This window comes from Bufo gargarizans, chromosome 1, assembly GCF_014858855.1.
Source record: "Bufo gargarizans isolate SCDJY-AF-19 chromosome 1, ASM1485885v1, whole genome shotgun sequence".
Taxonomy (NCBI): Eukaryota; Metazoa; Chordata; class Amphibia; order Anura; family Bufonidae; genus Bufo; species Bufo gargarizans.
In genome coordinates, this window is record NC_058080.1 from 548,911,076 (window position 1) to 549,044,197 (window position 133,122).

At 43.8% G+C, this 133,122-nt stretch overlaps 1 protein-coding gene across 2 annotated transcripts; it reads right to left on the reverse strand.

Annotated features, from left to right (window-relative positions):
* Positions 1-28,362: 28,362 nt before the first annotated feature.
* Positions 28,363-116,960, reverse strand: ANKLE2 (ankyrin repeat and LEM domain containing 2). 2 transcript variants are annotated; one of them, XM_044275592.1, is made up of 13 exons: positions 116,899-116,960; positions 99,483-99,920; positions 96,651-96,845; positions 94,108-94,301; positions 86,249-86,437; positions 86,033-86,155; positions 83,462-83,528; positions 69,447-69,619; positions 62,866-62,972; positions 62,540-62,730; positions 34,778-35,423; positions 31,655-31,786; positions 28,363-31,556 (listed from the first exon to the last, which is right to left on the reverse strand). In XM_044275592.1, exons 2-13 carry the CDS (start codon positions 99,907-99,909, stop codon positions 31,325-31,327), a joined length of 2,676 nt encoding a protein of 891 aa, XP_044131527.1. In that variant the 5' UTR covers positions 99,910-99,920; positions 116,899-116,960; the 3' UTR covers positions 28,363-31,324. The 2 variants fall into 2 exon arrangements, with proteins under 2 accessions (XP_044131527.1, XP_044131526.1); XM_044275591.1 differs by lacking the exon at positions 116,899-116,960 and adding an exon at positions 116,287-116,891.
* Positions 116,961-133,122: the final 16,162 nt, after the last annotated feature.

Genomic DNA, 133,122 nt, shown 5'->3' on the forward strand with positions numbered 1-133,122 from the left:
CTCGTTCCTTTATTTATTGGGAATGCAGTGGAGAGAAAGCCTGGGGTATGAATTCTGGCCGTGGGATTGGCATATAATGTTCGCAGGACGTTCCTGAATCTCCCCGTCAGCCCCACCCTATCTAAGACTCTGTCCATCCATTCCCAGCTCACGTTGTCGAACGCTTTCTCCGCATCTATTGCCAACAGGGCTGGGGATGTATGGAGATCCGGCCTCATCTTTACTTCATCTAAAACAGATAGAACTTTCCGGATATTCGTGACTGCTGAGCGTCCCTTAATAAAGCCCACCTGGGCATCCGAAATAATTTTAGCTAAAATATTCGCTAATCTATCTGCCAGAAGTTTGGCGAGTATTTTGATGTCTGTGTTTATTTAAATCGGACGATATGATGCGACTTGTAGTGGGTCCTTCCCTGGTTTTGGTATCAGTTTTATATGGGCTGTGTTGGCAACATTGGGTAATGGGGCACCTTCCGCATAAGAGTTGAAGACCTTTGTCAGAAGTTCTGACATTCTACCTCCCAGGATTTTATAAAACTCCCCCGTATATCCATCTGGGCCTGGTGCCTTCCTTAACTTTAGCCCCGAAATAGTAGTCTGCACCTCCTGTACCGTTATGGGGGCATTAAGATCATTCAGATCCTCTGGGGATATATCTGGGAGGGGAATAGAATTTAGCCAGCTATCTCCTGCCTTCGCGTCTTCTTTGTCATAACTATACAACTTGCTGTAAAAATCCCTAATTATCCCGTTTATATCCTTGGGGTCATGCTTTAGTATCCCATTCTTATCCTTCAGAGCCATGATCGGGGATGACTGATGGAAGCCCTTTGCTAAATTCACCAGCATCCTCCCTGCTTTATTTCCGTACTTGTATAATTGTGCATCCGCTTTTGACCGGAATAAAAGCTCCCTCTTTTGTAGCCACAACTCATATTCCTGTTTCTCTGTTTTCCACGCTATTTCCAACTCCTTTGATGGAGTAGCCGTTAAAGCTCCATAGGCTCTCCTAAGTTTTAGGCTATGCGATTCAATTTCGGATGCTATCTTCTTTCTAAGGCCCGCTACATGGGAAATCAGCCTCCCCCTCAATACCGCTTTCCCTGCATACCAAGTTAACTGGGCGTTATCGGGTTGGTCATTAGTGCTAATATATTCATCCCACCATCCCTTCAGTAGATCGTGGAAATCTGCATTCTCGTATAAATCCGAAGGGAAGCGCCATATGTAATCCGTTCCTCTTGGGGCATGATCCCTCACTCCAAGAGTGATCGGGGAATGGTCTGAAATCAAAATATCCCCTATAGTGGGGTATTCACATATCCCAAATAGCGTTCTGGAGACCAATAAGTAGTCTATACGAGACCATGACTTGTGCACTAGAGAATAATGCGTAAATTCGCGTCCCTCCGGATTTAGTGTCCTCCAAACGTCTATCAAACCTAGGGCTGACATGAATTCTGGTAGCACGTCGCTCGGGTCTGCTAGCAGGTGCAACATTCCGGTCCGTTCTCCTGTCCTCTTCCCAATCCGCCACCACGTTTAAATCCCCTCCGACTATCTTGTCAGTTATCTGATCTCCCAACAACCTCTCTGAGACCGCCTTGTAAAATTTGTCACTATGGGCATTAGGGCCATAGATATTATAAATGCTCACGTTTTTCCCCATGGATTGGATGGAGAGCTGAATTAATCTACCTTCTTTATCGCAAGACTGTGAAGACACCTGCCAGCTCAGGTTTTTCCGTATCAGGATTAGAACCCCAGCTTTACGTTTACACGCACTAGAACCATAGACCTCCCCAACTCATAGTTTCCGCATCCTGTGAAAGTATTCCTCTCCTAAATGGGTTTCCTGTAATAGAGCTATATCAGCCCCTAGCCTATTTAGGTGTCTCAAGATCATTAGTCATTTTTGAGGGGATCTCAATCCCTTCACATTCCAGGAGACTACCTTAACCATTCCCTTGCAGTTCGGTGTCTATCTTGTCATATTTCATAGGGGAATATTCGAGCCTGGCACTCCATCGGGCCTTCAGAACACTGAGCTGTGGCAATAATAAAAACAACCCCCCCTCCCCCCTTTCCACCCTAAAACAATGCCCTTGCCCCTAAGGGGCACCTCTAGATACCCCACCTCGACTGACCCCTCAGTTTCACAGACTTCACTTCTTCCCGACCTAGTAGGGTAGCTTGTAACAAATTATAAATACATAACATATTGCATGTCTCCTTCTTGTGTCCCACGCTCCTATAGATCATTGACAGTCGTAGCAGAGTGAGCATCGATTATCACTGATAAATCGCATCACCAATAGTCTGACATAGGAAACTCTGATCTCATATGCGCATATTACTAGCAACAAGTAACAGATAACTAAGTAACCTAGTGCTGCAAATAGGTAAACTGAACATAACCCGCAGAACTAGGACATTTGAAGCAATAAAAGATACTAAGCTTCACATCAGGTCTCGCGTCCCGAATGCAGTCTCTGCCGTTGATCTTTTGGATGCGATGCGTTTTCTCCTTCTGCTGGGGGAGAGTGCCACGGTGATGGAAGCTTCCTGCACACTATGTTATCTCCCTGATTCTGCCTTCCACGGTGCAAAGTTCCGTCATGTAAGTCCTTGGCCTCTTCCGGACTGTTGTATACGTCCACCCGACCATCCTCACGAAAGACCTTTAGAATTGCCAGATACATCAACGCGAATTTCTTCTTTTGCTGGTATAGAGCCGAGCAAATTTCTGAGAAGGCTCTGCGACGCCTCGTGACCTCAGCCAAAAAATCTCCGAAGATCAGGATGCGATGGCCTCTGAGTTCCAAGTCTCTTGACCGACTCTTGTACAGGCACAAGATCTCCGCTTTTTCATAATAATCCAGGTATCTCACTATAACCTGTCTTGGTCTCTGGGATCTGTTGTCTTCTGACCTCCGATTTTCTATCTGGCCTCTCGCCGGACCCACTCTGTGTACTCTCTCAGCTTTACAGTTTATCTGGAGGCCTAACATTTCCAGCAGGTCTCGCTCGCAAATCTGGTGCAGCTCCTTCCCAGAAATAATTCAGGGAGACCTATTATTTGGAGGTTATTCCTCCTAGATCGGTTTTCTAGGTCATCAATTTTCTCCCATAGCTTCTTGTTGTCCCCGGTGGCCATTTGAAACTGTTGTTGGAGAGTTTGAACCTCCATCTGTAGTGACTGCACCTCATTTTCGACCGTATCCAGCCGTTCAGCATTTCGCGCCACTTCATTTTGTAGAGCCGCAAAGGATGCCGCCACCGTAGTGGACAGGGACTCCTGCAGATCAGGTAATATACGATTAGCGACCTCCACGGCCAGCCGTTTGTAATCTACCTGGGGTGTCTGGTCATCGTTACCCTCCGCACCAATGTCTTGGCTATCAGCAAGACGAGGGATCTCCTCATCATCAGGCAGGAATGCAGCCGGCTCCGCCATCTTGGGAGCATCGGCCTCTGGCTTGGCGCCTCTCGATTGCGATTTTCCTCTAGATTTGCTCCCCATTACTTTCAGGTAACGATCCATCCAAAGCCTCCACTACCGGAGTAGTTTCTGGCCGAACAGTCTCACAATAACTTGGGGATATGATAGGTTTTGAGCGCACGGGACCGGAGCAGCGTTCACTTGCCGCCTACCATGTCGGCGCCGGAACCGGAAGTCCCATAGGAGTTTGTGATGTGCGATCATGTGCCTTCGCAAAGCAGTTGTACCTAGGTGGGTGTTTGACTTCCCACGACTCAGTTTCTTTTGGCACAGGTTGCAAATGGCATCGGCAGAGGCAGACACACAAAAAAAATGCCACACTGCTGAGCTTTGCAATGATGGCATTCTGGTGGTGGCAACAGCATGCGTTGATTGGCGTGCTGTCTGGCTGACCCCGGGTGCCGATACATGCTGTCTGACTGTGCCACTAGCTCCTTGCGATGACCTCCCCCTGCTTCCAACTCGTCTCCACATCTGAACTTTCCCCCTGTTCTTCTCTTCCAGCCGGCACCCATGTGACATCCACGGACACATCGTCATCATCAACCGCTTTACTTGTATCTGACAACTCAGCAAAGGAAGCAGCAGCGAGTACAACATCATCATCGTCACGCCGTACGTCCATGTGTGTAATGCTGCCTGACTGAGACATATCCTGTTATCTACATCCTCTGGCAATAATAGTTGCGCATCACTAATTTCTTCCAACTGATGTGTAAATAACTCCTCTCGGACAGATCAAGTGAAAGAGCTATGGTGCTAGTGTTGGTGGTGGCGGCAGGCGGGCGAGTGGTAACTTGAGAGGTGCCCGAGGCTGAGCTGGAGGAGGATGGTGCGTCAAGGTTGCGAGCGGAAACTGTAGAAGATTGGGTGTCCTGTGTTAGCCAGTCAACTATGTCCTCAGATTTTTTCAAGTTCAGGGTACGTGGCCTCTGAACACTGGGCATTATTCTAGGGCCAAAGGGAATCACAGCACCACGACCACGACGGCCCCTGCGGGGTGGCCTGCCTCTGCCTGTCATTTTTTTTTTTATTAGTTTAGTTGTACTATGCGTGCAAGCTACTGTGACACCAGATATGGCACTGTGCACTGGCAGTAGTTGGCAGAGTAGATGCTGTAGGCCTGACACACACGCTTGCAGACAACTGCTATTATATTACAGTAAAAAAAAATAAAAAAAAAATTTATGCAAGCTACTGTGACACCAGTTATGAGTGGCACTGGCAGAAGTTGGCAGAGTAGACGCTGTAGGCCTAACACACACGCTTGCAGACAACAGCTATTATATTACAGTCAAAATTGTAGTTTCTTTTTTTTATGCAAGCTACTGTGACACCAGACATGAGTGGCACTGGTGGCACTGGCAGAAGTTGTTGGCAGAGTAGACGCTGTAGGCCTAACACACACGCTTGCAGACAACTAACTGCTATTATATTACAGTCAAAATAGTTGTTGTTTTTTTTATGCAAGCTACTGTGACACCAGTTATGAGTGGCACTGGCAGAAGTTGGCACAGTACACGCTGTAGGCCTGACACACACGCTTGCAGGCAACTAACTGCAATTATATTACAGTTCAAAAAGGTTTTTTTTTTTTATGAAAGCTACTGTTAAAGATGTGTGAATTTTATTCTATATTTTGTATATCTAGGACTGTAATGAGTTAACTTTTTCTACTTCCAAGTGCCCACCCACCCCCCTCTTTGTTTCAAGACTGGAGAGGAGAGAGGGGGGGGGGCAAAGAGCTGTGCTGTGGGAAGTCTCCGATTTCTCATCTTTCTACAGGTGTCCCATAGAGTGTGGTGGAATGCGTAAGCCAATCATATGGCTTGAGGATATGTATATATTATTCACTGCCTATAGAGAAGCACCTCTTTGCAGTGTCACATATGACGTAGGCAGTATTTCTTGTTAGAATAAACTCCATTCCAAAATGGCGATGGTAACCAGATGTTTACATTAGTTCACATTCCAAAGTAGGACCCAGTGCGCAGAAGCCAGGGTTCTATCTCCTCTCTCTCATCTCTTCTTCCTTTTTGACCAATGAAACAATGTTTTAGCCTCAGTGAGGACTGCCCTCTTCTGAAAATGTATATACGCTTACCCCATGTAATTAAAGTTAGAGATTGCCTTGACCAACTTCTGCGTCAGTGTCCAGTCTCTCAGCCACGCGTGGATATTAACCCCTGGGGGGGTACATTGATTTGGAACACCAGAGTGTATCTTAAATACCCTAATTTAGGGCGGTTTTAACACTACTGTGACACCAGATATGAGTGACACTGGTGGCACTGTGCACTGGCAGTAGTTGGCACAGTACACGCTGTAGGCCTGACACACGCTTGCAGGCAACTAACTGCAATTATATTACAGTCAAAAACATTTTTTTTTTAATGCAAGCTACTGTGACACCAGATATGAGTGGTGGCACTGGGCAAGTGGGCACAGTATACGCTGTGAACCTGACACACACACTGGCAGGCAACTGCCATTAGATTACAGAGGAAAAATAAAATAAAAGCAGACTGATGTACTAGCCCTAAAAAGGGCTTTTTGGGGTGCTGTCAGGACACTGTCCTTATAGCAGAGATCAGATGAGTCTTTCAGGACTGGAGTGGACACTGAATACACTGACCTAGCTATCGATTTCCCTATTCAATTATCAGCAGCTACACTGTCCCTTCTCTCACTAAGACTGCAGCTTCCGAATAAATCTAAAATGGATGCTGTCCAGGAGGTGGGAGGGTCTGGGAGGGAGGGTATGCTGCTGATTGGTTGGAATGTGTCTGCTGACTGAGGTACAGGGTTAAAGTTTGCTCAATGATGATGAATAGGGGTTGGACCGAACATCGCATATGTTCGCCCGCCGCGGCGAACGCGAAAAAGCAATGTTCGCTGGGAACTGTTCGCCGGCGAATAGTTCGGGACATCTCTACCTGTCAACATCAGAGTACAACTTTAAAGAATCCATAGTGGTTCTAAGTGGTTTGTTATTTGAGAAGAACCTTTCTTAGAGAACTTGGGCACAGTGGCATTCAGAAACTTAATGATGCTTAAGGAACTCTCATCCTTTTCTGAATACTGAGGATTTTTCTTCCTAGAGACCACTTCAGCATATGTTGGTCGCTTAGGACTCTGATCTTTCTTATGGGCAAACTCATGCCTGTGTAGTAGGGAATAAGACACACATTTTCCCGTATCACTGTCAGAATCACATGCACTTTGATCACTTCCATAAGACGCATATGGCGCAGGGGATTTAACCCTTACATCTCTCTCCTGGGGAATATGTGGAGAGACACTTCTAGGGGCTTCTGTGTTGCTGGCACCTAGTAAGGTGGTTACAGTTTGGAATGCCCGACTTAATTGGGTCAATGCCTCCTGTGTAATCATGCCATCACTTCTGGCAGACTAGATGGGCCAAATGGTTCTTATCTGCCGACACATTCCATGTTTCTTTGGGTGGCTTGTGGTCTGGGATGGAGTCTGCTTTAAGAGCACGTGATGACCGGTCTAGATGTTGGGGCGTAAGATTTGGGGGGTCTGGAAATCCCGCAGTATCAGACGGATCTTGATCAATATCAATTATAGTATGGCTTGATTTGCCTGTCTGCTGAATTTTGTGAATACCGGAGATGTAACGCCTCTAAGTCACTTTTTGCCCTTTGATATGCATCATGGCTGTGATCAAGGTTGTATTTTAAGTCTTTAATCTTGGCCTCTGTGACTCAGAGCTGCTTCTAGCTGGGCTATATAGATCTCCATTCCCTGCACAGACTCGCATCTCTTTTGTGAAAGAGTACTGACCGCCAATAATGCATACAAAACAGGTGGCAATGTGCATAAAAGGTGTTGGTCCTTTTTTTTTTTTTATTATCTTGTAACATATTAATATATGTCAGGTATCTTTCAACCATGCCACCTAACTGCCATATATCCCCACGTTCTTCCTTGGCTTTTTCCTGCAACTCATTATTCCATTCATTTATATCTTTATCAATTTTATTCCGTGAGTGTATATATTCAACAACATTATGGATCAGCTGCATCGGGCTAGGTGGATTACCTGCTGTAGCATAGCCACTACCCGGGTCACTGCCTGTAGCACTCATCTTTCTGATCAATAATCAATACACAGATGTAACACCACACTGGCTAGCCAAGAAGAAATGTGGAACCTTTCACTATTTGCACAATCAATTAAAGAATTACTCAATCTCGGTGGGACCTCCATTTATGTCATATCTTCTATATAACACGAATCTTCATATAAAAGAGAGAATAAAAAAAAATAAAAAAATGTATGTATCCCAAAAAAATGATATGATCCTTCGGGTGGACATAAACGCCTCTAAGTTCTTTTTATCGAGTATCCTAATTTGATTTGTGCAAGCAGTGAAACAAAGGGGCAATTGTATATGCAAAATATATATATCGTTTATTATAAAACAAAGAATATAAAATCAATACAATTGCAAAACAAATGATGAAGTTACAAAATAATACCAAAACACGCCACACGGTGGTGCTAACACACCCCTATCTCACCAGCACAGTATAACTTAGTGATTTATGACAACCAGTGTCATACCTTTAAAAAACAGACTCATATACCAAGAGAAACTTAGGATCTTCTGTTTATCAATCAGGCTATAGCAATAAAACACAGATTATACAGGAAAATAAATGTTATCCCTTGACTCTGTTTTCCTATGACCAATCAAAAACATATGATATTAATATAAAATATTCAGCTCGGCAATCAGAATAAGGAAAAATACCTTTCCAAGGGTTTAGTCCTCTTTTCAAATTGTGGCGAAACCAACCTTGCCACTGGGTTTTGGAGGGGCCTGGTTGCCAGCCTCTTGCCCCAGGATTATGGCCCATACTAACTTTGAAGGAGAAGACAGACCGGCCGCACAGCTTAAATCTGTGGAACTGTTTTGGACAGAAAAGCCATGAGTACAGCCAGGCCCAAGAGACTTTTACAACTAATTCGTGCTATGTAGGGATGTTAAATGTCTATGTGTATTGTAAAGGGTGGGACATTGTATACGTTGAGTCGTGAGGTCTGTTCCATTGTCTCTGTGTGTATTGGCGATTGCCCTCTGTCATGAGAGATAATTGAATTACAACTCGGTTGTCTCCAGGACAGAGGACATTGTGTATTCTCCTGCCTGTGATGATTATGTTAACCATGGTGTACCATGATTATATCACAGGCAGAGGGGAGGATTCTATGTGGGTTGTAACCTTTGTGTTATTGGTAATTGTATTTTGTTGATTGCGTCTCAGACAATGCCAGTGTGTTAGTTAATTGCGTCAAAGACAATGCTCATTGTATTTTGTTGATTGTGTAACAGACAGACGGAAGGGGGTTTTGTGTACAATTGCTGGGAAGGTTTCAATACTGTAAATGCATGTGATTGGCTAAAATATAAACTGTCACAGTCTTCTACAAGGGCCCAAGGGGGAGTGTCCCTTGCTAGGAGACCTGCATAAAAGGCTGAAAAATAGCCCATTAAAGAGTTCCTGTTATATAAGACCAAGCTATAGCTATACGCTGAAGATTTGCTATACTCCCCTGGCTATAACTACTAGCTCTTGTAAGAGCTGTTCCTGGCTCCTGTGGTGGTTTTGGTGTAGAGCGGAGTGCTTGGACGAGTCCTCGGGAAGCACTGGGAGCATTCATCAACGGAGGTACCCGGTCGGGGTGCTAGGAGATCCGTTACACAAATAATGTCAGATTTTCCATTAACAATATGCATCTTTGCTAAGAGAATAATCAGCATTATGGAGGCGCCTAACACTATATTCCCACAGTATGGGGACTCTTAGCTATATACCGAGAGAAATATCTTATTAATATCACGAGCAGTAAACACAAAATATATGTTACCGGGTCAAAGGTAGACAGAGTTCAGATGGGACCAGTTCTCAAGAAATTTCCTAGTAGTCCAAAAAATAATCCAAGTTTCTTCTGGTAAAGTTTTCTTTTTGAGTTTTTCTTTTGGTCTTGATTGAATGGATGGATCTCCCCTGATGTTCTGCACACGAGTAATTATTCCCCACCTTATCTAAGAATCATCCCCTTTAGATTAGCAATTTCCAATCAGGTAAGGTGGGTGTATTCGCATGCTAATAACACAATGATGTCATATTAACCCATGACATGGTATAAAACAAATGATAAAATAATATAATATTGTCCATCTGCCTCCAGATGGCACTGTGGTACTGCAGATGAATATTACAACCTTAAATATTAATTATAAATACCTAATAATACATTCACGTGACCTTCTTAACCTTTTTAATATACATCATTGAGGAAGGTCTTTTCCTGACACTTTTAATTGCCTATAACCTAGACTTGTTGGAGTCACTGTATTCTCCTATCTTTTTGAATATATGTTAACTTGATAACAATATATATAACAGCCTTGATACTCGGCATCGGAACTTGCATATTTTACTTATCTACATCAATGAATAACCATCGTCTGAAATAACATTCTTCTCAGAAATCCAGTTACCAGAAACTTACTTTAGTGTTTCTGTATCTTCTATAGGATACATTCTAAATTACACATACATGGGATAATATATAAAGTAAATAAATCGATACATTGTTACAATAGAGCTAAGAAATGGGGGTCATTCTAGATAAAAGTGGTACAATACCGACTATAAATGAGTATACATGAATAATGGAAGCTCTTAGCGCACATACGTGTTGGGCCCATCTACCAGGCGTCAAGGTGGCTTCTGCAGATGGGTCCCTATCACTAAAGAAACTGCCTCACTTAACTGCCTCACTTTGGACTTACTTAAGCCTACAATATTCAGGGCAGTGTAGGAACCAGCTACAAACATATTCTGCTCAAAAGTCCCAGGTAGATGGGCGTGTCCAGTCTAAAAGGGGTCCCACCCCCAATATATTGCAAGAAAATTTAGACTAAAACCTTCACAGGTGCATATCCATGAAGCAAACATAATTACAAAAAACAAAATGGCTGCACACCATTATATATACAAACAATAGAGCTAAGAAATGGGGGTCATTCTAGATAAAAAGTGGTATAATACCGACTATAAATGAGTATACATGAATAATGGAAGCTCTTAGCGCACATACGTGTCGGGCCCATCTACCAGGCGTCAAGGTGGCTTCTGCAGATGGGTCCCTATCACTAAAGAAACTGCCTCACTTAACTGCCTCACTTTGGACTTACTTAAGCCTACAATATTCAGGGCAGTGTAGGAACCAGCTACAAACATATTCTGCTCAGATGTCCCAGGTAGATGGGCGTGTTCAGTCTAAAAGGGGTGCCACCCCCAATATATTGCAAGAAAATTTAGACTAAAACCTTCAGAATCACAGGTGCATATCCATGAAGCAAACATAATTACAAAAAACAAAATGGCTGCACACCATTATATATACAAACAATAGAGCTAAGAAAGCTTGTTCCTGAAGGGAATCTGTTTTAACAGTCTTCCAGATGCAGAGCTGGGCACAATCTTCAAGAAATGTACTTGCTACTTTTTTAGAATATGAATAGCCACATAATCTACTGTTGTTCTATTTTCATTCAGCTGGAAACTTTATTCTCATACAATGCATCCAGTTAATGTGTACATTGCCTTTTTTTTTTTTTTTTTTTACCTAAAGTTATCATTTTCTGCATTTTCTTCCTTGGGGCCAACTGCCTAATTCAGTATGTGTTTTCAGCTGTTATTTTTGTCTAAATGGTCTATGAGATGCAGCTGACACATAGACTGTTGTTGGTTTGTGGAACGGGTGACATTGGTACACGGTTTAGTGGGATGTCACGATGTGCAACCAAGGTCTCTGATCGATACGGGTAACACTGTTTTGCTCAAGGTTTTCGGTAGGGTTATGCTGGGGACTGGGGAGGACTGTTGCACAACATTGGTGTAATGTTGTCCTATCAGGTAACACAGCTTTGTTTGGGATTGGACACAGAATGATTGGCAGCAGAGTTTGGCCTGTGTTTGTGTTGTGGAGTCCTGAAGAGTCAAGGCAAGACTTATGCCATGGAATCTGCTGGCCTCCACAAGACAGGATGACAGGGGGAAATCAGCCTGAGTACACATCAGTAAGACAAGGATACAGTGCCATCAATTACAAGGTGGTGCTTTGTCCATATCTCCCCTTGGATATCTTAACCTATTAGGGTGGCCAACTGAAAGGATTTGGACCTTTCTGGACCTCTACGACAACCTTGGTTTGAGACACTGACGTCAGGAGAGATGTTTCTCAGTTGGCAATAATAGACACACACATCACTGAGAAACACTCTAAATGTATTATGCTATAGCTTGGCCTTATATAGGCAGTAGAAAAGTTTGCATAACAACAGCGTTAAACCAATCATAATAGATAAACATTGGTGGTCACACAGATACTACTGGAACATCCTTTTATGGGTATGCAATACGTCACATATAAGAATGTACGCAGTTGTGCTGAATGACCCTGAGACAGATAAGGAAACCTAACTCACAGCGGGGCGGATGTGAAACAGTGCGTAGGTGAGATATTATAACAATTCTGTACATGTAAGAGAAGACAAGATGGAGTTACATCTCCCTTCGCCATCCTTATCTGTGGGTGCAGAGGGATGTGATTCAGAGGACACGCTCCTCTGAAGGTAGGGTTCTCAGACACCAGTGTTGGGATAACGAGGAGTTAAGAATGTCAGCCCAATAACTTTCTCTTCACTAGGGTCAAAGGTATTGGTGCTGGTATTTGGCAATTAATTGCACCGTGAGTAGAGAACTCCCCCAGGAGCGTATGGTATTTTCTTTCATCCTAGGTATGGATACAATGGAGCAGGAGAAAAGAGCCCCACTACGCGCAGCTAAGAAGGTGGATATCCAACAAGAGACATCTGAGAGAAGTGGGCAGAGAAGCCGAGTCTCCGGGATGGGAAAAGACTCTGCTGTGTCCTGACTGCGTTGGATATCATCTAAAAGGGACTTTGCTTTTCAACCTGCCCATCCACCCAGTGACCCGGGTGGTCCTACTTTGGACTGTCAATGAACTGACATTGACAACAGACAAAAGGACTGGCCAAGTACAACCTGGCCAGTCAAAGTCCTATACTGATGAAGTTAGGGGTTAAGAACTCGACTCTAATTTGGTCCTGTGACCCCAAATGTGTTACCTTTTGTTATTTGTTAATTGTGTACCCATGGACACTCTAGGTGAAAATATGAGACAGCCTATACTGAAATGTGCCCAAAGTTACAATATGGCTGCACACACACATTTGCATCCTATAGTCATTTCCCATTGGCACGTGGGTCTGTGATCTACCTGTGTCTTTGGAGGTGTAGATATATGCCTGGTTGCATGAGTCTCTATGTGTACACACACTAAATTTAATTTGGTGGTGTTGGGAGGGGGAGGAATGTGATCTGCTTTTGTGTGAATGGTAAAAAGAATAGATCCCCTAGGGACAGGCCCTCTTCTTTACCAAGTTCATTTGCCACTTTAACCCCAAGAATGGTGACGTTTGTAGGGGTTGGACTGAGTGTCAGCTAGAGCGGCGTTCTTTCTCGAAGTTAGAATTTAGGTACTATGACATCGCCTCTTACGCAGAAATTCAGACCTGCCTTGTAAAGACCTACGTATCTGATTCTTCAATCAAGATGAAAGAAGTGTCAGACGAAAGTCGTGCCTATGCTGAGAAGAGGCCATTCCCCGGTTGACCATATCCCAGAAAGGTGACAGTGAGGGTGAAGCCATCCCAGAGTCTGACCAATAAAAGATGACAGTGGAAGCAGCTGATACTTGAATGAAAGGAGAAGTGTCGGATGGAAGTCAATTCCACGGTTGACCGAACCCCAGAAAGGAGGAGGTGCTACGTGGAGAGAAGGTGAGGGTGAAGCCATCCCAGAGTCTGACCCATAAAAGACGACAATGTCGGCGGCTGAAACCTGAAGATCAACACTGACAGTTGGAAGAAAGTTCAAGATCCAAATAAGATGATGTATTATGTGGATGGAGACATATGGTTATGGTAAAGGGCAGGTCGGAGGTGTCGGTTGTGATGAGTGATGTCTAGGTACCTAAGGGCCAGTAAATGCTCTCATTTACACCTTGGGCAGGAATTCCTTTGTCTGTATAGATCCTGATCCTCAGGGGGCCAACTGGCAGTTATCTGTTACAGTCTCAGTGCTTCCATTCCGTCACACGCCCACGATGATGTCATATCCCTGCACCTCATGCACACGAATGTTTTTTGAGTTCAGTATACTGGCCGTTTTTTTTAGTTCAGTATGTGTTGCTTATACTGAACCATTCACTTCAATGGGTCAGCAAAAAAAACCTGAAGTGTCTCCGTGTGCATTCCTTTTTTGTACTGTTCAAAGATAGAACATGTCCTATTATTGCCCGTAAATCACGTTCCGTGGCTCCATTCAAGTCAATGGGTCCGCAAAAAAAAAAAACGGAACACATACAGAATGTACTCCGTATGTGTTCTGTATCTGTTCCATTTTTGCAGAACAATCTATTGGAAATTTTATGCCCAGCCCAATTTTTTCTATGAAATTACTGTATATACCATATGGAAAAACTGAACAGAAACACTACTGAAACAACAAACAGAAAAACGGCTCAGTTAAAAGCGGCCCGCAAAACACTGAAAAAGCCATACGGTTATGTGCATTAGCCCTTAGGTTGAGGACGGGGGAGGTGGGCTGCATTTGGGCTTATATTAGGCCAAGCCAGGACAAAGGGTGGCTCTTTTTCTTAGGACTGGACCACAAACAGACACACATGGGAGAGAAAGAGATGAACTGAGCAGCTCCATGAAGGAAGATGGACCAAACAGCACGTGCCCCTGGAGATGGCTCAGTAACTCTTTCAGGGGCGGACACAGACAGCAGAGGGACCCTGTGCTAGGAATGTACCTGCCCCCGCCCAAACCATACATACAAATAAAAACATCTTAATATGGGTCAATATGTTTACAGTATGTATACATATTTTTTCATACTAGGCCACACCTCTAACTCTGCCCAAAGCATAACTATACACAACCAGTCCCCTTAATGCCCCCACATAGTACTTATTCCCCCTTTGTACCTGCACATAGTAGTAATGCCCACACTGTGCCCCCTTCACAGTAGCTATGCCCAGAGATGCCCACTTCACAGCAGTTATGCCAAGATCTGTGCCCATTTCACAGTAGCTATGCCCAGAGATGCCCCCTTCACAGCACTTATGCTTAGATTTGTGCCCCCTTAACAGTAGCTATGACCAGATATGTGCCCCTTCACAGTAGTTAAGCCCAGATTTGTGCCCCCTTCACAGCACTTATGCCCAGATATGCACCCCTTCACAACAGTTATAACCAGATCTGTGCCCATTTCACAGTAGTTATGCCCAGATGCCCCCTTAACAGCAGTTATGCCCAGATATGTGCCCCTTCACAGTAGCTATGCCCAGATATGTGCCCCCTTCACAGTAGCTATGCCCAGATATGTGCATACTTCACAACAGTTATGTCTAAATATACCTCCTTCACAGTAATGTCCAGATATGTGCCCCCTTCACAGTAGTTGTCGATATGTGCCCCCTTTACAGTAGTTATGTCCAGATGTGCCCCTCACAGTAGTTATGTCCAGATATGTGCCCCCTTTACAGTAGCTATGCCCAGATATTGTCCCCCCTTCACAGTAGCAGTGTGATGTGTGACACTACCTCCTGCTGCTGCTGTGGAGCTAGGGCCATATTTAGTTTTTATACTGCCCTAGGCACTTTAGTGCCGGCTTCCTCCCCCAAATGAAGTCCATATTTTTTAGATAGCTGACAGTAAAGTGCCCCCTCTCCCATGGTACCCTTACACTGCCCTCAGTACTAATAAGGCACCCTAATAGAAATAAGGCCACTCTATAAGGCACTCCTATGGAGACCTCAGTAGTAATGCCCGCCACCAGTTGAAAAGACTTACTTCTCCTCCTGACTTCCTCCCGACCTGCCCAGCCTTTTGTGTCCGCACGTTGCCGTCCAAGTGCAGAACGGATCCTGCACACGGTCACCGTGAACACTGAGGCCAGGCCCCGGCCACCAATGCACTGATCCCTGAGCCTGCTGTCTTCAAAAACTGTAAGTACTTAAATTACAGTAATTCACAAAAAATCTATTACTTATTGTTCTATGGGGTAAGGGGGTTGGGACCCGTTGAGTGGTTAGAGGGGGGAGAAGGGGTGGTCAAATTTATATTAGGGGGGTGCCCGAGTTTAGTCTCTCTTAGGGCAGCACAAAACCAAGATATACCACTGTCTGTAGTGCCCCCATAAATTATAATACCTGTCCTCTCCCTACAGTCTTCTATAGAATCCCATGTAAATAACATCGCTCCTCTCCCACCAGTCTTTGATACAGTCCCAAGTAAATAACATCTCTTCCATAACAGAGTCCCATGTAAGTAACTTAAACCCCCTCCAACATATAGTTCCATGTAAGGAACATTACTCCTTACCCTCCAGTCCTCTATAATATCCTGTCCCATGTAAATAACACTAGTTATCTCCCTGCAATCTTCTATCTATAATATACAGTCCCATGTAAATAACACCCCTCCCCTCAGCCCCAGTTAAATAGGGGAGGAGGTGTAATAGGGGAGAACCACATCTCCTAGCATTTTTCTGGCACTCTCATTCATTCCATGGCATCACAGGTCTCCACTGCTGCGCATGCTCGCTGCATTTTTCTGCACTGGTCACATGATGGTGACCTCATCACCGGTCCTACCACCACTGTGTTGAAAGATCACATGACTATGATGTCATTGCAGGTCCTTCAACTATGGAGTATAGGCAGCAGATTCACGGGACTATATATATATTTGTGGTCATGGCTACGGCCAAGAGGTATCCGGAAAACCCTAGGGAGAAAACAACGGGAACAACCTAACCCAGCTAGGCGTGTCTTAGCTGACCTCACTAAATGGCTTGTTGTGTGCCCTAAGCCATGATCGTGGGTAGGCCTATAAGTGGGCAAAAACCAAGCCAAGTAGGGTAGAAGAGGAATTTGAATGGCATGTACAAACTAATCCCCAAGCCAACTGCAAGGCATCCGGGATCTAGAGCATAAATTTGGGGTATGTGAGGCAAGACCAGTAGGAAACCTACAACCCATCTTGTGGATGACAAGGCCAGAGACATGATGCTCAATATTGCGGATATTGCACAAAAGCGGAATGGAGGACCGAGAAAACGTTGTGAAATGGATCATAAAAACCAACTGAAACTTGTAAAGTTTGGTTCTAGTGTGAGTACTGGCAATGCCCTAGCGTCAGGAGATCATGGGACCAAAACCTAACTGCCTGCACTATGCAGGAATGAGGGCCAAAAAGAACCATGTAGATAGGAAGAGAATCCTTGAATAGTTACCCAGACAACAGGTATCCGCGCTTTGTTCTACTGTGCGCCCCTGAGAATTGTTTTTACGCTTGAGACGTGAAGACCGACCTACTATCTGAATCTTCTACCGTGAGAAAATGCTGGACCTTGTCCAAAATCCGATTCAGCGTGGTTGTAGGGAGTCTGAGGTTAGTGTGGCAAGAAGCTATGAAGCCATAATATACAAGATTCTGTCTATGCCCTCCCATTAGTGAGGGAATGCAATGCAATGAAGCTACTGGCGAAAAATGAATTCCTGGTCGTGGTAAAAAGGCAAAGACTTTGCGTGGGGACCTGGTTGACAAGATATGATCGACTACAATCAGAGACTGAAATGCTAGAGCGAATTGCCCTACTTGTTCTTCCTCTGGCACCTGAAAACACACACCTGTGAGTGAGGGTGTGGCTCGTATATGAAGAGCCTCCGCCCCTCCCACAAATGCAGGCTGACTAATCAGCCTTACCAACATATATATATATATATATAATAAAAAAAAAAAAATTACCTCAGCTGGCACCGGGAAGGGTCCCTCTGCAGCTCAACCAGCTACACAGGCGATATGTCCGCCACTGAACCTTTTCCCTCTTGCACTGCCACATACCCTGTGTCCTTTTCCTCTTCCATTGCAGTGTCTGCAATTAACCCTTTCCCTTCAGCATTGCAGTAACCCTTTTACTGCTGCCACCAATATTAACCCATGAGGTACCCCTAATACCCCTGTCCTGATTTACCCCTATTCACCCCTGGCCTGCATTGTGTTCCCTGTAGTATATCCCTGGCCTACATTGTGTATTAACCCTTGCAGTGCCACTATAATGTTTCCCCATAGGGACAGTATAGAGCCAGGAGGGTGGGCTGCTAAGTAACATGTGTGTAAGTGTATTTTTAGGTAGATTTGTGGGGTGGAATTGTGTATTGTATTGTGTAGTTAGGTTTGTATTGTTGTTGATATATTACTGTGTGCGACTATAAGTACCTACCTGGTCTACCTGGTTGGGCAGTAGACCTATGGGCACGTTTCGCTGCAGTGGCTGCATTGCGTGTAATGCCATTCAAACTGGAAGTATATTCACTAGTACGGTCACGCAAAAACAATACATGATCAGGTCATTTATCAATTGTAAAACCAAAGGCATTGTGTACTTGGCAACTTGCAAATGCGGGATGCAATATGTGGGAAAAACGATCCGAGAATTTCGGAGACGAAAAGGTGAGCACCTAAACAATATTCAAGTCTAAGTCAATTTCCTAGATTACAACGCAACTGCACACATTTGACCGATTTCAGGGCAGCCTCAGCAGATCTGTCATCACGGTTCAAGAATAGGGGTTACCCCAAGAAAATTGTATCCCGTGCCTACGAGGATGCCAAGAGCTCGGATCGAACTAAGCCGCTACCCCCAAGCCTAAAACAAGGGATGGTAAGATACATCTTATTACCCGTTATAACAATCAGTGGACAGCACTCTACAAGATCTTGGAGAATCATTGGTTTCTGCTCACGTCTGATCAAAGGCTGACGCCTTATGTAGATAACAAACCAAAAGATTATTTCACGCAAGGCACCTTCTCTTAAAGATCAACTCGTACGGAGTCACTTTCAGCACCCTACAAGGGGGCTAAATAGAGGTGTCATATTGAAGGGCACGGCCAATGCAAAGTTTGCCCGTTCATGTTGGACAAGGATAATTTTTCAAATGACAAACCGTGTATACGCCTCAAATCAGTATGTCAATTGCCACACCAGGAACATTGTATATGGAATCATTTGTCCATGCAAGAAAATATATGTGGGGCAAACTTCACAGGAATTGCGGAAGCGGATCCAGCAACATATGTCCAACATTGCTTTGGCTACCCGGGATAGGGTTGAAAAGGACGAACCTCTCACTTCTGTGGCTACACATTTCTTGGATCACCATGTTGGTAAGTATAATGGTTTGCAGGTGGTGGGCTTAGAAAAAGTTCATCACAATATTAGGGGCACACATATGGCACAATGCTTACTTAAAGCTGAATTGCGATGGATTTACAATTTGGACAGTTTGTCTCCGCAGGGTCTTAACGAGGAACTTTAATTCACAGGTTTTTATGCCAGATGTTTTATTTATACACAATTTTGTTTTCTATTTTTCTCTTTTAGATTTATACAATTGTTGGCTTGGTTGTTTTTTTCTGCACGTGATCATTTGGTCCATCACTTTGGGTGTTGTCAGAATATCCTTTCTCCTTTCTTCACCTGGAACAGCTCAGCACTGAGTACAAAGAATCTTCTGGACTGTCGTTTGGGATCCCTCTATCCGGACATACAGCGAAGGATACATCACGTTTGCTCCATATATTTCTTGGACTGTATTGACTCAATGCAATACTCATAATTCTTTTGCACAAAAAATAATATTTTTTTTATGTGCAGCATTTCCTTTTTTACTCCGGGCCATGGGCTGAGTACTTTGTGGGCGATGGGACAAACGTCCTTTTTTCTCTTTTCCTTCTTTTCTCCCCCCCCCCCCCCCCAACATATATACACTGCTCAAAAAAATAAAGGGAACACAAAAATAACACATGATCTGAATTAATTAAATAGTCTTCTTAAATACTTTGTTCTTTACATAGTTGAATGAGTTGATAACAAAATCACACAAAAATTAAAAAATGGAAATTAAATTTTTCAACCCATGGAGGTCTGGATTTGGAGTCACACTCAAAATTAAAGTGAAAAAACACACTACAGGCTGATCCAACTTTGATGTAATGTCCTTAAAACAAGTCAAAATGAGGCTCAGTAGTGTGTGTGGCCTCCACGTGCCTGTATGACCTCCCTACAACGCCTGTGCATGCTCCTGATGAGGTGGCGGACGGTCTCCTGAGAGATCTCCTCCCAGACCTGGACTAAAGCATCTGCCAACTCCTGGACAGTCTGTGGTGCAACGTGACGTTGGTGGATAGAGCGAGACATGATGTCCCAGATGTGCTCAATTGGATTCAGGTCTGGGGAACGGGCGGGCCAGTCCATAGCATCAATGCCTTCGTCTTGCAGGAACTGCTGACACACTCCAGCCACATGAGGTCTAGCATTGTCTTGCATTGGGAGGAACCCAGGGCCAACTGCACCAGCATATGGTCTCACAAGGGGTCTGAGGATCTCATCTCGGTACCTAATGGCAGTCAGGCTACCTCTGGCAAGCACATGGAGGGCTGTACGGCCCTCCAAAGAAATGCCACCTCACACCATTACTGACCCAATGCCAAACCAGTCAGGCTGGAGGATGTTGCAGGCAGCAGAACGTTCTCCATGGCGTCTCCAGACTCTGTCACGTCTGTCATGTGCTCAGTGTGAACCTGCTTTCATCTGTGAAGAGCACAGGGCGCCAGTGGCAAATTTGCCAATCTTGGTGTTCTCTGGCAAATGCCAAATGTCCTGCATGGTGTTGGGCTGTAAGCACAACCCCCACCTATGGACGTCAGGCCCTCATGGAGTCTGTTTCTGACAGTTTGAGCAGACACATACACATTTGTGGCCTACTGGAGGTCATTTTGCAGGGCTCTGGCAGTGCTCCTCCTGTTCCTCCTTTCACAAAGGCGGAGGTGGCGGAGGTAGCGGTCCTGATGCTGGGTTGTTGCCCTCCTACGGCCTCCTCCACCTCTCCTGATGTACTGGCCTGTCTCTTGGTAGCGCCTCCATGCTCTGGACACTACGCTGACAGACACAGCAAACCTTCTTGCCACAGCTCGCATTGATGTGCCATCCTGGATAAGCTGCACTACCTGAGCCACTTGTGTGGGTTCTAGACTCCATCTCATGCTACCACTAGAGTGAAAGCACCACCAGCATTCAAAAGTGACCAAAACATCAGCCAGGAAGCATAGGAACTGAGAAGTGGTCTGTGGTCACCACCTGCAGAACCACTCCTTTATTGGGGGTGTCTTGCTAATTGCCTATAATTTCCACCTGTTGTCTATCCCATTTGCACAACAGCATGTGGAATTGATTGTCACTCAGTGTTGCTTCCTAAGTGGACAGTTTGATTTCACAGAAATGTGATTGACTTGGAGTTACATTGTGTTGTTTGAGTGTTCCCTTTATTTTTTTGAGCAGAGTGTGTATATATATATACACACACACACATACACATACACACACAGGTCCTTCTAAAAAAAATTAGCATATTGTGATAAAGTTCATTATTTTCTGTAATGTACTGATAAACATTAGACTTTCATATATTTTAGATTCATTACACACAACTGAAGTAGTTCAAGCCTTTTATTGTTTTAATATTGATGATTTTGGCATACAGCTCATGAAAACCCAAAATTTCTATCTAAAAAAATTAGCATATCATGAAAAGGTTCTCTAAACGAGCTATTAACCTAATCATCTGAATCAACTAATTAACTCTAAACACCTGCAAAAGATTCCTGAGGCTTTTAAAAACTCCCAGCCTGGTTCATTACTCAAAACTGCAATCGTGGGTAAGACTGCCGACCTGACTGCTGTCCAGAAGGCCATCATTGACACCCTCAAGCAAGAGGGTAAGACGCAGAAAGACATTTCTGAACGAATAGGCTGTTCCCAGAGTGCTGTATCAAGGCACCTCAGTGGGAAGTCTGTGGGAAGGAAAAAGTGTGGCAGAAAACGCTGCATAACGAGAAGAGGTGACCGGACCCTGAGGAAGATTGTGGAGAAGGACCAATTCCAGACCTTGGGGGACCTGCGGAAGCAGTGAACTGAGTCTGGAGTAGAAACATCTAGAGCCACCATGTACAGGCGTGTGCAGGAAATGGGCTACAAGTGCCGCATTCCCCAGGTCAAGCCACTTTTGAACCAGAAACAGCGGCAGAAGCGCCTGATCTAGGCTACAGAGAAGCAGCACTGGACTGTTGCTCAGTGGTCCAAAGTACTTTTTTCGGATGAAAGCAAATTTTGCATGTCATTTGGAAATCAAGGTGCCAGAGTCTGGAGGAAGACTGGGGAGAGGGAAATGCCAAAATGCCTGAAGTCTAGTGTCAAGTACCCACAGTCAGTGATGGTCTGGGGTGCCATGTCAGCTGCTGGTGTTGGTCCACTGTGTTTTATCAAGGGCAGGGTCAATGCAGCTAGCTATCAGGAGATTTTGGAGCACTTCCTGCTTCCACCTGCTGAAAAGCTTTATGGAGATGAAGATTTCATTTTTCAGCACGACCTGGCACCTGCTCACAGTGCCAAAACCACCGGTAAATGGTTTACTGACCTGTGGGATATTGGGAAGAGAAAGTTGAGAGACGCAAGACCCAACACTCTGGATGAGCTTAAGGCCGCTATCGAAGCATCCTGGGCCTCCATAACACCTCAGCAGTGCCACAGGCTGATTGCCTCCATGCCACGCCGCATTGAAGCAGTCATTTCTGCAAAAGGATTCCCGACCAAGTATTGAGTGCATAACTGAACATAATTATTTGAAGGTTTACTTTTTTTGTATTAAAAACACTTTTCTTTTATTGGTCGGATGAAATATGCTAATTTTTTTAGATAGGAATTTGGGGTTTTCATGAGCTGTATGCCAAAATCATCAATATTAAAACAATAAAAGGCTTGAACTACTCCAGTTGTGTGTAATGAATCTAAAATATATGAAAGTTTAATGTTTATCAGTACATTACAGAAAAAAATGAACTTTATCACAATATGCTAATTTTTTTTCTGAAGGACCTGTATATATATATATATATATATATATATATATATATATATACACACATACATACACACATATACACACACACACACACACACACATACACACACACACACCTTTAAACCATCAATATATAATATAAATAAAACAAACATATATAATATAAATAAATAATAAAAAATATAAAAAATAATGTATAAAATAGAAAAAATAAATAAAAATTTATAAAAAAAATATATATAAAATAACATATATATATAAGAAATTTACACAAAAACACCAACATAAATAATAATTGAATAGCTCACATAATTAGGAACACTTATTAAACCACGTAGTAAGGAATATAAATCATATAGCTTCATAAATGTATATAAGTTAAGCAATTTGAGTAGCAATAAATTTTGCACAAATTTATAGTGGGACCAAAGTATAGGGTTAATTTAATATATTTGTGTTGTCTTTTTCATATTAGCTAATCATGGTCATTCACATTTCATAATTTATTATCTTATATTATTCAGTAGATGGAAATGGATTTCTATTAATTTTTCTTTATTCCTTATATACATCCTCTTTTCTGTGTTTTCTTGTGTTTTTTGTTCCACATGCTTTTGGTGCTTTCTTGAGCACATTCGATCATGCACTTATTTAGGGTTACGAGTCCTTATTGGATTTAAAGCATTGTTTATATATGTCAAAAATTTCTATTGGTTAGCTCACTCTCCCTCTCTTCTCCGCTTTGTCCCCTCCCCCACAAGGCTCTCTCATATGCACATATTGCGCTTCAATTTTGTCACATGATTTCCGGTGTGTGGCACGCAGTGCGTGCCTCCTGGGCCTCTGCGCTCTGCTGTTTCCACCGTTTGGAACGCAGGACGCGCCGGACGGCTGCGCGCATGGGCGGACGTCACTTCCGGTCGCCGTCTGCTTCGGCGTTTAATAGTTGGTATGTTGACCCTCCGTAGAAGGTACCAGACTTCTTCCCTTTCCCCTCCCTCCTCCCTTATGAGCGTGGGATTGCCGCCCTCATGCTTCACGTGAACATACATACATACACACTCTAGATCATGTGCCATTCAGGAACAGGCACCCCTGAGAAAGCCAGCAGAGCCTGGCGATACGCGTTGGGCTTTTTTCCTGACCACACCACACATACCCCTACTATGCTACTTTAAATGATAAGTATTACAACTTTCCAATTTTCTTGTTGATGAATTTCATGCATTTTAACCACCTCCCGTCTCGCTAACGCCGAAAGGCGCGATTGCTGCGGCGCTGCCAGGCCAACCAACGCCTGTGAACGCAGCCACCGCGTTCACAGGCCCGTTGAACCCTTTATCTCCCAGAGGTGCTGGCAAATCCTAGTAGGCGCTCCCCTGCTTCCGCCGCACCCGTATTTCCCCCTTTCACCGCCCAGTCTGGAGTTCGCGTGGAGACGGCTCATTGAGGATCGGCCCTTCAGTTTTTTGAGCTGTTCTTCACCGCGGATCTCTATGACCTAGTTGTGGCAGAAACCAACCGCTACGCCACACAGTTTATTACCGCCAATCCGGAAAGCTTCTAAGCCCAGCCTTTCCGGTGGAAACTAGTCACAGTTTCCTGGACTTATCCTCAGCATGGGTCTAACTAAAAAAAAATGTATTGCGGTCATATTGGTCTAAAGACCCAATACATTACATGCCCATGTTTTCTGCTGCAATGTCCAGGGCACGTTTTGAGGTAATCATGTGCTTTATGAATTTCGCTGACAATAACACCTGTCATCCAAGAGGCCACCCTGCTTATGACCGGCTCCACAAAATTCGGCCCCTCATAGACCATTTGTCATCCAGATTTGCAGATGCGTATACCCCTAATCAAAACATCTGCATAGACGAGTCCCTAGTACATTTTACCGGGCGCCTTGGCATAAAACAGTACATCCCCAGCAAGCGCGCCCGGTATGGGGTCAAACTGTATAAGCTCTGTGAAAGGGCCACAGGCTATACATATCATTTTAGGGTCTATGAGGGAAAAGACTCAAAACTGGAGCCAGTCGGATGTCCTGACTACCTGGGGAGCAGTGGCAAGATTGTCTGGGACTTGGTGTTACCCTTACTCCACAAGGGGTACCACTTATACGTGGACAATTTTTACTCAAGCGTGGCCCTCTTTCGGCACTTGCATCTAGTCGGAATTCAATGCTGTGACACCGCGCGACCTAGTCGCCGGGGCTTCCCCCAACGGCTCGTTAGTACCCGACTTACACAAGGCAGCCCTCTCCCCCAGTGCGACCAAGAACTGCTCGCGGTGAAGTGGAGGGACAAGAGGGACGTTTACCTTCTGTCCACCATTCACGCAGACACGACTGTCCAAATTGAAAGGGCAACTGGAGTCATTGTGAAACCCCTCTCTGTCCACGACAACCTTCACATGGGAGGGGTGGGCTTCAATGACCAGATGTTGGCTCCCTATTTAGTTTCCAGACGCACCAGATGCTGCTATAAAAAGGTGTCTGTATATTTGATTCAATTGGCTGTATATAATAGTTTTGTTCTCTACAGTAAGGCTGGGAGAACAGGATCCTTCCTAAAATTCCAGGAAGAGATCATTTCGGAAATCCTGTATCCAGGAGGGTCCGTGCCCCAAGTCCCTGATGTAGTGAGCCGGCTACATGGCAGACACTTCCCGTCTGTCTATCCTGGTACCCCAACTCAACGTTCCACAAGAAAAAGATGTCGTGTCTGTAGCAGGGGTGGAATAAGGCATGACACCACCTTCTTTTGTCCTGACCAGCCTGCCCTATGCATAGGGGAGTGTTTCCACAAGTTCCACACTCAGGTACACTATTAGCATAGGGATTGCGTGACACAGGACAGGCACACAGGGGTCTTAGGGCCCTTTCACACAGAGCTGCCACAAACCTCTCATTTCACCTGGGAGAAAATGCATAATGTACTTCGCCACATCTCTGGGCGATTTGCACATTGTCCCATGGGGAAGGAGAGGTTTGTCCTATAAAAAAAAGGTTAAAAATAAATAAATAAAAATCACCGGTAAGCAAAAAAGTTATTGTTCTGTTTCAAAAGTTTATCAAAGTTAATGTTCAGTTCAATCTAAAGTTAATGTTAATAAATTTATTGAATTGCGGACAGTTTTTTTTTTTTTTACCTTCTAGGTGGACCAAGCGATCAAGCAGCTGCAGCACTGATGTGCATTCTGACAGAAGCATTGCGCTGCTGTCAGATTACACAAAAGTCGGTGTATGCGGCGCTGCAAGACGAGATTTCTCCTCTGCAGTAAAAAAAGATATACGTTTGCCGAGGCTTAGGAGCTGAGGAGGCGGCGGTTCATATGCTTGGGCAAACATTTTTTATTAAAAATAAAATAAAAATCCAGGCAATGATTTATTCATCCACATCAATTGATGTGAATGGATAAATCGGGTTTGCCAGGGCATACAAGCTAAGTGGGTATGGCTGTGGGGCAGAGATTTTTTCAGCCACATTGATCGATGCGAATGAAGAAATCTGTGCCGTTCATTTTTTCTTTCAGTCCAGAGGCTTAACGAAAGAAAAAAAAAAACTCATTACCTGTATGCTCAATATAAGGAGAATAGCAGAAACTCCTAATGCTGGCCATACATGTAATGATTGTGGAGACCCTCAAATGCCAGGGCAGTACAAACACCCCACAAATGACCCCATTTTGGAAAGAAGACAGCCCAAGGTATTCGCTGAGGGGCATATTGAGTCCATGAAAGATTGGAATTTTTGTCCCAAGTTAGCGGAAAGGGAGACTTTGTGAGAAAAAAAATAATAAATAAATCCATCAATTTCCGCTAACTTGTGCCAAAAAATAAATAAAAATCTTCTATAAACTCGCCATGCCCCTCATTGAATACCTTGGGGTGTCTTCTTTCCAAAATGGGGTCACATGTGGGGTATTTATACTGCCCTGGCATTTTAGGGGCCCTAAAGCATGAGAAGAAGTCTGGGATCCAAATGTCTAAAAAATTTTACTCAAATCTTTAGACATGAGGGGCATGGCGAGTTCCTAGAATTTTTTGTCACCCGTTAGAGGAAAATGATATTTTTTTTTCTTACAAAGTCTCATATTCCACTAACTTGTGACAAAAAAATAAAAACTTCCATGAACTCACTATGCCCACCACGAAATACCTTGGGGTGTCTTCTTTCCAAAATGGGGTCAGTTGTGGGGTATTTATACTGCCCTGGCATTTTAGGGGCCCTAAATTGAAGAATGAGGTTGCTGTAAGATCCCAGCTAATGTCTGGCATGCAACAGGTTATCAAAAAAAAAATTCAAAAATGGTGCCAATCCTTTTTTTGGTTTTAAAGTCAGGGCCAGAATCTCTGAAAATGTTGCCCTGTGCAGGGCAAAAAGGGGGGAGATCTTTTGGCCGTTTCTCTGGATTGCATATTAATTGGACTTCCAGACCTGTTCCTGTACTTCCTAGCGGGTCAACTACGTTATCTAACCTCCTGGGTTTCCTCGCAGCCCCTCCCCAATGCAGAAATCTATTTGCAGGACTTCCTTCAGTTACATTCCTTATGGCTGGTACTGGAAGGTATTAGTCTGTTCCACGGTAGAGCCCTCTTACTACATAGACTGGCCGATCAGGTTTGGGAGGCAGCTAAATTGAAGGTGTACTCTGACCTGCCAGACGCAATACCCCTTTGGGGAAACCCTATGTTTCCGCATTTGAGTAGTCATGTAGGCGCTGCAATGTGGAAGGATCATGGGGTACTGACCCTGGGAGACCTATATGAGGGAGGATCCCCGAGATCCTTTTCTCAAATACAGGATAAATCTGGCATCCCGAGACACATGTTCTTTAGGCATCTACAGATTAGACATGCCCTCTCTGCGCAGTTTGGAAGAGGCTCTAGAAAGATCTCCAACTATCCGTAGATTGGAGTGCTGTCCACACAAGGTCCTAGAGGGCTCATATCGGCTATTTATACACACCTCATAACCACGAAGATGATCACGTCCCCTGATATATATAATCAAAGGACTACCGCCATTAACATGGAAGAACACATACAAACGGATAACAAAAACACATGACATGGACATACACGGGGAACAAACTGTGTAACAAATAGTACAGGGGTGTCAAATATTCCTTTCTAGCCTAGAATGGCCATTCTGACCCCTTGGCGCCTGGTGACGTGTATGCTGCATAGAGGTAACCCCTTGATGGTCAATCTGACTAGGCCCCACTGTGCAATTTGTTACTTGGCTATTATTACTATATATATATATATATATATATATATATATATATATATATATATATATATATATATATATATATATATATATATATATATACACACACACACAGAAGAAAATTACCAGCAGCACCACCAGGCCAAAAAACAAATATAGAGGGTGCACTGTCCGAGTATGGTAAATGGTGCTTACCCACTGATACGGAACAAAGAGATCGGACTGCACTCCAGTTGAATCTTCAATGAAAAAAGGTTTATTCACCCATAGGTGGCACAAGCGACGTTTCGGCTCACATATGAGCCTTTCTCAAGGAGAAAGGCTCATATGTGAGCCGAAACGTCGCTTGTGCCACCTATGGGTGAATAAACCTTTTTTCATTGAAGATTCAACTGGAGTGCAGTCCGATCTCTTTGTTATATATATATATATATATATATATATATATATATATCTCTATTTTAGTTATAGCAATAATTAGACTGTAGACGTGTAATTGTTTTAATAAATTCCTTTTATTATTCAAAGTGCAGCGAATAGTCATTTATTGTAGTAGTCGCCGCTGTAGTATATCGTAGTTGTAATTCGCACGTAGTTCAGGAAAAGTGTGTGCAACAAGGAGGTTAGTATTTGTATTTATAGTCTAAATAGGCAGAGTAATCAGACAACTCACGCCTATTTATGATTATTGATATTAATACAAAATATTAATTAATATTTCCTTTAACATATAGCATTCCTTTTCACTTCTATGGGACAGTTCTGTCCTATTCATTTGAACAGACTAGAGCTGTCCCATAGAAGTGAATAAGTAAGCCATAGTTGCAATTAGACTACTCGCCTCTGCAGTTGATGCAGCGAGCAGGTAAACAAAGAAGAGAAGGCAGCGCTTGTAGAAGCGATCCCTTCTCTTCAAACAGCTGATCTGTAGGAAGTTTAATTGATTTTAAAATCTATATTTTCTTAAAAGGCTGCCAAGGATACAATGCAGAAGAGAATACTATGATCAGCTATCAGTATAGACTTCTGGCATTTAAGAGTAAGATTTGAATTAACTATGATTTGTGAATCCTAGACTGTACTTAGCAATGCCATGGTGGAAAAAAATAAACTGAATATTTTGTAATTAATACTGGCCTAATCAGACCTTTGTATTTACAGCAAGTAACAAAATCAACAAGATGATATAAATAGTGCAAAAATCCTAGTTATTTTTCTGTCAGAAATGTAACTGCTTTTTAAACAACATATTATAGCAACATGGTGTCTGAGCTGCACGCAGTGTACTTTAGAGCAGGAGGAGCTGAGCAGATAAAAAAAAAAATAAAAAAATAAAATAAAAATATATATATATATATATATATATATATATATATATATATATATATATATATATAGATAGATATAGATATATGTGTTCGGTAGCAAAAGATTAAAGACTGCTTTACACTGCCTGATATTCTGGTAATCACTAACAAGCTCATTAGTGATAGTCTGCCTGTGTAAAACTGCCACCGGATTACCTGATTAACAACATAGAGTAATATTCATTGAGACACCAAATCTGTTGCTGACAGCAAATCGTCTAAATAGCGATTTGCTGTCAGCAAACAATTATTCTGTATGGGAATGAGTGATGGGATTGGCGATCGCTCCTCCCCATACTGTGGAGGAGATCACTGCATGTAATAGCAGCAGTCTCCTTCACCAATGAGCAGGTGCTTGCCGAGAAGTAACGCTTCCCTTGTCTGCTTAACTGAGCAGCGTAAAGGGGGCCTTATGCAATGAATCATTTCCTATAAAAAAAACTGGGGGACATTTACCAAAACTGATATGGCCAACTAAGCCAGCTTTCCTTTAATAGCAACCAATCAGATGCTATCATTGATTTTCCAAAGGAGCTCTGAAAAATGAAGTTGGAATCCGATTGGTTGTTATGGGCAGCTAAGCCAATTTTCCCTTAGACCAATTTTGATAAAGTCTCTTCCTATATACCAATCTGCAGCACTGCTCTGGCTTGATATCATGCTGCTGGCAGATTACACTGTATTTTCATGGTGACAGTTTCCCCTTAAAGAAAGGCTTTTAGTCCATATCTCAAGAAGGACATTGGACCCCTAATCAGCAGGATGTAAAATCAAAACCAAACTTCTGTCCTGGTGTATATTTGTGAACATAGAAGCAAAACACAAACAAAAACCTGTTACACACAGAAAGTGGTGAGATTATGATGTTATTTCTGTACCATGTTTCATTCTGGTGCTCTACATGTTAGGCCGTGTCAGGATGCTTTGTTCAGAGCATCCATCGCAGGTCTTGCATGGACTACAGTTCTGCAGTGCAGAACTATTCTGTGCAGTACGATACACAAACGAAAGCCTGACTGACCCCATTATTCTCAATGGGAGTTCATTCAATGCCATTCATATCAGTTATGTGCTGGGTCTGACAATTCAGGTATTTTTGGTGTTCTGCTCCTATAACGGAACAGAACAGATATTGATGTTACGGATATGAACGCTGCCTCCTCAGAAGACAACTAGTCATAAGGACTTACCAGCAGTACACTGGCACCATTTTCTCGTATATCCTACATGTAAATGGATAAGTCAACACTTGGTTAATTTGCCAAAAACACTCATTAGAAATAACACAGTTTGGAAAACACACTAAATAAACTTTCAGGATTAACCTAAAGATTACAAAACAAACCACTGAAGGTTCATTTGTGCGATGCAACATAGTAATATTTGTTGTAAATGATTGATAACATTTAGTGTGTTCAAACCGCAGGCAATCATTCTAGTTATTCCAAGTTTAATATTAAACCAATACTTTAAGGATAACGACCATGTTTTAGCCTGGAAAACCAATTTTTTAAATGACAAATATTCAATTACTTAAAAACAAAGCAAATAAAAAACATAGAAAGGCCATCAAAACCATAGGATTATGCATTACCTTCTGTCAAGAGCAGACTTTATAACTGTGGGGCTCAAACACTACAGTAGTGCAAGAATGTAAGGATAAAGACTCCAGTAGGGTTACTTTGAGAGAGCCCTACACATGTCAGACACTGCTAGTTATTGCCAAGTGCTAGTGACTAACTAGGAATCTAAAACCATATTGTTAGCTAAGAGACGTGCATGCCAATGAAGCCCACTGGCAAGTTTCCTGACTGTGACTATTACAGTTTGTTTGCTTTTTTTTTTTGTTAAAACATTGAAGAGTCACACAAAAAAAAGAAAAAAAAGGTTCCAACACCATGAATTGGGTCTTCCATCTTTTATCCCCAAAACCTTAAGCAAAGCGCTGACACAGAAGACTCTTCTACAGTGACACAATTTGCTGCATCAACCTTGTCATACTGCTATTAGCTCAGGTGCCGGTGCACAGCAGAAGGTGGTTTTATGTATTGAAACACTTTGTTTAGGTCACTTTTGCATTAAAATTCATCTTCAAAGGCCAGAATGGTCCGAGATATGACGCAACCGAAGAAGTTGTATGTGACTGGCGTATGCAGGACTATACCTCCCTGGACTGCAAAAATCAGCTGTGTTCGTGAATTTGCCTGGGCTACCCAGAATGGGGCTGCTTCTTCCAGGTGTAGAAAATCCATTACCACCAGGGGAGTTGCAACCAAAATTAAGAGAGCGGTTCCTTCCGGTCATAACTGCTGGGCTTGGCCAACTATAAAAACAGGGAAAGATAGTTCAAAGAGCTAAAGAAAAGTTAACACTTCATTTCATAAATCACAAAACCTTCTAGAGTAGACTGCAAGCAAATACCTCTGTCGTTCTGTACTGGGGTAATACAATACGGATTTCTTCCATTTGGAGATACTTGGATATTTCTGTGCATCAATCTCCACATTTTCTACCGCTGATAGCACATTATTGTCCAACTTGGTTGGCTCTTTCCTGAAAAAAACAACAACAACAACAACTTAGATTTGTAACCAATCAGACTTCACTAAGGCTGGGTTCACACAAATCCATATTCCCTAATTCACGGCAGGCTAACGTCCCACAGAGTTGAAAGGATCAGGGACATCCATGCGTGCCTGCCACTCCACTGAAACACTGAGCAAAACTCCCCATTCTTAGGCTTAGGTGTTCTCACTTCAGCAAGTGGCATTTATCATATAGAAAAAGTTAATACAAGGCACTTACTAATGTATTGTGATTGTCCATATTGCCTCCTTTGCCATTATACGCTTCTCGTTTCCATGGTTATGACCACCCTGCAATCCAGCAACGGTGGCTGTGCTTGCACGCTATAGGAAAAAGTCACCCGCGATGCTAGGGAGGCTCGTCCCCATCTGCCATTGGCTAACACCACCCAACCCCCTCTCCTGGGTGACACCGGAGGTTTTGGCCCAGGCATACGGAGGGAATTTTATACTCTCGGATAACCCCTTTAACCACTTCAGCCCCGCTAGCTGAAACCCCCTTCATGACCAGAGCACTTTTTACACTTCGGCACTACACTACTTTCACCGTTTATCGCTCGGTCATGCAACTTACCACCCAAATGAATTTTACCTCCTTTTCTTCTCACTAATAGAGCTTTCATTTGGTGGTATTTTATTGCTGCTGACATTTTTACTTTTTTTTGTTATTAATCGAAATGTAACGATTTTTTTGCAAAAAAATGACATTTTTCACTTTCAGCTGTAAAATTTTGCAAAAAAAACGACATCCATATATACATTTTTCGCTAAATTTATAGTTCTACATGTCTTTGATAAAAAAAAATGTTTGGGCAAAAAAAAAATGGTTTGGGTAAAAGTTATAGCGTTTACAAACTATGGTACAAAAATGTGAATTTCCGCTTTTTGAAGCAGCTCTGACTTTCTGAGCACCTGTCATGTTTCCTGAGGTTCTACAATGCCCAGACAGTAGAAGGGGGTGATCAATGACAGGGGGTGATCAGAGAGTGTATATGGGTGATCACCCGGCTGTCATTGATCACCCCCCTGTAAGGCTCCATTCAGACGTCCGCATGTGTTTTGCGGATCCGATCCATGTATCCATGGATCCGTAAAAATCATACGGACGTCTGAATGGAGCCTGACAGGGGGGTGATCAATGACAGGGGGTGATCAGGGAGTGTATATGGGTGATCACCCGCCTGTCATTGATCACCCCCCTGTAAGGCTCCATTCAGACGTCCGCATGTGTTTTGCGGATCCGATCCATGTATCCATGGATCCGTAAAAATCATACGGACGTCTGAACGGAGCCTTACAGGGGGGTGATCAATGACAGGGGGGTGATCAGGGAGTGTATATGGGTGATCACCCGCCTGTCATTGATCACCCCCCTGTAAGGCTCCATTCAGACGTCCGCATGTGTTTTGCGGATCCGATCCATGTATCCATGTATCATACGGACGTCTGAACGGAGCCTGACAGGGGGGGTGATCAATGACAGGGGGGTGATCAGGGAGTTTATATGGGGTGATCATGGGTGATCATGGGTGATCAGGGGTTTATAAGGGGTTAATAAGTGACGGGGGGAGGGGGGGGGTGTAGTGTAGTGTGGTGTTTGGTGCGACTGTACTGAGCTACCTGAGTCCTCTGGTGGTCGATCCTAACAAAAGGGACCACCAGAGGACCAGGTATATTAGACGCTGTTATCAAAACAGCGTCTAATATACCTGTTAGGGGTTAAAAAATTCGGATCTCCAGCCTGCTAGCGAGCGATCGCCGCTGGCAGGCTGGAGATCCACTCGCTTACCTTCCGTTCCTGTGAGCGCGCGCGTTCACAGGAAATCCCGGCCCTCGCGAGATGACGCGTATATGCGTCGTCGTGCGCAGGGCTGCCGCCTCCGGACCGCACATCTGCGTTAGGCGGTCCGGAGGCGGTTAATAACCCCTATACCTGACTATGGATCCGCTGAAGTTATGGGTGGCTTGGATCAGTGAAAAACTGAATACACTCAGATGCAAATTGTACACAATAAAATGGAAACAGATCAAAAACTGAAACAGAAATTATATCAGTGGTGTGCGAGCGGCATAAGTCCCATGTACCCCAAAATGGTACCAATAAAATTGTCTCCTGCAAAAAAATAAATAAACCACATGCGGCTCTGGCTCCTGAAATAAAGTAATGTTTTTGCATAAAGTGTGGTATTATTGTGAAGTAGCAGTAAGAAACAAATAAAACCACACATTTTGTATTGTGGATATGGTAATAACATAGAATAAAAGTAACATGAAAGTTATACTGCATGGTGAATGTTGTAAATTTAAAGCACTTTTTGCAGAAGTTAACTCTGCCCCAAAATGATGCAAAAAAATAAAAAAATCATACTTAAAATGAAGATACCTAGCCACACTTAACCTGACAACACAAAATAGAAAACCAATTTTAATAATCTTTTTGTATAAATTGGCATATTTAGAGAACAAAGAGCTATAGTTTTGAAGAAAGGACTTTTTTGCCGTTTCCACAACAAAAAATAAAAATAAGTTTGCCCTGAAACTTGTAGTCCAACAGCCCAGGAGAGGCATGACTGTTAGAGTGTAGTCAAACAAGTATAAAAAAAAAAAAAAAAAAAAAAAAAAAAAAAAGTTAGCTTCTATAACCACCGTGATCCCTACCAATCCAAAAAGCCCCAAACCCCCATCCAAATGGAGCAGCTGCCGCTTCATTCATTGATTCTCTATGGGACTGCCAGAGATCGCCGAGTGCAGGGTCTGGCAGCAGAGAATTCAAGGAGAACCATGGATGATTGACCTGCCACTGTACCCCTGTTTGGATTGGGAGGGATCCAATCGAACAATGTTAACTTCTAATATAACTGCGCAGCAACCTGACAAATGCCTGTGCAGACTGCAAATATATAGAACTGACCGCTTTATCCCATTCACACTGCTCATACACACAGTATAAGGTACATACCCAAGAAGGAACAGAAACCTATTACTTTGGTGTTTAGGTGGTGTTTTCATGACCAGTTGCATGTTTGGAGACCCTGAAAGAGAAATTGAGGAGGATGGCCCGTTGTTGGTCCCTGGGGATAAAGGCTGGTCCAACAGGATAGAACTGTGAAAAGGTTTATCAGTCTGCATTAACTCAGATGATTTTGTACTCATTGTAGGGCTGCTGGAGTCTAGATCATCATCATCATCAGAAACAGTCACCCTACTTAATCTTTGTGACATGCCACACTCCTCGTTTGGAGACTCGTTGTTGGCTTCTTTTAGATCTGCCAATGACAGTCTTTCAAACTCTGCCATGAGATTGGACACAGGAGATAGCAATGCCTCCTCTAAACAATGCTGACGTCTATGTTCTCCAGGAAGGATTACGTCATTATTTAATGGACTGCAGTAGCCCAGCTTGGACCCATCATTGCAACTACTGCTTTGCAGGGGTGTTGTATCCATGATGCACTCTGGCATTGTGATGGTCTCAGTAGAATTCAATGGCAGGCTATTTTTCAGGGCTGCATTCTGACGGTTTTTTATTTCTTCCAGACTCATATCGTCTTCATCATCTAAAAACGCTCCAACAGAAACAGAGTTGCAGTTTTTTTTGCCTTTTCCTGCAAAGAAAAAATAATTTTAAATATCCTGAAGTTAAAAATAACCAGATCATAATAGCCAAATGCATGTAAAACACACTTCTCCTCCTTCATATACACTGCTGCAAACATGCCCTTCTAAGGGGACATTTAAAAAAGGGTCTCCAAAAGAACTGAACTTACAACAAGAAAAAAAAATAAAAATAAAAAGGAGGGGGGGGGGGGGGGATATATATAACCCCAGAAATAAATTGGGGAAAAAAAGAAAGAAAAAAAAAAAAAGTCTGCCAAGTTTTAACTGATGTGTTTAAAGAACATGTGGCTTAGTTTTGCCTGGAGTTATTTGCAGTCAGATGAAGGTTTGCACTGCTCAGAAATTGGGATTTAAAGGAAATGCGTCATCAGAAAAAATAACCTATTGTTTAAAACACATTTTTAAGTTTAACATTTTAAAATCATTTTTTGTGAAGTTATTTTTAGTTTTCTATGTCACTATAGTTAAACAAAATCCTGCAGTTTTTGCACTGGCCACTAAGCCTAATAGGCGCCACTTCTTGGTGTGTACAGATCACTTTAGTGCAGTTACCTGCATAGGGGATATAATTACAGGCAGGATTAGAATGACATATAAGACAGGATTCACCATTAACAATGGGTGATTATAAGAGCTTATCTATTCTTTCCTTGTATAACGACCTCTGCACAGGTCACAGAACATGCCTACAAAACTCTCCCATAGAAGTCAATGAAGTCCCTTCCTAACCACTGTCTATGGATCATGTGGCTGCCGTAAAGCAATTTTCATAATGCTTTGTAAATGCTGTTAACAGATCAGGCAAGATGGCTGCCCAAATAATCATGTTCAAGAAATAGAATAAAAAATAAAATCTGTAAATCAGAAATTATAAAACCAATTACAAAAAAAGGATGTGCGTCACTATATAGGTTTTAAATTGAGGAAACAAATGTCGGCAACACATTTAAGAAAATTTTCAGACAGGAGATGTACAGGGAGTGCAGAATTATTAGGCAAGTTGTATTTTTGAGGATTAATTTTATTATTGAACAACAACCATGTTCTCAATGAACCCAAAAAAACTCATTAATAGCTGAATATTTTTGGAAGTAGTTTTTAGTTTGCTTTAGTTTTAGCTATTTTAGGGGGATATCTGTGTGTGCAGGTGACTAATACTGTGCATAATTATTAGGCAACTTAAACAAATATATACCCATGTCAATTATTTATTTTTACCAGTGAAACCAATATAACATCTCAACATTCACAAATATACATTTCTGACATTCAAAAACAAAACAAAAACAAATCAGTGACCAATATAGCCACCTTTCTTTGCAAGGACACTCAAAAGCCTGCCATCCATGGATTCTGTCAGTGTTTTGATCTGTTCACCATCAACATTGCGTGCAGCAGCAACCACAGCCTCCCAGACACTGTTCAGAGAGGTGTACTGTTTTCCCTCCTTGTAAATCTCACATTTGATGATGGACCACAGGTTCTCAATGGGGTTCAGATCAGGTGAACAAGGAGGCCATGTCATTAGATTTTCTTCTTTTATACCCTTTCTTGCCAGCCACGCTGTGGAGTACTTGGACGCGTGTGATGGAGCATTGTCCTGCATGAAAATCATGTTTTTCTTGAAGGATGCAGACTTCTTCCTGTACCACTGCTTGAAGGTGTCTTCCAGAAACTGGTAGTAGGACTGGGAGTTGAGCTCGACTCCATCCTCAACCCGAAAAGGCCCCACAAGCTCATCTTTGATGATACCAGCCCAAACCAGTACTCCACCTCCACCTTGCTGGCGTCTCAGTCGGACTGGAGCTCTCTGCCCTTTACCAATCCAGCCACGGGCCCATCCATCTGGCCCATCAAGACTCACTCTCATTTCATCAGTCCATAAAACCTTAGAAAAATCAGTCTTGATATATTTCTTGGCCCAGTCTTGACGTTTCAGCTTGTGTGTCTTGTTCAGTGGTGGTCGTCTTTCAGCCTTTCTTACCTTGGCCATGTCTCTGAGTATTGCACACCTTGTGCTTTTGGGCACTCCAGTGATGTTGCAGCTCTGAAATATGGCCAAACTGGTGGCAAGTGGCATCTTGGCAGCTGCACGCTTGACTTTTCTCAGTTCATGGGCAGTTATTTTGCGCCTTGGTTTTTCCACACGCTTCTTGCGACCCTGTTGACCATTTTGAATGAAACGCTTGATTGTTCGATGATCACGCTTCAGAAGCTTTGCAATTTTAAGAGTGCTGCATCCCTCTGCAAGATATCTCACTATTTTAGACTTTTCTGAGCCTGTCAAGTCCTTCTTTTGACCCATTTTGCCAAAGGAAAGGAAGTTGCCTAATAATTATGCACACCTGATATAGGGTGTTGATGTCATTAGACCACACCCCTTCTCATTACAGAGATGCACATCACCTAATATGCTTAATTGGTAGTAGGCTTTCGAGCCTATACAGCTTGGAGTAAGACAACATGCATAAAGAGGATGATGTGGTCAAAATACTCATTTGCCTAATAATTCTGCACTCCCTGTATAAACAATGTTTATATTCTCTCATCAGAGACGATGAACTTCTAGGTACATAGCACATCATGAGTGTCTGCAACGCAGACAAATAAGTAGCATCCCCAATGTATAACACCAATTCCAAAAAGTTGGGAAACTGTATAAAATATAAATAAAATAAAACTATGCAATGTTTTTTAAATCTCAGACCCATATTTTATTTGCAATAGACCATAGAATATATATCAGATGTGAAGCATTTTACCATTTCATGAACTTCTGTTAAAAGGGGTTGTCACACGAAAAATATTCTACAATTTTCAAACCAGCAACTGGATCTGAATACTTTTGTAATTGCTTAGGCTACTTTCACACTAGTGTTTTTGCTGGATCCGTCAGGGCTCAGTAAAAACGCTTCTGTTACTGTTAATACAACTATCTACATCCGTTATGAACGGATCCGGTTGTATTATCTTTAACATAGTCAAGACGGATCCGTCATGAATTCCATTTAAAGTCAATGAGGGACAGATCAGTTTTTTTAAATTGTGTCAGATAGTGTCAGAGTTAAACGGATCAGTCCCCATTGACTTGCATTTTGGAGCATTCCGTTCTGTTTTGTCCCTATTGACAATGAATGGGGACAAAACGGAAGCTGTTTTTTTCCGGTAATGAGTAGGGATCGACCGATAGATTTTTTTTTAGAGCAGATACAGATAACCTGTGAACTTTCAGGCCGATAGCCAATAACTTATACCAATATTCTGTGCATTTTCATTTTTGAAAAAGGATAAAAAAAAGATTCTGTAAGGTGCTCACCACAGATTTATTTATTTTTTAGTATTTTAATAGTTTGGACTTTTCGGACATGGCAGTATGTGATATGTTTATTATTGTTTATATATTTTATATGTAAAGTTGGAAAAGGGGGTGATTTATACTTAATACTTTGGTGTGTTTTTTTTTACTTTTTTATTTTTTTCATTTAATAACCAAATTTCCCACCTTAGGGGCTAGAGCCTGGGATCTTTTAATCCCTTGTCCTATTCACCCTAATAGAGCTCTATTAGGGTGAATAGGATCTTACACTGCCCTGTGCACACAGCAGCATAGAGAAGACCATGGCAGCCAGGGCTTTAGTAGCATCCTGACTGCCATGGTAACCGATCTGAGCCCCAGGATTACATGCTGGGGCTCCGATCAAAAGCTGCCACTGTCACCAATGAAGAGGAGGAGAGGGGACCCTTTTGCCACTGCCACCATTGATTTTAATACTGGAGGGGAGGCGGTTTGGGGCGCACTGCGCCACCAATGATAATTAACGTTTAATACACGAGGTGGGTGTGTCGGCGCAGAATCACATAGCTTGCACCCTGCCTCTGACAGGGAGCTGCTATCAGCGGCAGCAGTTAACCCCTCAGGTGCCAAACTGCCACTGATTGCAGCTTCCTGTCATTCATATTCATTATAATTGGTGGCGCAGTGCGCCTGCCCCTCCTCCAGTCCCTCCTCATTGGCAGAGCGGCACGGAGGGGGGGGGGGGGGAGCAAATCCTTCTCCCCTGTGCTGCTGAGGGAACATGAGCGCTCATGTTCTGTGATAGCACGCTGGACACATCATCGGCAAGGTTAGATGCCGATAACACTGAAAATCATGAATATCAGCTGATAATATCGGTAACTCCGAAAATCCAATCGATCTCTAGTATTGAGACCTTATGATGGATCTTAATACCAGAAACCTATATGTAGCCCAAACAAAATTTAGGGCTCACCCCTAATCACAATATATATAACCGACCATAAGGAGTGAGACAAGTATCATACAAATAAATCGAGTGATACTAGAGTAGTCCAAAAATCACATAATTTGAGAATCACAGAAAGGACACATGATCAGCACTGGTCACAATAGAACAATAGACACAGGTTACAATACACATTAAAAACCAAGAGGACCGATGGTGAACTGTTGATACATATATATAAATATAAAGTGCAAGTGCATAAATATTACCAGTTGGTCATCAATTAGAGGATATAGAATATCCAAAAACTATGGCTCATTACTACCAAAAGAATACCTACATGCATTATACATCAGAATTTGTCACAAAGTTAGTGTGGTAATACACACCACATTTGTCAAAGCTGAAGCAGTAGGGATAATTGGAGTTATACTCAGCACATACATGGAACCAGTACCCCTTGAAAAAGCTGTACACGAAACGTGTGTTGGGGAGTGGACCGGTGGTGCTGCTGTACGGTACATTTAAACCAAGTGGTCAGTATTTCTTTTATTATGTGCTGAGTATAACTCCAATTATCCCTACTGCTTCAGCTTTGACAAATGTGGTGTGTATTACCACACTAACTTTGTGACAAATTCTGATGTATAATGCATGTAGGTATTCTTTTGGTAGTAATGAGCCATAGTTTTTGGATATTCTATATCCTCTAATTGATGACCAACTGGTAATATTTATGCACTTGCACTTTATATTTATATATATGTATCAACAGTTCACCATCGGTCCTCTTGGTTTTTAATGTGTATTGTAACCTGTGTCTATTGTTCTATTGTGACCAGTGCTGATCATGTGTCCTTTCTGTGATTCTCAAATAAATTATGTGATTTTTGGACTACTCTAGTATCCCTCGATTTATTTGTATTATACTTGTCTCACTCCTTATGGTCGGTTATATGGATCTTAATACCAGAAAATAGTGTGACAGTAGCATAATTAAAAATAGAGTATAACCACTGAGTTAGTTATTCACTGAAATCTCTGTATAGCACCACCTGCTGTTTATTTTGTCTCTAAATTATCTGTCCAGCTCACCAAGGTGGACGCAGATGCTCAGTTCCATACTTCAACTGCCACCAGCTGCAGCAGACAGGACAAGTCTTCTGAGAAAGGACACGTACCCTAAACTGCCAGCTTAAAATACATTTAGCAGAGGAATTGGAGCAATGAATGGGGATATCTCTAGATGCAAGTGAGGTACAGGGCTGGTTCTAAGTTTATTAGAAATAGATTGCCATGTACTTTAGGATCTATTAACTTCATATTTTTTTTACAATAGTCATTGGATAACCCATTAAGGTGCATATAGGATGGGCCCAAGACAGTCTCCTTGATTGTGCAGGAACCTGGCCTTGTCCGTCATCTCACCTGGCCCCATCAATCAAGGACATGGAGGGGCTGGTAGGGAGGACCAAAATGTGCACAGAACAACTTGGGCCCAACCCTGGTGCACTTAACTGCCAATTTGCATATGAAATAAAAGTACTCTTTTTCCAGAATGAAGCAACGGATTGCTAACTGCATCATTACATTCAGAAGAGGTAGCCCTACAAGGCATTGTTCTAGGTTTAAGCGTGACAGATTCCCTTTAACTCCTATGTTCAAGGACCAAAATGTCAACATCTATATATTACTAATTTCTATGCCATTGTAGTATTCCTTTTATAAACCGCTATTTGCCAACACATTGACATATCAGACCTTTTAGCTTGGCAAATATTTCATATTGACATTGGCTATGTACACCTTTGGGGATAACTGTTTTTCTAGCCATGTGCATCCTACTTTCACTATGTGCCAGTCATTTAATAACCCTCATCTCTAAATTACTAACTGGTCATAAACACTTATTTAAGCCGAATTCTTATCAGTACGATAAGGATTGAGCTTTGATAAATGTTTATAAAGTGTGAAAGCAGAAAATAAGGAGCCCGTCAGCTCCCTGCCTGACGGAGCCGAGAGAAAATTCAGATCCTGCTAGTAGAGCATCTCAGCTCTGTATAGAGAAAAGGACACCAAATATTTAGAAAATTTAAAAATAATTTTTAGCTCATAACAAGTACAATGCACTAGTAAGAAGATTGTCCCTGTGTTTCAAAACAGGTGAGGAATTTGTTAGACAGGTTATCACTATTGTCTGATTGCAAATGAGCATAGGTGATTAAGGTGTTAAAATTTGTTGTTGGGGGAGGAGCTTTTGTTGGAATGTGTGTGTATATATAGCCACATAGTATTAGCTTGCCTAATTATAGCTTGCTGCTTTTTCCAAGTGCTGATTTTTATAAGTGCATTGGAGATATTCAGGAGGTAATCTGGAGGTGGATACAATCTAAACAAGTAAGATTTGTTTGTTTATAATCTTTCTCCTCTTTAACCCCTTCCCAACACATGACGTACTAGTAAGTCATGAAAGTCGGTGACTTATCGCATCGTGACGTAATAATACGCCATGGATAACTCCGGTCACCGCGGCGAATCGCGCAGTGACCGAAGTAAGCTGACTGCACTAATCGGCAGTCAGCCATCTTAGCTATAGGAGAATAGTCGTTTTTCCGCCCCCCCCCCCCCCCCCGCAGCCCCGATTGGCTGGCTAGTGAAGACCAGCCCATTGCAGCGTCGGCAATGAATGGAGCTGCAGGGGGGCTTGGCTAGAGGTAGGAGGGGGCTGATGACATCAGCTCATGTCTCCTCCTAGGTCAGGGAGGAGACACCAGACACAGGTGTCCCTTCCCAGCGCTGCGATTGGCTGAAGCAACGCTCCAGCCTATGGCAGCGCTATACAAGCATCATCCAATATGTGGTGTGGCTGGGACGGAGGTGATTGGGGCTGATTACATCAGCCCATGTCACCTCCGAGGTCAGGGAGGGGACATCAGACAGCGTTGCGATTGGCTAGAACAACGCTCCAGCCAATGGCAGCGCTATGCAGCAGAAAGAACCGTTGGTGCCTCTCTGCAGGCAGCCATTCTAGCTTGGTGACTGCTTGCAGAGAGGACCTGTGCCCTTCTGTGCTGCTCGTTGTCGGCTGGGACTTGTGGTACTACCACATAAATCACTGCTTTTCACTCCGTGCTTTGACGACGACGAAGAAAAATAACATCTGGAACATCTGTAGTAATCTTTAGCTCATCTGCAGCTGTTTCAGATCCCCTGAAACAGAGTCTGCAAGTGAGGGAGAAGATGATGCCACATTCCTCTACTCCTCAACTCCATCATCATCGTCATCCAGTGACAAGGGACCCTCAAGGAGACGCACCAGGAGAGATGAAGTAGCGCCCCCGATTTCCCACCCACCCCCAGTGATCCGCTATGGTCCACACCACCTGAGGATTATGAGACCCAAATTCCAGAGTTTGTGGGAAACTCTGAAATCCAGATCGACTGCACTGGCTTCACAGAAATAGATTTTTTGAAAATCTATTTCTCTGACGAATTCATAAATTTGATCAGGACCCAAACAAATTTGGACGCCCAGCTGTTTAGTTCTCAAAACCCAACATCCTCATATGCTAGACCCCTAGGTTGGATCCCTGTAAATGCAGCAGACATTATAAAGTTTTGGGGGCTGTTGCTGCGTATGGGCCTTATAAAAAAACAAAACTGAAATGAGACAATATTGGAGTTCAGATGTCTTGTACAACACTCCAGTTTACAATATGACCATGTCCTGCTCAAATTTGAATCAATTTTGAAATTCTTACATTACAATGATCATGCACAGTGCCCCCCCCCCCCCCCCCCCCTTAGCATAGACGAGTCCCTTGTACATTTTAAAGGAAGGGTTAAATTTCACCAGTACCTGCCCAGCAAGCGGGTTCCAGGTTTATGAGGGGAAAGATTCCCAGATACAACCCCCTGAGAATGTACCCCCCCTCCCCCCCTCCTAAGAGTTAATGGCAAGATTGTGTGGGAGTTACTGCACCCACTGCTGGATAATGGTCATCACCTCAATGTAGATAACTGTTACACCAGCATACCCCTATTCATGTCCCTAAAAGCCCGAGGTACTGTGGCTTGCGGCAGAGTGCGAAAAAAAAAATCAGAGAGGGCTCCCTAGATCCCTGGTAGGGCAACTACTCCGAAAAGGTGACAGTAAGGCTCTCCTCCATGAGAAAATGCTGGCGGTTAAGTACAAGGACAAGAGGGATGTCCTTGTACTAACCACCATTCACACAAACACCAGTTCTCCTGCCCAAGTGTGAGGTACCACTACCCCTGTCAACAAGCCTGACTGCATCCTTTATTACAACAGGCACATGGGAGGGGTTGATCTGTCCGATCAAGTTCTGAAGCCCTACAGTGCCATGCGTAAAACTAAGGTGTGGTACAAAAGCTTGCCGTATACATTGTACAGATGGCAATGTACAATGCATACATTTTACATAGAACTGCAGGCCAGACAGGAACTTTCCTTCAGTTCCAAGAGGCAGTAATCAAGGCCCTAATTTTCCAAAGTCAGGAAGGGGAGGGCCAGAGTACTTCAGTAGGTCATGGTGCCCGTGTTGTACCAGGACAACATTTCCCTGGTGAAGTCCCACAAACAGCAAAGAGGGGAAAGACCCCAAAAAGATGTCGGGTTGGTTACAAAAGGGGAATACGAAAGGACACCATTTATCAGTGCGACACCTGCCCTGATAAACCTGGCCTCTGCATAAAAGAATGCTTCAGAACCTACCACTCATCCGTGGATTTTTAATTTCATCATTTATGCTCCCTGTAATATTTCCTCTCAGAATATATCTCTGATTTAGTCCACCTCACTTGCATACCCACTTTCCAACAACCACTACATAATCCATTCTGTGAGACACCCGTTTGGTAAAAAGTACCCTATCCACCACTTAAAATGTCCACACAGGGGTGCTCTTTCCAAAATGGGGTCACTTCTTGAGGTTTTTCATTTCTGGGGACCTCTGGAAATTTTTTAAATGCGACATGGCAGCTAAAATCCATGCCTGCCAAAACCATATTTTGTACTTTGCCTGTAGCGGTCTGCTATGCGCCCATACAGCAGGTGCATTTTCTCCTTTAACCCCTTGTGAAAGTGAAAAATTGGGGTCTGCTAGTAATTTTTACAAGTGTGTGCTATGAAAAGCAAAAGCAATTCTGCCTTCTGTGAGATACCTGTTTGGTAAAAAGTACCCTTTCCACTACAAATGTTTGTACGGGGGTGCCCTTTCCGAAATGGGGTCACTTTTTGGGATTTTTCATTTCTGGGGACCTCTGGAAATTTTTTAAATGTGACATGGCAGCTAAAATCCATGTCTGCCAAGTCAGGTCAGCAAAAGCCATATTTAGCTGTTTAACTCTAGAACCCTGCCATGCACCCATACATCAATTTATGAGCACATATTGGGTGTTGGCGGGAAATGGGGAACAAAATGTGGGGTGCATTTTGTCCTGCTACCCCTTGCGAAAGTTAAAAATGTGGGTGTAAAACTACTTTTTCTTGAAAAAAATTGTCATTTTTTTATTTTCACATACTAGCATTTCCTAATTCTGTGAAACGCCCGATGGGTCTAAGTGCTCACTACACACATTGAAATATTTCATATGGTGTGTTGTTTCAAGATTGGGGTCACTTTTTGGGGATTTCTACTCTAGGGGTACCTCAGGGTGTCTTTATATGCGACAGTTCCCAAAAGCCAATCCTGCAAAATCTGTCCTCCAAAAGCCCTATGGCGCTACTTCCCTTTTGGACCCTGCCATGCACCCATACATCATTTTATGAGCACATATTGGGTGTTGGCGTATTCGGGGTAAAATGGGGAACAAAATGTGGGGTGCATTTTGTCTTGTTACCCCTTGTAAAATTGAAAAATGTGGGTGTAAAGCAACTATTTAATGGAAAAATTTGTAATTTTTCATTTTCACAGCCAAGTGTTTCCCAATTCTGTGAAACGCTCGATGGGTCAAAGTGCTCACTATACACCTTGGAATATTCCTTGAGGGGTGTAGTTTCCAGAATGGGGTGACTTTTTGGGGGTTTCCACTGTAGGGCTACCTCAGAGTGTCTTCACATGCAACATAGCTCCCAATTACCATTACAGCTAAATCCGCTCTCCAAAAGCCATATGATGCTCTTTCACCATGAAGCCTGCTGTGCGCATATACATCTGTTTTTGAGCACACATGGGGTGTTTCTGTGAACCCCAGATTCAGGGTAATAGATTTTGAGTTCTGTTTGGCTTTTAACCCTTGCTTTGCTACTGGAACAAATGGATTAAAATGAAAAATCTGCCAAAAAAATATAAATCTGAATTTCATCTCCATTTGCCATTTACGCTTGTGGATCACCTAAAGGGTTAAAGTTTGTAAAATCAGTTTTGAATACCTTGAGGGGTGTAGTTTCTAAAATGGGGCGATTTATGGGTGGTTTCTAATATGTAAGCCCCAGAAAGTGACTTCATTACTAAACTGATCCTGAAAAATGTGGGTTTTGGAAATATTGTTAAAAATGTTAAGATTTGCTTCTAAACTTCTTAGCCTTCTAACGTCCCAAAAATATAAAATGTCATTTTCAAAATGAGCCAAACATGAAGTAGACATATGGGGAATGTAAAGTAATTACTATTTTTGGAGGTATTACTATCTATTATAAAAGTAGATAAAATTGAAGTTTGGAAATTTGCTAATTTTTCAAAACAAGAAAATCTCAAAATGGCCTGTATAAGTAAAAGCATTTTAAAGTTATTACCACATAAAGTCACACATGTCAGATTTTCAGAAAATGGCCTGGGCAGGAAGGTGAAAACAGGCCCAGGGTTGAAGGGGTTAAAATGGCAGAAATTGTTGTGCTTTAATTTAAGGTTCCACTCTTCAGAGGTTTGGATGCTGTCTGATCTGTAGACAGCTCTCCATAATGCAGCAGGAAATCGCATTTTTGAAATCTGAGATTTGTAAATTAACTGTTAAATTCAGGCTGAGAACGTTGCAATGCCACTGCCACAGAGGACCCCTAGAAATGGAAGATGGGTTACTGCAGGTTCTGATAGACATAGTTGTGGGACATGTCTTCTATCAAGAAGTCTGTGGCTCTCCATAATTCATTTGCAGCACTTTCAGAGTGCAAGAGCAACATGGAGGATGGCTCAAGCACAGTGGGTGAGAAACAATCATCTCCCATGCCTAAAGTATGCAAGACTGCAGCCAAAGACAAAAAGGAGAAGGTGAGGACTGATAGCAAGCAGCTGTTGGTGGGCTATTCCATCATAAGAGGTGTGAAGTTTGAGGAAAATGGTGTTGTGAGATGTCTCCCTGGTGCTACCGCTAGCAGGGATAGACCACGGATCCCTAATATTGTTAGGCAAGCAAAGCAGGAAAGGGAGGTGGATGTTATTGTCCATCTTGGGACAAATGATCTAGCTTGCAATGAGGTTTCAAAAGGTGAAGGAAGCTTTTCAGACACTTGGAAATGATATACGGGAGGTTGCATCAACTGTTTCATTCTCTGCAGTTTTGCCTGTGCATAACCTTCAGCATGACAGGAAGATGCGCATTAAGGAATTCAATATATGGCTTGGTTAATGGTGTCTGAACCAAGGGTTTGGGCTGTGTGTCTCATGTTAACTCTCGTTGGAATTGAAAAGAACTGTACAATAAAGATGGTTTGCATCTTTCTCGCAAGGGAACGAATGCCCTCAGTGAACAGTTGAAAGTATTTGCTAAGGAGCATTTAAACTAGGAAAGGGGGGCAAAAGAGTGATAATCCAGCAGTCCGACTGCCCCCCGGAACAATGCCAGAAGATGCCAGTAGCACAAAGGTTAAGAAATGACAAGCTCAGATTCTTGTCTACAAATGCTCGCAGTTTAGGGCATCAGATCAATTAACTTGAGGCTAGAATGGCATCTGAGAATATAGATTTAGTGGCTATTACTGAGACGTGGTCCAATGGGAGTAATGACTGGGATATAACAATACCAGGGTTCTCTCTATACAGGAAAGACAGAGAAGGCAAGACGGGGAGGGGTGGCCCTGTATGTGAAAGATAGCATTAAATCTAATTTGATACAAGTTAGCGAGACCAATTTAGAGTCCGTTTGGGTTACCTTGCAGATTAATAATCATAAGGTAACTCGTGTAGGTATGATATATAGACCACCTAGCCAAGTCAAAGAATTAGATAATCTACTAGTTGAGGAAATAGCTAAAATGACATTGAAGGTGAAAGTTATCATTATGGGAGACTTTAATCTTCCTGATGTAAACTGGAAAGCCAAAATAGCTAGTTCTGCCAGGAGTACAGATATTCTAAATTCCCTACTGGGATTATCTCTACAGCAAGTGGTTGAGGAGCCAACCCGGAAGGAGGTCATTTTAGATTTAGTATTCACAAATGGGAACTTGGTATCTGATATTACTGTAGGGGGAAGTTTGGGATCTAGTGATCACCAGTCAGTGTGGTTTACTATAAGTACAGTGACTGAGTCACACCACACAAAAACAAAAGTTTTAGAAAAACTGACTTTTCTAAAATTAGATTAGTGGTATACGAGTCCCTATCAGATGGGAACAGTTTCAATGAAGTCCAGGAGAAATGGGACTACTTATAAGTGGCACTAATGAAGGCAACAGAAAATTGCATTAGGCTTGTCAGTAAAAGCAAAAAAGGAAGAATTCACTGTGATACTCTGCAGAAGTGGCCAAAATCATTTAAAACAAAAAGATAGCATTTAGTAATTATAAAAAAAAAATAAAAAAAATAAACACCACAAGGATGACAGGCAAATTTATAAGAATAGGCAAAGAGAGGCCAAAGACGTTATAAGAGCTTCTAAAGCACAGGCAGAAGAGAAATTAGCTCAGTCAGTGAAAAAAGGCAATAAGACATTCTTCAGATACATAAATGAAAAAAGGAAACTAAAACAAGGAATTACCAAATTAAAAAAAAAAGGAAGTATATGGAAGATGATAAAGAACTAGCTGACTGCATCAATGAATACTTCTGTTCAGTTTTTACAAAGGAAAATGAAGGAAAAGGACCTCAGTTAGGAAAAAAGACTAATTAATCTTTTGATGCATGTGTCTTTACAGAGGAAACGGTTCTAAGTCAGCTGTCTAAAATTAATACAAATAAGTCACAGGGGCCTGATGGGATTCACCCAAAGCTATTAAAAGAGCTCAGCGGCGAACTAGCAAAACCATTAAACAGATTTATTTAACCAATCACTGGCAACAGGAGTCGTCCCAGAAGATTGGAAATTGGCAAATGTTGTGCCCATTCACAAGAAAGGCAGCAGGGAGGAATTGGGCAACTATAGGCCAGTAAGCCTGACATCACAAGGATGACAGGAAATTAATGGAAACCATACTTAAGGAGAGGATTGTGGAACATCTAAAATCCCGTGGAGATACTTCCGGTTCCGGGGCCAGAATGGTCGGACACACTGAGTGAAGCTCTGCTCAGACTTGCTCTGCAAATCTCTGCTCCCTGGCTATTCCATCAGAACCTGAACTTAATCGGTACCTCATCTTCCTTCGGGGGAGCATGGACCGGTTTTTGGTGACCATGGGGAGCAGAAACCAGCACAAAAAAAAAAACAGAAAGCAGCACAGCCGTTGGCGGTACCGCACGAAATGGCGGACTCACCTTCCTTACAATCACCATCAAGTGATGACCCTCCTGCACTTCTTCATGATGAGACGAGTGGAGATAGAGAGAAAAAAAAAAAAAATGCCATCTGCAGGACTAGATTATAAAAATCTGGCATTGGAAGTAGCGGCACGAATTCTACCGGACTTGCAAGAATCACTAGCTACTACCGTGTCAGCCTCCCTGGCGCACCTTCACCAAGATATTGCACAACAAAGCCGTCATATTGACGCGGAGAAGAGAGTTATATGCTAGAAAAGCACAGGCTCAAGGTCAGGCTACGTGCTCTCTGCTCCAGATAGAAAAACAAACAAACAGATGAAGGCCAAGATAGAAGATCTCGAAAATCGTTCCCGTAGGAACAACTTAAGCTTAGTTGGGGTACCTTAGTCGGTCCCTACATGAGATCTAGTGGCCCTCTGCGAGAAAGACCTGCCGATAGCTTTACGAATGTCAGCAGCGTGCAAAGTAGAAACGGCTCACAGGATAGGCCCTGCGCTACCACCAGCCGACCAGCGAAAGGGAGGATCGCCAAAACATACAGCCCTGGCCCAAAGGCAAAGACAAGTGATAGTCCGTTACCTGGACTACTCCAACAAAGCTTAGATCCTGCGAGCTTACAAAAAACGGAAAGACCCACTAGAGTCGGGAAGCTCCCGAATTCTTCTCTTTGAGGACTTTTCCGCAGATGTGGCAAAACGCAGAAGAGAGTTCTCGCCACTTTGCTCCAGCCTCTACCAGGAGCAGCTCAAGTTCGCGCAAATTTATCCAGCAACGCTGAAAGTGCATACGCCAGATGGCCAGCTACTCACTTTCCAGGATCCGAAGGTAGCTCGTCGAGCTCTACAACAGTTCCTACCCAAGACCTGAAGGGGAAGATCGATGTACTACCGCTTAGGATGAAATGGGCAACTACTGACTAGAAGTGCATGGTCATCACCAGGACTCTACAGTTGTGTTCAAAATTATTCAACCCCCAATGCTGTAAAGGGTTTTAGGGAATTTAGTGTACATTTGTAATTGTGTTCAGAATGAAATCTTACAAGGACTTTTTAAAGAACCAAATGCCACTAAAATAACATCAATTGTTTTTGTAATCCAGTATTAAATGTTTTTTTGTGATTTCTTCATTGACACAATTATTCAACCCCTTAAAGACTACCACTCTTAAGAACAGAGGTTCATTCAAGTGTTTTCGATCAGGTATTGAAAACACCTGTGGATGACAAGGAGCCGCAATCAAGCATAATAAGCACCAATTAGGCAGATTTAAAAAGGACCGTGATACTCAGCTCCTTCTAGACATTTACTGGTGTGTTTACAAACATGGTGAAGTCAAGAGAATGGTCCAGGAAGATAAGAGAAGAGGCGATTTCTCTTCACAGGAAGGGCAATGGCTATAAGAAGATTGCAAAGATGTTAAACATACCAGGAGACACCATAGGAAGCATCATTCGCAAATTCAAGGCAAAGAAGAAAAGAAAGAAGATGCTGACTTCGACTGCTGTGCGCTACCTGAAGCGCAAAGTGGAGAAAAGTCCCCGTGTGACTGCTGAGGAACTGAAAAAAGATTTGTCAGATGTGGGTACTGAGGTTTCAGCTCAGACAATAAGGTGCACACTGCATAATGAAGGCCTCCATGCCAGAACTCCCAGGCGCACCACGTTGCTGTCTCCAAAGAATAAAAAGAGTCGACTGCAGTATGCCAAAACGTCATGTGGACAAACGCCAAAAGTTTTGGAATAGTGTTCTGTGGACTGATGAAACAAAATTAGAACAGTTTGGGCCCATGAATCAACGCTATGTTTGGAGGAGGAAGAACAAGGCCTAAGAAGTAAAGAACACCTTGCCTAATGTGAAGCATGGGGGCGGGGTGGTGTCAATCATGCTTTGGGGCTGTTTTGCTTCTACAGGTACAAGGAAGCTTCAGCGTGTGCAAGGTACCATGAATTCTCTTCAGTACCAGGAGATATTGGATGAAAATGGGATGCAGTCCATCACAAACCTGAGGCTTGGGAGACGTTGGACCTTTCAACAGGACAATGATCCCAAGCATACCTCCAAGTCCACTAGAGCATGGTTGCAGATTAAAGGCTGGAACATTTCGAAGTGGCCATCGCAGTCACCAGACTTAAATCCGATTGAGAACCTCTGGTGGGACTTAAAGAAAGCAGTTGCAGCGCCCAAGCCTACGAATGTGAACTGGAGGCTTTTGCCCATGAAGAATGGGCGAAGATACCCGTAGATCGCTGCAAGACACCTGTGTCAAGCTATGCTTCACGTTTAAAAGCTGTTATAACTGTAAAAGGATGCTGTACTAAGATTGAATGTCACTTGGGGGTTGAATAAAACTGATAATGATGCGAGCACAGAAAATACATTTGTGGTTATTTCATTATAAATGTTATGTTATCTTATGTTATATTTGTCTGACTTACAAGTGCCTCTTTGATTTAATTGTAAACAAGATGATTGAAATGATCAAAATCAATGTCAAACTGGCCAAAACACTCAATTTCAGTGGGGGTTGAATAATTTTGAACACAACTGTATGTTTGAGAGACGCTGGGTAACGTTGTGGGTTATTGTACTTTTTGGATGGACGCTAGTATGGTGCATATACAGTACAGACCAAAAGTTTGGACACCTTCTCAAAGAGTTTTCTTTATTTTCATGACTGAAAATTGTAGATTCACACTGAAGGCATCAAAACTATGAATTAACACATGTGGAATTATATACATAACAAAAAAGTGTGAAACAACTGAAAATATGTCACATTCTAGGTTCTTCAAAGAACCACCTTTTGCTTTGATTACTGCTTTGCACACTCTTGATGAGCTTCAAGAGGTAGTCACCTGAAATTATCTTCCAACAGTCTTGAAGGAGTTCCCAGAGATGCTTGGCACTTGTTGGCCCTTTTGCCTTCACTCTGCAGTCCAGCTCACCCCAAACCATGTCGATTGGGTTCAGGTCCGGTGACTGGAGGCCAGGTCATCTGGCGCAGCACCCCATCACTCTCCTTCATGGTCAAATAGCCCTTACACAGCCTGGAGGTGTGTTTGGGGTCATTGTCCTGTTGAAAAATAAATGATGGTCCAACTAAACACAAACCGGATGGAATAGCATGCCGCTGCAAGATGCTGTGGTAGCCATGCTGGTTCAGTATGCCTTCAATTTTGAATAAATCCCCAACAGTGTCACCAGCAAAGCACCCCCACACCATCACACCTCCTCCTCCATGCTTCACAGTGGGAACCAGGCATGTAGAGTCCATCGGTTCACCTTTTCTGCGTCGCACAAAGACACGGTGGTTGGAACCAAAGATCTTAAATTTGGACTCATCAGACCAAAGCACAGATTTCCACTGGTCTAATGTCCATTCCTTGTGTTCTTTAGCCCAAACAAGTCTCTTCTGCTTGTTGCCTGTCCTTAGCAGTGGTTTCCTAGCAGATATTCTACCATGAAGGCCTGATTCACAGTCTCCTCGAAACAGTTGTTCTAGAGATGTGTCTGCTGCTAGAACTCTGTGTGGCATTGACCTGGTCTCTAATCTGAGCTGCTGTTAACCTGCGATTTCTGAGGCTGGTTACTCAGATGAACTTATCCTCCGCAGGAGGGGTGACTCTTGGTCTTCCTTTCCTGGGGTGGTCCGCATGTGAGCCAGTTTATTTATAGCGCTTGATGGTTTTTGTGACTGCACTTGGGGACACTTTCAAAGTTTTCCCAATTTTTCGGACTGACTTTGATTTCTTAAAGAGATGATGGCCACTCGTTTTTCTTTACTTAGAATTTGTATTAAGGCAATAAAAAAGCAGCTAACAGTCTATTCAGTAGGACTATCAGCAGCTGTGTATCCACCTGACTTCTCCACAACGCAACTGATGCGCAACCCCATTTATAAGGTAAGAAATCCCACTTATTAAACCTGATAGGGCACACGTGTGAAGTGAAAACCATTTCAGGTGACTACCTCTTGAAGCTCATCAAGAGAATGCCAAGAGTGTGCAAAGCAGTAATCAAAGCAAAAGGTGGCTACTTTGAAGAACCTAGAATATGACATTTTCAGTTGTTTCACACTTTATTATGTATATAATTCCACATGTGTTAATTCATAGTTTTGATGCCTTCAGTGTGAATCTACCATTTTCATAGTCATGAAAATAAAGAAAACTCTTTGAATGAGAAGGTGTGTCCAAACTTTTGGTCTGTACTGTATGTTCCTCTTTACGATAAGGGCTAAGTTTTTCTGGGGACAGAGTTTAAATGCAGTGTGTCCCTAAGGGGAGATATGATTATGCTGGGAAGAAGAGAAGTCGATAATTACCAATCACCTGTGGCCCAACAATGGGTCTTTGTTTAGTATTACATTTTTCTTATGTTCTATGTTGGGGGAAGGGGGGGGGGGGGTTCAAGATTAACTCATCTCGACTGCTATAGTGTTATGTGTCAGCCAAGTAACTTAGAAAGGGAAAAATGACGAAGATCGCTACTTGGAACGTTAAAGGGCCGAGTCTCCCCAAAAGCGTATGATGATACTCAGACACCTCAAACCGCTTAAAGATAGATATAGCTCTACTCCAAGAGACTCACTTAGACAGAAAAGACTTCCCTCGCATGCATAAGTTGTGGGTGGGTCAAGTTTTAGGCTCTCCACCAGCAGGCAATAAAGGAGGGGTATCGCTGTTAATCCAGAGAAACCTGAAATGCCAGGTTACCTCCATGATGGAAGATAAAGAGGGAAGGTGGTTACATGTGGTTCTACAATTCCCGACAGAATCCTTAAGCATATACAATGTATATGGTCCTAATGAAGCTAATGCAGAGCTTTATACGTCCATAAGAAACATGGTCCTACAGGACACGATATCCCATAAAATTGTAGCAGGGGACATGAATACAGTTATGTATCATGAGAAAGATAGGCGTAGTACAAAGGGAAAATATATAAAACCCCGTCATAGGGATAAGACCTTGAGTAAAGTGGTAAGGGACTTGGGGCTTTATGATGCATGGAGAGTCAAACACCGAGAAGATAGGGAATATACTCTTATTTCCCTAGCACACGATTCCTGGTCCTGCTTGGACTACCTGTTGATTTCTAAGTCGATATTACACAGAACTCGAGGGGTGGAAATGGGGGAACTAGTAATATCTGACCAGTCCCCTGTGATTATAGATCTTACGGATAGTATCCCAAGGGGGGCGGATTTCTTGTGGAGATTCCCAGACTTGGCCTCAAAAAAATTTACGGAAATGTTAAGACACTGGTGGATGGAATATTGGGAGACAAACTCAAGTTCAGGAGATATACAGTTGATATGGAGAGCAGGAAAAGCAGTCCTTAGGGGTAACATTCTAGCTTATGTAAATAGACTTATGAAGACTACAGCGCAGAAACAAAAAAATATTGTCCTTTGCATTAAAGGACTCCTACATGGCCCACCAGAGGAATCACTCGGAACACACTAAAAGGGACTGTCTGGAAGAGAATTTAGAATATGAACACTGGTTGAGACAAAAAGAGGAGCTAGAAGGCGTGAAGCAAAGTACTTTAAATATGGTAATAAGGCTGGAAAAATGCTGGCCTCATTAGCGAGAGGAATACGCCCATCTACACATATAACGGGTCTAAAGTATGATCAGGGGATCCTATGCCACCAACCGTGCGAGATAGTAGATATTTTAAGTAAATTTTACAAATCCCTTTATTCTAGAGATGAGAATAGAGACGCACAAGGGGTGGGATGGCTGAAAGCTTTGAACTTGCCAAGGGTATTGCAGGAGGATCTATTAGCACTGAACCGAGCTGTCACGGAAGAAGAGGTCTTGGAGGTAATTAGGAGTTCGAGTAATGGGAAGGCCCCAGGTCACGACGGTTATGCCAATTAATTTTACAAAGTTATGGCCCTGAACGCAAGTAGAGCACTTACACAACTATATAATAAGATATTACAAGGTCAGCAGATACCCACTGATATGAATACAGCCTATATAAAGGTCTTACCCAAAGAGGGGAAAGATAGTATGTTGGCAGCATCTTATCGTCCCATCTCTCTTATAGACAATGACTTAAAATACCTCTCAAAATTGATAGTAGATAGGCTAGCAAACTTCCTACCAAAACTTCTCTCCTCACCAAGTAGGATTCGTACAGGGCAGGTCAGCTGTTTACAACATCTGAACAGTAATGGAGTTACTAGATGACATTAGGGCCAACCCACAACTTCACCCATCTCCAGCTCTACTAGCTATTGATGGCGAGAAGGCTTTTGATAATGTGAGCTGGGATGGCTGAATGAGGTGCAGAATTCCATATATATACATATACATATATATATATATATACTATATACCACACACACACACACACACACACACACACACACACATATATATATATACACACACACACACACACACACACACACATCATCCTTGTATAGTGCACCAATGGCTAGGGTCTCTATTCCAGGCTTCTTATCAGATCCCTTCCAGTTACAAAAAGGCACCAGACAAGGATGTCCGTTATCTCCCTTGCTCTTTAATATCGCATTGGAACCGCTCTCGAAAGCATTGCGAAAGAACATTTCAAATCAGAGGCATATCTATAGGCTCCCAAACTCTAACGCATGCGTTATTTGCTGATGATTTGCTGGTGTTCTTAGCCCATCCCAGATCTGACGCCCCGATGCTCTTCGATCTCCTCTCATATTTTGGCCGTTTATCAGGCTTTAAAGTTAAGACCAAATCTGAATTGCTAGATTTGTCCCCTCCTCAGAGCAAGAAGGAGGCCGCTCAGATGGAAGTTCCTGTATTGATGGCTACCCAATACATCAAATACCTGGGTATAAAAATTGGTAGAACTTCGGATACGCTTTATTCCTTAAATTATCCTCCTTAAATTAAGAAAATTGTAGCAGAACTGATATCGTGGAGGAACTTGCCTATATCCTTTCTGAGCAGGTGCTATATGATAAAAATGATTAGTTTCAGCAAGCTCCTTTATCCCACGCAGACTGCCACTCCTTCTGAAACATACTGACGTCCACCAATTGTCACAGGCATTTCGTTCCTTTGTTTGGCAGAATAAAAGGAGCAGAATATTTATGCGGACACTGATTAGACTTAAGTCAAGAGGGGGACTAGGTTTCTCAGACATTAGAAAATATAACTTGGCCAGTCTGACAAGACATGGTCTGGATTGGACGCAGGGCACATATTATTCACTTTTCCATGTGGAAAAAGAACTAGTGAAACCCTGGAAACTGAACGCACTGTTGCATACTAAATTTTTTCGATTGCCTCCATCTGTAAAACTGAGTATTCTTCTTAGGGATACTATCGCGACTTGGAGGGCAACCAGGAAAATTTTTGACCTTCCGTGTGGGATCTCAAAAAACATGATGTTATGGGGTCACCCGGAATTTGAAGCTTCCACAACCAATAAACAATTGGTACAATGGGCGCAGAAAGGTATATCAAAAGGTCAGTCACATGTGGAAGCAAAAAGAACGGAAATTATATAACTTTCAAGAGGTACAATCCACATATGGAATACCTCCGAACCATTTTTTAACACACTACCAGGTTAAGGCTTTTATACAAGCAAAAGCGAGAGATCTGACTAAAGAGTTTTTACCTGGCCCTTTCGACACATTACTGGGTGGTGCGGGGATCTGGAAAGACTTATCTTTCATTTATAGCTGTTTGAGAGAGGTAGAGTCTAGGAAAGGAGATCTCTCTTTATTTAAGACCTGGCTGAAAGATTTTCCTGACATGAACCTCCCTGATCAGCTACTGGAGGGATGGGACAAGGTTAGGAAAATAGTTAGTACTTAAATATGGAGAGAAACATATTTAAAAATTATACATAGAGCCACATATGGCTTCCACTTACCGACGGGTGCAGCTCCTATTCCACCTGACATAATAACACATTGCCCTAAATGCAGTCTTCCAAATACAGATATCACACATGGTTTATGGTCCTGTGTGAAAATCCAAGCATTCCGGAAAGCCTTTATTGACAGGATTAATGCCAAATGCCAAGCGAAGATCCCAATGGATCCAGAATAAATTTTATTCCATGTGGGGAGATCGGAAACTTGATCACGACTAGCAAAAGCAATACATGTGATTCTATTAGCGGCCAGACAAAGTAAATTATCTCATTGGCTTCATCCCAGTATACCAAACATAGATGAAGTCCTTCGATTAACCACACACTGCTTGATGCTAGAACACATCGATGCAGAAAGCTGTAAATTGGAGCTGGCAAAGCCTTTTATTCAAAAAGTGGAGATCATATATGGAAGCTTTTTTTAACAGAAAGATTTTAACAACCATTATCCCGTTTGTCCAAACAGATTGGTTCTTAAGATTAGGGACCTCAGATCCATGGTACATGTTACACACTGAATGGTCCAAAAATAGGTCTCCGTAAATGGATGTATGACTTCATATGTATTATTGAAGTCTTTTCCTAACTAAAAGTCGGGATGAGAGGGTGGAGGGGGAGATTGGGAAAGTTATAATCTGTAATGCAAATGTGAGAAGAAAAAAAAAAAATCCCATGGATTGAAAGATGAAAAACAACATGGGTTTACTTCAGGGAGATCATGTCAGAATAACCTTATTGATTTTTTTGATTGGGTGACTGAAATAATAGATGGTGGAGGTGCAGTAGACATCGCTTATCTGGACTTCAGTAAGGCTTTTGATACTGTCCTACATAGAAGGCTTATCAATAAATTGCAGTCTTTGGGCTTGGACTCCCATATTGTTGAATGGATTAGGCAGTGGCTGATGGTTGTAGTCAATGGAGTATATTCAGACCATGGTCTTGTTACCAGGGGGGGTACCTCAGGAATCTGTTCTGGGACCCATATTGTTTAATATCTTTATCAGCGAAATTGCAGAAGGCCTCAATGGTAAGGTGCGTCTTTTTGCTGATGACACAGATTTGTAACAGGGTTGATGTTCCTGGAGGGATACACCAAATGGAAAAGGATTTAGGAAAACTAGAGGAATGGTAAAAAATCTGGCAACTAAAATTTTATGTTGATAAGTGCAAGATAATGCACCTGGAGCGTAAAAACCCCAGAGCAGAATATAAAATCAGTGATACAGTCCTAACCTCAGTATCTGAGGAAAGGGATTTAGGGGTCATTATTTCAGAAGACTTAAAGGTAGGCAGACAATGTCATAGAGCTAGGGATCGACCGATAGATTTTTTAGGGCCGATACCTATAATTTGTGAACTTTCAGGCCGATAGCCGATAATTGAAACATACACCGCCGCTAAAACAATCCTGAATTGAAAAATACTACAACTCAGACACACGAACCTCCCATCATCAATATATGAGTTATACACAGTAAATGGTATAGATCTATGAACCAGGATGGTAACCCCCCTAGCATGTGTGGAGTGAGTAGAGTGATATTCATAACCTACCCACGCTCTATGCGCCAAGTGCGTCCTGTCAACAGTTAAATGGGTTTCAGACAAACAAACAATAGCTGGTTGTACATCCTTCAGGGCATGAAATATTGCTGCACGTTTGGAGTCTTGTGACATGCCCCGCACATTCCAGGCAACTATGTTAACAGAAGACATCGTGAGCATATAAAATCAGATACAAGAACCAGTGCCGATAGAGCTATATAAACCTCCTCTCTGAGGTAAATGTAAGAATAGAGCCTGCTCCCAGAATCCCACCCTCCCCCCCAACATTCTTAAACATTTTGTAAGTTATAAATCTGATGTATAGGGGTATACCATACATAAACAAAGTGAACCTAACTGCCACGGTTAGTGGTATAGGCACAAGAATACAGAAGTGTAGTTTCCTATCACTTAGTGACGCATCAGCCTGGATAACTATAAGAACAAACTACTCATCCTCCTACCCCGCCCTATAATTATCCAGACAAAGTAGAAAAAACAACAGACTTTGAGTCAGGATATATAGCCGCCCTTTCATATATGGAAACAACAGAGTACCATACATTTATAACTGGCAGTATAAACTATCAGTAAGTAAACATTATAGTAGAAAAAGTTCTATCAATAATATCACCAAGTCCTCAGGTATTGTTGCCACGCTGATCCTTCTCATGAATGTCCAGCCACTGACACGCTTCAACCGGATCCTCAAACATGTGCGTGGACCCATGTGCCACAACCCGAAGTTTAGCCGGGTATAACATGGAGTAAGGCCATTGCAATAGCCTCAGACGCCTCTTTACGTCCAGAAATTTGGCCCTCCTTTTCTGAATTTCTGCAGAAAAATCTGGAAACATCAGGACTCAGCAATCTGGATGTCAGGAGTATCTCTGGCAGCTTTAAGAATGGCATCACGGTCCCTGTAGTGCAGAACTTTAATCAGGAGAGGTCTTGGAGGCCGAAACGGCACCCTGTGGGCCCGCTCTATTGCAAAAAGTGGGGATAACTTTTCTTTGCCAATAGTGTCCACCAGCCATTTTTCCATATACGAAACCGGATCCGAACCTTCAGTGCGTTCCGGTATCCCAATAAAGCGCACATTATTGCGCCTCAGACGATTTTCCAGATCATCAGACTTGGCTATCAGTAATGACACATTATGAATAACTCGCTGCAAGTCTCTCTTAACAGGTGGCAATTGATCTTGCATATCGCTGACGCGACCCTCGAGTTCCTCCACTCTCTCCTTTGCCGCATATCTTGGCGGATTAATAGAACTTCCTCCTTGAGGCCTCCCATATTAGCATTCAGGGATGTGAGAGCTGCGCTGCACTGCGCTACCATCTTGTATACGTCCGCAATGGTAGGTTCAGGGACGGGCTCCATCTCCGGTAGCAATACTGGACCCCCCTTCTGCTTTACAATCGAGGCATAAGTGGCTGCCTCCTGAGGCTCCGCTCCCCTCACCTCATCAGACACTTCAGCCTCAGGCTCTGGATCAGTAGCCGCAGCGGCCGGGGTGCGGGCGAACCTCCCAAGCTTTACCGCCACATCAGTAAGCTTCGCAGCTTGTGCGGCGCCATCTTGTTTGGACGGAGTGTCCGTGCCGCCGTCTCTACCCTCCTTTTCCCTCTGCTTCTGCCGGGTCATAATGATACCGGGATTCACCACGGCGTCCAGGGAAGCTTCGGTGTGCTGTCGGCTGTCTCTGGAGTTAGGCAGGAGGTGAGTAGACATGAAAATCAGGATTCTTTCCAGGAGCTCTGCGCCATGCGTCTTACTACATCGGCAGTCAGGCCACTCCCCGAGATTAGAGATCTAACAGGGTGAATAGGAGCTCACACTGTCACTGCTGCTCTGTGCTTTGTGCACACAGCAGCATGGAGCTTACTATGGCAGCCAGGGCTTCAATAGCGTTCTGGCTGCCATGGTAACTGATCGCAGCCCCAGCATTACACTGCTGGGGCTCCAATCGGAGGAGGAGGGGATCCTGTGGAGGGGCGCACTGCGCCACCAATGTTCTTCATACTGGGGTGGGGGGGGGGGGGCGCACTGCGCCACCAATGTTTAATACAGGGGGGGCTTGGGGGGGGGGGAGGTGCACTGCGCCGCCAATGCTTAATACTAGGGGGGAGGGGGGGCACACTGCGCCACCAATGTCTAATACTGGGGTTGGGGGGGGGAAGAGCACTGCGCCACCAATGAAGATTAAAGGGGTTGTCCAAGTTATATTTATTGATGACCTATCCCCAGGATAGGTCATCAATATCAGATCGGCCGGGGTCCGACACCCGGCACCCCCTCCGATCAGCTGTTTGAAGAGGAGAAGCGCTAGAAGGTAAACAGTGAAGAGGAGGCAGCGCTGACACCGTGCGAGTCTCCTCTTCAAACAGCTGATCGGAGGGGGTGCCGTGTGTCGGACCCCGGCCGATCTGATATTGATGACCTATCCTGGGGATAGGTCATCAATAAATATAACTTGGACAACCCCTTTTAATCTCTTATTTATTCATATACAGGAGGCGGGAGCTGGCTGCAGAATCGCATAGCCGGCTCCCGACCTCTATGAGCAGTAGCTACGATCTGCGGCACCTGAGGGGTTAACTACCGCAGATCGCAGCTACCGCTCATAGAGGTCAGGAGTCGGCTATGTGATTCTGCAGCTCCCGCCTCCTGTATATGAATGAATGATAGATTAATCTTCATTGGTGGTGCAGTGGCCATAGCTCCTCCCCTCCTCTTGTCCCCTGTCCTTTCATTGGCGGCAGCGGCAGCAGCACAGGGGGAGGAGACACTGCTTCCTTCTCCCCTGTGCTGCTAAGGGGAACACGGAGAGCGCTGTCAGCAGCGCGGTCTGTGTTCCCCATACGCTATCGGAATATCGGCAAAATAAATGCAGATACCGATAGCGTTCAAAATACTGAATATCGGCCGATAATATCGGTAAATCCGATAATCGGTCGATCCCTACATAGAGCAGCAGGAAATGCTAGCAAAATGCTTGGGTGTATAGGGAGAGGCATTACCAGTAGAAAGAGGGAGGTGCTCATGCCGCTCTACAGAGCACTAGTGAGACCTAATTTGGAGTATTGTGCGCAGTACTGGAGACCATATCTCCAGAAGGATATTGATACTTTGGAGAGAGTTGAGAGAAGAGCTACTAAACTGGTACATGGATTGCAGGACAAAACTTACCAGGAAAGATTAAAGAACCTTAACATGTATAGCTTGGAAGAAAGACGAGACAGAGGGGATATCATAGAAACTGCTAAATACATAAAGGGAAACAAGGTAAAAGAGGAGAGAATATTTAAAAGAAGAAAAAAACTGATACAAGAGGACATAGTTTTAAATTAGAGGGGCAAAGGTTTAAAAGCAATATCAGGAAGTATTACTTTACTGAGAGAGTAGTGGATGCATGGAATAGCCTTCCTGCAGAAGTGGTAGCTGCAAATACAGTGAAGGAGTTTAAGCATGCATGGGATAGGCATAAGGCCATCCTTCATATAAGATAGGGTGGTGAATGGCTATGCATAGTATACAGGATATTGGGCAGACTAGATGGGCCAAATGGTTCTTATCTGCCGACAGATGTATCTATGTTTCTATGTCCCCAAACTGGGCAAACTTAATGTTAAAAAAAAAAAAAAAAAAAAAAAAAAAAAGGCACTTTGTTTCTTATAGTGGAACTACAGATGATTAGAACTAATGTCAATTTACAATGTGGTTAGCAAGTCAAACTAAAATAGGGTTACCTGCTGGGGATGGAGTCTTATATTTGTTGCATATCTCATGATCTTGTTCAAGCTGCATCCGCTCACTTGTTTCCTTTTTACCAAGATATTCCTCAAGCTTCTCCAAACCATCCTGGGAAGAAAGATCAACAAAACAACCAAGGAATTCCCAATATTCCACCCATGGGACATCCTGCTCATGAGCAAGCTCCCTGGGGGTGACGAACACCGAGGGGGGGGGGAAAAAAAAAAAAATATTTGACAAGGTCAGCTTATGATTCAGGGAAATGCAGCTTCCAAATTAGAACCATATTTATGTACAATACAGAAGAAAAATTTAATGTTACCTTCCAACTCTCTCCTCGCCTCTCTCTGGGTCTGTTTTTCTGACATTATGATAAAATCCAGCTCTTTCCCGTGGTGGAGTCTTCCATCTCCTTCTAAAATCCTCAGCCTAAAACAAATCCATGAAAATGAATACTAGGTCCAAGTATGTAAAACAAAAACTATATGAAGTAGACATCACTGTAGATATACCCACCCACAGAATTAGGTTGGGGCATCACATCACATTTCATTTTTGCCCTATATTTAACATACTTTGGAGGGGAGGGGAATGCAAAAGTTCAGTACATCACGCTTTTCCACCCTGCTGAGTCCAGTAACAATGTATACTATAAGCTATATAGCGACGGATGCCAGTCTATAGAACCCCTCTGAGGCTTCCATTTAACGTATACATTAAACGCAAGACAAAAACATGTGAACCCAGCATAACGTTGTCATGGCAGTTTTAGAGTATAATGAACACTGTAAAAACAAAAACCTAAAAAACTTTTCACCCCAAAATAATTTTTTCCCCTTTTCCAAAACAAGCCATGATAAATAAAAAGAAAGTAAAAAAAAAAACTTGTCACACAAAATAGAAACCCTCATATGGCTATATGAACTACAAATGTTAAAGTTACGGCAGTTGGAAGGCAGAAAGGAAAAAAATGAAAGTGCAATAATGAAAATAGGCCCAGTCCTTAACCCCTTAAGGACCAGGCTCATTTTCACCTTAAGGACCAGGCCATTTTTTGCAAATCTGACCAGTGTCACTTTAAGTGCTGATAACTTTAAAACGCTTTTACTTATACAGGCCATTCTGAGATTGTTTTTTCGTCACATATTGTACTTCATGACACTGGTAAAATAAAGTCAAAAAAATTATTTTTTTTGCATAATAAAATACCTAATTTACCAAAAATTTGGAAAAATTAGCAAATTTCAAAGTTTCAGTTTCTCTACTTCTGTAATACATAGTAATACCCCCAAAAATTGTGATGACTTAACATTCCCCCATGTCTACTTCATGTTTGAATTATTTTGGGAATGATATTTTATTTTTTGGGGATGTTACAAGGCTTAGAAGTTTAGAAGCAAATCTTGACATTTTTCAGAAATTTACAAAAACCCAATTTTTAGGGACCACTACAGCTCTGAAGTCACTTTGCGAGACTTACATAATAGAAACCGCCCAAAAATGACCCCATTCTATAAACTACACCCCTCAAGGTATTCAAAACTGATTTTACAAACTCCGTTAACCCTTTAGGTGTTGCACAAGAGTTATTGGCAAATGGGGATGAAATTTGAGAATTTCATTTTTTTGCCTAAATTTCAATTTTAACCCATTTTTTCCACTAACAAAGCAAGGGTTAACAGCCAAACAAGACTGTATCTTTATTGCCCTGACTCTGACGTTTACAGAAACACCCCATATGTGGCCGTAAACTACTGTACGGCCACACAGCGGGGCGTAGAGTGAAAGGTGCGCCGGATGGTTTTTGGAAGCCAGATTTTGCTGGACAGTTTTTTTGACACCATGTCCCATTTGAAGCCCCCTGATGCACCCCTAGAGTAGAAACTCCATAAAAGTGACCCCATCTAAGAAACTACACCCCTCAAGGTATTCAAAACTGATTTTACAAACTTTGTTAACCCTTTAGGTGTTGCACAAGATTTAATGGAAAATAGAGATACAATTTCAAAATTTCACTTTTTTGGCAGATTTTCCATTTTAATATTTTTTTTCCAGTTACAAAGCAAGGGTTAACAGCCAAACAAAACTCATTATTTATGGCCCCGATTCTGTAGTTTACAGAAACACCTCATATGTGGCTGTAGACCGCTGTACGGGCACACGGCAGGGCACAGAAGGAAAGGAATGCCATACGGTTTTTGGAAGGCAGATTTTGCTGGACTGGTTTTTTGACACCATGTCCCATTTGAAGCCCCCTGATGCACCCCTAGAGTAGAAACTCCATAAAAGTTACCCCATCTAAGAAACTACACCCCTCAAGGTATTCAAACTGATTTTACAAACTTTGTTAACCCTTTAGGTGTTGCACAAGATTTAATGGAAAATAGAGATACAATTTTAAAATTTCACTTTTTTGGCAGATTTTCCATTTTAATATTTTTTTCCAGTTACAAAGCAAGGGTTAACAGCCAAACAAAACTCATTATTTATGGCCCTGATTCTGTAGTTTACAGAAACACCTCATATGTGGTTGTAGACCGCTGTACGGGCACACGGCAGGGAGCAGAAGGAAAGGAATGCCATACGGTTTTTGGAAGGCAGATTTTGCTGGACTGGTTTTTTTGACACCATGTCCTATTTGAAGCCCCCCTGATGCACCCCTAGAGTAGAAACTCCAAAAAAGTGACCCCATTTTAGAAAGTACGGAATAGGGTGGCAGTATTGTTGGTACTAGTTCAGGGTAGATATGATTTTTGGTTGCTCTATATTACACTTTTTGTGCGGCAAGGTAACAAGAAATAGCTTTTTTGGCACGTTTTTTTTTTGTTATTTACAACATTCATCTGACAGGTTAGATCACGTGGTAATTTTATAGAGCAGGTTGTCACGGACGCAGCGATACCTAATATGTATACAATTTTTTTTATTTATGTAAGTTTTATACAATAACTTCATTTTTAAAACCAAAAAAATGTTTAGTGTCTCCATAGTCTGAGAGCCATAGTTTTTTCAGTTTTTGGGCGATTATCTTGAGTAGGGTCTAATTTTTTGCGGGATGATATGACAGTTTGATTGGCACTATTTTGGGGTGCATATGACTTTTTGATCGCTTGCTATTACACTTTGTGATGTAAGATGGCAAAAAATTGCTTTTTTTGCACAATTTATTATTTTTTATGGTGGTCACCTGAGGGGTTAGGTCATGTGATATTTATATAGAGCCGGTCGATACGGACGCGGCAATACCTAATATGTATACTTTATTTTTATTTATGTAGGTTTTACACAATGATTTTATTTTTGAAACAAAAAAAATGATGTTTTAGTGTTTCCATAGTCTAAGAGCCATAGTTTTTTCAGTTTTTGGGCGATTATCTTGAGTAGGGTCTAATTTTTTGCGGGATGAGATGACGGTTTGATTGGTACTATTTTGGCGTACATGCGACTTTTTTGATCACTTTTATTACCTTTTTTGGGAAGTAAGGTGGGCAAAATTTCAATTTTCTCATAGTTTTTATTTTTTTATTTTTATGGCGTTCACTGTGCGGGGAAAGTAACATGACCGTTTTATAGATCAGGTCGTTACGGACGCGGCGATACCTAATATGTGTAGTTTATTTTTTTTTTTTAATTTTTATTCAGTGATAAATGTTTTTTTTTTTTATCTTAACTTTTTTCACTTATTTATTTTTTTGACCCAGACCCACTTGGTTCTTGAAGATCCAGTGGGTCTGATGTCTGTAAAATACAGTACAGAACCTATATAGGTATCTGTACTGTATTTTACTTACACTGAACAGATCTATGCTTTCAGCATAGATCTGTTCAGCACCATGGACAGCAGGACGCCTGAGCAGGCGTCCTGTTGTCATGGGAACCTTCCCCGTCTGCTCAGTTATGGTCAGAACTGCGCAGACGGGGAAGGGTAAGGACGGGGCTCTGGGGGGGCTGTCTGGGGGCTCTCTCCCTCTCCCATCGGGGGGCTGCAAAGGCACAGCAGCCCCCCGATCGGAGAGGGAGGGAGCTCCCTTTTACTGTTAACCTTTTCCATACAGCGGTCCGTACGGACCGCTGTATGGAAAGGGTTAAACGGCTGACATCGCATCAACGATGTCAGCCGTTTATACCAGGGTGCCAGCAATGTGCTGGCACCCTGGTATACCCACTGTACACCAACGATTATTCAATGGGAGGCGGGCGGGGGATCGCGATCCCGCCTGCCGCACCGCCCGCCTCCCGCAACGCCCCCACCGCCTGCGACACCCCCCCCTGCACCACCCGCCGCCATCAAATCATGCAGGGGTGCAGGGGGGGGGTGTACTATATTGATTTTAGACACTCTAAAGTTTCTGATCCCCGCGGTCAGGGACCGCGGGGATCAGAAACTGCAAAAAGCGCAGCAAACCGCAGGTCTGAATTGACCTGCGGTTTGCAGCGATCGCCGACACGGGGTGTCACATGACCCCCCCTGGCGTTTTAACAGGATGCCGGCTGAATGATTTCAGCCGGCATCCTGTTCAAATTAACCCCTGCGGCGCCGGAATGCCAATTTTAAAGTCAGGACGTACCGGTACGTCCTTGGTCCTTAAGGACTCGGGAAATAGGGCGTACCGGTACATCCTATGTCCTTAAGGGGTTAAAGACTGATAGGTGCAGGTCTCAGAGAGCCACCTTTAGAACAGAGCTTGCAAACCGAAGGAAAGCAGATGGTGCATGTGTGTCTATTCATTTCTATGGGATTGCCAAAAATAGCAAAGCCATATTTCCGTCAGCCCCATGGATCAGTGGCGAGCTTGCATAGTGCGATTCCCTTTAATTTCTATGGAACTTATGAAAATAGCAGAAAACGGTCCACTCTCCTTCACTTTGAGGGCTCCATTTTAGAGATGACAACCCCTTTAAGGGATTAAAGCATTTTTATAGCATCACATGAGGAGGTCTCCCCCCAATTATTTGCCATAAGTCATAAATGCAGGAAAAGCACTATGTAAACAATCAGCATTACACTAGAAGGCTTTTTGGCCTCTTAAAAAGCGGTAGGCCAACTACAGTCAGGTCCATAAATATTGGGACATCGACCCAATTGTAAAATTTTTGGCTCTATACACCACCACAATGGATTTGAAATGAACAAGATGTGCTTTAGCTGCAGACTGTCAGCTTTAATTTGAGGGTATTTACATCCAAATCAGGTGAACGGTGTAGGAATTACAACAGTTTGCATATGTGCCTCCCACTTGTTGTGGGACCAAAAGTAGTGGGACAGAATAATCATAAAATCAAACTTTCACTTTTTAATACTTGGTTACAAATCCTTTGCAGTCAATTACAGCCTGAAGTCTAGAACGCATAGACATCACAACATGCTGGGTTTCATCCCTGGTGATGCTCTGCCAGGCCTCTACTGCAACTGTCTTCAGTTCCTGCTTGTTCTTGGGGCATTTTCCCTTCAGTTTTCTCTTCAGCAAGTGAAATGCATGCTCAATCGAATTCAGGTCAGGTGATTGACTTGGCCATTGCATAACATTCCACTTCTTTCCCTTAAAAAAACGCTTTGGTTGCTTTTGCACTATGCTTTGGGTCATTATCCATCTGCACTGTGAAGCGCCGTCCAATGAGTTCTGAAGCATTTGGCTGAATAGGAGCAGATAATATTTCCCGAAACACTTCAGAATTCATCCTGCTGCTTTTGTCAGCAGTCACATCATCAATAAATACAAGAGAACCAGTTCCATTGGCAGCCATACATGCCCACACCATGACGCTACCACGCTTCACTGATGAGGTGGTATGCTTAGGATCATGAGCAGTTTCTTTCCTTCTCCATACTCTTCCCATCACTCTGGTACAAGATGATCTTGGTCTCATCTGTCCATAGGATGTTGTTCCAGAACTGTGAAGGCTTTTTTAGATGTCGCTTAGCAAACTCTAATCTGGCCTTCCTGTTTTTGAGGCTCACCAATGGTTTACATCTTGTGGTGAACCCTCTATATTCACTTTGGTGAAGTCTTCTCTTGATTGTTGACTTTGAGACACCTACACCTACCTCCTGGAGAGTGTTCTGGATCTGGCCAACTGTTGTGAAGGGTATTTTCTTCACCAGGGAAATAATCCTTCGGTCACCCACCACAGTTGTTTTCCGTGGTTTTCCAGGTCTTTTGGTGTTGCTGAGCTCATCGGTGCGTTCCTTCTTTTTAAGAATGTTCCAAACAGTTGTTTTGGACACACCTAATGTTTTTGCTATCCCTCTGATGGGTTTGTTTTTTTCAGCCTAATGATGGCTTGCTTCACTGATAGTGACAGCTCTTTGGATCTCCTCTTGAGAGTTGACAGCAACAGATTCCAAATGCAAATAGCACACCTGAAATGAACTCTGGACCTTTTATCTGCTCATTGTAATTGGGATAATGAGGGAATAACACATCTGGTCATGGAACAGCTGAGAAGCCAATTGTCCCATTACTTTTGGTCCCTTAACAAGTGGGAGGCACATATGCAAACTGTTGTAATTCCTACACTGTTCACCTGATTTGGATGTAAAAACCCTCAAATTAAAGCTGACAGTCTGCAGTTAAAGCACATCTTGTTCGTTTCATTTTAAATCCATTGTGGTGGTGGTGTATAGAGCCAAAAATGTTAATTGTGTCGATGTCCCAATATTTATGGACCTGACTGTATATACAAAAATCTAACACCAGCATGCGAACATACCTTAACACATGCACCTTTGTGTAAAAGTGTAGAAATTGAATTTTTAAAGTCAGCTTTATGTCAGGAGACTCCCGTCTGCATACCCAGGCAAACCGATGAGGAATCACTGTATTGCATGTTCACTATTCCCACCTCAAAATAATGAAATCATTTTTTGGGATCCAAGATTTTCAAAGACCTTAAGACTTTTACCTTAGAAGGGCTCATCGGTCCTGCAAAGGCTCTGACGGCAAGCAATGGATCTTTCGGGCTGCCATAGTGCCGCGGTTGAGAAATAATATCAGGCTGCTCAGGTGACCATGGTGCACCAATGACAGGAAATGAAGAGTTATCCTCAGCACGCAATAAGGGGACATAAAAATAGCCTAATAAAGAACAAAAATAATTTTGCATTGTTCATAGATCCCTGGAAGCTGTATTAACAGATAATACCTGCATTCAGATAACTGTTTATCCATTAGTCACAAGCAATAAGGATCCCTTTAGCCTTTACATACTTTGTTCATGAAATTATTTTTGTTTAAAAACAAAAAAAATCTGACTTTTTGGAAAGAGGATTGTATGTGTCCCCTTGTGATTTCACCTTCTCTGAAGAGCTGTGTGTGGGAAGGAGGGAAAGCATGGGAAATAAAATGGCTATACAAAAAAAAAAAAAAAAAAAAAAAAAAAAAAAAAAGAAGAAGATAAAGCCAGAATATGTGGGGGTAGCTATGCAACATTTTTTAAATTACCCCAAAAACGTAACTTTGACACCAGCTTTATGTAGATCTTTAAAGGGAACATGTTACCCCAATTTAGACTATTATCTACAGCATGAATGCTCAACCTGCGGCCCTCCAGCTGTTGTAAAACTACAATTCCCACAATGCCCTGCTGTAGGTTGATAGTTGTAGGCTGTCCGAGAATGCTGCGAGTTGTAGTTTTGCAACAGCTGGAGGGCCGCAGGTTGAGCATGCCTGATCTACAGCATACATGTGTAGTGATGCACAAAAGGAATCAAGACTACTAGTGGATTAGTAACATAATGGAGAGGACTCCTGTGCGCATGCACAGCAGTCCTGACAATGTATTTCAGTGCAGCTCTGATAGCGCAGGAACGGGGAGCCATATGAAAATAAAAAATAGTGATCTGGACTACTTGTGTGCAGTACTACTCATCTATTATAGACAATGGTCCAAAATCAGGGGGACAGATTCACTTTAATTGCATTTGAATCTAATTTACAATATTTAACAAATATGAACATCTTTTTAAGGGTACATCTCCACGGGATGAATATACAGTCAATATGCGGACAATAGGATATACCATATTTTTCGCCCCATAAGATGCATTTTCCCCTCGCCCAAAAGTGGGGGGGGAAATGCCCCTGCGTCTTATAGGGGGAAAACTAATGAAGCACTTCCATTTTGGAAGCGCTTCATTAGTACCAGAGGACCGGGAAGCGCTGAAGGCTCTGTACTCACCGCTTCCTGGTCCTCGGCTGTTGGCTGTGCAGTGTGAGGGAGCGCCGTGACCTCACACTGTGCGCGCCAGGTCACAGCACAGCAGGAAGACAGAGCTCGGGAGGTGAGCAGCGTCCAGAGCAGGAAAGGCGTATTTTATTTCATATGAGGCTGATGGAGGTTACTAGGTGCTGAAGAGAGTCACGGGGCTCTTATCTGAGGTCTTATTGGTGGTAATTTACATTGGAGTCTGAGCTCAAGTCTGATTGGGGGTCTGATTGGTGGATTGACCTAAGGTGTCATGAAAAATATTTTTTTATTTTCTTATTGTCCCCCTATAAAACCTAGGTGCGTCTCATGGTGCAAAAAATATGTTTTTGGGTATTTTTTGCGGAACGGACATGTGGACTCACAGACACATAATGCACACCAAGTCATTAACTTTTTTGGTGGCCCCTTTTAGATGAATGGTACCGCACAGGGACCACAAAAAACTAAACGGGCACGGACAAAAAATACGTTTGTATGCATGAGCCCTTAAAGGGGTTGTCTTACTTCAGCAAATAGCATTTATTCTGCTGAGAAAGTTAATACAAGACACTTGCTAACTTATTGCGATTGTCCATATTGTCTCCTTTCCTAGCTTAATTCATTTTTCCATCACATTATACATTGCTAGTTTCCATGGTTACGTCCTCCCTACAATCCATCAGTGGTGTCTGTGCTTGCACAATATAGGAAAAAACACCAGCTTATACAAGAGAAACTTGAAAAATTAGAATATTGTGCAAAAGTTTATTTATTTCAGTAATGCAACTTAAAATGTGAAACTAAAATATGAGATAACAAAATCACTGATAAGAACTGATGTTGGGTATACGTTCCACCATCAAAATTATATCACTGTCGTAGGGAACACTATGAAAATTTGATAAAACTAATACTTTATTGTTTCACAAAAGCAAAGGGAAAAGAGGAGGGGAAAACTACAACCTATATTAAAATTCTAGCTAGAATTTTAATATAGGTTGTAGTTTTCCCCTCCCCGTTTCCCTTTGCTTTTGTGAAACAATAAAGTATTAGTTTTATCAAATTTTCATAGAGTTCCCTACGACAGTGATATAATATATGAGATAGACTCATTACATGCAAAGCGAGATATTTCAAGCCTTTATTTTTATAAGTTTGGATGATTATGGCTTACAGCTTATGAAAACCCCAAATTCACAATCTCAGGAAATTAGAATATTACATTACATGAAATCAATTATGAAAAAAAACAAAACAAAAAAAAAAAACGTTTAAATAGAAAATTGTAGGACCTCTGAAAAGTATAATCATGCATATGTACTCAGTACTTGGTTTGGGCCCCTTTTGCATCAATTACTGCCTCAATGTGGCATGGTGTGGCATGGATGCTACCAGCCTATATAGCACTGCGGAGGTGTTATGGAAGACCAGGATGCTTCAATAGCAGCCTTCAGCTCTTCCACATCGTCTCATCTTTCTCTTGTTAATGCCCCACAGATTCTCTATGGGGTTCAGGTCAGGAGAGTTTGCTGGCCAATCAAGCACAGTAATCCCATGGTCATTGAAGCAGGTTTTGGTACTTTAGGCAGTGTGGGCAGGTGCCAAGTCCTGCTGGAAAATGAAGTCACCATCTCCATAAAGCTAGTCTGCAGAAGGAAGCATGAAGTGCTCCAAAATCTTCTGGTAGACTGATGCGTTAAACAGATGACATGGCTCCCCAAATCAACACAGACTGTGGAAACTTCACACTGGACTTCAAGCATCTTGCATTGTGTGCCTCTCCATTCTTCCTCCAGACTCTGGGTCCTTGGTTTCCAAATGAGATGCAAAAGTTGCTCTCATCAGAAAAGAGGACTTTGGACCACTGGGCAACAGCCCAGTTTTTTTTTTTTCTGTAGCCCAGGTAAGGCTACTTTCACACTAGAGTTTTTCTTTTCCAGTATCGAGTTCCGTCCTAGGGGCTCAATACCAGGAAAAAAAATGATCAGTTTTATCCTAATGCATTCTGAATGGAGAGCATGCCGTTCAGTATGCATCAGTTCAGTCCCTCTTACGTTTTTTGGACAGAGAAAATACAGCAGCATGCTGCAGTTTTCTCTCCGGCCAAAATTCCTGAACACTTGCCGGAATGCTGGATCGGGAATTATTTTCCATTTAAATGCATTAATGCCAGATCCGGCCCCAAGTGTTCCGGAAAAACTGATCCGGTTTTGCAGTCTGCGCAGGCCTTAAAAAAAATATGAAAAAGAAATACCGGATCCATTTTTCCGGATGACAACCGGAAAGACAGATCCAGTATTGCAATGCATTTGTCAGAAGGATCCACCTGACAAATGCATCACTTTGCGTCCGGATTGCTAGATCCTCTGCCACAAGTGTGAAAGTACCGCAAGATGCTTCTGACGTTGTTTAGGAGAGGCTTGACAAGAGGAATACGACATTTGAAGCCCATGTTCAGGATCCATCTGTGTGTGGTGGCTCTTGATGCACCAACTCCAGCCTCAATCCACTCCTTGTGAAAGTCCCCTCCTTGTGAAACACTTTAGAATGGCCTTTTCCTGACAATCCTCTCCAGGCTGCGGTCTTCTCTGCTGCTTGTGCACCTTTTTCTTCCACACTTGTCCCTTCCACATAACTTTCTATTAATGTGCTTTGATACAGCACTTTGGGAACATCCAACTTCTTTTGCAATTACCTTTTGAGGCTTTCCCTCCTTATGGAGGGTGTCAATGATGGATTTCTGCACAACTGTCAGGTCAGCAGAGTTTCCCCATGATTGTGATTCCTACTGAACCAGACTGACAATTTAAAGGCTCAGGAACCCTTTCCAGGTGCTATGAATTAACCTCCTCCTAGACACGCCGGGACGCAAGATTTCGGTCAGAGCCGGCCCGTGCATGTGCATCGCGGGCCGGCAAAAGTTAAATCACAATTTAGTCATCAGCTTGCCAGCCAATGATCGTGGCTGGCAGGCTGATGATTTAAAAAAAAATATCAAATCAGAAGCCAGTTAACACATTAGATTTATAAATATAATGTGTTAAATGGCTGCTGTACTCCTCTGCTGGTCCTTTTCGTCGGTTGGTTTCAGCAGACGAGCACAGATCACAGTGAGTACACAAGACACAACACTTAGCCCCCAGATCACCCCCCATCATCCCAATTAACCCCCTTGATCGCCCCTGTCAATCACCTAGTGAAAGGGAAAAAAAGTGATCAGTGTAAACTGTCACTTTTTTTTCCACTGGTATTGACTGATAGTTTTAGGATAGTTTAGGCCCCTTGGTTAGGTAGTTAGCGATCGTTTAGCGCCCAGCCCACCGCAGTCACCGATTTGCTGATTAGCGTATCGCTAATCAGCATTTGTACTTTTATAGTATCTGTAAGTGATCAGAACTGACCACAATCAGATCTATAATAGTATTAGTGTCACCTTAACTTGCCCTCCACCCAAAATTCAGTGTTTGCCCAATCAGACCTAATCGGTCGCGCATACGTGCGTTCACCCACGCCCGCCCCGCCGCAGTGAAAAAAATATATTGTTTTTTTGATCACTGCACAATCACTTTACAAGCGCTGCGGCGATAAAAAAATAAATAAATCAGTTTTGATATTTTTTATCAATTGCAGCGGCCTCCGGTACTTCGCTAGCCTCCCATTTGTAAGACAGGCTTGCTTTTTTTCTTGGGTAGTCTCAGGGAATACCCCCTAAATTTAGTAGTACAAATGGCAAATAAGGGGTATTCTTCTGAAGAGGCCTACAGGCTTCTGACCCAGTCGGATGAGGAATGGGAACCCTCATCTGACGAATCTAGCGGGTCAGAATATGAACCTGTAGAAAGCAGTGGCAGTCTGACCCAAAGTTCGGACGAGGAGGTTGAGGTCCCCGATACCACCAGGTGTACCCGGCCCCGTGTTGCTAGACCACAGGTTGCGCAGGATCCGCTTCAAGGGCAGCAGAGTTGGGCTGGCGCTGTCGGATTAAGTGGTGAGGCATACACCAGCAGCGCAGCCCATCCTGGACCTAGTACCAGCATTGCCGTACAACATGGTGAAGTGGCGAGCACCAGAAGGTCAGTTGAAATTGGCACGGTGGCACGTGCAGTAGTTCCCCGTCGCAGCCACCGCACAGATAGGCCCGTAGAGCCCCTAGAGTCCCTGAGGTGTTGGCAAACCCCGATTGGCAGCCCCCAACTTCAGCCGCACCAGTCTGGAGTTCGGGTTGAGACCGCTCAGATCGGTTCGGCACTGGGGTTTTTTGAGCTGTTCTTGACTGCGGAGCTGTTGGACTTAGTTGTGGCAGAAATAAAATTGATATGCCACTCAATTTATAGCCGCCAACCCGGGAGGCTTTTATGCCCAGTCTTTCCGGTGGAAACCCGACAAATTTCCGAAATTAAAACTTTTCTGGGCCTTCTCCTCAACATAGGCCTAACAAAAAAGCATGAATTGCGGTCATATTGGTCCACGAACCCAATTCATCACATGCCCATGTTCTCTGCTGCCATGTCCAGGACACGATTTGAGACCATCCTGCGTTTCCTGCACTTTTGGGACGGGAGGTGGTGTTGTCGCTAAAGCCACCCAGCTTTTGACCGGCTCCACAAAGTTCGGCCCCTCATAGACCACTTCAACAACAAATTTGCTGATTTGTATACCCCTGAGCAAAACATCTGCGTAGACGAGTCCCTTATACATTTTACCGGGCGCCATGGCTTCAAACAATACATCCCAAGCAAGTGCGCCCGGTATGGGGTAAAATTGTATAAGCTCTGTGAAAGGGCCACAGGCTATAACCACAAATTTCAGATCTATGAGGGTAAAGATCAGACCCTGGAGCCGGTCGGTTGCCCTGACTACCTGGGGAGCAGTGGGAAGACAGTCTGGGACTTGGTGTCACCCTTATTTGGCAAGGGGTACCATCTTTATGTGGAAAATGTCTACACAAGTGTGCCCCTCTTCAGGCATTTGTTCCTAGAACAGATTGGCTGCTGTGGCACCGCACGACCTAGTCGCCGGGGCTTCCCCCAACGGCTCGTTACCACCCGTCTTGCAAGGGGGAAGAGGGCTGCCTTGTGTAACCAAGAACTGCTCGCGGTGAAATGGAGACAAGCGTGACGTTTACATGCTCTCCTCCAGTCATGCAGACACGACAATCCAAATTGAACGAGCAACCAGTGTCTTTGAAAAGCCCCTCTGTGTCCACGACTATAATTCGCTCGTGGGAGGTGTGGACTTCAATGACCAGATGTTGGCTCCCTATTTACTTTCCCGCAGAACCGGACGCTGATATAAGAAGGTGTCAATTTCCCAGTGTCGTTGCCGGTACCTCAAACCAACCGCCACCCCGAAAAAAAATGTTGTGTCTGAGGCAGGAGTGGAATAAGGCGTGACACCCGCTATTTCTGTCCTGCCTGCCCTGACCACCCTGCCCTAAGCTTAGGGGAGTGTTTCCGGAAGTACCACACACAGGTACACTTAGCATAGGGATTGCATCTCACAGGACAGGCACACAGGGCTATTAGGGCAAAATCACACAGAGCTGTTGCAAACCTCTCCTTTCACCTGGGACAAAGTGCATAATGTACTTCGCCACATCTTTGGGCGATTTGCGCTTTGCACATTTTCCCATGGGGAAGGAGAGGTTTGTCCTATAAAAGGTAAAAGAAAAGAATCACCGGTAAGCAAAAAAGTTAACGTTCTGTTCAAAAAGTTAAAAAAATTTATATGTTCCGTTCAAATGTTATTATAAAGTTAATAATTTTTTTTTTTTTTTTTTTTTTTTTTTACCTTCCAGGTGGACCAACAGATTGACTAGCTGCAGCACTGATGTGCATTCTGACAGAAGCATTGCGCTGCTGTCAGATTACACAAAAGTCGGTGTATGCGGCGCTGCAAGACGAGATTTCTCCTCTGCAGTAAAAGATACGTTTGCCGAGGCATATGAGCTGAGGGGGGAGGCGGTGTTCATATGCTTTGGCAAACACTTTGTATATATAAATATATAAAGAAAAAAAAAAAATGAAAAAAATCCCGGCAATGATTTATTTATCCACATCGATTGATTTGAATGGAGAAATCGGGTTTGCCAGGGCATACGAGCTAAGTGGGTATGGATGTTGGGCGGAGCTCCTATGTCCTGGCAGACACCTTTCCCCTCCTTTATTTTTTTTGGCAGAGATTTTTTTCATCCACATTGATCGATGCGAATGATGAAATCTGTGCCGTTCATTTTTTTTCTTTCAGCCCAGAGGCTGAACGGGGAAAAAAAAATAAAAAATCTCATTACCTGTATGCTCAATATAAGGAGAATAGCAGAAACTCCTAATGCTTACCATACATGTAATGATTGCGGACCCCCTTAAATGCCACGGCAGTACAAACACCCCAAAAATGACCCCATGTTGAAAGAAGACATCCCAAGGTATTCACTGAGGGGCATATTGAGTCCATGAAAGATTTCAATTTTTGTCCCAAGTTAGCGGAAAGGGAGACTTTGTGAAGGGGGAAAATTTTTTTTTTTTTAATTAAAAAAAATTCCGCTAACTATGCCCCTCATTGAATACCTTGGGGTGTCTTCTTTCCAAAATGGGGTCACATGTGGGGTATTTATACTGCCCTGGCATTTTAGGGGCCCTAAAGCGTGAGAAGAAGTCTGGGATCCATATGTCTAAAAATGCCCTCCTAAAAGGAATTTGGGCCCCTTTGCGCATCTAGGCTGCAAAAAAAGTGTCATACATATGGTATCGCCGTACTCAGGAGAAGTTGGGCAATGTGTTTTGGGGTGTCACTTAACATATACCCATGCTGGGTGAGATAAATATCTTGGTCAAATGCCAACTTTGCATAAAAAACAAAATGGGAAAAGTTGTCCTTTGCCGAGATATTTCTCTCACCCAGCATTGGTATATGTAAAAACACACTGCCCTACTTCTACGGCGGTACCACGTGTGACACTTTTTTGGAGCCTAGGTGGGCAAAGGGGCCCACATTCCAAAGAGCACCTTTCGGATTTCACAGGGCATTTTTTTTTTTTTTTTTTTTTACACATTTTGATTTCAAACTACTTCTCACGCATTAGGGCCCCTAAAATGCCAGGGCAGTATAACTACCCCACAAGTGACCCCATTTTGGAAAGAAGACACCCCAAGGTATTTCGTGATTGGCATAGTGAGTTCATGGAAGTTTTTATTTTTTGTCACAAGTTAGTGGAATATGAGACTTTGTAAGGAAAAAAAAAAAAAAAAAATCATCATTTTCCGCTAACTTGTGACAAAAAACGAGATTTTTGTATAACTTACCAGTAAAATCTCTTTCTCGCTCTTTCCTTGGGGGACACAGAAGACCTTGGGTATAGCTCATCTCCCTAGGAGGCGTGACACTAAGTTTAAACTGTTAAGCCCCTCCTCCACAGCTATACCCTCAGCCTGGAGAGAGAGACTGCCAGTTGCGTGTCCAAGTAGTAAGAAAAGGCAAAGCCCAACAAGTGGAACCAACAAGCCAACTACCCAACGGGTAAAACAAACTTGGAAACCGTGTAGAGAAAAACAAAGAATGGGTGGGTGCTGGGTCCCCCAAGGAAAGAGCGAGAAAGAGATTTTACTGGTAAGTTATACAAAAATCTCGTTTTCTCGCCCAGTTTCCTTGTGGGACACAGAAGACCTTGGGGACGTTCAATAGCAGTCCAAGAGGGGAGGGACCATAGCACCAAGGCGAGGCACCCGAAGGCATCAAGAAAACCGCCACCTGCAGACCAGGCGGCCCAAGACAGCATCCGCTGAAGCCCGAGTATGCACCCTGTAGCTCGGCAAGACGTGAAAGGAAGATCAGTGACCGTCTAGCACAAATGCATGGCCGAAGCCCAATGCCTCCGGCTCAGGGGGCACCGACCGCTCTGGTGAACAAACAGTGACACCAAAAGCAGAACCCTGCCCTTGGTGCGGCAATCACACCAACAGTCACTCTGAGAAAGCGGAGGAAGCCACCCTGGAGGCCGCAACCCTTTGCGCGGACCTTCCGGAAACACAAGAGACCGAACATTGACAAGATACGGAGATCTCCAAGAAAAAATGCAAGGCCCAAACAACGTCCAAACGTTGAAGCGTCCGTTCCCAGGGGAGGGAAGGGGAGGACGAATGCCTCGCTGAACTGAAAGACAAACACCACCTCCGAAAGGAAGGAAGAGACGGGATGGAGAACAGCCCTGTCCTGGGGAAAGAAATAAAGCTCGGAACAAGAAGAGCCGCCACTCAGGCACCCATCAGACACGATGGCTACGGAAACACAACCGCACAGGACAGAAGGAGTAGAGAGAACTACTGTAACGGCTCCAAAGGAAAGACAGGAGAGCCAGGAACCCAGCAAGTAGATCCCAGGGCGGTACCGGAGGGCAGTACAAAAGGAACCCAAGAGTCGCTCCATGGAAGAAGGCTCAGAGGGCTGGGGAACACCGAAAGAGGAAGGACAGCGCCGACACTTGACACTCCAAGCAACAGGGTCCCGGTCCCAGTCCCAGGTCCAGATCGGACTGGAGAAGACAGAACCATGGAGAGAGAAAGGCAGAATGGGGGAAACGCCCAGCTTCCCACAGAACCCCCGGTAAAAACCCTAAGTCCCACAACAGATCCTGAACGAAAACACGGCCAGGAGCGAACACCAGCGAGCCCGCTAGGGTCACCCAGGCAAGCGGGTGAAAACCCAATGAGATCAGGCGCAGACCAGTAACACGGCAAAACTGGTCCAGTCGGCCCCCGAGCAACGTTGCCCTGCATCCACCCGGAGTGGGGGAGCAGAAGGACAGACGGAAGGAACCGAAGGATCCGTCCAGCAACCGCCAGGACAAAACAGGCTAAGTCCATGCCGACGTAGTCACCACAGGAAGACGTTCCACAGCCCCGGTGTGGGAGATCTAAGGACAATCTTGCCCGAATGGTAGTCCTCCCAAGCTACCGAGGAGGCAAGTCCCTAGTAGAACCATTGCCCAGAATGGAAAAAAACGCAATCAGCACCCAACGGGAGGACAGAATGCAGTAGACCCGGTAAATAGGCACACAGCCAGCACAGCCAGCGTGAGCAAGGGAGACAGTACGAGGCCAAAAGGAACACTGGAACCATCTACATGAACAACCATGCTCTCCCCAGAGGGGAGGGCAGTGAAAGAACAGCCTCTGAAGCGTGGCCGATACACAAAAGCCACATCAGAGTGATCTGTACTGAGCGGGAGCCAAACAGAGCCGGCGAGAAAAGGCAATCGAGCCAGAGGCCGGCAGAACACCCTCCAATCGAAGGAGGGATGGCCAACAGGGAAGCCACAGGACAGCTCAAGAGCAAAACCCCGCTACACCGAGACGCCCTGTACACCGTCTCGCACCAAGGTGGCGGTCCACCGGACCTGGGCAAGCGATTACCCAAGAGAAGATGGGTGACCTTCCCGAGAAGAGCGTCCCGAACCCGATAATAGATCAGACTGAAGCGCAGAGGGTGCCAACCGGAAGGACTCATACCACATCGCATCCGAAGGGGAGGAAATGGTAGTAGGCGAGGGAACCATAGTCCCGCCAGAGCCAACGTAGAATTCGAGGGGCGCTGCAGACAGCGCTCTCGACCATGTGACCACTAGCGCAGGGAAACAACGCCGTGGGAGGACGAAAGAGTACGCAGCTAAGGACCACGAACACACCCCGGGCGGAAGGCCAACGAAAGGAATGAGCACCACCCAGCTCGGTGCAGTAGCGAACAAGTAGAGCCCGTCTACTTATATATAAGGTATATACCCTTAATACATTGGGCATCATCTGCTGTTTGTGGAACACCACCTTAGGCTCACACAGGAGGACCGAATGAGCCCTTTAGAGAATAGTGCAAGGCTTGCTGCAAGCATCGTATCTCAAGAGAAAAAAACATATCTCAGGAGAAAGGGAGGCATACGTACGAGTAGCCCCGTAAGCAGTGAGAAGGCCAACTCACCTATGGGAGGAGAAAGCATACACAGCCCAAACAATGGACAGCATCCGGTGAGAGTGCAGCAGTCCGCCTAGAAAAGGGGGGTCATGCACGAGGCCAGGCCGCAGCCAGGGAGAGTGCAGTATTCCACCTAGGAAGGAGGGTCATGCACCTGCAGCCACCAGAACTAAGGTGGGCGACGAATTCTGGCCAGAAAAAAAATCTGCATGCACGTGGCCAGCGCCGTATCCCAGGAGAGCAAGAAAACGCCTGGGAGGGGGAACATGCCCTGGCCAGCGCCGCAGCCGGGGAGCACGACATACCGCCTAAAGACAGACAGCATGCAACAACAGCAGCACTGAATGATGAGGCTACCGCGTCCTGCGCAACAGGACCAGTTATTTAAACAAAATTATAAATTTTTTAGTTATTAATATCACAGACTCCCCCTGAGGCAGAAAGGGCGGCCACCATACAGGCCCTCAAGAGCCGGCCAGTACCCAAAAGGTTAACAGGCATCGGGGGGGGGGACGGACGACCTCCGGATGGGAAGAATTCGCGCTTGGAGAGTTCCGCCCCCCCCCCCCCCCCTGTTGGAGCACAGCTCTCGCCGATGCCGGCTGCGGGAGCCCACCCCGCGGCCGGAAGAACCAGGGACCCGAGAGGAGCGCGGAGGTGCGGCCCAGCAGGCCGCGATGCCTGGGCCCAAATTTGCGGCGTCCGGCCAACCGGACCGATGGTCGGCCGGGCGCCCAGGTGGAGCATAGCTCGCACATGCAATGCAGGCCGCGGGAGCCCACCCCGCGGCCCGGAAGAGTCAGGGCCCGGGAAGGAGCACCAGATGGTGCGGCCCAGCAGGCCGCGAAGCCTGGACTAAATTTTGCAGTGCCCAGGACCCATGCCGTCCGCACCGGTAAGCGCCCCCTCTTTCCTGCAATCAGCTATGGAGGGGAGGAGAGGGAGCAGATTGCCGCCTTGCGGCACACCAGGGACCACCTAGGTCCAGCAGGGCCACCCAATAGCCACTTGCTCGGATAGGCTACCAGTGAGGGGGTCAGTCACGCAGGAGATCGGGGAGGGAGGGGACGTAGGGCTGGAGAAGCCACTCTCTCACCACAGTCGTCTTCACCCTCGGTCCGTTCCAGCAGGGTCGCCCCTTCAGCTACTGGCACCGTAGTGGCAGGACGCTGGAAGAGGGACTTGGCGTGCGGGCGACCCTTGCGCTGGCGAGATGTAGGGGAGCTGGGCTGCCCTGGTCCACCTTGCCTTCTGTGGGGGAGGCAGCAGTGCGGATGACCGGCACTGGCGCAGCTCGACCCCGGGAGCAACAGAGAGGTCTAGTGCGACTCTGTTGTCCCTGATGATCTGGAACAAAAAGAAAAGAAAAAAGCAAAAACTAAATTTTAAACAAGGAGAAAAACAGCCCTGCAGAGCAGGGAGTGTCTTGCCTCCTTGGACACTAAGCAAAAACTGGCAGTCTCTCTCTCCAGGCTGAGGGTATAGCTGTGGAGGAGGGGCTTAACAGTTTAAACTTAGTGTCACGCCTCCTAGGGAGATGAGCTATACCCAAGGTCTTCTGTGTCCCCCAAGGAAACTGGGCGAGAAAATACGTTCTATGAACTCACTATGCCCATCAGCGAATACTTTCCAAAATGGGGTTATTTGTGGTGTTTTTCTACTGTCTGGGCATTGTAGAACCTCAGGAAACATGACAGGTGCTCAGAAAGTCAGAGCTGCTTCAAAAAGCGGAAACTCACATTTTTGTACCATGTTTGTAAAAGCTATAACTTTTACCCAAACCATTTTATTTTTTTACCAAAACATTTTTTTTTATCAAAGACATGTAGAACAAAAAATTTGAGAAAAATTGATATATAGATGTCGTTTTTTAAAAAAAAATTACAACTGAAAGTGAAAAATGTTTTTTTTTTGCAAACATTTCGGTAAATTTCGATTAATAACAAAAAAAAAGTAAAAATGTCAGCAGCAATGAAATACCACCAAATGAAAGCTCTATTAGTCAGAAGAAAAGGAGGTAAAATTCATTTGGGTGGTAAGTTGCATGACCGAGCAATAAACTGTGAAAGTAGTGTAGTGCAGAATTGTAAAAAGTGGTCTGGTCATTAAGGGTGTTTAAGCTAGAGGGGCTGAGGTGGTTAGTTAGCTGACTAGAGTGTGACACCGAGTCTAGAATATTAAACCTTTTCACAATATTCTAATTTTCTGAGAGAGTGTGACTTTGGGGTTTTCATAAACTGAAAGCCATAATCATCCAAATTATAACAAATAAAGGCTTGAAATATCTCGCTTTGCATGTAATGAGTCTCATATGTTAGTTTCACCTTTTAAGTTGGATTACTGAAATAAACAAAACTTTTGCACAATATTGGAGTTTCACCTGTATGTGCTCCGATAGTCCCAGCCACCAGTGAGGTGCCTTGTATTAACCTTCTCTACATGACAAATGCCATTTTCTGAGGTGACAACCCCAGAAAATGGCTTCTGCCTATGTTTTATAGCAGAACATCCCAATACTTTATATTTACAGTGTGGCTATATAAAGCAAGTAAAACCTACAGCACATAGACCCATTACATCTAGCATCTGAAAGCTCAGGGTCCCTAGAAAAGCAAATGGATAGGGGGGCATTGCGAGACAATCCCTTTAAAACTAACTTTTTCTCCATTCATTTTTAAAATCTAGAAGTGAAAGGAAATTATTCAGTACATCCTGTTGCAAAAGTAAAGACACTTTAAAAATAAGAAAAAAAAAATACCACAGACACTAACCTTTTAGACATTCTCTAATCTTTTCTTTGAATTCTGGCGATTTATTTTTGCTTCGTTCACATATGACCTGTAACAATTGTCGAACACAAGATTATAGTTTACATTGTATGCTGAATAAAACCTGAGTTCACATTAATAAATATGCAAAAGAAAACAAACATTACATTGGGATATTTTAAACAATGCGAAAAAACATACAACTGCCAAGAGTGAGTAAGAATACAAATAGACTAAGGCTAGATGCACACGAGCATTTACCGATCCAGAACAGTGTGCTGAATCTCTGTATCTTGGCACTGCCGGAAGCTACTGTGTTGCTGTACGACCCCATTAACTTGTTGGGGCCGGGCAGCCAATAGCAGGCCACAAGGTTTTCATCCGCGCACGGGGAGATTCAGCGGCAGCCATGCAGGCTTCAGAAGCGCCACGGCACAGGTGTCGGGGAGCGAGGCAAATACATTGTGTGAGGCTCCTGTGCATATGGGAAAGGTTGCATTTCAGGGGTCAGATACTGAAACATTCTACATTTTTCAGACCAGCATCTGGATCGGAATACTTTGGTAATTGCATCTAATTAAAAATTCTGTATAGCCACCGAGCTATTCAATAAAATGTATATCTGTATGGCGCCACCTGCCGTTTCTTATATTTTCTTTCTCCACCTCTGAGGTGGTCACACATGGCAGTTGATGATTCTGTTAAAGATGTGTGAATTTTATTCTATATTTTTGCATATCTAGGATTGTGACGAGTTAACTTTTTCTCCAAGTGCCTCCCACCCCTCTTTGCTTCAAGGCTGGAGAAGAGGGGGGGGGGGGGGGGGCAAAGAGCTGTGCTGTGGGCAGCGTCTGGTTTCTCATCTTTCTACAGCTGTCCCAAGGGAGGCATATAGAGTGTGGAGGAATGCATAAACCAATCATATGGGTTGATAATATATACCTATTATTCACTGCCTATAGAGAAGCACCTCCTTGAAGTGTCACACATGACGTATGCAGTATTCTTGTTAGGATAAACTCCATTACAAAATGGTGACGATAACCAGATGTTTACATTAGTTCACATTCCAAAGTAGTGACCAGTGCGCAGAAGCCAGGGTGCTATCTCCTCTCTCTTATCTCTTCTTCCTTTTGAGCCAATGAAATAATGCCTGGGCCTCAGAAAGTACTGCCCTTTTCTGAAGATACATATACCACTTACTCTGTGTAATAAAAGTTAGGGGTTGCTTTAACCAACTTCTGTGTCAGTGTCCAGTCTCTCAACCACGTGTGGATATTAACTCCTTGGGGGTACATTGATTTGGAGCACCAGAGTGCATCTCAAATGCTCTAATTTAGGGCTACTTTGAAAATTCAAACTGAGCACCAGCCATATCTTCTGTTAGAAGATGTGGCAGTTACAAGAAAAGAGCTACAACAGAAAGGACACGCTCTGGAAAAAAGCACACACCCCCTGAGCTCCCAGTCTAAAGAGCATCTTCCATGTGAGGTACAGGGCTGGTTCTATGTTTGTTAAAGGTATTGTACTATATGATTTAAAGAGGACCTTTCACTAATATACAAACTAAAAACTAACTATACCTGTGGGCAGAGCGGCACCCAGGGGTCCCCCTGCACTTACTAGTATGCCTGGGCGCCTCTCCGGTCGCCCGGTATATGCTCCGGTGTCTCAGCTCCGTCTGTTGTATTGGACTGATTTTTTTCTAGGAGGCGTGTCCCTTGCTGCAGTGCTGGCCAATCGCAGCGCACAGCTCATAGTCTGGCTATGAGCTGTGCGCTGCGATTGGCCACCACTGCAGCAAGGGACACGCCTCCTACAAAAAAATCAGTCCAATACAACAGACGGAGCTGAGACACCGGAGCATATACCGGGCGAACGGAGCGGCGCCCAGGCATACTAGCAAGTGCAGAGGGACCCCTGTGCGCCGCTCTGCCCACAGGTATAGTTAGTTTTTAGTTTGTATATTAGTGAAAGGTCCTCTTTAAGGATTTTCATTTTTTACATTGATCGTGGCCTAACCGCTTTAATGTACCACGATAGCCTTTGTAATAAATTAAAGCAATTATCTAAAAAAATAAAAATCTATTTTATATACTCACCCTTTTCCCTAGTGCGGTTGTTCTGGTTCTTGCGTTGTTTATTTCTTTCAAACAGTGGCGATATGCCTAGATACATCGGAGAACAGTAATTGGCTGCAGTGGTCATGTGCCATACCCCGGCCAGGTCACCGCTAATGTTTGAAAGCAAAAACATACAGAAGAACCGTACCAACGACTGACAGACATACAGAAGAACTGAAGAACGACTGTGGGAAAATGGGCGAATATATAATTTTTATTTTATTTTAAGACATTGCAGGGGTTGTCTGAGATTTCTAATGATCACAGACATCCCTGTACAGCACAATGACATACAGCTACCTCAGAACAGCAGATTCCCAACTGTACCCAAGAGCTGGGCTCCAGCTGTAACACAATCCGGGGATTCTCCGATCCCAGCAGTTTAATCCCTTAGCAAGGGTCATTAATTAAAATCTAGACACAAGGCACACATGAAAGGCTGTAATAATACCTGCTCCGGAGTCTGGTCATATTTGTTCCTAGGGTTCTTTATGATGCCAGGATGTGAGCAGAGCACATAAACTACCTCAGCATTCCCAAATTTACAAGCAAAATGCAGAGGAGTGTCAAATCCCTAAAAGAAAAAAAAAAAATAATCAATGAAAATTGGTAATCTGTCCTTAACCAGTTAAAGTGCAGACTGTGTGGTATTTCCTTCATCAATTACCATTTTATCAGGCGTGTTTAGATACAGATCAACGATGTATCTTATCCTTTTCTGAAGCATGACCTCGTCATCATCAGGGTACATAAGTCTCATGAATTCTGGATTCTCCAAAGCATCCAGTAAAAGCTGACTGATCCCAGCCTGATTTTCCTTAGCAGCCACATGCATGACATTGTACCGACACCCTTCCTGTTGTGGGAAGAAAATGCAGTATAAAAATGTATTAGACATAAGCAACTGCTCTGACTACTTGTGCTAAAGAGTCAGTATTTCAGCAAGCTACAGAATGTGGGTTAGATTGAGAACTATTAGGCTTTATGCATGACCTGTACAGTGATCCTATGGGCCTATAACAAGGCATTTCTTTTGTTGACACATGGTGTCTTAAAGGGGTTGTTCTGGCCCCAAGTCATGACCTTACCTCAAGAGCTGGTTAATGCAGCACTGCTCTCGCTGAAGTGAATGGGAGAAGCAAGCAGTAACCAGCTCAGTCCACTAAACTACCAACATAGCTGCTCCAGCGCTCCACCTACTGCAGAGCAACTGACTGGCCGGGTTGTGAGAGGATAGGCCACCACTTGTAAAGGGTTATACAGACTCTTAAGCATGGACTTCATTAACTTTATAGTCTTCCCGAAACATTGTATGAAGTGGCCTGCCAATGTCCCATGGTCTCTCTTTGAACATGATAATTAGGGATGAGCAAATCGATTTCGGATGATACATCCAAAGTAGATTCACTAAAAACTTTGTTGTAATACTGTATGGAGTTCCCACTCTGTACAGTACTAGAATGTATTAGCTCCGATGAGCTGAAATTACTTTGCGAAGTTGCGCAAGACTTAGGGTAATAACTTCGCAAATAAATTATTACTGTGAAGTAATAACTTTAGCTTATCGGACCCAATACGTTTGAATACTGTACAGAGCGGGAACTCTGTACAGTATTACGTTTTTAGCGAATCAACTTCAGATGTACCAGCCGAAGTGGATTCACTCATCCCTAGTCAAAAATAACACAGTTGGACCAATACAGATACGCCATAAAATGCAGGTAGCACAAGTAACAAGAGCACAATATAGAGACAGATATATAGATCTAGTAGGTGCCACAAACACCAGCATCAACACGTGTTCCGCGTTGCTTCCTCTCTTAAGACTCCCCATTACCATTTTAGAATTTACCACAGCTATATCTTAACTAGCAAAGGGGAAAGCAACAGATAGTGACAGACTCCCTATATAAGTCTATAGTCTGTATAAGAATGTTATTGGCCCGCAGCTACTATGGTTATATAATAATATTCTAGCCTCTCATTGCCTCCCATAGTCTTTCAATGACACTTCTATAACGGACATCATACACTCTGACCAGTCTGGGTTTATGCCGGGAAAATCTACTACTGACAATATTAGGAGAGTTCAGGTAGTTACCCGGACTGGTTGGTCCCACCAGCATGATGGGACACTGTTGACAGGCCCCATCTCCTGGCCGTGCTTGCTGGCTTTGGTCCAACTCATCTCTCAAATGGATATCACGTTCTGCCAATGGAAGTTTTGAAGGATGTATTTTGTGCTGGACTGTGGTATTTGGCTTTGTTGGGGTGGTATAATGTGCCACAATATGGAATTACTGACCATGGCTTCCATCAATTTGGATCCGACATCCAAACTGGGCTACTTTTAGTATTTTTTTCCAGGGCCACTAAGTTCACAGTCCACCCCTGCCTGCAGACTGGAATGCCACAGTTTCCACCCTTTTATTTGCATCTCAGTCAGCTAATAATCGCTTTATACAACTATTTTTATTTAATCAATGTTACCTTACTCAGGTGAGGCTCTGTAGAATGGGCAGGATGACTACCACTAACTGTGAGATGTTGATCCCCAGGTGCAGTTTTTTGCATTTTATATGGTACTGCCCAGAGATGCGATCCTTTTGGACTGAAGTAACCGCTCTGCTCATTAGCATTCTGAGGCAACCTATTCCTACTAACCTCAGGCTATGTCTCCTTAGTATTAAAGAGGATGACCACTGGTCAATACCACACAACTATTGCTCCACAAAACCCTTGTTGGGGCCTGCAAATCGGTGGCCTTGAGATGGCTAGATGCCCTCTATCCATTCCTCAATGGTGTAACTTGGTTAAGGCTACATTACTTGGTTAAGGTTTACTTTTGCAGTTCTCAAAACTGAATTTGACTCAGCAGAGATCACATGCCTCTTCTTCACAGCAAAAATGTTATAACATGAACAAAGTTGAGAAAAATACCTTAATCCTAACTTCTACAAACCTATGAATACAGAATCAAACTAATATGAAAAGTTGTTATTCTAAAAATCTTCATCTACCTGCATATTATAAGTTATACCAGCAAGAATTAGTCTTTATGTAGAAAACTATGATTTAAAATCAAGCCTTACAGACTAGTGATTTAAATCAAATCCACTACGCCGGAAACAAACAAAAAACGTAAAAACCGATCCGTGAAAAAACGGACCGCAAAAAACACTAAAAAAGCCATACAGTCATGTGCAGGAGGCCTTAAAATCAAAAGGTGCTTAAACAAAGTATTAGTTTATTACAGCAGTCTTTTTAGTTATGAGTCTATCAGCATGGCACATTTTGACTCTTCTTTGCAAAAACACTCCAAATCTGTCAGATTGTGAGTGCATCTCCTGTGCACAGCCCTCTTCGGATCACCCCACAGATTTTCAATCTGATTCAGGTCTGGGCTCTGGCTGGGTCATTCCAAAACTTTAATCATCTTCTGGTGAAGCCATTCCTTTCTTGATTTGGATGTATGCTTTGGGTCGTTGTAGTGCTGAAAGATTAAGTTCCTCTTCATGTTCAGTTTTCTAGCAGAAGCCTGAAGGTTTGTGAGCCCATATTGACTGGTATTTGGAACTGTTCATAATTCCCTCTAGCTTAACTCAGGCCCCAGTTCCAGCTGAAAAACAACAGCCCCAAAGCATGATGCTGCCACCACCATGCTTCACTGTGGGTATGGTGTTCTTTTTGGTGATGTGCAGTGTTGTCTTTCGGCCAAACATATCTTTTGGAATTATGGCCAAAAAGTTCAACCTTGGTTTCATCAGACCATAACACCTTTTCCCACATGCTTTTGGGAGACTCCAGATGTGTTTTTGCAAAATGTAGCCTGGCTTGGATGTTTTTCTTCGCAAGAAAAAGACTTTCGTCTTGCCACTCTACCCCATAACCAAGACATATGAAGAATACGGGAGATTGTTGTCACATGTACCACACAGCCAGTACTTGCCAGATATTCCTGCAGCTCCTTTAATGTTGCTGTAGGCCTCTTAGTAGCCTCCAAACCAGTTTTCTTGATGTCTTTTCATCAATTTTGGAGGGACGTCCAGTTCTTGGCAATGTCACTGTTGTGCCATATTTTCTCCACTCGATGACAGTCTCCACTGTGTTCCATGGTATATCTAATGCCTTGGAAACTCTTTTGTACCCTTCTCCTGACTGATACCTTTTAACAATGAGATCCCTCTGATGCTTTGGAAGCTCTCTGTGGAGCATAGCTTTTGCTATGGAAAGAAAATTTCAGGAAAGACCAACTAGAGCAGCTGAACTTTATTTGTGGTTAATCAGAGGCACTTTAAATGATGTCAGGTGTATGCTGACTCCTATTTAACATGATTTTGAATGTGATTGCTTAATTCTGAACACCGCTACATCCCCAGTTATAAAAGGGTGTGCACACTGCAACAATATTTTTGTTTTTTGTTTTCTTCCCTCCACCTAAAAGATTTAAGTTGGTTTTTCAATTGAGTGGTACAGTTTATAGGTCACATTAAATGGTGGAAAAAGTTCTGAAATAATTTATCTTAGTCTAATTTTTTTTTTACATCACAGAAACCTGACATTTTAACAGGGGTGTGTACATTTTTTTTATCCACTGTGTATATAATCAGAATTGCTAATTCATTCTTAGTCGTGATCAAAAATAAACCAAGCCCCCACACAACTCCATAGACAGAAAAATAAAGTTATGGATATTGTGAATTTTTTTTTTTTAAAGGAATAAAAAAAAAAAAAAAAATTGCACAAAAGTAGTCAAAAAAATTAAAAAATAATTTGGTATAGCTGTAATCATGCTGAACCATAGAATAGATATTTTATACCGAAAAATGAACGCCGTAAAATTTATAATGTAAAAACGGAGTTAATAAAAGTTAATCAGAAAGTTATGTGTACCCTAAAACAAACACCATTAAACACTACAACTCGTCCACAAAAAAAAAAAAAACAAGCCCTCATACAGCTACATAGACTGAAAAATAAAAAAGGTTATAGCTCATGGAAGGCGACAATGAGAAAAGGAAGAAAGTAAGGCCCAAAACAGTAATTCCTTTTTCGCGAATCCTCCATGACGGCACCTTACGTGGAGATTATCCTCCTCCTCCAGCCAGGCAGGGACAGGAAGGTTCAAAAGGGCCTGCCTCCTCACTTACCTTCAGTGTCTTCTGGACTTGACAGGCCCTAAACTTACACAATTGTAAACCTTCACAAGTTACTTAACTATTCTCTGTTATACATATTAAATCACATACATATATAAGCGCTAATATAAGCGGTGCCGTCACGGAGGATTCGCGAAAAAGGAATTACCGGTAAGACTAATTCAACTTTTCCCCTCCATGATGGCACCTTACTTGGAAAGCTAACAGATTAATGAATTAGGGAGGGACAACTGCTTGTAAAACTTTCCTACCGTAGGATAGGTCTCTTTTAGAATCAATATTTATCCTATAGTGTTTTACAAATGTATGGGGACTCGACCACGTTGCTGCCCTACAGATTTGATCCAAGGAAGCGGATGCTTCTTCTGCACATGAAGTCGATACTGCCCTTGTAGAATGAGCCTTGATATTTACTGGGGGTCGTTCTCCTATTGCCATCTAGGCTTCTGAGATAGCCGATTTTAGCCAGCGTGCAATAGAAGGTTTGGACGCTTTTAATCCTTTCCTACCACCTAAGAATTGGATAAAGAGGTTATTAGATTTTCTCCAATCTTTAGTTTCCGATATATACTTCAGAACACACCTTCTGACATGCAAAGTGTGTGTTTTTTTCACAGAATGGAGGGAAGAACCACCTCCTCCATCCTATGGAACTCCGAGACCACCTTAGGAAGAAAGGAATGGTCAAATCTCAGGACTATTCCGTCATCCCTGATAATCATGAAGGGTTTTTTAACCGAAAGGCCTGTATCTCATTAACCCTACGTGCAGAAGTAATGGCAACCAGGAATACTGTTTTAAGGGTCAGATATCTGATATTTGCTGATTCCAAGGGTTCAAAGGTCTACTCCGGAGTCTGAGCCTGTCGGTTCCCTTCATAAAGCGAATGATCCATGGGTTAGATGCTATTTCTTCGTCTAAACAGGCGCTTAAAGGGGTTGTCCGGGTTCAGAGCTATACCCTTATTTTCACCCCGGCAGCCCCCCTGAGCCTAGCATCGGAACATCTCATGCTCCGATGCGCTCCAGTGCCCTGCGCTAGATTGCGCAGGGCACGGGCTCTTGTTTTCAATAACACACTGCCGGGCGGTAACCTCCGCCCAGCGGTGTGTTCGGTGACGTCACCGGCTCTGAGGGGCGGGCTTTAGCTCTGCCCTAGCCGTTTTCCTGGCTAGGGCAGAGCCAAATCCCGCCCATCAGTGCCGGTGACGTCACCGGGGTTCCTGTCAGCCCCATAGAGAGCCCCGGTACGTCACCGGAACTCAGAAAAATGCCTTTGCCCTGTGCAATTTAGCGCATGGCAAAGGAGAGCATCGGAGCATGAACTGCTCCGATGCTCATGTCAGGGGGGCTGCCTGGGTGAAAATGGAGGGCTGTCCAGGTTCAGCTCTGAACCTGGACAACCCCTTTAATGCTGAAATTTGTACTCCAAGAGTGCTAGGTTTTAAACTCTTATTAAAGCCTTCTTGGAGAAAGTCTAGAATAGACAAAATACTCCCCGCTGAGTTAGGGTTTTCTGAGCACCAGGAAACATATCTGTTCCAGATTTTACGGTAAATTCTATTTGCGACTTCTTTTTTGCTGGCTAGCATGGTATCGATTACTCTGTCAGATAGACCCTTAGATTTTATGACTGCCCTTTCAGGATTCAAGCCGAGAGGTGCAGACTTTGCGTCTTTGGGCGAAGAACTGGCCCCTGACTTAGGAGGTCTTCTGACCAGGGTAGAATCCATAGTTCCTCCGTGGACATTTTTGCCAGGAGAGGAAACTAAGATCTCCTCAGCCAGTTGGGAACAATTAGAATTACATTGGTCCTCTCCTTTTATTTTTTCTGAGTACCAGAAATACCCCTTTTTTTCTTGGTTTCTAATACTGAAAACATTCTATCCTGGGCAGATCTATGTATTTTTTCTTCTTTAATTTCCATGGATTCCTGACCGCTTTCAATAGATCGTTTAGATCGTCAGATGAAAAGAAGTAATTTTTAAAATCGCCATCAGAGTCAGAATTACTACTACTCTCATCGCTATCTGAAGAAACATCGGAAGAAGATGTAGAGGTTTTTAAGGGCAATTTTTTCCTGGACCCCTGTTTTTATGTTAATGGTACACTAGCGGCTGCAGGAAAATCTGAAAAAGCGGATTTTATTTCTTGTTTAATCAGACCCTGCAGTTCCTAAAAGACGGGACTTCTTCCCTGACAAGGTTATCAATGCATTTTTCACAAAGTTTTTTAGCATGATTATCGGGGAGTTTAACAGAACATACGCGACATCTAAGAATTTTACATTTTTGCCCTATTTTAGGTTTCACAAAAATGTCTTTGTCACTCTTCCATACAAAAAGGGTAAAAGATGAGAAAGGCCTATTAACAGCATGTGCAAGCAGCATTCCATACTTGCAACCTGGATGTCACTCACTGCTACAGGTTGGTCCATAGCTTCCTCCGGATCCATATGTGTGGATGGTTGAGGCCGCAGAAATGCTGGTTACTTCTCTGGTCAGAGGCCGACATCCGACTTGACCAGGGAGCCAGTTTTTAAAAAAGTATGGCCAGAAGTCTCCCCAGGACCTCTGACGTCATCCAGGCCGGCAACTCTCAGGCCACCACTATTAGGCCCCCGGATGACGTCACCCGCCAGAGCCGAGAATCTCAGGCAGCGGACGGCCTAGAAACCGGAAGTGCTTCTTCGAGTGTCCGGGTGCCGTAGCCTGCTACTACGCGCTGGCGTGCGAGAGTTTTAATGAAAAAGGACCACGGCAGGCACTCCATAAAACGGACTTGCCCAAGGTAAGCCCGTGGCTGGCTCAATGCGCCCGCCATCCTGCGATAGCTCCCGACCAGAGAGGAAAAGGTAGTTCCTATCCTCCGCCTGGCAGGGACAGGAAGACACTGAAGATAAGTGAGGAGATGGGCCCTTTTGAACCTTCCTGTGCCTGCCTGGCTGGAGGAGGATAATCTCCAAGTAAGGTGCCGTCATGGAGGGGAGGGGAAAAAGTAATGTAAATGTGATGGATATGATAGCCTCCAGCAGGACCCAGGCCACCACCAACAAACAGCTTCCTCAATCTCAGAGTGGGGAACCGTTTGGGCCTCTGTGACCACAGCATCTGAGGGTTTAAATGTCTGCAATCAGCATAAAAAAAGACCAGTGCCTGGTGAGGATTGTGCCAATTATTTTTGTGAACGGTTTTCCTCATCCTATGTCCTCCAGAGTGGGAGCTACTATGACCTAAGTTTTTTTTTTTTGCGACTACCTCTTTAAGTGCTGCATCAGGTTTTAAATATTTCTGCATATAAGTTTACATTCCTAGAGAATCTCATTTTCAAACAGGACAGGGACAATGACTGTTTATAATGAAACTTACCTGGACAACAGTTGGGTTGTCACCAGACCCTATAAGGTAACGAGGATTGCTCCATACAAGTTCAGAAAATGTGGCTAGATCCCCTTTTTCCACAGCCTTCCTTAGTTTTGCTGTCAAATCTTGTGTCCTGGGGCTCTTGAAGCTGTTTGCTTTCTCTTTGTTCAGGCTTTCAACATCCGGAGCAGACAACCCATCTAGACATTTAAAAATATATTGTACAATAATTGAGAAATACCTTCCATCCCACTTGGCATTTAAGGCTACCCTTCTACCACAATGAAAATACAGTACACTAATCCTTATTCATTTCAAATTCCAACACTTATGTATCCCCGCGATAACCGTATCTACATTTCTTATTCCTGACCCACAAAAACACTGAGGGTCAAAGCCAAACTCCACTCTGGAAGCTGCAGGCTTCACTGGATAATGACCCATTGTTAAAAATCAAGCTTTTAGGTTAAACTTTCTTTTTTGGATTTTTGCTGATTTTTTTTATTTTTATGTCACTGTATTTAAAACCCTAAACTCCTGCAAACTTAATAGCCACCACTGGCTATTGCATCATCCCAGGCAGGATTACAATGACAGCGATCACCTACATATAGATACAACTGGATCCACCATTAATAGGTGACTGTCACAGCTTATTTACTCCCTCCCTGTACAATGACTTCTAGATCAGGCATGCTCAACCTGCGGCCCTTCAGCTGTTGCAAAACTACAACTCCCAGCCTGCCCAAACAGCCTACAGCAGGGCATTGTGGGAGTAGTAGTTTTACAACAGCTGGAGGACCGCAGGTTGAGCATGCCTGTTCTAGATAGTTTACAGATCATGTCTAGGAAACTCTTACATTGGAGTCAATGAGGTCTCCTCAAGTTTATTGTGCCTACAGCGCAAGTGGTGGTTGTAAAGAATCTCTCTACATGCGGTTAAGGGTACATTCACATGACCGAATTTATGGGTCTGCATCGGTTCCACAATTTTACTGAATAAAAAGGGTACTATATTCTTCACTTTATAAGATGACCTTTTTAGCAAGAAAAACGGCAGTCAGGGAGATCCATGGCCAGACCCCCTGACTCCTTAATGAACTGGCAGAGCGCACATACATTGCTTTACCCAATCAGATTGAGGCACATCTGCACACACCTCTCTCTCCCTGCCAACACCGATCTGTGTGATTAGCAGCTGCAGGAGAGCACATAGGGAGGAAGGTCCTAAAGTTGTACTGAAAGGAAATGAAGACTCAGTACAAGCTTAAAGGGATCTGGTCACCACTATTGAGCACATACTGTAGAGCTGCTCATATGGCGCTGTAGGTCTTCTAAAGGGCTTCCTAACCTTACCTGAATGTACACTATAAATGTATTTGTGCCGCTCAAAAAACAATTTTATATATACGTTAATGAGCTTGGAAAAGAGCCCAAAGGGCAGTACTTCATGAAGCCCAGCCACACCCATTCTTCATGAGCCCCGCTCATCCCCTCATCTTGTATTCTTCTTAGGCCCCATTCACACGTCCACAATTTCGTTCCGCAAAATTGTGGACCCATTCATTTCTATGGGGCCGCACTCCGGAAATGCGGACCTGTACTTCAGGGTCCGCATTTCTGTTCCTGAAAAAAAAAAAAATAGAACATGTCCTATTCTTGTCTGCAATTGCGGACAAGAATATGCATATTCTATTAGTGCCGGCAATGTGCGGTCCACAAAATGCGGAACGCACATTGCCATGTCTTGCAGGTCTGCAAAACACGCTACGGACATGTGAATGGAGCATTAGTGTGTGGATGTCACCCTGCCGCAGTTGTAAACTCTCACACATACACAACATCATCTAATGTGAGCACCCGGGCGCTTTCAATTCCTGTGCTGGGATTAGCCTCAATAACTGAACTGTGGTATGCGTAGAGAGGGTGTAGCAGAGATGTGTGTAACAGAACTAGGTACATTTAATGAGGTGATCACATGCAGCACTGCTGGTTGATACATTGGTCAGCAGATGACACAGTAAGGGTGGGTTCACATAACATTATTCCCATCAGTTAAACGTATACGTTAAACGGATGCCTCAGACTGATGCCATACAGTGGCATTCGTTCAAAGAGTTCCACTGGAAAGAAAAAAAAGAAAATGAAATACACTTTTTACGAGAGTCTGCAGGATGCAAGAATGTTGTGTGCTGTGTTTATTTCCTAACATATACGTCAAACTGAGGCATATAATGTGATGTGAACCCACCCTAAGGGTAGCAGAAGCTGACCAAAACTATTCCCCTCCATGCTACACGCTACAGTTACTGACCTTAACACTTCAGTAAAACATCAATTAACCACATTCCCCTCAAAGAGGACCTAGAAAATATTTTTTCTGTTGTCTAAACCTGGGGAGAGTCTTATAGTCCAGTATGTGTTATAGAGCGAAAAATACAGTATGTGTTACTATCTGGTTTTAGTTAGCAGCAAAAAATTATAGGTGACACATTCCTTTTAACAATTATGGAAGTCTATATCAAATGACACCTTATTATCTGACCAACCTCTAAAAACAGCAGAAGCAACTTTCACAGGTGACGAGGACATGGATGATTTGCTGGGTGATGGACAGTAGTCAGTTATGCCTCTAGCAAACTTTTCTGCATCTTCTCTTGACTGGAACCATTTGAACCGGGAACCTTTCAGCATCTTGACAATCTGTAGAGCTTCCTTTTTATCAGTGTAAATGTGGATATTTTCTGCAACAAGAAACATGGGTGTACATTGGCCCCAAATAGCAAGAGCTTAAAGGGCTTCTGTCACCCCACTAAAGTGATTTTTTTTTTCCGGTGATGTCATCGGCGCAGGCGCACTGAGGGAGTTCTGAGGAGACGAGCCTCCTCATCTCAGAGCGCCTGCGCCGAATCAACACAGGCGCGCGATTTTTGAAATGCCGACAGGGCTGGCCGGAGGAGGAGATCCCGGGTGGCCCTGTCAATCAACACGACGAGGGGGCGGATTTCTGCAGCAGCTACCAGCAAGTAGCCGCCCTACTTGCTGGTAGAGACCGAATTTACATATATTAAAACTTTGTTTTTTGCAGAAACTGCTGGATCAAAGTAAGTAACACAATTATATTGTCATATATCGCAATATAACTAATTTCACTAGCCCAAAAAAAAAAAAAAATCACTTTAGTGGGGTGACAGAAGCCCTTTAAAGGAAAGTCTATTATTTCAGCAAGCAAACCATACTCAAACACTACAGTGAACTGTAGAATGCTGTCTGTACAACTTCCATGCACTGTGTTCGGACTAGGTTTAGTTAAGCGTACCCTTGCCTACTGCATCTGGCGCAGAATCGACATCCTGACTTCCCTCCCTCCTCACTGATGTATTGCTTGTGTGTAAGACTGTTGAAGCTGGAGGGCAGAGAGGAGGACAAACATGTGCCTGAACATAACCAATGCATATGCAAGGGATGTAATAAGCAGTTCATCAAATGAAAGGAGTGGTGGTTAGTGTGGTTCTGCCTCTGCTTGCACAGCTGGTGTCCTCAAAGGGGTTCTCCATTAATGAGATTTTACTAAGTGCCACCACCTCCTGTATATGCATGTTTCGGTACCAGTGTTGATAGCCAGTGCAAGGGCATGGTAACTTGCTATGTTGCAGCTAATGACTGGCTTCATAGCGACGTAGCCACAGCAGGGAGCAGGTATCCCAGCAGTCAAACAGCAATTTTATTCACTCCCTTTACAGAGCAGGGGGAGGGGAAAGGTAGTCTTTGTTGACACCCACAAATATTCATGCGGAAAACCTCAGATTGTAGCTACATGCCCCCACAGCCCTGCAACTGCAGGTCAATAAAAGAGGGGGAAAAAAAGGGGTTGGCTGGAGGCTGGATCTATGAAGGGAAGATTACTTACCTGGTTCTGGCTCCTTCTCCTCCCAGCCGACACTCCTTTGCTGAAAACATCCAGTTAGATGCCGCCTTAAGCCAATCAAAGGCTGCGGCAGTCACCAGATCACCTTGCGTCATGTGACCATTAGCAGTAAAGCAACTATATAAATTTGATATTGCTGTAGTCACACTAGACCACACAAAAGGTAAAATATTTTTACTGCAGTGAACGCAGCAAAGACAAAACCCAAAATAACAATGGTAGGGAGAGGGAAAAAACAGACATGAAAAAGGACTTTGATTTCCGAAGTAAATAGACATTCTGATGTCCAGCTGTTACAAAACTACAAAGCCCGTTATCTGTGAATATTTTTTTTCCATTCAACCATCAATACCTTCCTCATCACTATATACACAGTGCTCAATGCTACATCCTGCTCCGGTCCTTGCGATCATGTGATCGGCAGCTCCCAAGTAACTGCACGAGCTGCTGTGTCTTAGCAGACTCCGATGAGCTCTACAGAACATGCCAGGAGGCTGTATTCCGCCCGTAACACAGACAAATATACATCAGGCCCATTACAGTAAATATCCGCAATAAAAAAAAAAAAAAAAAAAAATACATGCCTCAAAACAAAAGGTTAAAGAACACACTGCAGTCTCTAGGCCAACCCATACAGCGCAGGGCAAGGGAAAGCATTGAAGTATGCTCCGATACTTATCTCAGGGGGGCTGCCTGGGTGAAGGGGGTATGTCCAGGTTCAGCTCTGAACCCAGACAACCCCTTTACCTGTAATTTAATAAATGTAAGGTTTGAAACATTTCAGACTGGTTACCCTCTATGTATGAAGATAAACTTTTTTTTTCTTTACAACCAAAAGACAGTGACTGATAGGCACCCAGCCTGTGAAAGTTAAATCGCTCCAAGCTTAGGCATATAATTTGCCAACTGTATTACTGCAGCACCACATTGATTTCATTTTCTGGAATGCCAGCTTGTATAAGGGACAGCTAAATCAGTATCTCAAGTCTGCCATATCCACCTTAGTTATGAATAATCAACCCTTCACAATTTATTGGTACAGTCCTATGGAGGCTGTCTCTATAGGGTTTTTCCGCTGGAGAGACGGTGGATGTGCACCAACTGTGCCCTTTGCCATTTACCAGCATGAAGTAGCGTTGGAAAAATGTCATGCCACTTTGCCCTTGCTCAGCTTTTTGTGGGGGCCACGTGGTTTGATAATGGTTACAAACAAACCCTGTGTAGTGTGATCTGCCCACTGCCTGCTAACAGGGTTTGTTTGTAGTCTATAGCCATGGAGATACATACAGTAGGTCTACAAATACTTTTACAAAGCTGCTTTTGCTTTTTTTCCCATAATTTTAGATGCATAAAAAAAAATTATAAATAGAAATAATGAAAAAGGTGAGCATAACCCGCAATAAAATGGCCTAAGTAATGCTAGCAGTCCAAAGTTTTGAGCTAGGCAACTTACCAGTCCTAGACGGTGTTTCATCATACACAGGGCACACAGCATAGTACAAAGGGGGATCATTAGAATAGGAATTGGTAGACGAGTGAGCAACTTCTGAACTCCCACAGGCTGCAAAGTCTCTTCTGGATAGGGTCTCTTCAGTAGGGGGGTTTAAGCCTACATCGTATCCAAAGTCCCTATCTTCAGAGTAGTTGGCCTTCAGACGACAAGCTGCATTTTGGGGATTATCAGACACAGCGCTCCCATGATTTGAGCTCAAGTTATCCACATCAACGCCTTGCTGTTCAAGTAAAGTACGAGCTAGTTTCTTCTCAAATATGCATCTAGTGGTTGACGTGATAGGCCCACACTTTAATCCTGCTTTTAATATCTCTTGTCGCAGCTCATCTGGATCCAGCAGCTTTAAGTTGCTCAAAAGCTTCTCCATGCTCTGTTCAGCTATAATAAAGTAAAGGTAGCAGAAAAAAAAAAAAAGGAAAAACATTACAGACAAGCTTATCTATATTAGGCGCCATTCACACTACGCTTCTTGCTCTGTAGACTGTATACAGACCTGTGACATGGCATACAACTGCATGTGTCACCAAGAGGATCCTATGCTATAAGAATGTATGGCACTCTTGGCATACAGCAGGTAAATAGGTGCCTCACAACACAACGGAGGAAAAAATGCGGGGGTGAAGATAGCCTTTTCAGTAGTCTGAATATTGCAGCATTAACCATTTCATGCGCTTGACGTTACCATCAAAACAGAATAAGGCCGAATGCACACGGCAGTGTTCCGCGGCCGAGAGCGGTCCGTGGTATGCCGGGATGGATTCCTGTTCAGAGCAGGAGCGCACGGCGTCATCGGTTGCTATGACGCAGTGCGCTTTATGCCGCCGCACTACAGTAATATACTCGTATAGTGTATTACTGTAGTGCAGCGGCAGCATGAAGCGCACGGCGTCATAGCAACCAATGACGCCGTGCGCTCCTGCTCTGAACAGGAATCCAGCCCGGCATACCACGGACCACTCTCGGCCGCGTGCATTCGGCCTAAGGGTCATATTTTCAGAAGAAAACACAAAAAGGTGAATACAGTGACAACCCCATAGTCAGCCATGTACAACCACAAAGTCTGATAACCCAGCAAAGTGTGCTAACATTTCATTATGGATTTTTTTTCCTGAAAGTACTCATCCCTTCAGTAGTTTAATACACTTTTCTCAAACTGCATGATTATCCTAAATATTCCATAATCCAGCTTTCTATCAGATTCTAATTGATACCAGATTAAATTAATCAAAGTAGTAATTACCATAGCCACTCACACCAGATAACAGTCATCATCACCACTCCACACGCAGCCACTTCTCTATTGGAGACCACTCTCAGAAAGCTTGGTCAAGCCGAGAGGGTACACCCTCATCCATAAAAACAATGGCAGCAAAATACCTGGCTAGTCCTGTATTCGGATGCATTCACACGAAAGTGAAAAACACGGCGGCTGGCTGTGTGCATCCCCCACATCGCGGTGCGGACCCACTCACTTCAACAGATCTGCCACTTGCAAAATGCAGCCAAAGAGGACATGTTCTATAATCTGACGAAGAATAAGGCTACTTTTACACTCGCGTTTTGTGCGGATCTGTCATGGATGGATCAGTTCAGATAATACAAACGTATGCATCCGTTCAGAACGGATCCGTTTTTATTATCTTTAACATAACCAAGATGGATCCGTCTTGAACACTACTGAAAGTCAATGGCGGACAGATCAGTTTTCTATTGTGCCAGATTGTGTCAGTGAAAATGGATCAGTCCCCATCGACTAACATTGTGTGCCAGGACGGATTGGCTCAGTTTTATCAGACGGACACCAAGACGCAATGCAAGCAGCATTTTGGCGTCAGTCTCCAAAGTGGAATGGAGACTGATCGGAGGCAAACTGATGCATTCTGAGCGGATCCTTTTCCATTCAGAAAGCATTAAGGCAAAACTGATCCGTTCAGGGTTCTCACAAGCGGTCCAAAACGGATCTCACAAACGAAAAGCCAAAACGCCAGTGTGAAAGTACCCTAAAGAGGGAGATTAATCAAACTGGTATAAAGAAGAACTGGCTTAGTTGCCCATAGCAACCAATCAGATTCCACTTTTCACAGCTTGATTTGTTGCTATGGGCAACTAAACCAGTTCTACTTTACTCCAGTTTGATAAATTTCCCCCAAAGTACACAGAATCAGGTTAGCCATATAGACTGCTCTACTAAGGTTATGTACCAGCAATGGCATTTTAAATATTGCATTTGAAGCCCAGTTCAGCGCTAACCAGGTTTAAAGGGGTTTTCCAAGATTTTAATATTGATTGGTGGGGGTCTTGGACCTTACCCTTTCAGGACAAGGCCCAAAGTCTATTTTCCATTTTTCCTCCACTGCCTTCCAAAAACCATATTTTTTTTTCTGTTCATATAGCCACATAAGGGCTTATTTACAGGACAAATTGTACTTTTTAATGGCACTTTATTTTACTATAGCTTGTACTGGAAAAAACTATTTGCGTGGTAAAACTGGAAAAAAATAATAATAATCTGCCAAGGTTTTTGGGGTTTTGATATTACAATGTTTACTGTGCACCAAAAATGACATCCATTCTATACCAAAACTGCATAGGTTTTATTTTGTTTTACTATTTAAAAAAGGAGAGATGGAGAGATAGAGATATATATATATATATATATATATATATATATATATATATATATATATATATATATATATATATATATATATATATATATATATATATATATATATATATATATATATATATTTATTTATATAAAATTTTGCTTTCATCATCACCATTTTCTGACAGCCATAACTTTATATTTCCGTATACAGAGCCATATATAAAAGGGGCTGTCCGGGTAAAGAGCTGAACCCGGACATACCTCCATTTTCACCCAGTCAGCCCCCCTGACTTCAGAGCAGTTCATGGGCCGATGTCCCCTTTGCCCTGCGCTAAAACGCGCAGGGCAAAGGCATTTTTCCAGAGTTCCGGTGACGTACTGGGCTCTCCATGGGGCTGCCAGGAACCCCGGTGACGTCACCGGCACTGATGGGCGGGTTTTAGAGCTGCCAATGCCTGTAAAATGGCTATGGCAGCGCTAATGCACGCCCATCAGAGCCGGTAACGTCAACTAACACACCGCCCGGCAGCGTGTTATTGTAAACAGAAGAGCCCGTGGGCTGAGCGATCTAGCGCAGGGCAAGGGAGCGCATCGGAGCATAAGATGCTCCAATGCCAACATCAGGCGTGCTGCCTGGTTGAGCTCTGAACCTGGAAAACCCCTTTAACCCCTTAAGGACACAGGGCGTACAGGTACGCCCTTGTGCCCTGGTACTTAAGGACACAGGGCATACATGTACGCCCTGTGCATTTTCAATCACCGCCGCGCGGCCGGCGGCGATCGGAACCCCGTGCCTGCTCAAATCATTGAGCAGGCACTTGGGGCAAATGCGTCGGGGGGTCCGGTGACCCCCCCATGTATGCGATCGCAGAAAACCGCAGGTCAATTCAGACCTGCGGTTTTCTGCGTTTCCGGGTTATTCGGGTCTCTGAAGACCCGATAACCCGGAACAGGATGGTGATGGTGGTGTGATTTCACTCCACCAATCACCATCCAGCGATCCTGAGTGGTGATGGTGACATCACCACTCAGGATCGCTTTCTGATTGGTCAGGGGGCGGTCCGGCGGCAGATTCAAAAGAGGCAGGCGCCCCTCTCCTCCTCCTTTTGTGTTCCAGCGCCGGAGGAGAGAGGAGCTGCCTGCACGTGTCTGCCACCGCTGCCTGCACCCCGATCTGTGCCCCCCAGGACCCGATCTCTGCCCCCAGCACCCCATCAGGTACATAGGGACAGCTAGGGAAAGTTTGGGATAGGCAGGGAAAAAAAAGGGAAAGGTAGTTTTTTTGACTTTTTATTGCATCACCCCAGTTAGGGTGTCTGGGGTCCACAGCACAGCTGTGTGACCCTAGACCCCCCAGGGGTGCTGCCACTTGCCCCCCTCCCCCCCCCCACCTTTTTTGGGGTGCTTTTTTTTTTTTTTGAGTTCGCTGACTGTGACCGGCACTTAGCGTCCGGCCACTGTTAGCGCATCGCACACCCCACCGCTGATCAACTTCGGACGGTTGATCAGCAGTTTAGAAAAAAAATTTCCTCACTTTTTTGCCCTTTTTTTTAGTTAGTTTTTTTTTTTTTTTTTTCTGTTAGTTTTAGGGTGAGTTCGTGAACACCCGTGCCCCCTCACACACGCACACCAAATAAAGAGTTACACACACGCACATATACACGCAGACACACACTCCCCTATGGCCCGCCGGACGTTCTCGGCCGAGGAGGCATACGCCCAGCTTGCCTCCGAGTCCGAGAGTCCCAGTGAGGATGAGGATGACCCCACATTCCTGTTGTCATCCGCATCCTCCTCATCATCTAGCGATGATGATGAGCCCCCAAGGCGGCGGAGACGCCGCCAGGCGGAGCAAGGGGACCGCCATGTTAGGGACCCTGTGGCCCACACTAGTACGAGCAGCTCTGGGGCTCGTACTGGTTTCCCGGCCCACCAGTTAAATCCACCGGAGCACCCTGCCGGTGAACTTGTCTGGTGTAGCCCAGAGCGATACGAGCCCGTGATTCCTGATTTCGTAGGCCAAATCAGGAATCCAGATTTCCACAGTGGGCTACACTGAATATGACTTTTTTTGTCATTTTTTCAGTGACCCACTGGTAAATCTGATGGTGGAGCAGACGAATCTGTACGCCCAACAGTTTGTCGCTCAACACCCAGGCTCCTTTTTGGCCAGGCCCGGTGGCTGGACGCCGGTCAGTGCAGCCGAAATGAGGACATTTTGGGGCCTCGTGCTGCATATGGGCCTGGTCAAGAAACCCAGTGCCAGGCTGTACTGGAGTGGGGACGTCCTATATCAGACCCCACTTTACAGTACAGTTATGACACGCTCCCGGTTTGAGGCCATCAGGAAATGTCTGCATTATTCCGATAATGCAGCATGTCCACCCCGAGGTGATCCTGCCCATGACCGTCTGTACAAGATACGGCCGGTCATCGATCACTTTGGGGCCAAATTCATGGAGGCCTATGTACCTGGAAGGGAGGTCGTGGTTGATGAGTCTCTCATTGCGTTCAAGGGGAGACTCATTTTCCGCCAGTATGTGCCTTCCAAGCGGGCGAGGTATGGCGTGAAGCTATACAAAATTTGAGAGAGTACCTCAGGGTACACTTACAAATTTCGTGTATACGAGGGGCGAGATTCCCGGATTCAACCCCCAGAATGTCCCCCCACTCTGGGTGTTACCGGGAAACTTGTGTGGGACCTTATGCACCCACTGCTGGATAAGGGTTACCACTTGTACGTGGATAACTTTTATACCAGTATCCCCTTTTTCCAGTCCCTTGCCGCCAGATCCACGTCCGCTTGTGGGACCGTGCGGAAAAATCAACGCGGCCTCCCTGCCCACCCCCTCCAGGTACCTATCCCCAGGGGTGAGACCCGTGCCCTTACCACTGGAAACCTGTTGCTGGTCAGGTATAAGGACAAGAGGGATGTCCTTATGCTGTCCACAATTCATGGTAACGGCATCACCCCTGTCCCTGTGCGAGGTACCGCGGCAACGGTCCTCAAGCCCGATTGTATCGTCGCCTACAATCGGTATATGGGAGGAGTTGATCTCTCGGATCAAGTCCTCAAGCCATATAACGCCATGCGCAAAACCCGGGCATGGTACAAAAAAGTTGCGGTCTACTTGGTACAGGTTGCCATGTACAACTCTTTTGTACTATCCCGAAGCGCTGGCAGCACAGGGACATTCCTCCAGTTCTATGAGGCAGTCCTCAAGGCCCTGATCTTTTCGGACCGGGAAAGAGCAGGCCGGAGTACCTCGGGAACTGTAGGCGCCCGGATCGTCCCTGGCCAACACTTTCCAGGTGTGGTCCCCCATACTGGAAAGAAGGGACGAACCCAAAAAAAGTGCAGAGTGTGTCGCAGGAGGGGGATACGGAAGGACACGACTACTCAGTGCGACACATGCCCCGATCATCCGGGCCTCTGCATTGACGGTTGCTTCAGGGAGTATCACACTTCCATGGAGTACTAAATTTATATCCCAATTTAGCACTGACATCGGATTAAAAAAAATGGTTCTCAGACTTGACACCCAAAAAAACTAAAATAATTTATTAAAAGTAGACATAGGTATTGCCGCGTCTGTAATAATCTCCTCTATAAAAATGCCCCATGACCTAACCCCCCAGATTAACACTGTCCAGAAAAAAAAAATAAAGGTGCAAAAAAAGGTTTTTTTTTGTCACCTTACATAATAAAAAGTTTAATAGCAAGCGATCAAAAAGTCATATAGCCCCCAAATTAGTGCCAATAAAACCGTCATCTCATCCCGCAAAAAATGAGCCCCCACATAAGATAATCAGATAAAAAAAAAAAATAGAAAATGACTCAGACTTTAGAGATACAAAAATTTTTTTAGGGTATCAAAAAGGATAATATAGTCTAAAACCTAAATAATTGTAAAAAAAAAAGTTGACTTATTAGGTATCGCCACGTCCGTAAGAATCTCCTCTATAAAAATACCCCATGACCCAACCCCCCAGATTAACACAGTAAAAAAAAAAAAAAAAAAAAAAATAGGTGCAAAAAAATTTTTTTTTTGTCACCTTACATAACAAAAAGTTTAATAGCAAGCGATCAAAAAGTCATATAGCCCCCAAAATAGTGCCAATAAAACCGTCCGCTCATCCCGCAAAAAATGAGCCCCCACATAAGATAATTGGCTAAAAGAAAATAAAAAAAATGACACTTAGACTTTAGAGATACCCAAAAAAAAAAGTTGTATCAAAGATAATATAGTCAAAAACCTAAATAATTGTAAAAAAAAAAGTAGACTTATTAGATATTGCCGCGTCCGTAAGAATCTCCTCTATAACAATATCCCATGACCTAACTACCCAGATTAACACGGTTAAAAAAAAAAAAAAAAAAAAACGGTGCCAAAACCGCTATTTTTGGCACTTTTCCATTTCAGTCCGTTTTTTCCGGTAACAAAACAAGGGTTAACAACCAAACAAAAGTTAAAATTTATTACCCCGATACTGCAGTTTACAGAAACGCCACATTTGTGGTCGTAAACTGCTGTATCCGTAAAAGGGAGGCTGCAAAAAGAAAGGACCGACATGGTTTCTGGAAGGCCGATTTTGATGGCCTTTTTTATTGACACCATATCCCTTTTGAAGCCCCCCTGATGCCCCCCTAGAGTAAAAACTCCCTAAAATTGACCCCATCTAAGAAACTACACCCCTCAAGGTATTCAAAAATGATTATACAAGCTTTATTAACCCTTTAGGTGTTCCTCAACAGTTAATGGCAAATGGAGATGAAATATCAGAATTTCAATTTTTGGTAACCTTACCTCACAAAAATGTAATATAGAGCAACCAAAAATTATATTTACCCTAAAAATACTCACCCAAAAAATGCCACCTTATCCCATAGTTTCCAAAATGGGGTCACTTTTAGGGAGTTTCTACTCCAGGGGTGCATCAGGGGGGTTGAAACAGGACACGGTGTAAATAAACCGGTCCATAAAAATCAGCCCTCCAAAAACCAAACGGCGCACCTTTCACTCTATGCCCCGCTGTGTGGCCGTACAGTAGTGTACGGCCACATATTGGGTATTTCTGTAAACGGCAGAGTCAGGGTAATAAAGATACAGTCTTGTTTGGCTGTTAACCCTTGCTTTGTTAGTGGAAAACATGGGTTAAAATGGAAAATAAGGCAAAAAAATGAAATTTTCAAATTTCATCCCTATTTGCCAATAACTCTTGTGCAACACCTAAAGGGTTAACGACGTATGTAAAATCAGTTTTGAATACCTTGAGGGGTGTAGTTTCTTAGATGGGGTCATTTTTGGGTGGTTTCTATTATGTAAGCCTCGCAAAGTGACTTCAGACCTGAACTGGTCCCTAAAAATGTCGTTTTTGTAAATTGCTGAAAAATTTCAAGATTTGCTTCTAAACTTCTAAGCCTTATAACATCCCCAAAAAATAAAATATCATTCCCAAAACAATTCAAACATAAAGTAGACATATGGGGAATGTAAAGTCATCACAATTTTTGGGGGTATTACTATGTATTACAGAAGTAGAGAAACTGAAACTTTGAAATTTGCTAATTTTTCCAAAAATTTGTTAAATTAGGTATTTTTTGGTGCAAAAAAAAATATTTTTTTGACTTCATTTCACCAGTGTCATGAAGTACAATATGTGACGAAAAAACAATCTCAGAACGGCCTGGATAAGTCAAAGCGTTTTAAAGTTATGAGCACTTAAAGTGACACTGGTCAGATTTGCAAAAAATGGCCTGGTCCTAAGGTGTAAAAAGGCTGTGTCCCTAAGGGGTTAAGGTACATATGACTTTTTGATCACTTATTTAATTTTTCTGGGGGAATAAGGTGACTATAAAATGGCATGCTTTTATATTTTTCCGCTATGGCATTGACTGCACAGGAACACTCGATCCTCTGATCACTTCTCCCTGACTGCAATGATTTAACATTGTAGTCTATGGGAGATTCGCCATGTTCTTATGGAGCCCTGCCACAGGTGGCATAGGAATGTATTGCTGAAGTAGCCTCAAGCCTTCCTAACACTTGAGGCTACCACAGAGTACAAATGGCTTATCTGATCTTAGCACAAAGAGGCATTCAGGCCCTAGGAGCACAGCGCTCCAAGGGAAAGCCGCCTCAGATGCTGTGGTCAATTGATCGTGGCATCTGAGGGGTTTAAAGTCCAAGATTGCCATTGATCTCAATCATTGAGGCCCACGCTAGAGGATAGATGGAGCTCTGCAACTTACTTCATTTCTAGGCAAAATGGCAAAAACTAAATTGTAATCCCTTATAAACCGGATCTTTAAACAACTTTCGAAAAGGGGTGTTTGCATAATTACAGATAATTGAAGAATGCCAGTTTATTCAACTCAAACTGCTTTCCATTACATCGCAGGGAAAAAAGCTAAATGAACCACGAACTGCGTAGTACCCATTTTTGGGACAGGGCGCATGTCATGACAGTCCATTTAAATATAGCTAACTTTTGCGATGAGTCATTCTAGGAAGAGTGAAGCATTCCTGCATTGCAATAAGATCAAGCCAAAGCACGGATCTTAAAATAACGCTCTACTCGGAGGCCAAGAAAACATTTTCCATGGCAGAGCGTCCCAGGCTCGCAGTGTGTGTACATAGTTATTTTACAGGGGATTATATTACAACGGATGGCTGGAAAAGCAATTTCCCTAAACTGCACAAAGATATCCAGCCTGGAATGCAGGATGAACCCTAGCTGTGTCACAACTGTAGAATAGTTACAGAAACTATAAAATGCATTCAATACGCCTCCCAGACTTCCATATATTCTACCACACCCCTGCACAGTTACAGCACACTAGTCCAGTGGCAGCCCCAAGTAATCAAGAGATTTCATGTGGCTACGTGTCCTCTAAGGGTGGTTGAAAGTGTATCGGCCGCATCTCCTGTACTGACTGCATCACAGTAATTTATGATAAAATCAGTTCCTATCTGATAGCGGGGCTATTGTACTGGACTCACATGAGGACTAAGGATGAGTGAATTGACTTCAGATGCAAAGTCGATTTTATGCGAATCGAAGTCGATTCGCATAAAACTTCGTTCTAATACTGTACAAATGGTACCTTGGAACTGAACCAGAGTTCCGGAAATGTTTTTTTCCAGTACAAATTAATTAATGAAGTTATTATGCGAAGTATCGTAACACTTCGCGAAGCAATAACTGGCTCATCGGAGCGAATACATTCTTAGGCTACTTTCACACTTGCGGCAGTGTGATCCGGCGGGCAGTTCCGTCGTCTGAACTGGCCGCCGGATCCGCCGCTGACTGAAAGCATTTGTGAGACGGATCCGGATGCGGATCCGTCTCACAAATGCATTGCAAGGACGGATCCGTCTCTCCGCTTGTCATGCGGACCGACGGATCCGTCTTGTACATTTTTCTCATTTTTACCGATCTGCGCATGCGCATGCCGGAACGACGGATCCGGCATTCTGAATGCCGGCTCCGGCGCTAATACATTCCTATGGGAAAAAATGCCGGATCCGGCGTTCAGGCATGTCTTCAGTTTTTTTCGCCGGAGAGAAAACCGTAGCATGCTACGGTTTTCTCTTTTGCCTGATCAGTCAAAACGACTGAACTGAAGACATCCTGATGCAAACTGAACGGATTACTCTCCATTCAGAATGCATGGGGATAAAACTGATCAGTTCTTTTCCGGTATAGAGGCCCTGTGACGGAACTCTATGCCGGAAAAGAAAACCGCTAGTGTGAAAGTACCCTAAAACTGTACAAATCTCCTGCTTCGCGCATTATTAGAAATAATGATGACGTGCACAATAGAGCCACAAGCAGAGAGGAACTGACTGTACCTAAAAGGGGTTTTCCGGGTTTCGAACTGAACCTGGTCATACCCACAATTTCACCCAGGCAACCCCACTAACATGAGCATCGGAGCATTTCATGCTCCGATGCTCTCCTTTACCCTGCGCTGAATCGTGCATGGCAAAGGCATTTTCAGGAGATCCAGTGACGTAACGGGCTCTCCATGGGGACTGCCAGGAGGAGGCTTCCGCCCAGCAATGAGCCCAGTGATGTCACCGGCACTGATGAGTGGGCTTTAGCGTTGCCCTAGCCAGCAGTGTGCTGAGGTAAACCAACAAGCCCTTGCCCTGCGCGATCCATGACAGGGCAAGGGACAGCCTAGAAGCATGAAATGCTCCGATGCTCATGTTAGTGGGGCTGCCTGGGTGAAAATGTGGGCATGTTCAGGTTCAACCCTGAACCCAGACAACCCCTTTAACCACCTCCCGACCGCTGTACGCGTATATGCGTCCGGGAGGTGGTTGCTTTACTCCTCCTGGACGCATATACGCGTCTTCTCGCGAGACGCGAGATTTCCTGTGAACGCGCGCGCTCACAGGAACGGAAGGTAAGAGAGTGGATCTCCAGCCTGCCAGCGGCGATCGCTCGCTGGCAGGCTAGAGATCCGAATTTTTTAACCCCTAACAGGTATATTAGACGCTGTTTTCATAACAGCGTCTAATATACCTCCTACCTGGTCCTCTGGTGGTCCCTTTTGTTAGGATCGACCACCAGAGGACTCAGGTAGGTCAGTACAGTCCCACCAAACACCACACTACACTACACTACACCCCCCCCCCCCCGTCACTTATTAACCCCTTATAAACCCCTGATCACCCATGATCACCCCATATAAACTCCCTGATCACCCCCCTGTCATTGATCACCCCCCTGTCATTGATCACCCCCCTGTCATTGATCACCCCCCTGTCATTGATCACCCCCCTGTCATTGATCACCCCCCTGTCATTGATCACCCCCCTGTCATTGATCACCCCCCTGTCATTGATCACCCCCCTGTCATTGATCACCCCCCTGTCATTGATCACCCCCCTGTCATTGATCACCCCCCTGTCATTGATCACCCCCCTGTCATTGATCACCCCCCTGTCATTGATCACCCCCCTGTCATTGATCACCCCCCTGTCATTGATCACCCCCCTGTCATTGATCACCCCCCTGTCAGGCTCCGTTCAGACGTCCGTATGATTTTTACGGATCCACGGATACATGGATCGGATCCGCAAAAAGCATACGGACGTCTGAATGGAGCCTTACAGGGGGGTGATCAATGACAGGCGGGTGATCACCCATATACACTCCCTGATCACCCCCTGTCATTGATCACCCCCCTGTAAGGCTCCATTTAGACGTCCGCATGATTTTTACGGATCCGATCCATGTATCCATGGATCCGTAAAAATCATGCGGACGTCTGAATGGAGCCTTACAGGGGGGTGATCACCCTGATTACCCTGATCACCCCCTGTCATTGATAACCCCCCTGTAAGGCTCCATTCAGACGTCCGCATGCGTTCTGTGGATCCGATCCATGTATCCATGGATCCGTAAAAAATCATGCGGATGTCTGAATGGAGCCTTACAGGGGGGGGTGATCAATGACAGGGGGGTGATCAGGGAGTCTATATGGGTGATCACCCCCCTGTCATTGATCACCCCCCCCTGGTAAGGCTCCATTCAGACATTTTTTTTGGCACAAGTTAGCGGAAATTTTTTGTTTGTTTTTGTTTTTTCTTACAAAGTCTCATATTCCACTAACTTGTGTCAAAAAATAAAATCTCACATGGACGCACCATACCCCTCACGGAATCCAAATGCGTAAACATTTTTAGACATTTATATTCCAGACTTCTTCTCACGCTTTAGGGCCCCTAAAAAGCCAGGGCAGTATAAATACCCCACATGTGACCCCATTTCGGAAAGAAGACACCCCAAGGTATTCCGTGAGGGGCATATTGAGTCCATGAAAGATTGAAATTTTTGTCCTAAGTTAGCGGAAAGTGAGAAAAAAAAAAAAAAAAAAAAATCAATATCCGCTAACTTATGCAAAAAAAAAAAATTCTAGGAACTCGCCAGGCCCCTCATTGAATACCTTGGGGTGTCTTCTTTCCAAAGTGGGGTCACATGTGGGGTATTTATACTGCCCTGGCTTTCTAGGGGCCCGAAAGTGTGAGAAGAAGTCTGGGATCCAAATGTCTAAAAATGCCCTCCTAAAAAGGAATTTGGGCCCCTTTGCGCATCTAGGCTGCAAAAAAGTGTCACACATGTGGTATCGCCGTACTCAGGAGAAGTTGGGGAATGTGTTTTGGGGTGTCATTTTACATATACCCATGCTGGGTGAGAAAAATATCTTGGTCAAATGCCAACTTTGTATAAAAAAATGGGAAAAGTTGTCTTTTGCCAAGATATTTCTCTCACCCAGCATGGGTATATGTAAAATGACCCCCCAAAACACATTGCCCAACTTCTCCTGAGTACGGCGATACCACATGTGTGACACTTTTTTGCAGCCAAGGTGGGCAAAGGGGCACCTTTCGGATTTCGCAGGCCATTTTTTACACATTTTGATTGCAAGGTACTTCTTACACATTTGGGCCCCTAAATTGCCAGGGCAGTATAACTACGCCACAAGTGACCCCATTTTGGAAAGAAGACACCCCAAGGTATTCCGTGGGGGGCACGGCGAGTTCCTAGAATTTTTTATTTTTTGTCACAATTTAGCGGAAAATGATGATTTTTCTTTTTTCCTTACAAAGTCTCATATTCCACTAACTTGCGACAAAAAATAAAAAATTCTAGGAACTCGCAGTGCCCCTCACGGAATACCTTGGGGTGTCTTCTTTCCAAAATGGGGTCACTTGTGGGGTAGTTATACTGCCCTGGCAATTTAGGGGCCCAAATGTGTGAGAAGAACTTTGCAATCAAAATGTGTAAAAAATGCCCTGCAAAATCCGAAAGGTGCACTTTGGAATATGTGCCCCTTTGCCCACCTTGGCAGCAAAAAAGTGTGACACATCTGGTATCGCCGTACTCAGGAGAAGTTGGGCAATGTGTTTTGGGGTGTCATTTTACATATACCCATACCCATGCTGGGTGAGAAAAATATCTTGGTCAAATGCCAACTTTGTATAAAAAAATGGGAAAAGTTGTCTTTTGCCAAGATATTTCTCTCACCCAGCATGGGTATATGTAAAATGACACCCCAAAACACATTCCCCAACTTCTCCTGAGTACGGCGATACCAGATGTGTCACACTTTTTTGCTGCCAAGGTGGGCAAAGGGGCGCATATTCCAAAGTGCACCTTTTGGATTTCACCGGTCATTTTTTACACATTTTGATTGCAAAGTTCTTCTCACACATTTGGGCCCCTAAATTGCCAGGGCAGTATAACTACCCCACAAGTGACCCCATTTTGGAAAGAAGACACCCCAAGGTATTCTGTGAGGGGCATGGTGAGTTCCTAGAATTTTTTATTTTTTGTCGCAAGTTAGTGGAATATGAGACTTTGTAAGAAAAAATAAAAAAAATAAAATCATCATCATTTTCCGCTAACTTGTGACAAAAAATAAAAAGTTCTATGAACTCACTATGCCCATCAGCGAATACCTTAGGGTGTCTACTTTCCGAAATGGGGTCATTTGTGGGGTTTTTCTACTGTTTGGGCATTGTAGAACCTCAGGAAACATGACAGGTGCTCAGAAAGTCAGAGCTGTTTCAAAAAGCGGAAATTCACATTTTTGTACCATAGTTTGTAAATGCTATAACTTTTACCCAAACCATTTTTTTTTTGCCCAAACATTTTTTTTTTATCAAAGACATGTAGAACAATAAATTTGGCGAAAAATTTATATATGGATGTCGTTTTTTTTGCAAAATTTTACAGCTGAAAGTGAAAAATGTCATTTTTTTGCAAAAAAATCGTTACATTTTGATTAATAACAAAAAAAGTAAAAATGCCAGCAGCAATGAAATACCACCAAATGAAAGCTCTATTAGTGAGAAGAAAAGGAGGTAAAATTCATTTGGGTGGTAAGTTGCATGACTGAGCGATAAACGGTGAAAGTAGTGTAGTGCCGAAGTGTAAAAAGTGCTCTGGTCATGAAGGGGGTTTCACCTAGCGGGGCTGAAGTGGTTAAATCTGTATGACAGGGCTCACTCAGACGACCTGTTTTTGTAGTCGGCAAATTGAAGATCCGCAAAACAGATACTGGCTGTATGCGAAACGGATGCAGGCACAAATATACCGTCGTGTGAATGAGCCTATACAGTCAGTTTGGGCCTGGGGAGCTACGGTCGCTCAGGGAGAAACACAACGCGTTTCCCGGACCAGACAGTTGTGTGAATCAGACCTAAGGGTCCGGCTACATGGCCACATGTGTTGTGCAACACAAAGGGGTATGGCGACATGTTGCGTGATATTGTGTATATCAATGGTGTCGCTATGGGACATGCCACATCTTGCAACAAACAACAGTTGCAGAAAAATCTGACTTTTCTTCTGTTGCGTTGCAATCACAGCATACCCCATAAAGACAACAATGAAATTCATTGCACGACACGTCACCGTGCAGCCAAACCCTAAAGTGCGTATATGCAGCAGAATTCTGGCATAATTTAATCAGCAAACCTTTCCCAATTCGTATTTAACTTTACTCTCTATACAGTAATAGGATCTTTCTGGTCCTTTTATATTGACGGGCTAACTCCAGGATCAAGAGCAGCTCTGTCTGTTGTGTAGAGGATGGAGCTGGTTGCTGCTGTACTGTTCCCATTCACTCCAGTGGGAGTAGTGCTGCAGTAACCAGCTCTATTCACTGCACAATAGACAGAGCTATATTGGTGCGGATCCGTCTTGTATCTGCACAGACGGAGCCGCACCAATAATGCAAACGCTTGTATCCGTTAATTACGGATCCATTTGCATTACTCATTCAAAAAAAAAAGTCTAAGTCAAAACAGATCCGTCTTGACTTGCATTGTAAGTCAGGACGGATCCGTTTGGGTCCACATTTTAGTGACCGTCTAAAAAACGCAACGGAGACCAAACGCAGCCAAACTGATGAATTCTGAAGGGATCCTTATCCATTCAGAATGCATTGGGGCTGAACTGATCCATTCAGGGCTCTCACAAGTGGACCCAGAAACGCCTGTGTGAAAGAGGCCTTACTCATCTTTAAAATATTCAGTGCCAGCCTTAAAGAGGCTCTGTCATCTGGAGCAAGCATACCCTACTTGGCATATAGCCAGGTAGGGCTGATAACACTGACAAAAAGCATACCTTGCTTTTTCTTCTATTAGGACCGGTTTGGCAGGGAAATCTAATTTTAAAAATAGGCTAATGAGCAAAAGGAACACTCTGAGGCAGGCATATGCCTTCCGAGCACTGCTTCTGCGACACCCATGTAATTATACTGCCATCCTTATTCTAATACTCACGCCCCCAATTCCTTTGACTGACAGCGCTAGACCCACTGGTCTAGCACTGAGATCCCGCTCATCTATGACAGTGCATGCACACTGGACTTTTTCCGTTGCTCTTGGCTAGTGAATTCCTCTAGTGCACATGCACAGTCAGATGCCAGTGGGCAGGATCTCAGCGCTAGACCAGTGGGTCTAGCACTGTCAGTCAAAGGGATTTGGGGGGGGGGGGGGATGATTATTAGAATAAGGGCAGCAGTATAATTACATGGGCGTCGCAGAAGCAGTGCTCGGAAGACATAAGTCCGCCTCAGAGTGCTCCTTTTGCTCATTAGCATATATTTTTTTTAAAAGAAGAAAGGTATGCTTTATGCTCTAGTGATGGGGGTCACATTCACGGTTCACGTGACCACTGCAGCCAATCACAGGCCACAGCAGTCATGTGTGCATAAACAGCACCTGACTACTGAGGTCAGTGACTGGCTTCAGCAGTCATGGAAACTATGAACGGCATGTGACAGCAGGGAACAGAGCAGTGGGTAAGGAAGAAGTTTTTGTGTTTTTTTAGATACTAAAGCTCCAGCTACCGTAGAACTCCTTTAATGGCCATTTCTATCCTACAATCTTCAAGGAAATGCTGCAAACTGACAGACTCACCAGCCAATCACAGAGCAGCTTCAGAACTGAAAGGCGAGCTGTGATTGGGTGCTATGAAAACTAAGGGCAGCTGACAGGTAGCTGTAGGGGCAGATTAGTGGTGAGCAGCTGAGCCATGCTCCAGGGAGGCAGCAGCCATGCATGTGCGTTAGTAAACACAACAGACACACAGGCCACGTCTCCTCACCTGACAGAATCTCCATGCCGGGCTGTGCCGGGGACTGTCTCCGGAGAATCCGCTTCGCCAGGCGGAACAGCCAACCCACCGTCACCACCACACAGGCCAGGAAAACCGAGTAGCCCACGGAGGCGTCCCATCCGGACACGAGCTCAGACAGGGACATGGCTCAGCAGCAACTTTCTCTCCGACTCCCAGCGCCAATCGTCCGGTGCTCTCCGCTAGGGGGCGTTCTCCGCTGCTCCTCCTTCCTATATTACGTTTACCGGCACCCAGAACACAACACGCGCACGTTATTCTCCCCGTCAGCGGTCTCCTCACTCAGGAGACTATGCAGACCCCTGGTCCACGTATTACCTCCGGAACTACTTATCAGTGCTATCACAACCCAGTGCAGTTTATTCATCCGCCGAACCAGTCTCTGGGTATAAGCTACGTGCACCACACCCTGCACGCGCCGGGGTATCACTAAACCTTCTCATAAGCCTCTACAGGGGTCTCCTCATCCCTCAGGTGCGCGCTCCGCCTGCGTCAGTGTCACTCGTACGTGCTCTACCGAGCGGCCCTGTACCGCACACTACCACACACACGGTGCCGACTCCAAATTTGGGTCCTCCCTACCTCCTCTGCTTTAAGTAGGTTCCACCCGAGTCCACAGCCCAACATGCGTGCGACACTTCCGGTCCGGACTGACAGGACCCCAGCGTCTCACAGCAACCGTAAGGCTGTCCCTGTCGCGCCTGTCCAGCGGCGAGGAGCAGACTAGAGGGAAATGTCACTGTGCACTGCAGTACACAGATGATAGACATGACACCCAATTGTCCAGTGCCTCTTCTGTCAGAAGTCAGAAACATTACAGGACTGTAGCTGTCTGTGGACATTTGCGCCTGTTGCTTACTATGCAAAACGATGAAGTGCACTTGGAAGGGTTAACTTGCACTATGATTTATGTAGTTATTTTACACATACTGTTGTTGAATTGCATTTTATATGTTTATTGTCTTATATCTGTCATTACACTTTAGCAGCACTGCTGAAAGGGTTAATGCACAGCCAGCTAATACTGAGAGACTTTGGGACTTTTTATCTTTTTTTACTGAGAATTTAGAAATCTTCCACAGTTACTATACCGGAAAATGCGAAGTTTTGGAGGGAGACATCACGAACTGACCTTCTGACTGTCTGGTTTTAGTTCTGTTGTTTATTTCTGGAAAAACTGCTTGGTCATTCCCGTAGACTTGTATTGAAACTGTACACAAGTCAATTACAGATTGAAATTACAAGATTGTTTCCGTTTAGGCTCTGCTTCTCCACTCCACCCCTCCCACTAGAAGGTTTCCAGTTCATCTAGAAACTGTATGAAAGGGGGCACTCAGTGTTTAGAAGGAGACTCTTCCAGACTGCACGAGTGACCAGAAGAAGTGGCTGAGATGGGAATACTCTGACCAGGGAGCCAGTTGGATGACGGTGTACCAGCCTTCTGAGAGAGAAAGAGACAGCTAGCTCAGGCCTTTCCTCAGCATGAAACCTTCCTCTGACCAGGAGGAGACTGGAGAAGCCAGCTCAGTGCCTTGCCTGTATGGTTTTACACTTCAGTTCCTAGAGGCTACACTGCAGACCTGGATTCTCTGGACTTATTTTCCATTGTGGTGCACCACGCCTTACAATTCTCTCCAAAGAGCAGCAACACATGGTGACACCTTGAGGGTGTCCAAGAGATCCAGTTTAGCGTTGAGACCACCCCAAACTCTGTAACTGCACATTGTAACAAGCGTACCAGTAAAAACTAGTGTTTACCACTGAAGAAATGTTTGACTTTACTGCAAAATCTGGTACAAGGGCCAGCAGTAGATATAGCAGGGCAGTATGCAGGGCTCGAATCCTGCAGGAACGCGTGGGAACGGCGTTCCTGCACTTTTTTCTTAGCAGGAACGCCGTTCCCTTTCAGCAGGGCAGAGCATTCTGCCCCTCAACACTGCCGGCGCCCCGCTCTGGCGCAGCATGAAGAGAGGGACTGACAGGAGGTAAGCGCCTCAAGTGTAGCGTGGCCGAGCTCTGTCCGGTCCGCGGTACAGGAGCTTTTGTTTCCTGTACCCGGCCGGACTGACAGGAAGTGCTCACTTAGTGTGCACTTCCTTTCAGTCCGGCCGGGTACAAAAAACAAATGCTCCTGTACCAAGGACCGGACAGAGCTCAGCCACGCTACACCCAAGGTGGGTGGGGAGAAAGAGAGAGTGACAAGGAAAGGAGGGGGGAGAAAGAGAGAGTGACATGGGAGGGGGGAGAAAGAGAGAGTGACAAGGGAGGGAGGGGGGAGAAAGAGTGACAAGGGGGAGCGGGGAGAAAGAGAGTGACAAGGGAGGGAGGGAGGGAGGGGGGAGAAAGAGAGAGTGACAAGGGAGGGAGGGGGGGGGAGAAAGAGAGAGTGACAAGGGAGGGAGGGGGGGGGGGAGAAAGAGAGAGTGACAAGGGAGGGAGGGGGGGAGAAAGAGAGAGTGACAAGGGAGGGAGGGGGGGAGAAAGAGAGAGTGACAAGGGAGGGGGGAGAAAGAGAGAGTGACACAGGAGGGGGGAGAAAGAGAGTGAGGAGGGAGGGGTGAGAAGGGAGGGAGGGGGGAGAAAGAGAGAGTGACAAGGGAGGGGGGGAGAAAGAGAGTGAGAAGGGAGGGGGGTAGAAAGAGAGAGTGACAAGGGAGGGAGGGGGGGGAGAAAGAGAGAGTGACAAGAGAGGGAGGGGGAGAAAGAGAGAGTGACAAGGGAGGGACGGGGAGTAAGAGAGAGTGAGAAGGGAGGGGGGAGAGAAGAGAGTGACAAGGGAGGGGGAGGGGGAGAAAGAGAGTGACAAGGGAGGGGGGAGAAAGAGAGAGTGACAAGGGAGGGGGGAGAAAGAGAGAGTGAGAAGGGAGGGAGGGGGGAGAAAGAGAGTGAGAAGGAAGGGAGGGGGAGAAAGAGAGAGTGGGGAGGGAGGGGGAGAAAGAGAGAGTAGGGAGGGAGGGGGGAGAAAGAGAGAGTAGGGAGGGAGGGGGGAGAAAGAGAGTGGGGAGGGAGGGGGGAGAAAGAGAGAGTGAGAAGGGAGGGAGGGGGGAGAGAGTGAGAAGGGAGGGGGAGAAAGAGAGAGTGAGAAGGGAGGGAGGGGGGAGAAAGAGAGAGTGACAAGGGAGGGAGGGGGGAGAAAAGAGTGACAAGGGAGGGAGGGGGGAGAAAAAGAGTGACAAGGGAGGGAGAGAGGGGGAGAAAAAGAGAGTGACAAGGGAGGGAAGGGGGAGAAAGAGTGACAAGGGGGAGCGGGGAGAAGAGAGTGACAAGGGAGGAGGGAGATAGAGTGACAAGGGGGGAGAAAGAGAGTGACAAGGGGGGAGAAAGAGAGTGACAAGGGAGGGGGAGAAAGAGTGACAAGGGAGGGGGAGAAAGAGAGTGACAAGGGAGGGGGAGAAAGAGAGTGACAAGGGAGGGGGAGAAAGAGAGTGACAAGGGAGGGGGAGAAAGAGAGTGACAAGGGAGGGGGAGAAAGAGAGTGACAAGGGAGGGGGAGAAAGAGAGTGACAAGGGAGGGAGGGATTGAGGAGAAAGAGAGTGACAATGGAGGGCTGATGGAGAGGCACTGGGGGCTGCTATGAGGCTACTGGGGGCTGCTATGAGGCTACTGGGGGCTGATGGAGAGGCACTGGGGGCTGCTGGAGAGGCACTAGGGGCTGCTATGAGGCTACTGGGGGCTGCTGAAGAGACACTGGGGACTGTTATGAGGCTACTGGGGGCTGCTATAAGGCATGGGGCTCTTATCTGAGGTCTGATTGGGGGTCATTCATATTGGGGTCTGAGCTGAGGTCTGATCTGAGGTCTTATTTGGTTCTTATTAACATTGGGGATCTTATTGGGGCTGTTAGCTGAGGTATGATTAACATTGGAGGTCTGACCTGAGGTGTAATGAAAAATATTTTTTTTTATTGTCCTCCTCTAAAACCTAGGTGCATTTTATAGGGCGAAAAATAAGGCACTTGCTTGCTCCTCCTCCCGACCTTCCCTGCCCTTTGCATACGCCCGTGCCGTTCCCACACTTTTTTTCCCAGGACTTGACCCCTGGCAGTATGTATAACTTCTATTAGAAGTTATGAATGAACTGCTAGCAGTTTGCAGTAAGGGTACAGAGGGGTGGTAACCAGTTGGGGGGGTGTCCCTGCACAGACTCACTCTATCCAATCAGCGCTGTCATTTTCAGTCTGTGCAGGTACACCCCCCAACTGGTTACCTCCCTTACCTACACTTATTTTCAGGGCTCATTCAGACGGCCATAGTGCTTTGCGGATCCGCAATTTGCAAAACACGGATACCAGCCGCACATGGCCGCAACCATAATAGGAAATGCCTAGAATAGGACATGTTCTCTCTTTTCCGCAGCACGGAACCACTGTGTGCTGTCCACATCTTCTGTGGCCCTATTGAAATAAATGGGTCCGCACACGTTATGCAAAATTGCAGAACGGATGCAGACTCATTCATACGGCCATCTGAATGATCCCTAATGCAGAGGGGGTGAGGCATACATTTCTCCAGTTCACCCAATATATTTTGGCGGGTAAATTCAGTGAGTAAATAGATTCAGGACATTTGCCAGTATGGATGCCCAAATACTTCACAGAACATTTAGCAACCTGCACCGGTATGGTAGGGGTGTTATATATATTTTTTTTAATAGAAATTGTGGGGGACTTCAGGGGCAGTAGCTCGCACTTAGTCATGTTCACTTTAAAGCCAGAGAAACTCCCAAAATCATTCAAAAGGCTAAAAAGATTAGGTAAATCTCATTGTGGATGTTCTAAAAAAAATGTTCTATGTTTAGATTGAATAGAAGCTGGGGAAAGCAGGCAACCTTGCTGAGTCCCCTTCTGTATTTGAAAAGAGCGTGAAAGATAACCAGCGGTGCAAATTCTTGCCTGCAATTCTGCATAAAGACATGCGAGATATTGTCTGAATGGACCAGAGAAGCCCATATGGTCCGTAACAGTGCCCAACCACCCCCAATCCACATTATCGAAAGTTTTTTCAGTGTCAATGATTAAAAGGACTGGGGGTGGGTGGGCAGCAGGTCGAATCCTTATCTCACCCAAGAGCGCCAGTACGAATATTTATTACAACGGCTCTACCTTTAACAAAGCCTAGCTGAGTGGGGGAAATCAAACAAGGTAGAATACCTCCCAACCTATCAGCTCGAATTTTAGATACCAATTTAAGGTCCAAAATAATTAAAGATATGGGATGGCATGAGGACACTAAAGTGGGATGCTTATTTGGTGGGCTGTGTTATAGGCCGTGTTGGCGGTCGCTTGGATAGGAGAGTCTTGCATATACCCTGTGTACGGGAGCCACTTATGTTTTAAGAATCTGGAAATATTCTCCCGTATATCAGTCAGGACCCGGCGCCTTTCCCAACTACAGATGATCTGTGGCTCGGGGTATTAAGATTCTGCAGAGAATGACAAAATGTGGCTGTCTCTCAAACAATCATCTGCTGCTACAACCTCCCCCAAGGGAGTCCTGTACAACTTTTTATAGAAGTCTGTCAATACGACATTGATATCCTTTGGCAGCACCCTCAGAACCACATTTCTAAATAGTTGCGCCTACTGTTGTGATCTAAAAAGCTCCTCACACTTTTGCAACCACAACTCATATGTAATTTTAACCTGTTGCCACAGAGTTTTATTAGGAACAGAGGGGGCAGCTTGAAATAGTGTGTATGAACTACAGAGAGATTCACTAAGCTGCATGATTTTCAGCTTAACAGTTTTTAATCTGTACACATAAACCATGATATGCCCTCTCACAACAGCTTTTTCTGTATCCCAGAATAACTGAGGATCAGGTGTGCCTGCATTGTCCGACCTGTATTCTAACCACCAACCCGTTAAAAGTGACTGAAAGTTTTTGTCTCTAGCTAGGTCAGATGGGAGTGCCACGGGTGCAAAATTGCAGGGGGTACCAGGCAGCAAGCATTTCAATGAGGGTCACGGCTCCTGTCCCCTCCTTTATGCCTCATAGCCTATGAGGCAGTAGAGCGACGCAGGAGGTCACGCTCACTGTTACCTCCTGAGTCGGGTCTCGCAAGATGGCGCGGGAAGGCACAGTGATGCGTTCGTGACCGCCTGCCCTGGGACGCCACAAGCTAGGATCGAGAGAAGAAAGTATTTTATTTTTATTTTTATGTATGTACCCTACCCTAATTGTACTGGGGCATTATGGGGGTGGGGAGGAGCAGAGAGAGGAAGACCAGGGACATTATACTAATGAGGGGGCCATTATATTAATAATAAAGAGGGGGGCATTATATTAATACTATAGAGGGGGCATTATATATACTAATAATACAAAGGGGCAATTCTAAAAAAAATTCTGTGCAGAGACGAGGAGTGGCTGAAAGAAGGTATCATGGCGGTCTTATCGCCGAATGAAGACGTTGAGGAAAGAGTCTACAGTCGTGGCCAAAAGTTTTGAGAATGACACAAATATTAGTTTTCACAAAGTTTGCTGCTAAACTGCATGTAGATCTTTGTTCCAGCTGTTTCTGTCATGTAGTGAAATATAATTACACGCACTTCATACGTTTCAAAGGCTTTTATCGACAATTACATGACATTTATGCAGAGTCAGTATTTTCAGTGTTGGCCCTTCTTTTTCAGGACCTCTGCAATTCGACTGGGCATGCTCTCAATCAACTTCTGGGCCAATTCCTGACTGATAGCAACCCATTCTTTCATAATCACTTCTTGGAGTTTGTCAGAATTAGTGGGTTTTTGTTTGTCCACCTGACTCTTGAGGATTGACCACAAGTTCTCAATGGGATTAATATCTGGGGAGTTTCCAGGCTATGGACCCAAAATGTCAACGTTTTGGTCCCCGAGCCACTTAGTTATCACTTTTGCCTTATGGCACAGTGCTCCATCGTGCTGGAAAATGCATTGTTCTTCACCAAACTGTTGGATTGTTGGAAGAAGTTGCTGTTGGAGGGTGTTTTCGTACCATTCTTTATTCATGGCTGTGTTTTTGGGCAGTGAGCCCACTACCTTGGATGAGAAGCAACCCTACACATGACTGGTCTCAGGATGCTTTACTGTTGGCATGACACAGGACTGATGGTAGCGCTCACCTTTTCTTCTCTGGACAAGCCTTTTTCCTGATGCCCCAAACAAGAGGCTTCATCTGAGAATATGACTTCGCCCCAGTCCTCAGCAGTCCATTCCCCATATTTTCTGCAGAAAATCAATCTGTCCCTGATGTTTTTTTTTTTTTTAGAGAAGTGGCTTCTTTGCTGCCCTTCTTGACACCAGGCCATCTTCCAAAAGTCTTCGCCTCACTGTGCGTGCAGATGCGCTCACACCTGCCTGCTGCCATTCCTGAGCAAGCTCTGCACTGGTGGCACTCCAATCCCGCAGCTGAATCCTCTTTAGGAGACGATCCTGGCGCTTGCTGGACTTTCTTGGACGCCCTGAAGCCTTCTTAACAAGAATTGAACCTCTTTCCTTGAAGTTCTTGGTGATCCTATAAATTGTTGATTGAGGTGCAATCTTAGTAGCCACAATATCCTTGCCTGTGAAGCCATTTTTATGCAATGCAATGATGGCTGCACGCGTTTCTTTGCAGGTCATCATGGTCAACAATGAAAGAACAATGATTTCAAGCATCACCCTCCTTTTAACAGGTCAATTTTTGGCTTGCCCCAATGAAGATATAATCTAACCTAGAACATGATTTAGACTACTGAAGAGGAGCCTTTCATGTGAAAAGTCCCTCCCAGGTAAATGTGTTTCTTGAAGGAGAGCGACACCTGCCTGTAGGCACTTGAGATGCAGCAAAACCATCAATGTTTTGCTCTGGGATTTAAGCCCTTTTACATTTCATGACACCAACTTCCTAGCAGGTTATATTCCAAGATTAGAAGGAATGCTACCCACTGTGTGGCTATCATCCATGAGAAAGCAACAATCCCTTCCCCATAACCCCCAAACTAGGAATACAAAAGAAAATAAGAACTTGCATCCTGCAGGATCATGCACTTATCCCACAAGATATATTGCTTTAAAACTTTGCATTTTTCCAGCTTGAAGCACATCAAGTGAAGCTAAAATGCATACACTGTCATTAAACAGCCTTAAGATCAAAGTTATAGGAAGGCCCATTCCAGACCTGGTTTTAGCCTTGAAAGTGTAGACCATCCAAATGTCCAACTTCAGGCTGAATCAGGAGCAAAGAAACACAGGCATCTCCTAAATATACAGTTTTGTTCAAAATAATAGTCAGACATTACTAACCTGATCAATCACAGTTTTTTGTAGAAATGATATTTCTACATTGCAAATAATTTACTAGCAGGTGTAGTAGAGTAATAGAAAACCAACAGTCATGACATGCATGCTTCTGATTCTGTGTAATTGAATCACTAATCGAAAGGGGCATGTTCAAAATAATAGCGGTGTGGAGTTCAATTAGTGAGGACATTCATTCTTTGAAAAACAGGTGGCAATTATTGACCTTATTTAAGGAAGGAGGGCAGCAAATGTTGTACATGCTGGTTATAGTGTATTTCTCTCTGAAATTCTGAGAAAAATGGTTAGTTCCAGACATTGTTCAGAAGAACAGCGTACCTTGATTAAAAAGTTGATTGGAGAGGGGAAAACATATAAAGAAGTGCAGAAATAGATAGGCTGCTCAGCTAAAATGATCGCAAATGCTTTAAAATGGCAACCAAAACCTGAAAGACGTGGAAGAAAGCAAAAAATTACCATTCAAATGGATAGAAGAATAGGCCAACAATCAGTTCCAGGAAGATCAAAGAAGGTCTAAAGTTACCTGTAAGTACTGTTTTGCAATTAGAAGACACCTATGTGTCTACAATTTGCCAAAGAGCACATTGACTGGCCTAAAGAGACATTTAGTGGCCGGAGACAGTTTGTCAGACGACCCCCAAAAACTGAATTCAAGCCACAGTACACTGTGAAGACAGTAAAGCATCATGATATGGGGATGTTTCTCATACTACGGTGTTGGGCCTATTTATTGCATACCAGAGATCATGGATCATACATCAGAATAATTGAAGAGGTCATGCTGCCTTATGCTAAGGTGGAAATGCCCTTGAGATGCATGTTCCAACAAGACAACGACCCCAAACACACCAGTAAACATGCAACATCTTGGTTCCAGACCAACAAGATTGACGTTATGGAGTGGCCAGCCCAATCCCTGGATCTTAATCCAATAGAAAACTTGTGGGATGACAAAAAAATTCAGTTTCTGAGGCAAAACAACTAAATATTAGTTAAGTGATTCAAAGTAAATCAAAATCTTCAAACATTTTTCTGTTTATATAGTGAATGTTTGAGTTTTTAAAAAGAATACATATACTGCAATTTTTTTGAACAGTCTAATATTCACTTTTCTTCAATTTTTTTAAAAAATGTTTTAGAGGAACAACACAAATGTGATATATTTTTCTTCATGTTTTGATTTGGAATAGAATGTGTAGTGTTCCCAATGCATTTGTGTGTATGGAAATAAAAGCTATTAGAAGGATTTTGAGCTTTATTCACTTTTTTAAACACACTGCTATTATTATGAACACAACAGTATATTAGAAATATGTATAAAAAAACAGGCACTCACCAGCTGGTATGTCTATAGTAGATAGTTTATACTCGTTAAAAATCACATATAAAACATATAATATATATCTTAAAACAATACTAGACAATGTAAATGCAAAAATGATACTGAGGTCCGGGATCCAATTATATAGACAACTTCATAGATGGATAACAATGGATTAGATAGAAATCAAATTATGCAAGAATTATAATGTGATGTCCTATGACTAAGAGTACGGTGTCCTGTGACTGTAAAATAAGAATATATATAAGTGTTCTGTGGAGAGAATGAAGTTCTCCTGTAAAGAAGTCCTCCTGCGAAGAATTTATAAAGAAAACAAACTTGTGATGAAGACTCGTGAAGAGAACTTGCAATAATTTGATATCTTCTTGTAAAGTTGTAAGTTTTTGCATGCAAGCTGTATCCAATAGCGCTGCTATAGCAATGCAAATCTTCCAATTGCACCAGCGTGCAGAGTCCACACTCACAATGCTACAAGGTATATATTAGTTTGTAACTAAAAGTCGGGTTTAGTGAATGGGGCGTCCCCCTATTCATCAACCCTCTTACCTTGTCTTCAGAGTGTAGCTCACTTGTAAAGTTGCCGTTCCAGCGCTTGCTGAGTCCTTTGTATCACTTGATCCGATACTTTGTGTACGCTGTTTCGTGCTCTCTGGTCTCGGCGTTCCACGTGGTATGGTTACGTCTCGCTTTCCAGGAAGCACTCAGCTAAAGTCGCGTGGTCTCGCGATGACTTGGGCTAGCTTCTACTTTGCTAGCGTCCGGACCAGCACATAGATCTTCTAGTGACCGATAGTCAATAAAACTTAGCTCGGGTTCAGGTGGGTAGTTTATCGCTCTCAGGACCAGCCAGACGCGTTTCGAGGGGTCTCCCTCTTCCTCAGTGGCTATAATGCGAATGTTACTACCCCCTTCTTTAAATACTCTAATTTCCACAAACCCCACCACAGTATATTACCCCGAATCATGTAGTCATGCGGCCTGCAAACCGCTGTCATTGCGCTTCAGATGCTAGGATTGGACTGATGTTCTCTGGGGTCTCCTCACCTCTGGCTTGGATTTGCCTGACACTCCAGGAGAAGAATTGAATTGGAAACATGTGGCTGCAGGAGAATGTAAGACAAGGCTTTCGAAGCATCCACCGGATCTGTATAGGATGATGAAGTCCCATCGGAGTGTAAAAGAACCGCTGGGTATAGCAAGGAGAAGCGGGCTTGCTTCTTGAACAGGCCGTAGCAAAGCCTGTCCTCCTTCTCATTGCCTCCACTGAAAAATACCCTAACAGCTTGTCTGGGTTTCACGTTAGGTAATGGCGTGGTCGCATCTGTATAGTTTTGACGGGACGCATCTGGGTCGGGGGCCCTGGCTGTGCTCATTCCACTTTGCAGTGGCCAGAGAGGCCTAGCACAGAGGATCAACTTCACAGATCAAAATCAGCTTGCGTGCTTGCATGGTCTTGGCTAGGCCAACAATGTATAAACTACTTCGCCGTGAGCAGTTCTCTAGGTCATCTTTTTCCCAGACATTAGCGTTCTCCGCAAGGACTTTTGGAGGTTGATACATGTGGGCGTTCTGTGTGGCTTGACATCTCCGCCTGCAAGGGTGCAAAGGACTGGGCTACTGTGGAAGACAATGCATCCTGGAGATCAGATAAGATGCGGGCCACTACCTCCAATGCCAACTGTTTATGTTCCGCTGACAAGCTGAGAGAGCCTTTTCACTGCCCCACTGAAACAGAGCTTCCTCAGCCCGGGTATACTGCCACCAGTTTCTCGTTTGATATAAGCCAGGTCCGCTAACGGGATTATATAGGGTGAGAAACAAACCTGCGGTAGCGAATAACTATGCTGAAACATGGACGTGGGGATTCGTGATCGAAGATACAAGACAGCACAAGATTAAATTATATATTTAATCGCCTTAAGGGCTCACTAGACAGTACACAATATAACAGAGAATATATACAGTGGTCCGATGTGCAGAATACAGGTGGTATGGTACAAACAGGATTAAACAGAGCAAAAAGTCAGTTTACCAGATGGAGGAGTCCTTTGGGTTGATGAATAATGGTTCCTGTAATCCTTGGCTGTTTTCACATGGAAGGCAGTGATGTCAGCAGTTTTAAAGGTCCCGCCAAACACGATGCTCAGCGTGATCCCCCTTCAGAGAAAAGATTCTGGACTCTGCCTGCATGGGTCTTTTCACCTGTAGTCAGCCATGCCCCTCCCTGCCTCTGGCAGCCAAACGACCTACAAAACCCATTAGGGCCCATAGCTCCAGACCAGAAGGTCACAGGGAGATGGTTCTGGGACCAACGGGTCAACCTGGGTTCCGGCTACAGGTAGAGTCCACATATGGTATCGTTATTAGGTTTCTGTGGGAAGATCTCAGTTTCTCCCCTCCGTAGCATCCTACCACCCAACTACGAGCATAAGCCTTTCCATCTTGGCTACAGGATCGCAAATATATATCTGGTTTATGCCTGTGATGGACGGCGATTCATAATTCCTTATGAATCTCATAATTCCTTATGAATCGCTGGTTTGATGATGTCTGATAGTTGCTTTTGTTCTGAGGAATGACTTAAATCCCCTGCAGGGAAGTTTTCCTGCAGGACCCGTGCTGTCTGAATGGAGGTGTGAAATGTAACCAAATGTGGCCGCATTGAAGCCAGTTGCCCTGTGGAGTTTACTAGACTGCTATCTGACAACAGATGGCTGGAATGAGATCATGGCTGACATTAAACAATTATTCTACATTCCTCACATGCAGGCATGGCATAACAGATTATTTGACACCAATGATTTTAATGTATTTTGAGTTTTGCAGCTATTTTTTTAGTTAAACAATTTTTTCACTGTTACTTTTAGAATAAAATGCAAATATGATGCAAAGGCATGATGTGTGAATAAGTGTAATCGAATGAGCTCATGGAAAATAAATCACAAAGCCAGGAAAATAATGTACATCCCCCACACCAATTTCAGTGCTGTCCCTGAACATTTCAACCCTTTGTCGAAGTCTAGCTTGCCCTGGTTTGTCGTTTATGGTGGCAGTTAGTGAGAGAAAATAATTTACAAAAATGCTTTCTCCTGGTTTTGGTTTAAAAAAAAACATTGCAAGATTGCATTGGAGCAAACCTTATTTGCTCCATATTCGTAGAAGGCCCTGATTTGGTTAACCCGTCCATTACCGTCTTATGTCCGGCCCAACTCTTTACTACTCGTATCCCACTACTCGTTATTGCTCCTGAGGTCAGTCAGGTTTAAGTCTTCTCTACAGTCCACTATCTCACCATTGGTGCATAATTTGGGAAATCCTGCATTTCTGCCTGGCCTTTAAGACCATGCATTTGTTTGGTGGAAATCCAATAATATATGCACCCTACACAGTGTCATATATCTTCTATAGAAAAAGAATCTTCATATAAAAGAGAGGATAAAAAAAAAACAACCTAAAATGATATTATCCTTCAGGCGGACATAATCGCCTTTAAGTTATTTTTATCAAGTATCTTAGTTTGATTTGTGCAAGCAGTGAAACAAAGGGACAATTGTATATGCAAAAATATATAACCGTTTATTATAAAAACAAAGCATATAAAATCAATACATTTGGCTAAACAAATGATGAAGTTACAAAATAACACCCAAAATATACTGCACGGTTGTGTTAACACACCCCTATCTGATCAGCACAGTATGATTTAGTGATTTATGACAACCAGTGTCATACTTTTAACAAACAGACTCATATACCAAGAGAAACTTAGGATCTTCTGTTTATCAAACAGGCTATAGCAATAAAACACGGATATACAGGAAAATAACTGTTATCCCTTGACTCTGTTTTCCTATGACCAATCAAAAATATATGATATTATTATGATAAAATATTCAGCTCGGCAATCAGACTATGGAAAATAACTTTCCAAGGGTTTTAGTCTTTTTAATCTTTTCAAATAATGTCAGATCTTCCATTAACAATATGCATCTTTGCTAAGAGAATAATCAGCATTATGGAGGCGCGTAACACTATATATTCCCACAGTATGGGAACTCTTGGTTATATACCGAGAGAAATATCTTATTAATATCACGAGTAATAAACAAAATATACGTTACTGGGTCAAAGATAGACAGAGTTCAGATGGGACCAGTCCTGAAGAACTTTCCTAGTAATCCAAAAAAATAATCCAAGTTTCTTCTGGTAAAGTTTTCTTTTTGATTGAATGAATGGATGGATGGCTGGCTGGAAGGATCTATCTTAATATAGATCTATCTGAATCTCCCTTGCTACTCCGCACACGAGTAATTATTCACCCCTTATCTAAGAATCATTCCCTTTAGATTAGGGATTCCCAATCAGGTAAGGTGGGTGTATTCGCATGCTAATAACACCATGATGTCATATTAACTCCTAATATGGTATAGAACAAATAATGAAATAATATAATATTGTCCATTTGCCTCCAGATGGCACTGTGGTACTGCAGATGAACATCACAACTTTTAAGCATTAAAATTAAATATCTAATAATATGTTCACATGACCTTGTTGACCTTCTTAATATAAATCATTGAGGAAGGTCTTTTCCTGACACTTTTAATTACCTATATCCTGGGCTTGTTGGAGTTGGCTGTCTTCTGCTATCTTTTTGAAATATAGGTTGACTTGATGAAAATTTTATATAACGGCTTTGATGCTTGGCATCGGAATTTGTACATTTCACTTATCTACATACATGAATAACTATTGTTTTGAAATAACATTTACTCTTCTCAGAAATCCAATTAACATAAACTTACTTTAATGTTTCTGTACCTTCTACAATATCTTCTAAAAGATAAATACATGGTATAACATATATATAAATCGATACATTGTTACACATAGATAACACATTATATAAATTATTGATTAACATATGTTGTAAACTAAATATACCATACAGAGATATATATAATATAATTATGAATATATAAATTGAACCTCATACAGCAGGTGTGCCTCAAGGATATGAATCCTTATCAAGTCATTGCTTATCCATGAAATAACCTTGTTCCCTCCAGACAGACATGTCTTAGGCCTCTTTCACACTTGCGTTGTCCGGATCCGGCGTGTACTCCACTTGCCGGAATTACACGCCGGATCCGGAAAAAAGCAAATGTACTGAAAGCATTTGAAGACGGATCCGTCTTCAAAATGCTTTCAGTGTTACTATGGCACCCAGGACGCTATTAAAGTCCTGGTTGCCATAGTAGGAGCGGGGAGCGGTATACTTACCATCCGTGCGGCTCCCGGGGCGCTCCAGAATGACGTCAGAGCGCCCCATGCGCATGGATGACGTGCCATGCGATCACGTCATCCATGCGCCTGGGGTGCCCTGACGTCACTCTGGAGCGCCCCGGGAGCCGCACGGATGGTAAGTATGCTGCTCCCCCGCTCCCCGCTACACTTTACCATGGCTGCCAGGACTTTAGCGTCCAGGCAGCCATGGTAACCACTCTAAAAAAGCTAAACGTCGGATCCGGCAATGCACCAAAATGACGTTTAGCTTAAGGCCGGATCTGGATCAATGCCTTTCAATGGGCATTCATTCCGGATCCGGCCTTGCGGCAAGTCTTCAGTTTTTTTGGCCGGAGCAAAAAGCGCAGCATTGCTGCGGTATTTTCTCCGGCCAAAAAACGTTCCGTTCCGGAACTGAAGACATCCTGATGCATCCTGAACAGATTTCACTCCATTCAGAATGCATTAGGATAATCCTGATCAGGATTCTTCCGGCATAGAGCCCCGACGACTGAACTCTATGCCGGAAGACAATAACGCAGGTGTGAAAGAGCCCTTAGGAAGTTGGTTTACTCCTTACAGATAATCCCATATCTTTAGTAATAACTTTTAAATACAATGTCCGTTTTATGTTCACAATTATTTTTATATAAACTGAACTTGCTATGAACTCATCTTGGCTTCCTCAGCCACATAATAGAACTTTGGTTCAGGCTGATTTTATTCTTAAAGGCAATGAGATGAGCATTCATTTTGATTATAATGTCATTAGATAAATAATGTCATTAGATAATATTTTATACGTTTGAAAATGCACAACAACAGGTTCCTAGTAAGAGGCAAACTTATTTCCCTGGCTTACTTCAGGGAAAGGATTAACCTTCCAGTGAGAGAACTATACAATGCCAACCAGATTTTCTCATTCCTATATTCTATTCAGATGCCTTCTGCCACCTTCAACTATACTCCCTTCGACTATACTTCGACTATACTAGTGGAATTGTCCACTAGTTAAGAGCTTCTGGGGAAGAATCTGCTCTCTTGTGTCGGATATGTTGGGTTGCCAGTATCCAGTCTCCTTACCTCTTTGACTCCTAGGGGACAAACAGTCCTGGTTGACATACGCTAAATTTAAGCTGTCACAATTTATTCTTTGATCTGCCAGAATTCACATAGCTTTTAAATGGCGCTTGGCCTTACTTAGTTTTCAGGCTGTACTAGATAGAATCAATAAGATACTTCTATTTGAACGGCTAACCGCCATACGTACTGACGCTTACGCTGCCTTTGAGAAGCTCTGGGAGCCCTGGCTATCCTTTACTCATTCTACTGATCTCCGCTACTGTATAACTTTATAGCACATCCCCACTGCCACAATGTTATTCTATTCCACGCGGTCAACGAATTTAACTGATGATTTGCAATCCCCACTGTACTCCAATGTTTATTTCGCTGTATTATTCTTGAAATGTTACTGGATTTTTCCCTTTAATTATTTATGTTCTTATCCATGGATTTTTTTCTTTTCTTTTTCTCCCTGTTTTTGTTACCCTTTATAATGAAAAATGTACTATGTTCTTTTTTGCTCAGTTATTTACTCTGATGACAAAACCCAAATAAATGACTTTTGAAACTAAAAAAAAACATTGCAAAACCCTGTTGTGTAACCTTTTAAATGCCACCTGACAATATTTAGTTTCATGGGTGTTTTTACACTGACCTTGATACTGGGGAACGCCAGGGGCTGGGCCATCAGCCCCAACAAATCTACAAACGGTTTAGCTAGGAAACTGGTGTAAATGACGTTTGAAAACTACTCCAGTCAGGGACTGAAGTAGTTTTCACTCCAGGCACACGCCTGGCGGAGGATGCACTTAATTTAGGAGAAAGCCTGTGGGG

Excerpts from the sequence above, each read along its gene's own strand:
- ANKLE2 (XM_044275591.1), bottom strand. The coding sequence starts at position 116,443 with ATGTCCCTGTCTGAGCTCGTGTCCGGATGGGACGCCTCCGTGGGCTAC. Across the intron at positions 94,302-96,650 it reads TGCTTCTGCTGTTTTTAGAG|ATGGGTTGTCTGCTCCGGAT; the intron begins GTTGGTCAGATA and ends TTAAATGTCTAG. Across the intron at positions 86,156-86,248 it reads TAAACACGCCTGATAAAATG|GGATTTGACACTCCTCTGCA; the intron begins GTAATTGATGAA and ends TTTTTCTTTTAG.